Source organism: Anopheles coustani, chromosome 2 (genome assembly GCF_943734705.1).
Source record: "Anopheles coustani chromosome 2, idAnoCousDA_361_x.2, whole genome shotgun sequence".
Lineage (NCBI taxonomy): Eukaryota > Metazoa > Arthropoda > Insecta > Diptera > Culicidae > Anopheles > Anopheles coustani.
In genome coordinates, this window is record NC_071289.1 from 5,802,741 (window position 1) to 5,942,380 (window position 139,640).

The 139,640-nt window shown below is 45.6% G+C and overlaps 14 protein-coding genes across 17 annotated transcripts; 6 read left to right on the plus strand and 8 right to left on the minus strand.

Moving 5' to 3' along the window:
• Positions 1-18,296: 18,296 nt before the first annotated feature.
• Positions 18,297-33,691, plus strand: LOC131263693 (neurogenic protein big brain-like). Its single transcript, XM_058265938.1, has 6 exons — positions 18,297-18,472; positions 19,140-19,306; positions 20,935-21,061; positions 30,625-30,832; positions 32,316-33,130; positions 33,283-33,691. Exons 1-6 carry the CDS (start codon positions 18,306-18,308, stop codon positions 33,689-33,691), a joined length of 1,893 nt encoding a protein of 630 aa, XP_058121921.1. The 5' UTR covers positions 18,297-18,305.
• A 2,055-nt stretch (positions 33,692-35,746) lies between these two features.
• On the minus strand, positions 35,747-56,306 carry LOC131263544 (neurogenic protein big brain-like). Its single transcript, XM_058265756.1, has 6 exons — positions 56,122-56,306; positions 53,648-53,814; positions 52,199-52,325; positions 37,104-37,311; positions 36,183-37,039; positions 35,747-36,047 (listed from the first exon to the last, which is right to left on the minus strand). Exons 1-6 carry the CDS (start codon positions 56,304-56,306, stop codon positions 35,747-35,749), a joined length of 1,845 nt encoding a protein of 614 aa, XP_058121739.1.
• Positions 56,307-57,990: 1,684 nt separating this feature from the next.
• LOC131262958 (leucine carboxyl methyltransferase 1) lies at positions 57,991-60,371 on the plus strand. Its single transcript, XM_058265064.1, has 6 exons — positions 57,991-58,025; positions 58,151-58,449; positions 58,545-58,728; positions 58,795-59,146; positions 59,211-59,405; positions 59,469-60,371. The coding sequence occupies exons 2-6, from the start codon at positions 58,234-58,236 to the stop codon at positions 59,503-59,505; spliced, it is 984 nt and encodes a 327-aa protein (XP_058121047.1). The 5' UTR covers positions 57,991-58,025; positions 58,151-58,233; the 3' UTR covers positions 59,506-60,371.
• On the minus strand, positions 60,367-63,053 carry LOC131262957 (very long-chain specific acyl-CoA dehydrogenase, mitochondrial-like). 2 transcript variants are annotated; one of them, XM_058265062.1, is made up of 4 exons: positions 62,876-63,053; positions 62,235-62,427; positions 60,685-62,166; positions 60,367-60,608 (listed from the first exon to the last, which is right to left on the minus strand). In XM_058265062.1, exons 1-4 carry the CDS (start codon positions 62,962-62,964, stop codon positions 60,468-60,470), a joined length of 1,905 nt encoding a protein of 634 aa, XP_058121045.1. In that variant the 5' UTR covers positions 62,965-63,053; the 3' UTR covers positions 60,367-60,467. The 2 variants fall into 2 exon arrangements, with proteins under 2 accessions (XP_058121045.1, XP_058121046.1); XM_058265063.1 differs by lacking the exon at positions 62,876-63,053 and adding an exon at positions 62,485-62,558.
• A 900-nt stretch (positions 63,054-63,953) lies between these two features.
• On the minus strand, positions 63,954-65,969 carry LOC131265514 (very long-chain specific acyl-CoA dehydrogenase, mitochondrial-like). The gene is made up of 3 exons (XM_058267789.1): positions 65,715-65,969; positions 64,380-65,648; positions 63,954-64,307 (listed from the first exon to the last, which is right to left on the minus strand). The coding sequence occupies exons 1-3, from the start codon at positions 65,967-65,969 to the stop codon at positions 63,954-63,956; spliced, it is 1,878 nt and encodes a 625-aa protein (XP_058123772.1).
• A 356-nt stretch (positions 65,970-66,325) lies between these two features.
• LOC131267687 (very long-chain specific acyl-CoA dehydrogenase, mitochondrial-like) lies at positions 66,326-68,346 on the minus strand. The gene is made up of 3 exons (XM_058270619.1): positions 68,068-68,346; positions 66,742-68,010; positions 66,326-66,679 (listed from the first exon to the last, which is right to left on the minus strand). Exons 1-3 carry the CDS (start codon positions 68,344-68,346, stop codon positions 66,326-66,328), a joined length of 1,902 nt encoding a protein of 633 aa, XP_058126602.1.
• A 449-nt stretch (positions 68,347-68,795) lies between these two features.
• Positions 68,796-77,786, minus strand: LOC131266899 (very long-chain specific acyl-CoA dehydrogenase, mitochondrial-like). 2 transcript variants are annotated; one of them, XM_058269584.1, is made up of 7 exons: positions 77,655-77,786; positions 77,309-77,490; positions 76,894-77,239; positions 73,477-76,819; positions 70,959-71,318; positions 69,531-70,793; positions 68,796-69,453 (listed from the first exon to the last, which is right to left on the minus strand). In XM_058269584.1, the coding sequence occupies exons 3-7, from the start codon at positions 77,151-77,153 to the stop codon at positions 69,313-69,315; spliced, it is 5,367 nt and encodes a 1,788-aa protein (XP_058125567.1). In that variant the 5' UTR covers positions 77,154-77,239; positions 77,309-77,490; positions 77,655-77,786; the 3' UTR covers positions 68,796-69,312. The 2 variants fall into 2 exon arrangements, with proteins under 2 accessions (XP_058125567.1, XP_058125568.1); XM_058269585.1 differs by lacking the exons at positions 73,477-76,819; positions 76,894-77,239; positions 77,309-77,490; positions 77,655-77,786 and adding an exon at positions 72,089-72,280 and having other exon boundaries at positions 70,959-71,388.
• A 165-nt stretch (positions 77,787-77,951) lies between these two features.
• Positions 77,952-78,902, plus strand: LOC131262697 (small ribosomal subunit protein uS11B). Its single transcript, XM_058264755.1, has 3 exons — positions 77,952-78,040; positions 78,242-78,499; positions 78,582-78,902. Exons 2-3 carry the CDS (start codon positions 78,260-78,262, stop codon positions 78,798-78,800), a joined length of 459 nt encoding a protein of 152 aa, XP_058120738.1. The 5' UTR covers positions 77,952-78,040; positions 78,242-78,259; the 3' UTR covers positions 78,801-78,902.
• Positions 78,903-79,077: 175 nt separating this feature from the next.
• LOC131262791 (leucine-rich PPR motif-containing protein, mitochondrial-like) lies at positions 79,078-80,650 on the plus strand. The gene is made up of 4 exons (XM_058264867.1): positions 79,078-79,234; positions 79,310-79,655; positions 79,724-80,349; positions 80,436-80,650. Exons 1-4 carry the CDS (start codon positions 79,090-79,092, stop codon positions 80,498-80,500), a joined length of 1,182 nt encoding a protein of 393 aa, XP_058120850.1. The 5' UTR covers positions 79,078-79,089; the 3' UTR covers positions 80,501-80,650.
• A 1,880-nt stretch (positions 80,651-82,530) lies between these two features.
• LOC131262202 (leucine-rich PPR motif-containing protein, mitochondrial-like) lies at positions 82,531-85,512 on the minus strand. 2 transcript variants are annotated; one of them, XM_058264153.1, is made up of 4 exons: positions 85,363-85,512; positions 84,946-85,291; positions 84,252-84,877; positions 83,955-84,165 (listed from the first exon to the last, which is right to left on the minus strand). In XM_058264153.1, the coding sequence occupies exons 1-4, from the start codon at positions 85,505-85,507 to the stop codon at positions 84,101-84,103; spliced, it is 1,182 nt and encodes a 393-aa protein (XP_058120136.1). In that variant the 5' UTR covers positions 85,508-85,512; the 3' UTR covers positions 83,955-84,100. The 2 variants fall into 2 exon arrangements, with proteins under 2 accessions (XP_058120135.1, XP_058120136.1); XM_058264152.1 differs by having other exon boundaries at positions 82,531-84,877.
• A 121-nt stretch (positions 85,513-85,633) lies between these two features.
• LOC131267095 (DNA-directed RNA polymerases I and III subunit RPAC1) lies at positions 85,634-86,708 on the plus strand. The gene has a single exon (XM_058269859.1). It carries the CDS (start codon positions 85,698-85,700, stop codon positions 86,694-86,696), a length of 999 nt encoding a protein of 332 aa, XP_058125842.1. The 5' UTR covers positions 85,634-85,697; the 3' UTR covers positions 86,697-86,708.
• Positions 86,709-86,756: 48 nt separating this feature from the next.
• On the minus strand, positions 86,757-88,468 carry LOC131267094 (nuclear pore complex protein Nup58). The gene has a single exon (XM_058269858.1). It carries the CDS (start codon positions 88,352-88,354, stop codon positions 86,867-86,869), a length of 1,488 nt encoding a protein of 495 aa, XP_058125841.1. The 5' UTR covers positions 88,355-88,468; the 3' UTR covers positions 86,757-86,866.
• A 294-nt stretch (positions 88,469-88,762) lies between these two features.
• On the plus strand, positions 88,763-89,820 carry LOC131263199 (protein SCO1 homolog, mitochondrial). Its single transcript, XM_058265367.1, has 2 exons — positions 88,763-88,856; positions 88,920-89,820. The coding sequence occupies exon 2, from the start codon at positions 88,931-88,933 to the stop codon at positions 89,756-89,758; it is 828 nt and encodes a 275-aa protein (XP_058121350.1). The 5' UTR covers positions 88,763-88,856; positions 88,920-88,930; the 3' UTR covers positions 89,759-89,820.
• A 6,568-nt stretch (positions 89,821-96,388) lies between these two features.
• LOC131265518 (ras-GEF domain-containing family member 1B) lies at positions 96,389-114,749 on the minus strand. Its single transcript, XM_058267793.1, has 10 exons — positions 114,540-114,749; positions 112,028-112,132; positions 106,939-107,055; positions 106,528-106,724; positions 106,231-106,354; positions 105,828-106,121; positions 105,580-105,723; positions 103,161-103,486; positions 102,748-102,911; positions 96,389-96,707 (listed from the first exon to the last, which is right to left on the minus strand). Exons 1-10 carry the CDS (start codon positions 114,747-114,749, stop codon positions 96,637-96,639), a joined length of 1,752 nt encoding a protein of 583 aa, XP_058123776.1. The 3' UTR covers positions 96,389-96,636.
• Positions 114,750-139,640: the final 24,891 nt, after the last annotated feature.

A 139,640-nucleotide genomic window follows, 5' to 3' on the forward strand; every position in this document is an offset into this window, starting at 1 on the left:
TCGGTTTGTTTACCTTTGTTTGAAAACGAGCAACCACAGCTTGATCCTCTATTCCAGGGAAAAGCTGCAGCCGTAACTGGAATGCATTAGCTTTCATTTCGGCGATAGTCCAACGGCAAGGAACCCATTGCACACAGATGCACACCGATGCGCCAGAGTTGGAAGACGTTGGGTTTCCTTCGGATGGTAGGGAAACCAAAATCGATGGCGTTCCATCGGTCATCCCGACGGTCTCCCGGGTACGCTAACTCTTCGAATGGATCGTTTTTGAGTTCAAAATCTCTGTGGCTATTACTTCTTTCCATTTCGATGTACCAGAATAGTTTTCCATGGTATGTTAAGGCGTTTAGGTTTGGTTTACTTAAAGTATAAAGTGCTTAAGTAACATCGGAATCCATCTACTTGAAGCGAACCCAAACGTTTAACTGTATAATTATAATTTGAAGCATTTTTCTTCAACACGTAGTATCTTCATATCTTCCTTAGCTTTTGTTCTTAACACCTCCAAAAGTATTAGACCTATTTAATATTCAGAAGAATTGTTTCCGTTAACGTTACGAGACGATGGGTTTGATATCATTACGGTGATAATGACTCGTACGATACATTCGAAAGTCACGCGTTTTATCTACGATCGTACCACCCGTTGACCTTGACAAGGCTTTATTTTTCCACCTCATTTGAATTTCCAGCAGACGAACACGTGAACGTGCGTGAATTTGCATTAACTCCACCTCGGAAATGTGGTTAGAGATAAACAGCGAGCTCAAGCCCCTCTGACCCGCTGCTTCTTAAAGCAAATAGGATTCATTTGTTTCTCTGGAAGGAAGAAGAAAGACTATTCCTGAAGATAGCGTGAAAGTGTGGCGTGTTTCAGTTTAAGGAAAAGAGAACAAAATTGAAACACTCTCCGAGGTTCATATTCAAATGGTAACTATTTCAAAGCATCATAAAAAGAGGCTCAAAATGCGTAACGAGATTATAACCGGCGGAAAAACGGACGTTTCCGTCGAGAGCCAAGAGGTCGTAATGGTACCATAATTTTATCATTTTCCATGCTGTCAGTTTTATTTTCCTGGTTTTTTCACCGCGCCCTCATCCGATAGGCGACAGCCCGCGTTCTATAACTCACAACGTGTGAAATAAAAAGTATATTTTATGAGACATTATCCTTTTTTCCATTTTCCTCGCATAGAAGGGTTTTGTGTTTTTTTAAACTTTGTGTTTACTTTCCATAGAAAGTATTAAACCAAATTGTCCTATAATGACGTGATCAATCTTTTCCTCTCGGTCACATCCTGATAGCTTTTTAACGAGTTTAAGTGTGAGCTTCTTATAGTTCCAGTCATTAGTTCTTCTGGTCAATAGTTGCTTACATCTTTGTGCTTCTTTTTAATTTATAAAATTACTGCCGTTTACATAAGGAGAACGAGAGGTACTTTCTTTCTTAGAGTTTCATAAATTTTAATTTCAATATTTATGCTCCAAAAGATCAAATTCCTCGAAGCACAGTTTACACAACAGCCCGAACACCAGCCCAATTGGCGCTGCAAGGCAAGAACCCGAGGGACAAATCGTGACATCTCGCCCCGAAAGGCACGTAATCCAAGGGCCAAGCGTTACGTAAAACCGTAACCGACTCGGTGTGCCCTTTGGCGGTGCTGGGAATGTAAACGACGCAGCTTAATTTACACATCATCATCAACTTTTCACCTCTCGATTGCCAGTTCCCCTTCCCCCACGGGGAATTTGCACGTACACCGACACAAATAGCTGGCCCAGCGTAGATCAAAGACATGTCCGGCGGGGGTTTATTCAAGTTACAGGAAAAAAGAAGAAGTAAAAATGTACAGAAAATCAACATCATCCCGGAGGATACCGGAAAACTGGACGCCGAATGCCGGAAGCGAACTGGACCGACGGTGCCTCGGTGCAATTCGATGCACTTCACACCGCAGAAAAAAGGGAACCGAAGGGCTTCCGTTTCCGGGTTTGGTAGATGGTGAGAACTTAATTCGAAAACTTTTCGCATGTCATTTCCATGTGTACGTTTTGTTGGTTAGTTTTTCTGGGACTTTGGGAAACACATTTGACACACAGTTTGTGTGCTCTTTTTTGTGAGAAATTTATACTGACCATGTTTTCCCAGCTCGTCAAACGGGAGACTCGCCGGTATGGTTTATTTTAAAAAGATACACACATCCACTCTAACACAATTTTCACACACCACAAACGATCCACTACCTTTTGCCGAAGCAAATTTCACCACCTTTCGCCAAAGGATCAATTTACGAACTCGTCAACGCACTCGGTTGAAATACAAAATACTTCATCTTCATCCATTCACATTTGCAAAAATCATTCACCTACAACATGCACGTCGCGTTACAAGCTTGTTGTACGAACGGAACCCCGGAACATGCTTCTGGATTCGGGATCGTCATTCCGATAGATCTACGGGTTCGATCCGGGCAACCCCTTTTCCTACCTCATATGCATGTATTTCCGCCTTCCGATTGCGTAGCGCTCGAAAAGCAATTTACCCACACGCCAGTCGTCATCGTCGACGAGACGACGTTCGCTCGGGCTTTGGGAACGTGAGCCGGCTGCCAAACGAGGCCAGTCGTTGTTTCTTTAGTTTTGCAGCCAACCCATTGGCATACAAACCGCCGTTTTGCGATCAATCGTTCGCACGGGAAAGCACACACACACACTCCTTGTAGCCGGGTGCAGGTGAAAACTGCGTTAATGTATAATTCAGCGAAGAGCGCACGGGAGGGGAGGTGGTTTGCAGGCGTGTCTTGTTGCGGTTGTGGTCGCCGGGATGCTTGTGCTCAGGTGGCACGTCTCATCAATTGAACATTTGACCATCAATTCAAACTTCCCCGGGAAACTTTCTCCATCACGACGGTGTGTGTTCCCGATGAAGCACGGAGATGCGAGTGAATGAACTGATGTGAGTATTTGATTGATGATATGATTTACAACTAGGAAAGTTTACCCTCTCTCTATGAGGTGTTTATATAAGTTTTAAGTGTTTTGTTGAACATAGTTTCCTTCTGCTTTTCTTGCAATGTTTGAAAGAAGAAACAAACTGTTATAATACAGTTTACTTTAATTATGGTTTCTAACGATACTTTCATTGCACATCTGGTTAAACCAACATATTAAATTTTCTTACGAATCATACTGTTGCATAGTACTCCTTTTCTCACAACCGACACATTGTTCTCTAGTCAAGTTTAATGTTCTCAATCAACATCTGCTAGCCTTTTTCCTTTTTCGTTCCACGTGCTTCCATTATGCTAAAACTACGCAATTACAAACCCAACTATGTAACTATCTGTGGAGCTCCGACCGAAATCTTTGTTGCATCCACAACTTCACTCTCCTCGCCCCCTCCCTGCCGGGTGCGTCGGAAAATTCATTTCAATAAACCGATTGTTGGCTTTTCTAATTAAAACCCAAAATCTTACCCACCACGAACGGGGGAGTTTCACACACCACCGTATGTTTGGGTGTTTGTGTGCGTGTGTATGTGCTACAATGCGGTAAAAGTGTTACAATGTTTCCGTGCGCCATACTCATCCCCGATACCCGCCACTTGCCTATTCCAATTGTGTCTCATTTCAAACTGTTTTTGGCATGTCTTCGGAAGGACGTAAGGTTGCCTTGTGGGTAGAACTCCTTACCAAGGTCGATGGAACACTGAAGCCAAAAAAAAAAATTACCGAAAAAGTAAAACAATCGACCCGAAAGCAAGCGCCCCACGAAAGCGGCCGCATTCGATGATAGCGGATCTTTTCAACCAATTACCGGCGCTCTGTTTGGGTTTAGAGTTTCGCCCGGGCTCCGAGACTAGGCAATGAGCGGTTCCGAGGCACACTGTGAAACACTAGAAGATAACAGCATCAGCAGCAGGTTGGCTGGTTGGATGTTTTGTGCAAAAATACTTTGAGAGGAGAAAAGAAAACGAGCATAGGAACTACTGTGGAACGGAACGGAACAGCGCAGAACGTTTTGATAAGGAACCGTTCATCTGATCCATTTACGAACCATCCATAAACATTTCCAATATTCCATCACATCGCAGCAGCCGCAGACTGACGACGACTTTCGTTTCGAAGCTACAGCAACGGAAGCATCCACACAAAAAGTGGGGTTAGAAAACGTGCAGCTTTTAATCGTTGTTTTCGTCACGACACGACAGTACTTGAAGCATCCGAGTTGTTTTCCACGACGCTTGTTTGCTCCAAACCAAATAGAGACGATAGAGGAGCGCAAATTTACTACCACGAGTTTCCACGAGTTTTTCCTAGTGCCAAGAGTTGCTGTTCTTCTCCATGCGCGAGAGCCAAGAAACGCCGTTTCGCCGGATGGGTTCCATGGGCTCAAGTTTTCCCTCGCCGCAGCATTCCCAACAATGACGGAGGACGTCGAAAATACTTAAAATTATAATTGCTTGGCCGGGTGGCATTTTTTTTTTCCTTTTGCCATTCACCAAGGCACCACAAGTGCCAAAGGAAAACTAACTTTGTGTTGTGACCACGGACGGAACCGCATGTTGCTGCCCGACGGAACCGTGGTAACGGGAAGCTACAGCATGAGAAGAAGAGGACAAGGCAACGAAAAGCATGAAATAAAAACAAATTAGGCTAGGTGAGGTGGTTTGCCACCCACAGCAATTATTATATTTCTATTTCGTACCTGCCACAAGCAAGTGTAATTTCACGTTGCCATGGGTCGGTTTATCACCTGCGTTCGCTGAAGAGCTTCATTCGTTGCTGGGCGTCAGTCAAGGATACCATTTCGTTAGCATATTTTTTGTTTTTCTATTGGATTGTTGTTTTTTATGAAATTACCATTTCTATCTGATTACAAATTCAAGAGCGAAGAGATTATAATAATTCATGCAACGTAAATGTCAAATGTTTGTGAATGATAAAATTATTTTATGAAAAAAATTCTACGAAAAACAATTAAAAATGTTTATTGGATATAAAAATTATCCTTCCTAATCAAATAAATATATCCGATAATATAATATAATGCTTCTTTGTTAAAACGAAGCAACAACGCCAACCTACAACAGAAATCAAATGCTGCTAATTCCACTTCCCTTCATTAAGATGAAACCACAATTTAAAAAAACCCACTGACATCGTTCACGCCATTGTTGCTTCGCCGCCAAGTTTCGACTTACCCGAGCATGAAAGCTCAAAATTCATGAAATCTGTTGAAATCTGTCGAACGAACGCAGCAAAACCATTATTCTCCGGCCAGCTCGGGTTGATCCTTCCGGAGGATCCCAAAAAAAATAACATCGGCGTAGAAGGACTCACAGACGAGCGTGTTCCGGCATCGCGTAGCAGAAAATAATTAGCAACTCTCATTACAAGCCAATGGCACCGCCTTGGCAACATTTCCTTAATCTCACCAACTAGCGCCATCAGTTCCTTCGTGCCGTTTCGTTCTTCGTTGGCCGTTTTTCGCTTTTTGGTTCGCTTCGCTATCCGCTGTTCAATGAGTTCCGGTTTTTGGTAACGGGGAGGGGGTGCGAGGCCAAGGAAAATTATTTTCACGGACCAACTTTTTACACCAGCTTCATCTGTATGCCATTGTTAAAAAGTGCTTTGATGCTCCTGGTTTTATCACTCTTGGGATTACTCTTGGGGCTTTTCTGGCTCTCTCGCTGTATTTTTCGTTTATTCCTTAGCTTCCTTTTATTTTAAAAACAGTGTTTGGTTCTTTTTCACATTGTCTGGTGAAAGTTCAATTCTTCCGGAGGATTTTGTGCACCGTGCACCAACCACCATGAACTTTCACTCTCTCGTGTGCCGGTAAATATTTGATATTCCGTCTCCGTGGTTCGCTGTCGGTGTTGGGAAAAGCAGGAGGAAAATTGCTCGCATCCCGAGGTAAAGCAACTGCCACCTTCCCTCCCCAGCAGTAGCTGCATTTGACCAACCCCGGGCCATGTTTATATAGTGCCCCGTGTTGGTGTGTGAATCCGCCCGAAGCGCTCGGAAAGCGTAGAAAATAAGTTTCGCCTTGGTGCAAATATTAGCTGCAAATTGTTTCGCACGGCAGGGTGGCAAACGGACGGAAAATTATACAATAAACACCAGCGCCACCCGACCATTCAACCGTATTCAGACACACACACACAGACACAGATGGTATGAGGAAGGTGATTCGCGAGCGTAACTCCACGTTGTTTAAATATCTTTTGTAGGATTTCCGGCGCGTCTCGTGTTTGCCCCTTGTGGCTCGTTGGGATTGTCTAGGAGGTCTGGTCTACGGTGGATGTAACGTCTCGTACGTCTTGTAACGTCTCGAGAGCAGCGTTTAGAACACCACAAACAAATTACACAGCTCGATGGAGTCAAATATTGATGAAAGGAGGCAACCAAATATGAACAAGCTTTCCTTCGTCAAATCAAGAAACTCGAAACAATTCGTTGCCTCAACTTGACGGCATGGAAGTGAATACTTCAACTAAGAAATATCAAAGTTGGCTATACGCTCTCCCAACGAGACCCGAAGCAAACCACACCTTGAGGGCCCCCAGAGTACTCTCTTGATAATGAAAATGATATCCTTCTATCGCATCACCATTTCGTAACCGCTAATTATTGTCTGCTTTGCAAATGAACGCCACCGACATGACCGCATCGCACGGAACTACTTCGGTTAACAACATTACCTCGCCATCCTAGGGCTCCACTGTGGCACCATCAATCAAACTATCGACCAAATTGTACTCCGGCCATGACCGAAACCGCGTGAATGCGAAGAAGAACCCCCCGCGCATTTTGGTTGCGGTCGGCGAAACTAATTGCGTGGAAAATGATAAGCCACAGCGGATAATATTTCATCGGTTTCATCCCCTTGTCAGGAGCGTTCAAGTCGATCAAGATGCCAGAACTTCCTCCCCAGAGTTTCCCGGTCATTTCGTGCAATTGATGCTGATTCCGACATCGCACATATTAATCGCGTGCAATAATCTTAACGAAGACTACATACTAGGGGGGGATAGTTTCGCACTAACTGACGGAGCTGAAGCTGGAAAGAAATGCATTTATCAACGCACAAGGACAGGCGAACCTTGTGGCAATGAGTTCGTAAGTCATAACATTTAATCACCACGGTGGCCATTGAATTTACGAACCTACCATCGCCCCTCTCCGTTCAAAGCAATATCGTTTCATTCTATTAGATCACATTGCGAAGGTTCTCCGTTTTGATTCCCCGCGAAGTTCCTGGCACGAGTTCGGGGGTAGGAAAATCTCTCTGGACGCGATCAACGATGCGTAACGACTGCGTGAGGGTCAGAAGGCCAAACGCGGCGGTTGGAAGTTGGAAGCATTAGCATTACGTCTATCATCTGCTAAACGATGCCATAATCAACATAAACATTAACCCGTGGGTCGTGGGAGGGAAACAAAAAAAAAAAGGCGTCCCGAAATTACCACACGCACACGACGGGAGAGGGAAAGGGGATGTAGGTCTCGAGGGGGCGGCCAAATCCCGACAATGTGTACGATTCCGGCTCCATTCCGATCGGTGGTTGGCCACTTTTCCGGACGGAAGGTCCTTCGACCCAGATCGGGCTGTCTGGTCGCGGTCGGTTGTGGAAAATCATCACCAACTTTTTTCTTTATCCTCCTGCACGACTCACGCAAACCCATCGCGCGTGTGTAATATGAATTTCATGAAGTCAAACGAACCGAAACATGAGAAATATGCTAAGCCTCCAAACGAAGCCCGTGGAAAACCGACGCACCCCCCCCCCCCCCCCCCCCCCCCCCCCCGATGGCCACGATATCGTCTATCTCCAATCCAGGGGAAAATTTGCAAATATTTGCCTTTCGATTGCTTCCTCCTTCGGCGCCGATCGGAGTGCCGAAATTTCATCGACGAGCAGGAGGCGGTAAATGTTTTCAAACTGTTTAGTCTTTTTTTGTTGTTGTTGTTGTTTCCGGAGTTTTTCCGGCCGCTTTGAAATTGCCCCGTTGTAATCGACTCGCCCCTAAATGATGAAGGCCTGCGACGGGTCGAATTACGTCTTCTTTCGAGAGTTTTCTCCATCCTCATTATTATACTTGCAAGAACACATTTCCACTGACATCTATTTATTCTAATGTCACTTTGTTCGAACTCGAAAACAAAGAACCATGACCAACCAACAGGAAAGATCGAGACGAATAAATTACTGTAGGCGTATGTTCAAGAAGATTAATGATTCTTTAACTGTATTTGTTTCACTTTTGTCTTTATATCGATAATGAAGGTTTTGTACTAGGTGGAGTTAACAACTGAAATAAAAAACACCTCCAGAAACAAAGAAATATTTGAAAGCCTTATTTTTAGTTTGTAAATGATTACGAAAGATTCAACAAAATGAATTTCACTATTTTATACGTTAATTTTTAAACGAGCATAAAAAAGAGAACTAGCATGCGCGCAAGTTGTACGCAACAGTAACATACAACATATACAACTTTGATGCAAGTTGTAAAGCATATTTGAGGTATTTTTTAATTTTCGAATAATATCGGTGCAATAATAATTTCCAAACAGAGTCCTATGCCCTGCTAAAGACTACAAAAGGACAAAAAACAATAGAAAATATGTAGCTGGAAACTTTCAAAACTCAGCACTACCAATTGGTTTAATTGTAATATTTCCGAAATATTTTCATAGGTATGAAATGAATTGGGAAGATTATAAAATCGATGGCAACAAGAAAACCTTAAATCAAGTAAATTAACAAAATGTTGTTCTATTGATACGGGGAAAAAAGAGCGTTTTCCAACAGCACAATACAGTGGAATGTTTCATGCGTTAGGTGGCAAAAGAAGTCCTGCAACTACAAGTCGTATATTTGCATATTTCTCGTTATTAAAGGGCATGTTAATATGTTAGCGTTGCTGCGTTGCTTATCTTCTTAAGTTGGCAAATGCAGTGCAAATATTAGGGTTTCCTTCCTTTTACCAATTAACGTTTATCTAGCTTTCTATTCGGAAAAGTTAAAACTTTATCTTAACCAAACAAAACCTCCAAAAAACACTATCAAAGGTTAGAGATAGTGGTGCTATTACGCCGGACCACGGTTTGTTGTTCTCAAGGTTGACAACATCGGGGCAGCAGATTAAATTGTTCGGGAAGCGCTCCATAAGCCCGCTTCGTTCCGTCCTCGGAAGGAATGGCGGAGGACCCGACGCCACCGTATGGTCAGATTATAAAAGCTGATAAACGGTCGCTCTGATTGCTTCCATCGCTTGGCCTCGGGCCAGAAGCAGAAGCTACCGGATGGACCTCTCTTAAGCCAGATTGGGTTGCCGCGGTTTCTCCGTGTTCAGAGTCTGGCAGCATGCCAGATTTCTTTAGATTTACAAGAAGATCCAGAGAGAGAGTAAAAAACAACCGAAACCTATCGACACACCTGGCGTCGGTGCGTGCGGACGCGTACGTTGTCTTTCCGACATACACCCGACGAGTTCCGTAAACCGATTCCCGACGATGGTCGTGCGGCCCGCCGTCAGACGTTAAACAATATCCAATCAAATTAATAACAACCGAGCACCGAAAGGATTCCGCTACAGATGTGACGGTGAGTTGGCTTGGCAGCCGGGAAGGAGGTTTTTTTCTACCTTTATTGTCATGCTTATTCGGATCCTTTTTCCTCGCTGCCAACCCGGAAAAGTAGAAACGAAACAACCACACTGCATGTAAAGCAGCGAGGCATCGTGCGGTGGTTTGAAGCGAAGAAAAGCAGTGAAGGTAAATCGAAAAGTAAAAAAACGTCGAGCACCTTCTGATCCTTTTCATAAACTGACCATAAAAAAGGCGAGAAAGAAGAAAGGATCACGACAGCATGGCACGGAGCATATTTTGGGAAGCCACAAGAAATCAAAGGCCACCTTCGGGGCTTCACGGGAGCCCCTCGTGCCAGCAGCCTCCCGTGCCGTTCGAACCTCCGATCCGCTTCAAACTGTTGCTTCTTCCCGTCCCTTTGTCATCGGGTGCAAACACCATCTTCGGGATTTCAGGGCTCCAGGGTCGCACCAGATGAAAAGCACCTTTCTTAGGACGCCGTGGCAACCGTTAGCCAATGCCTGAGCCAAGGGCGACCCGCTGGCAAAGATGTTGTTGACTGATCCCGTGCATCTGTGTCCGCAACCATAACCGTCCTAATGTCCATGAAATAGCTGAACAGCGATCCTTCTTTTCGCTCGGTAAAACGATCCACAAGTTGACGTCTGCAGGACTCTCCGGGGAGAAGGAATGCAGAAGAGGACAAGCCAAAAAATGAACCCAACGCGAAAGTGCATTCGTATGGATGCAATTCTAGGCACAAGTTTGTGTCTCATCTTTCGAATCATCTTACAATGTGTTTGCATCTGGAGTTTTGGTTTTCCATTTGAAATAAATTATTTTTTCCTAGCTGTTTGGGAAAATTCAAAGATCATTTTCGATCAGTGATTCAATTCATTTGATCATGATATTGAATCTAAAATAACTCATAAGACACCTTCGAACTGTTGTAAACGTTTTATTAACATAAACCCACAGTTTTTTTTGTAAAGAAAATGTATAAGAAACATAAAGATGATCTAAACAGAAGCATTCTGCTATGATATTCAATACATCGAACCAACAACATGGAAAGCAACACCCACTCACAGCAAAACGGAACAGATGCATCCGATCTGATCTGCACATCAAGATTCTAGATCAATATTTGAATTCCACTCCCGCGAGCGAAAACCATCCCGAAAAAGAAAAAACCCCGCCAGCCGTTTGCATCCGCATTCCGAAACAAATCCAAGTGATGCGTAGGAATCTTTTATGCTGTCTTTTCGGTTCGAATGTTTCTCTCCATCAAAATAACTATGCACACCGTTCGATGCAGCCTTCCGATCTCGCCGCGCTTCAGCCTCCTGCGGCATTGTCCTTTCCAATACGATGGTGATTGAAATCTGCTGAACCCTCCGGTTCCGCATCCCGGAGTTTCTTCCCCGTTTCCTTCCCTGCTTGCGCCAGCAGGTGATGCTTCTGGCTCCGGGTCGTGATGGAAATGGTGCTGCAGTGAAGGAATTTTCGCTTCCAGCGTTTAACAAAAAAAGAGAAAAGGAAAGAAAAAGGAGAATAAGAGGGAGAAAGAGAGAGAGAGAGTGACAAATCCAAAAACCAGTCCAGGAAACACCTGCCCATGACGAAAATTGCTTTTAATGTTTTTTGCCTCCCGGCGTCGCGCTCGTAAGCGGTAAGCGTGTATTTTGTGCGTACGGTTTGCACGCGGAAGCTGGCCGAAACGATGGCCTGGTAGGGGAGAGACAGGGGTGGAGAATGTGTTATTTTTGTGTGGGGAAATGGAGAAGAAAAAACAAAACATAAAAATCCTCCATCAGAACAGCTCGAGGATCATCAGGTCGCTCGATATCGAAACCCGGAATGTGTCGAATTTGTGAGGAAGGATTCTGAAATATTTTTCATTTCGCTTCCCTCCTCGCATGCATTTCTTTCGATGGAAAAGCATCATCGTTTGCTCCTCTTTTCGATTCATCTTCGTTTCTGTTCATTATCGATCATTCTTGGCGTGCTAAAAGATAAGTGCAGGGCGGCGTGCGTCAGTGCGTGCGCACGTTTGCCGTCAAAAGGTTTAAAAAACGTCAAAACCAAGGAAAGAAAAAGAGTTAAGTGCTTTTATAGGCAGAAAAATATTTAAACTTTGGAAAAATTACCTAAAAATTGCGTTTTTATGTATTTTCCTTGCAACCTAGGACACGTTATTTCTTGACTTAAGAATAAGACACTAATATTTTTTAATACATAACAACATGTAAATCAAGTTTGAAAAATACGATTTTATCTTCTCACAACTTTGAGAACGCAAAATTTGAAAAAATTCAAACTGGCGCCATTTTTTCATGATGCATCAGTAATTCTAAAACAAGCACAAAAAGGAATTGAAAAACATAAATCCAAAGGAAAAAAATCACAATCCTCTTGCTCGGGCAGCAGGCTCGCGTTGGCAGGATTATTTTCCTCCTCCGCCCCTTTGGACCCACGCCTTCGGTTTTCTCCTACCAGGAAGTGCCACGAGACGCCGTTGGAACCATTCCGCCACCGTATGAGATTCCTGCAGTCACACCCCATCTGTCATTACTTTTATGAGGGATGATTATACCTGCCCAAGAACCGGCACATGTCGGTGGCTGCACCCTGAGCGAACCTTCGTTCGATCTCAGGTTTCTGCACGAGGACACGCCGAAATAACAGTTGAGGAGTACAAGTTGTCCTCAAAAGTGAATTCCCGAATTGCTGCACAAAACGATCGATAATGAAACGACCGTGATGACGATGAAAATCCAGCATTTCGGAAACAATATTTTGCTTTTAATTAATGCTGATTGATCGGCGGGTCTTATCTTTTTTAAATTTTCGGCTCGAACGCCCACCCGAAAGGGGGTCATCAAACCCGTACGGTTATCATAATTGTTTTCGTTAATTGAGTTTAAATTTTCCCTCGCAACAATGTTGCGTGCGCCGAAAAACTGTCCGACATGGAACGATGACCAAAACGCATAAAACTTACCTTAAACTATGCGGCTCGTGGAACATTCGGTGAAATGTTTGCGAATGAATCTTTTTATTACCAAATTTTGCGGCAGTGAAAATAAGCCAATGTACCCACGATAATGATGATGATAACGGCACGATGTGAACATGTGTATAGTTCGGGAAGAATTGGAAAAAAGTCCAGAAAATTCCCCCGCTGAGGAATTTAAAATTTACCACCAAATCACTCAGCTGAACTCAGCGCAAAAGGGAAAAGAAAAACGATCAGACACTGGAAAATGGGGCCACGGCGTTTAATTACACCGGCCGATGGCTCAACGGTGATCGGGAGATGGAATTTTTCCGACAGTCGCTCTTTGCGGCTCGAACGACGAAGCGGAGGACGGCAAGAAACCAGTCAAACCGGAACCACTTTTCAAACTTTTTCCCCCTCGACGCCAATTGCCAATTACTGACATGTCCTTAAACATTGCAATTACATCAAGCAACCCTTTCATTTGAAATGTTATTCTTCATTGGGCACGTATTTTCATGAACAAATGTATTAAAGTGATTCAACTGGGACGGAAAATTAATCATCTCTAGACTAGAGAAAACGTTCCTTTTTTCTTTCACATTTATACTTGTTTAAACATTTTAATATCGTATGTTCGAATCATTTTCACAATCTTTCACATATTTATCGTCATGTTTCATTTCACAGTCGTGGGTTGCATTTCACAGCTTTAAAACACCTCAACCACATTTTTAAATCTTTCATTGCCCCACCGAAGCTGATAACGGCGAGCAGAGTATGGAAAGCTGCCAAGAACCTGCAGCAATTTCCCGGAAGTTAAATATCGACTGTGTGACAAATCCAACAGGCAAACAGATTCTTCCCCATGTCAAAAGTCTCTACGGTCTGTGGGGTGGAATTGCATCGGTCTTCCGTTCGTTACGGTTCACATAATTCCCAGCGCGTCGAACGCTTCGGTAAGCTCCGGCAACACCTCATACAGCAGGTGTACGGCATTAGCGGTAATCCTGAGTTATGAAAATATTGCTGCCCAGGGGCTCGGAGGCCGTCGAGCTAGGTCGGTCCTAGCAGAACCGTTCGTTGGAACGTTGTTTGTGCGAAAGGAGCTGTTTTTATTGGAGTTAGAGGATATGATAACAGAGGTGAATAAAGTTTCCTCGAAAGTTTCTCTCGGCAATCGATGATGTATAATAGATGCAATCGAAGGTGGTTTATCGATTTTCGAACGGCTCTATTGACAAACAGAGGAACAACTTTAACCGCAGCAGAAGTTTGATGATGTTGAGGTGAGTAGCAATTAGGACAAGGGTCAATGAAGACAATGTGTTTTAGTTATTTGTGGATCACAACATTGACATTGGAAACCGGAAAATGCTGCGATACAGCTGATACCGTGTTTCGGGTATGATACCGAGTTGGTTACGTTTACTTTGTAACGATGTTCCTGTGAGAACAAGAATAATTTCCTTTTCAAGATCGACATACAAGTTGTGGTTAGGAGAACATTATGAAGAAAATATTGATTGTTGAAGGCACATTGTTCGAAATTTCCATATGGCACTTGCATGCCTATCAATTCTATATGATACTCTTCTCATATTTCTCGTGGGAAACTGGTTTGGTACTAATGTTTAAAAAGAACCCTCTAAACCGCAAACCCAGACGTCATTAACTCAAAAATAATAAATTGCTCTGAAATGCTTCAGGCATGAGGTTTATTGTTAATGTTTCAATATCGTTCTTTGGCAAACCTATGCTATGAATGGGTTCATTAGATTGATTTTAAAATAATTGGTAGTTAACCTAAACAGGGTCCAACATATGACTCTAAAAAAATTCGAAAAATTCTCTTTTCATTTCAAAAGATAATCTCATTTGAAGCTACTTTAATCATTTCTAATCGTGCTATAATAATGTTCTTACTTTAGGGCCTTGATTAAAACTTCCTTCCGAGAGTCTGGGACGCAGGCTGGAACACTCATATTTGGTTGTTCCGGTTACGGAAGACAGTTCAGATCAAGTTACAACCTGGGCGCGTGTCCTCCCGGGGCTTCCCAGAGTGAACGAAACCCAGCGGACGTCCACTCCGGCAGCTGTTTGTGTCAGACATCGTCCAAGCAGTTCCTTTCTACCTACCTTATGCTTACCTTACGGGCGTTGTCCACGTGCCCCGAACTGTCGAGCGCCCCAAAAATAACAGAAAACACCCAAATCACCCCGAAAAAACGGATCCTTCGCCTTCGGTACTCGCGAACAATTTTTCCAAACCGATAGGAAACAAACGGATGGATAAAAACGACCCCGACACCGTCAATTAAAGCCTTCGTTGAACTTTGAAATAATAATCCAATATTAAAAAGGGTTCGAACGCATCCCTTCGAGGAGACGCGGACAAATGTTTCGACGCTCGAAATACCATTTGGGAAAGAGTATTTTCCGATCATTAATTTTTTTACTCCTCGCACAACATACTCTATGTTATCTTTCCACTTCTCGCTCCTAATGATCGTACGTTTTTGTGAAGGAAAAATGAAGCCCAAACCCGAAGACACATGCTCTGGAACGGAAGAGTTCAAGTACGCGCCAAATTTTTTACAGATTACTTTTAATTTGAAAGGTCAGAACAATAAATTAGACAACACATGCTATGTGAAGTTGGTTTAAAAACGAGTTAAGAGTTTCGTTTTCAAAAGACTGGAGGAAAACCATATGCGTTTTAAATGGAAATATACGTTTTAAAGGAAAATATCAAAAGCTTACAATCATTAATGTAATTGCTCGTATATATGAAAGCAGTATACAACACCAACTCAGTTCAACGGATATTCCAAACAGCTTAACTTTTTCATAAAAACACTCTAGTACGAAATGCGCAACAATACCGCACGGGTTTGTAATTGCACACCGAACCTTTTGAAATGCAATGTTTACCAACCAATAAAAGCAAGCTTTCGGCGAATAAGTGGGAAACGCGCAATAAAGAAGGCCTGAAAGTGCGTTGCCAGAGCGAAACCCCTAATTTGAGCTGTCGAATTTCCCGAGGCACGGCGAGATTCGGAAACCTGTGCACATGTGGTGCAAGCGGCTTTGGTGATGCACTGCTAACATAAGGGCGTAGTTCGGATGCAGTTCTCGGGTGCCGGTGTTCATGCCTTAAACTTGCCATTCGAAGGGCGTTCCGGGGAAAAAAGGTACCCTCTACGCACATCGTAACCGAGAACATGCTTTTTTCTTCGTTTTCAGTAAGTGCGGGATGTGGAAATCCCATCCCTGTGGCAACTTGCTTAAACCAGCAGCTTCGGCCTGCCGACAGAGCGGTGATCCGACACGACAACTGATGCTTAAAAATGCTCGAACATTGGCCGACAAACAGGAGCACCCGTGTTGGGGTCCGTTGGAAATTTGAATCTGATTGCGCACCTGCCCGATTGATGGAAGGCGGAAAGGAAGGAAGTGTCACGAAAGGAGAGCAGCTCGTTTATAGGACGATCAAGGAGCAAAAAGATCCTGTTTTTGTCAGCTTCGGCATGTAATGGGAGTTTTATTTTCTTCCTTTCTCAAGCACAACCCACAGCGAAGCCACATTTGGCCAACGAACTTTTCGTGACTGAAACTGTCCCGATCGTAACTTAAAGTCGTCTGCAAATTCTCCACGACGAACGAGCATGACAATTCCTAACGATCGCTTAATCGCTGTACAAATGATGGGGCGATGTCAATTATTTCCCTTCCAAACACTCATAAAACATTGGAAGCCGTTTTTTTCCAGCCGAATCTTCAAGAGATGGACTTTTGATTTGATTTACAAACAATCATGTATCATGGAGATTTTTACATAAAGTAGAAGGAACACTACAAAATCCCTGGAGCAGTTCTAGAGGCGGAGAAAGTCAACCCGGGACAAGGCCGGACCACCGTGCAGATTTGTAAGACGATCACGCAGACAAACACGGCCGCACACCCGAGTAAAGGAATATTATGCAAATCGCACTCGATGCAACGGGCCAGTGTTTCCTTAATAAATTGCATGTAATTATGCATACATGTCGATTCATTTGAATATTAGCCTTGTAATTGGTTTCACTTTTCGGGCCGCGGGATAAAAGCGACCTCGTGGCGGCACGGTTTAAAGATGGGCCACAATCTCCCGAAAGGCACAAGGACACAAATTGGCCAATCCATCGTCTGGGCCGTAATCGTCGTTGTCGTCGTCGTCGTTGTTGAGCGAATGCGAGTACGAAATTCTTTATGGACCGCTTTAGTTGTTGTCGGGTTGTCCGGGATTCGCGGAGTGGTGCGTGATTATCTTGAAAGTTATGTTTATCGTTTGTGAGGATAACTGGATTCTCACCGGATGTGCAATCAAGGGCTTGACTGAATCAATTCTTTGTGAGGCAATTTAAAGTATATTTTTCGGACATTTCTGTTTTCAAACCATTGGTGTGTTTAGATTTTGTAACGAATTGAATGCCCAAATTGTCCTTAAATGAATTTTAGATATAGTTTCAATTGAAGATGAAATTAAAGAACGTTGGAAATTACCTTCAATAATAGTTATTTCCTTAATTTAAAATTGGAAAAAAATGTTAGCTCATGAAAACATAATCATGATTCAATGTGCTACTAATCAAAACTCAATGTAAAAAATAACTTGATAAGCTTCTAGCAAAACTCCAGCATTAATCTTGTGAAGTGTTAAACTAGTATCGAATGGTTCCAAATTTATTTTGTGCACAAGAATCCTTTTTAGACTTCATCCCAATTTCCTTGATCTAATTTATCGTTTTAATTTTGCACGATTTCCACTTCGTTCCCAAAATTTCCCCGGAAACTAAACAAAATGATCTGTTGCTTTGGACTGCATTTGACACCCCCGGTTTGAGGCGATAGCAAAAAAAATTAAACCTAGGGGAAAACTTAATAGAACCGAGAGCGTGCCGAGAAGGGCCCTGCGCGGAAAGTAAATATGTAGGAAAAGGAAAGAAAGGATCGAACAAACACAAGTAAGTGAGGGAAAAACGCAAAAGAACCCCCTGCGAACGAACGAAACAAAAAATAAAAGGGCAAAGAATTGTGTTGATTTTTACTGCACAACGCTGCATGTATGCAGCATTTTTGGGCGAGAACTGCAACGGCTCGGATGAACCCCTCCGGCCGCGAATGAACGCGCACCCCTTGCGAAGGGTGCCGCGGCGTGCGATCGCGGGTTCGGTTCGCGGGGCGATTCTCGTTCGTGGAATCATTCGTGTTCGTGCGCTCGAGACGAGAGGACGCGTCCGTTAGTCCTGTTGGTGTCTTCCTTTGATCTTCTAGACCGCCTCTTCCGGTGCATTTTGCCAATTGTTTAATTGGTTTAGTGTGAATAGGTTTTTCTTGTGATTTTAAAAAGGTGTTAAAAGGGAAGATAGGTAGAACCGAATTTAAAGTGAGTGTTATTTGACGGCAGCTTTCGGACGGTATTCAACAAGTGGTTGCTTTAGTGTGTATTCACAACCATGCGGACGGTTTATTCGTGCCACAAGAAGTCGTAGAGTGGAAAACCAGTGCGCGTGCAGTGCGTTTCCGGCGTGCCCTTACTAACAATCGTGATTTCAACCCAAGTGCTAATTGACCTCCTGACCACAAGCGAGTGGATTTGATTGCTCATCAAAAGAAAAAACCTCAGTGCCCAATCGTGGAACGTTCCATTAAAGCCAGCGCCATGGCGGACGAAAGCCTGCACGTTCCGGATACGAGCATCGACTTCCACATCATCCAGCTGTTCGAGCGGCTCGAGACGCTGCGCAAGGAACCGGGCCAGAAGCTGTCCCGGTCGCTGCAAGGCCGCATCAACATGCACACCGAGCTGCGTAGTCTGGAGTTCTGGAGGTACGTATCCCCCCAACCTCCGCCCTCCCCTTCCCATCGTCCCATCAATCCAATCCGTAGTCAAACTTGCTGCGACCACAGAAACCCCTTTTTGATAACACGCTGCACGAACATCCCTTATCGGCGCTCCCATATGTATGTTGCAAGCATGATGAGCATACAATTATGATAAGCACCCGCCACCCGATCCAATACTGACGCACGGTCGGGATTCTAAAACGCGCTCACACACTGATACCTACGAGGTACAACGCTTGTACGAGCCAGTCCCACTTAAGCCAATCAAAAATGACTTCGAACCCTTTCCCGACCCGTTGTGGTTGTGCCGCTCTTCGGTTTGGTGTGCCTGATTGAAATCGCTCAAATATGCATATGTATATGCTCCCATTTGCAAGCATTGCCCTGTGTGTTGCGAACTGAAACCGTAGTCTCAATCGAAGATCTTTCTGAATTTTTAAATGTAAAATCCAATCAATTATTAACCTTAACACGAAGCGAACGGAGTGGTTCGAAAGTGAAGAATCTATTTTTTAAATATGTAATGTTAAGACTTTCCCCAAAAGCTCCCTCAGCAGCATTTTCTATCGATTGAGGAAAATAGTTTTCCCTTTAAATTACTTCATCAACATTCAATTCAACTTGTTCTTCCGTTTTTCCACCCCCACAGATCGATCACGTGCGAAAGTTTGGCGTCGTTCTTCTACGTGTTCATCGTTTGCGGTGCTGCTGCCGGGGCCGGCGTTGGGGCCAGCGTTTCGTCCGTCCTGCTCGCGACCGCCCTCTCGTCCGGCTTCGCCATGATCGCCCTCACCCAGTGCTTCCTGCACATTTCTGGTAAGCAACAACCGAAGGGCTCATCTACATTAACTTTCTCCACGTCGTTGTCGTCGTCGTGCGGTGTCACCATTCGAGCATAATTCATTACCATCGGGAACGTGCTCCCGTGGAAACAAGAACGTTTCTGCCCCAGAAATCCATTAAACGGTAGTCCTGGTCGCTTAATTCTGCCGGCTGTTCGGTTATTATTATCATTTTTTTCTGTACGCCACTCTCACCACTGGAGCACGTAAAGTTTTGCGAAATTGCCGAAATATTTCACCGGACAATTTTCCCCGGAGAGAAAGTACGGCCGGCATGAAATTGGCCCCATCGAACACGGTGTGCAGCTAACGAGTGCACAGAAGGAGGAGCAGGAAACCCAAAACCCCACAAGTAAATAAAGTGCATCGATATAAAACCCTCCGAGGGGTCGTTTGGCGCACTGTGGGTCGTGTGCCGTTGCGCCCAACATACCGAACGATTTTCGCCGACTGCATCCGAGCATAATTATCATTAACAACCATTAAAGAAGGATCGTAAAAACAAAGGCCCCGAAAAACGCCTTTCGATGCCTCGCCATGCCGTTCCAGAGTCTGTAATTTCACTTTTGCCTCCGCACAAAGTCGCACGTCACTCGCAGGGACGGGAATCTTTTGAGTGAAGTCACCATCAGGACACTTTTTTTTCCTCTTCAGCTTTTACATTCCATTTTTCGCCATGTAATTTTCTGATAACGGACCTCGAGCATCTGCGCGAGCAATGGGAATGGGAATGAAAAGGAAGGAGGCCAAGAATCGAACGCGAACCACCCATAAAACAACACACAATTCTGCCACGACCGCGATCATCGACAGCAGCATCCAAAACGTCGAGGTTCTACCCCGGCTTTGTCACATCAGTATTCAGGATGGCCAGAATATCCTTCCGGGTGGCAACGGTCGGCTTACAAAGAAGCTGTAATTTCGCCAGCCTGTGCCTTGGCCATGTTTCTCGGCCGGCTTTCGTGTGTCGAACGAATGGGCACCGGCCCAAAATGTGCATCATCAGCGAGAAGGAGAACCATTCGTATGCGGCCCGCAAAACTGCAGCCTCTTGTCTGCGTGCCAAAAGAACGAAAGCCAAACACACACACACACGAGGACAAGAGATTAAAAAAAAAAAGATGCCCGAAACACATCTGCCACCAGGCCAAGAAGTGCCGAGCAAAGGCGAACTTCTGAAGAAGACGCTGCCCTCAAGGAGAGGATCTTGCACGGAATCGGGACACGAGATAGCGTTTGTAATTTCGGCCTGCCTGCCTGCCCGTCCTCCCTTTCCCAAGGGCACCATTTCGTCGAGGGCACGAGGTTCTGGAAAAAGGAAAAACAAGCTTATTTCAGGCGCTCTCCATGGTTCGGGTTCAACAGATTCCGGGGTTTTGGGTTGATTTTTGCTGATAAATCTGCAATTTCGGTCGCAGTATCTATTTATCTTCGGGCTTGTGAACCCGTTGGCTTTCCCGCTTGTTGTTTTATTTTTCCTCCGAGAAATGTCCCCTGATATCCTCGGCTCGGAATTTAAAATGACTGATTAGGAAGATTGATGAACGATTGGGCGATGTGTGTAACCACTTTCTTGTTTTCTTTCCCAACTTTCCTTCGCAGGAGCCCACGTCAATCCGGCCGTCTCGATCGGTATGCTCGTTTCGCGCCAAATCTCCCCGCTCCGTGCCTTGCTGTACATCATCGCCCAAAGTGGAGGCTCGATCGCCGGTGCCGCCCTACTCTACGGGTAAGTGAGCCTGCAGATATGCATACATACGTACAAGTGGCACCTGCAAAGATTGTCCTTTATTTTTTGCCTTCCTTACCCGTCCCGTTAATCCCTTGATCTACGTGGAGCGTGCGCCAAACCGGTTTTTTCGGTTTTATTTAAGCACATCCCGGCGTTTGATAAAACAAATCGACAATCCAACGCGAACGGAACTCGTGCGGAACAGTTGCCCGCCTTGGTTCGCTCGGTCGAGCATGCGAACCGGCCTCAACATAACCTCGGTCAAAATCCGCACCGCCAAAAAAACCTCCAACTGGCCGCCGGATAGCGTGCGGCCAGCGCGTCCTCCCACCCCCGGTGCCAGGTTTTCATTTCACTGATGATAATTTATGGACCGTAATCACCGGCAGGTGATACATATTTCTGCCGTTCGCTTTTCGGTCCCTGCTTCATCGGGTCATTTTGTTTTGGGCCCTGGGTTTCAGGTTGTAATTTTTGCATTCGACAAAAAAATTCTCCGCACAGTGTCCGCCCGTTTTGGCATGTGCAGTTGTTTCTTTGGAGGATTTTGTAGTTTTTGCTTCTCGTTCCACATACATTTTTTCGGCCCCGATGCACCACGAAAATGCAGGTCCCGACGAAGGCGATGAAAAGGACGATGATTTTCGAACAGCTTTCAATTTACAGGCTCGTTAAAGCAAAAAACGATGCACTCGGAAAGCTGTTTTCTTGCAGGGGAAAAGAGGGAAAATATCATACAGAGGATAATTTTCTTGTTGAAATTAGCTTAAAGCAAATTTTAGACCACTCATGGTGTTCACTCGGTTTAGAAACAGAATACAAAATTTGTTCTTTGAACGTGCGCTCCAAAGAAAACAGAACGACGAAACCAACGCACCACGAATTATCTACTAAAATTGTCAATCCATCTTCATTAACCCGTCACGAAGTGGTTATGCAACACTTCTTTCTCTCGTTCACGCTGTCGATCGTCGTCGTCGGGTTTCTAGAAGTGTTCATAAAACGAACAATTTATCTAGCCCTCCCACCAACGGCAGCCCATTACCAAATCAAAACAAAATCCTTATTTATTAGCCAAACACGAGCCGTACGCAAGTGATCGTCGCGATGTCGCGGGTTCGATCCGTCAACCACGTAATGTTTGTAAACAAATGCGTTGGGGGATAAATTATCGCGGGACGAAAAGAAAACACCCACAGTGCGGGTGCGAGGACAATTTGCTCGTGTCGTGTCAGCGAGATCGCGGGAAAACCCCATTTCTTAGTGTGCGTTACGGGATCAAGAGGATTACGCTCAAGGCGCGCTGGTTGATAAATATTAAACGACTTCTTCATCACCTGCTGCCGAGCGTTCGATGAAAGATCTAAACGGTCACGAGATCCCGCGAACTCCTAGCCATCTTACATTGCCATTTTGGCGGGATTTGAAAGCACGTGGGAAAACGATTAGATGCAACCGGTGGCAGCTTGTTGCCGGAGATGTAGGCGGCCATTTTGAATTAGGATGCTGCACCAGGATTTCGTTGTATCGTCCGTTTGTGGTGCATGGGAATGCAGCCGCCCTCGTCCAAAGGCCTGCTTTTCGGTGCAGCTGTTACGACTTTGATGACCATAAAGGAATCACAGAGGCAGGCACCTAGCAACCGTTGCCTGGAAAAAAAGGCAGAAACCCGAAGCGTAGCAAACCGAGACAAAAAAAAGGACCTCTTTTACCATGAAAAAGGTTCAGGTCAGATTCTTCCCGAGAGCGAGACGGTTCGAAGTGGTTGTTTGAAGCGACAAAACCGAGGCTCGAAGTGGAATCCTGTGGAAAAAGTAGATCGAGAAACGCGAAGGACTGACTGCCTGAACAAAGAAGGAAAAAGGCTACGTGTGTCAGTGTGTTAGGATCTTCAGCTCCATCCCACAAATGGTAACGTTTTAGTTCCTTTTTTTCGGACGGATTTTGGGATTTAGTGAACAAAAAATCTGTTGCAGGAGGCTGTCGGAGATGTAGCTCCTTGCACCAATACAACGGACCACGGGCTCCGCTCCGAAACCGATCGCCTTCGGGGCAGGCAAATGCGAGACCTTGCCGGGAGCAATCTGTTGAATTCGGGGCCTGTCTTCGAGATGAGCGATGCGAGGTGAAATCTGACGCCATCTGCTGCGCGTCGACTCGGATTGTCTTGCGTCGGAAAAAAGGCGTCTGCTATCCGAACGCGCGCTTCTTGGAACGGACTCACGGAGATAGGAGGAGGCGACAGAGCCGACGCGAAACGACGTTGAGCGGGGAAGATCAGAGTTATTCGTATGATAATTTGAAATACGCTTTTTTGCCACTTTCAGAAGAAGTCGTCCAAGTGGATCAGTGGAACTAAAAAAACACATCCCTTTTGCTTTGCACGTGAATCATTCGACTGGAAGTGGGGGAACAAATCAACCTTGGTTGCGTGTTCTTCCTCCGTTCCAATCTCCGAACCGGTCAGAGCCAGGTGCCAGGTGCATTCCCGACTCGCCGTTGTTGACTTTCCACCGTTGACCATCCCCCAACCCCACGGGGGTTCGATTATGGAAACGATAGGGGCGAGCCCTCGATGAAGGAGTCCACGTCCAACTTCGTTTCCACACTGGTTTCCCCTTCCCAACTGGACAATGCTCTCGATTGTGTCCTCCGCGCGGAGGGGATTTATCGAAACAGCTGTTCGACGTGGTTCGATCGATTTTCCTCTATCGCGATCACGTCATAAGCTGCTTCCCTTCGTTCCACACTTATTCCCGGATGTTTGATGAACTGCCTGGACGCAGTCACGATTATGCATACACACGCTGCACCGCGATGCATTCTACACGCATGCTTTCTTCGCCTTCAATCGAATTAGCACTCCGTCAGGTTCCGTGAGCTGGAGTTGCAGCTGGAAAGTAATATCCATCCATCATGAATTCCGTTCTCATAACTTACAGTCCGTTCGTTCGTGACGCGAGACGCTGCTGTGCATATCAAAAAGCTAACGATCGGCGATTGGGGGATCCCTTGGTCACCGAACTCATGGTGGTTCTCTGTCCAGTGTTGAAGGGACAGAACCCCAGAGGTCTTGAGACACACGCGACGCGGCAGCTGCAACATTTTTAGAGGCATTATTTTGTTGTTTGAAGCTATACGCTCTTTGTCTTTGTCTTTGGAGCTTCTCAGATTTCGTTGATCAATTTCATTTTCTTTCGTATTCTCGCTTGAAAAAAATTAGAATCGAAAAAAATGCTCCTCAGGCGGTCCTATCTCTTTGTTCCATTTTGTTTTTCGACACAGTATGGATGTCATTATACGGGTTCTAGAATACCATCATCTAGAGGGAACCACTATATCAACCAATCGTTGTGTCTTCTCCGACATAACACGAACTTCGATCATACTTCTCCTGGTGGAATACACGAAGTCTATAAAACCCATATGATCTCCAGATGATGATCAACTTGAAAAGTGATCCGTTACGACAAAGAACAGATAACCAAACACTCTTCTTCCAAGGCGCGAATGATCGTCAGTTGTCGGATGGCCACCCTACGCACTCGTGAGATCTTGTTCCAACAGCCGTTACACATTACAATCTGTCATCGACTACAATTTCAGTTGTTCCGTTTCCGTGGGGATCACTGGTCCGCTTTGGCGCCTCACTCTGATAGACATTCCAAACGTCAGAATCTCCCCGTTGAGTTGTTTCTTTACCGCTGACAAGCTTCAACTGCTTAGCACCGACGGAAAAGTTGGTTTAATAATTGGTTTCCATGTAAATTAAACACTCTCACTTTCGGCCGAAGGTCACCCCTCGAAATCTGTTGGAGCAGGAGTTCAAATGTTTAGCTCCTAAAGAAAAGGGGACGCACAATTGGTCGTTTGTAGTGTGGTTGTCTTCCCATGGAAGACACAAACATCGTCGACATGTTCGGTGAATTAACGGTCCGATAACATCGTCAACTTCAGGAGACATCCATCCTGGCCTCGAACGAGTCAAATGGATGGATGGATGGATTGGCTTTCCCCGTTACGGAGCTCTTCATGGGAAATGCACTTGTGTCGAACGTGGGCCAAAGTGTCACTCGTCGGGCGTGTTGAGCACAGAAGCAAATGCAGTTCCGAGTTCGGGACGAGAACACACAACAACGAAACGGTACGGTTGCCATTAGAGCAGCTCAGCAAACCGGTTAAGATCAGCCTGGGAACGGCTGTGGCGTGTCTCCAACGTTCTATCTCTGCCCTTGACAGCCAAGGGCTTTGCGGCTGGCATGTGAACATGTGTCTCGAATTTGTTGCCTCAACGAGCGGACCATATTTCACACACTCCCTAAGAACGCGGAGGAACGCGTTTCGCTGCTGCGGGAAGCGAAAGGTTAATGAGGTCAGAGCCGAAAGGGGTTCGAAAGGCAGAAGAGTGTGCCTTTTATTGGTGCTTCTTGGAACCACGTTCATGAGGGTTCGTTCTTTTTTTCGTTCAAGTAATTCCCTCTGCACGAGTTATGTTGTTCCGAAAACTTCCGTCCGTCATCTGCAGCCAAAGGACGTACGCGATGGTGGGTGGAGCCGGTGTTTTGCGCCGTTGCTTTCGGTTTCTCCGAGGCCTGGCCCCAAACTCCACAACGCCACTCCGTGTGGATCCTGTGGGAAAATAAATGTTCACTTCGGCGGCAACGCTTGGCGGTGGAATTGGCGAGCAATTTTCTTCGGCTTAAGATTCCCAGGAGAACATTAAAAAATAATATTTCGTTTGCGAAAACCAACGCAAAGCCGGGATGCAAAGAAAAGGGAAGCGGCACCCGGAACGACCTAAATAGAGACCCGAGCAGTCGTGAAACATCCTCCAGTAATCACGGTGCAATAACGATTGCCAGGACGACTCGAAGGATGCCAGCAAACACACTCACACACACACACACACATGCAAACATCGAATGGACCATCGAAAAAAGGAACTGGGCAAAAATCTACCTGTACCTCTCTGTACGGGGTCGTACCTTTACATGCACTTAGCCGGTCGCCCCGGTCGTAATGCCTGGATGGTGGTGCTCATGGGAAAAACCTGAGCCACCGTGCCGAATCTTTGCTGTGCAGTTTCCCCCACTCAACCACCTCCCCCAATCCGCCGGTCCAAGAGCCGTGATTCCCTCTTCATTTCCACTCCACGGTCGTTTGTTTGAAAAAACACAAACAAATGAATGTTGAACAGGAAATGCCAAGCGCAAGAAGGAAGCGCTTCGCTCTCGGAAACCAGGTGCGTTATGCTGGTTAAAGTGAAAAGGTGAAAAAATATGGCGTACTCTCGGGTCCTCGGTTCGGGGGAAGGCGCGATCGGAAACGCTAGGAGGGAACTCCTACGACGCAAAAACGAACGCGTATGAATATCAGATTTTTCCCTCCCTCTTGCTTTACAATTTAATGTTCCACTGTCTTTCCCTTCGTTTGCTCAAGCCGACCCACTTTAAAATTTTCAGTTCCCGGAACGAAACCGAAAAGCGGAATTTGCAATGATCCTGGGAAAACAGAAAAAAGGCCATCGCAAGCGAACCTGTGTTTCATTGCTTCTTTCGCAAACATATATATTTGCAATGACAGCTCTCGCAACCATCAGCTTTTATAATTTGAAGCTTCCCATCCGACACCTTGCATTGCACGGGCTGTGTTTTGCCGGGAAAACCCCCTAAGAAGGTCCTTTTCCCACGATGGTTGCTTCACCTTTCACGGTTGATTGGAAGTTGGGTAAGAATTCTTCTCTTTTGCAGTAAAATCGGTACCTTCAAATGAACCCATCACCGGTTGCAGAATAGCGTTACTTTCCCACGGATTTTCCCAATCTCCCTATAGTGGTGGCATTATTAATTCAAAAGCATCGACCATATTTCACCATATTTGCATACGTGCCATCCGTTGGCAACTTTGTCAAATCGCCATGCCAATCGGTAACGGGACATGCAGCGGAACGGCCCGTACGGCCTAATAGAGATCTGGCGCTAAATTTTATTGCTAATTTATGCACGCCAATCAGCTCGGGAAAGGAGAAACATATTCCAACCGGCTGCGGCAATCGACGGCAAAACGACGGAGGGGAATGATTATTGCAAATTTTCTACCAATTGCTCACTCTTTGGCTTCGATGCTGGCGACAAAGCGGTCGCAAAACGGGGGGGGGGGAAACAGTTCTTGACTTCTCGCGACGCGCCGCGGTTTCGGTTGCGGGCAATTAAGTTATTTTCGGGGCCGAACAAATTTTTCGGCGCATCACGAAACCGAACACGGCCACGGGCAGGAAGTGGACGATTTTGGTGAATGACGGGATGCAGCCCGCGGAAAGGCCTGTTTTCGGTTGAACTCTACCCTGGGACGCAAACACAGGAAAATGGGTTGATGAATTATTCCGTAGCGTGACTGACTGGCTGGCGCTTCGCTGGAAGAACGGGAATGACAACTCCACGCAGTGAAGGTGGTGACCAACGACCACAATGTTGCCCAATGTTGGTGCACCGGAAGAGCTCGTTCCGTGCGGTACGTGATTGGAAACGCCAAACCCGCCCGTCGGCACTTTTCTGGCGAGACGCGACGCGACAGAAGGAGCTGACAAGAATAATCCACGACGACGAATAAAATATCGACATTTGGCCGCGTGTTGTTGGCGAAGAAGAAGCAGAAAGGCTGCAGAGAAAGCAGAATGCATCAATAAACAAGCGGGGAACAAAAAAAAGGTTGAGCTAACGAGAACGGCCGACTCATTGCCACTTGTTTAATCGACCTGTGCGTTGTTTGCTTTCCCGGAGTCCGGAACGATCTGTTTGGGTCATAAAAAACGCCATCCCTTCCACGCGCGAGTTGCAACAAAAGGCTGCCAGATTAGCGGAAATGTCCTGCGCAAATGCTGGACGAAAATGGTGGAAATGCACCCAATTTTCCCCGGGCCCGCGATGGGAAGCGGTAACGATGGTCATAAATCTCACACGAAACAAGTGAATCCATGATCAAGTGAAGTGGTGGATGATTATTATTTTTCCTTGTACCTCTCAAATCCTGCTCGGTTTTTCCATTCTGATTAACGGGAGGCAAACAAAAGAGGAACACTTGCTTTGCCCTCTGCGATGGGAAGGGAGGGTGGGATTTTTCCGATGGAAATGATACACTTTTTCTACCAAAAAAATAAAACCAACCCGGCTTAATGCCATCCCTTCGAACGTTCCGTGCCATATGCAAATAAATAAAAACCACAATCATCATGGTCGCGCCACACGACCTTCGCGTTGTTATTGTTACAGTTTTCCCCGGGAAAAGGGGACGGAAAGACGCGCCCATGTTCGATTGGCTTAGTCACGATTGGGCTCGAATGAGGAAGTGATTGTCGGGCAATAACATCTGCATATGCCGACAATTATGCACTTCCGAAAAGGGCTGCCTTCGCCTTTTCCTCGGAAGGGCAAGTGCTTCCAGTTAAACGGGTTGAGATGATGGAAAGGATTCGAGAAACGGGAGGCAGCGGGGAAAAGAGAGACGCGTCGACAGATGTGGAAGTGGTCGATGAAGAAATTGTGGGAAGAAACTCTCGAAAGGATGCGCAGTTCTTGCTGCGAACGAATCAATTATCTTCGGCCCACTTCAAGTCATCAACAGATGATGACGAACGATGATGGCAATTTTCCTGGCCTTCATTCGCCGAGGAAGAGTTCCGACAACGACATCGAATCGAATCGAACAATTTGTGCCGCCTTCAGTGAACGTCGTAAAACTTTCAGCGCGTTTAAAATTTATCGCCGCTATTGCAAAAATTAAACCACTTCCGGAAAACTGGCTCGGTTCGAATGAGAAAAGAATTGCGCGAGTCCTTTCCGCAACGAACACACTCTCGAAAAACTGTAACAAACTGCTTTGACCTGCAAACCCACTCCCCCTGGGTGTTAGACGCGCGTGAAAGTGGAAAATCGAGGGAAAACACTCGACAGGAGGGGGAAAACGTGTCAGTAAAAAACGCCGTCCCTCGCGCCCTTGCTCGCTCCGACCTCAACATCGGAGGTCACAGAAAAACAAACAACTGTTCGCTCGATACAACACTGCCATCATCATCGTCATCGTCATCGAGTTCTCTCCTGGCCAATTCGGAACCGACCAACCCTCCTGTTTCGTTTTCCGGATGCTGCGCGAACAGGTCCAGGGGGAAAGGACGGTGGTTGTGGTTTGCGGAAAAGGTCTTATCGCACTTCCTAGATCCGGTGATCGCGGATTATGGGTCAAATGTGGTGTTCGGTCGGGGGTTTTAAACTCCCTCCAGGACATGTATCAATTACACTGATGAATTTTAAAATCCACTTCCATGCGGAAGAGAAAAGAATACAAGGGGATTGTGGTAAGTTCCGGGTGTTACGGTCCAGTGGAAAATCATCCTTCGCCTTATGGACAATCCTGCGACCGGAACTGGTTTTGAACTCTGGATTTTCCCCTCTTCTTTTTTAAAAACATGTTTTAACGTCAACCACGTTCTCGTCACTCTTAATTTTCAGAACCGTTTGCTATAAAATTCACTAAAAAAAAATGGCCCCTTCAGAAGGGCGTTTCCGACCAATTGGCTTTATGTGCCCGGAAAGATGTGATGCGTGTTTGATATCGTGATTGAATTAAAATCCACTTGTTCCCGTTCCCAGCGCAATTGAATTGCAACAGATTTTCAACCTGACACAAGTGGTACCGAAATTTGAGAGCAACATGAAAAAGAAGGGAAACACGAACTCGTTGTTCAATGCACTTGTTGACCGGGTGTGTGTGTGTATGTAGGCAATAAATTAAAATTTTGAGAACATGTGGACTTGGAGTGCAACTGCATTTCGAAAGTAGTTCGTTTTTGAGTGCACTTTAACGCAAGCAAATCCAATGTTCCCACGGATGTTAAAATAGTCCCTTGAGGTTTATTTTATGATGTCGACTGAAGCGACGACCACAATTATCTGTAATTTTCATTTGGGTTTGCCAATTTCGAAAAGAGTCCGAGAAAAATTAAATAAATCTTTAAACAAACGAGAATACGGTTCGAATGGGGTTCCTCATCCTTTGTGGATAGATATGACCTTCTTAATGCTTCCTAGGTGGTAAAGTTAATTTCTTTCCACACACCTTGCTTGCAACGCTCTGAAAGGTCCGCTGTCACCTTGCTTATCTGCGGACAGGATATATCTTTTGTTCAATTTTCTCCTCTTGGGACATTTATTTTGGGAAAGTTCATTCCAAGAAAAAACCCAAACCAAGAACCCGTCTCGGAACCGTTAATTCTACCTGCTATTCCTGCCTTGCGGCGAGGAAGGCATCCTGCAGTTTCTTCACCTTGCTTCCCTTTTTTTCTCGTTTGAAGGATTTTCCAACCATTTCGGGCCAATTTGGTCCATTACCCAAATTACCTGTCCGCTTGGCGAACCTTCCCCCCGCTGACCGCCGTGATCGCCATGAAAGAAAACTACTTTAGAACTCCGTTAACTATTCTTCCTTATCCGTGTCCCGTTGCGTTTTACGATTTTCCAGTTGTTTTTAACCTGTGGGTTTTCTTTGCGCTTCGTTCCATTCCACAGTGTCACCGTGCCCGGCTATCAGGGTAATCTGCAGGCGGCCGTTTCCCACAGCTCGTCCCTCGCCGCCTGGGAGCGCTTCGGCGTCGAGTTCATCCTGACGTTCATCGTCGTCCTGGCGTACCTCATCTCGACCAGCTCGTTCAAGAAGTACTTCGGCTCGTCGGCGATCGCCATCGGGGCGGCGTACAGTGCGTGCAGTTTCGTTTCGGTAAGATCAAAGTCTTGTACAACGGTTTGCGCATTACATCTCGAGTTCCTTTGACGCGTCTTGAAATGCGCTGAAGTTCCAAAAAAAATTCCATTCTCATGCATCGTAGCGACGATTCCTTGAAGGATGAACATTTCATCGACCTTTTCCTTCTTTTTGACCTCAAAATTTGTAGGGTACAGTTTCTTCTCCTTAAAAAAAAAACTACAAGCGATAGGATAGACAAACAATAATCAACCTACATTAAGGATTTCCCAACCGAGTCCCAACGACATCCGCACGATGTTATCTTCGATAAAAATCCACTATTTAAAGAAGATATCATCATAGACCCGGACTCCGGTGCTAGGGTCCTTAGATAACGGTTAAATTGAACACTCCCTCAACATGGACAACCCCGGCACATAGCACGTTGTGGTAGTTATGCGGGATGGTAACCATAACAAACACATCGCGGGTTGCTTCGACCCCTTCGAACTTGGTGCGTTCGAGCGCGATAAGCGATCAATGCCAACATGATGTGTCTTCTGGGAGGGGTGTGTACGTTTTTTTTAAACCATAGGAAACAGAAAAAAAAACTATGTTTAATGTCGCCCTCGACCTGCTCTTTCTAGCCAAAACCTATGCTTTATGTTCGTTCGCTTTTAGTTCGTTCTTCTTCATTCTTTTCAAAACGATTTCCGTTGCAAGTTTTACAGAAAAAGAAACACACATACACGTGGTCGAAACGATCCTGTATTATGCGGGGGGAAAACGATCCCCCATCGCTTACTCCCCGGCTTCAACCACACACATTATGAAATTTGAATCTGGATAAAACACCTGCCTGGCAGTGCCGGTATTTTTCGACTCCGGTAAATTTCTTTTCCCCGTGCAATGGACGACGGTATTATTTCGTTTTCGCCTTACGTCTCTCTGTAAGGTTCCCTTGTTTTTTTATTTGTTCCTTGCTTCGTTGAATTCCCCTTGGTTCTTCCTCCGTCCTCAGTTATCTCCTGCTCCTTGCGCGAACGGCTCCGGTGCGGTAAGCCGAAGAGGTGTTGCGCTCCGTCCGGGAACGAGAAAAAGGTTCGCCGGATCTTCGAACCTAATGAACTCTCGGTGTCCACAAAGGAGCGATCCCTTCTTTTTTTTCCTCCGATCCCAAAGATGAAGCAAGGAGAAAATTTCTTTGCGCATTAGATCCTCTCGAGGAAAAGGATATCCTTCTCAAACGGTGCACAATTATCCGGATGGATCTTCCCGGCGGCCAGGTAGATGCTTATTGTTCCCTCGGATGGAATGCCCGGAGGAAGTTTGCTGTTGCGCTTTAGGAAAGACGATCCTGCACAGCTCCAAGCAGGCCATGGTGGAAGATTTATTTGTCCGTCCATGTCGTGTGTGACAAATGCGAAGGAAGAGAAGCAAAATCTTTCAAGACGAAAAGCTTTACAAACAAAACACCGTCTCTCATCGTTGTACGTCGTTGGTTTTCCGTTTACAGATGCCCTACCTGAATCCGGCTCGCTCCCTGGGACCTTCGTTTGTGCTGAACAAATGGGACAACCACTGGGTGTACTGGGTTGGACCGATGGTTGGCGGCGCGGTGTCCGGTGTACTGCACGAGTTCATCTTCTGCACGAAGCGCTCGGTCCGGCGTGGCTCGAAGGACGACGTCGACTCGAGCCTCAACTCCGAGGACGACATCAACTACGACATGGACCTGGAGAAGCCGCAGCAGCAGCAGCAACCGCACCATCAGGGCAAGTACCACCACTACCGGGCACCGAGCGGGACCCTGTCCGGCAGTCAGCAGCGCTACTGCCAGAGCATCTACACGGCCGAACCGACGTCGAAGGTGGAGCGCGTCGAGTCGATCTACGGCGGCACCAAGTCGCTGTACTGTAAGTCACCTCCGCTGACCCGTGCCAACCTGAACCGCTCGCAGTCGGTCTACGCCAAGAGCAACACCGCACTCAACCGTGACCTGCCCGGACCGCGTGCGGGACCACTCGTTCCGGCCCAGAGCCTCTACCCGCTACGCGTGACCGCCGCACCTCAAACGCACCTGCAGAACCAGAACGTTCAGAACCAGCTCCAGCAGCGATCCGATAGCATCTACGGCATCCGTAGCTCGATGCGGCAACCGACGGGACTTGCGCCGGACGGTAGAATGCAACAGCAGCAGCAGCAGCAAATGGTTCCACCACATCCGGGACCGGGGTCTGCCGATCCACAGGGCTTCCAGCCGATCTACGGCACGCGCAACAACCCGAACTGCTCGAGCGATGGACTGAAGTTTGATCGAGATCCGAACAGGTAAGCATCAAACCAGATCAGTGCACATGAGACCCGGCAACACCCGGGCGATAGAAGTGTCTGAACAGTGTTCTAATGCATAAACCTTTCCCACTGACTGACAGTTCTCTCCTTTGAACCTCCTTTTCCCACCTGCACGATCAATGAAGCAGCCGCGATGACACGCTGAGCTCCAAGTTCTCGCGAGGAGCACCGGCCGGAGCCACGGCGAACGGTCGTCCCGATTCGATGTACGGCGGAGCGCCAAACCAGCGGCGCATTCACTCGGCCCAGTCGGATGACAGCTCGTACGGCTCGTACCATGGACCGGGGCCGGCCCTAACGCCACCGACACGCAACGCCAGCAACAGCAGTAGCACCTACAACCCGGTCCACGGTACGGTGCTACCGTCCTACGAGCGAAAGACGTCCACCTCGTCCTCCTCGAACCAACCGCAGCAGCAGCAACAAACTCGTGGTGGACCACAGAATGTTCCCAGCATACAGAACTCCAGCCTACCTCCACCACCCCCACCGCTACATCATATGCCGTACAACCTGCATCCCGTGAGGCAGAACTAGGCACGTCCTCCGAACCTTCCACCAGCCAACATTAACTCCTTTCGAAACTAGATAGATCCTAAGATTCGTACGAAAGAAATCGAGAGAAAGAGAAAGCGTTTGTGTGCTTGTTTGTGTGATTTGCTGTGTGCATTTGTTGTGTATGTGTGCACCCGGACCCTTTTTTTAGGATTAGGTTACGCTCCGGTACGCACGTTCCTCGTGCGTGCGTCCACCAACGGAGCGAAGTAGGCGACAAACTTTTCTTCAAAACCCCAGTGAGTTAAGAATAGTTTTCGATTGGTTTGCGCGGGCGGTGTGTTCCTCGATCGATCGGTCAAGTCGATCGGTTGATCACTTCCAAAAAACCGCAGCCAATCAATTTATAAATTAATGTGCCGCTAGTTGAGTGATCAAAACTCGTTCCCGTAAAAGGTCGGAATCGAGTATCATTCAGCGCGCGACACACACGCGAGCAGTTGCGGCCGTTTCATTGATATTAAGAGACTGAAACATAAACCATTACTTTCCGAGTTGCGGCCCACGATATGCCATACGATACGATACGGTGTACCTTCGAAATGAGACCTTCTTGCAGCATATTAAACATGAACAAGGGAGGTCCAACAACTCGGCCTGCAACTCGAATTACAAACCTACTTTCGAGACAGGTCGGTTGGCATCTTCCGTTCACCTTCGGCGGGCTTTTCTTTAGTACAAATGTAAATAGATAGATCCTTTGGACTTGTTTTATGTTTTTATGTTTCTTTATTTCATGTTTTATGTGCGTGTACGCTAGATAGAGATACCGCTGTAAGGAATTAACCAACCAGAATTGATTCAAATGCTCGATGCCTATAGTTAGCGAAAACACCCCTTATATTAAGACGTTCTGCAAAACTCCCACCGGCAAACAAAAGCGTTCTTTCCGGTGTGTTTAATGGAAAGTTAAGATGTTCAAAGATTTATGCGAGGGATGTTACAGCCGTAACCGATTCTACTTCGATAGTTGTAAATGTATGATTTTAGCTCTTTAGCCCTACTCTATTGTTTTTGGAAACTTTTTATGTGTACTGTATATATTTATTTGTGATTGAGCTAGGAAATATAATAGCAAACATAACCAATTGTACTAATCATCAAATTAACAAAAAAATATAATACCAACCTTTTCACTAAACTGTGTATTTGGTTCAATTTAAGTTGAAAGAACTAATTGATCGTAAAAATATGTAGCAGTGCAAAAAATTCATTTGTGAGAACTAAAAACAATTACCACAATACCAAATTTTCGATGTTACACATTTATCCATTGCACATCAATGTTGCAACTGCAATTTCATGAAATTGCAATCGAATGCATTCGAATGTGTTTGAGTTTCGAAAATTTGCGCCTTGATATAGGCAACAGCATACGCATCACGATGGTTTGACGATTTGTTGGACGAACAGTTTGTCAAGCCAGTTGGTCAAACCGAATTCCAATATTTGGATTGGTAAGAAATACATGCACTTTTACATGTCATCTGCAACATACATTTTTATAATTTAAAATTTACTTAACTTCGAACATAATTCTACTAGTTTGTTTAAGAAAATATCATACAAAGTTGAAAACGCTTGATTCTATGACCTAAGTAAGTCAACGTCCATCACCATCATTACCAAATATAAACCACATTTTTGTGTTGCCAATTACTAAGTATTTATTTCGCCTTTTTAAACACGCTAAGTAAATAGAATACATAAATAGTCAGGTTTCATTGGTTGACAGCTATTCCGTTTGTGTAGTTCGTTCCTCTATATCTGTTATGTAAGATTTGCAATAATAGTTGTTCAGTCTTGACCTACAAATCATACACATTTTGGGAGATATTTTAAAACTGCCATAAATTACTATACTCTAGCAAATGGTGGCGGGGGGAGGAGGGGATTCCTACAATCGGGGTAGTTGTGCTGGTTTATAAATAACATTCTTATGTCACTACGATCACTATGCATATACGAGATAGTAGAATGAGCCACACTAGCGACGCTCCCTGGTGGAGAACTACTTCGAGCATCCCTACTTCCGGCTTAGCTACAACTCATCAGCGGCGGAGGCGGTGGCGGCATGTTGGGATCATGCAGAATCGTGACTCCTCGGTGAGCACCGTGCGAGTGTTGCGTGTGTGTTCGACCAGCGTTCGGTGCCGGATGAAGGAGCGATCCACCGTAGGCTCCGTGTTCGCGCGTTGGCGGAGTGTTCGCCTGGCCCGTTCCGTGGTACGATCCGTACGAGCTGTCGTCGGAGTGCGTGGAGTGGATGCGACGTGTGGCCGCGTACATCGATTCTGGCCGGTCAGCGCGTGCGTGCGTGTTCAGCACCTTATCGCAGCTGGAGGAAGGGTTTCAGAAAAGGGAACTTTCGGTTAGAGAAGAAATAAGGCATCATCAGTACTGTGCAAACTCTACGGGGACGGTTTCGGTAACCGTAAAGACTCTGGATATGTGCAGGTGCAAATCAACCTACCCGGCTTGTTCGTGGACATCGCGCAGGGCATCGTTCGAGCAGCTCGGATTGTTGTTCCGTATGGCGTAGATCGGCTGGAAGCCCTGTCCATCGGGGAGGCTTGGCCGGGGGGCGAGTTGCTGCGAGAGATGTTCGGCCAGTTGTTGCTGCTGCCGGACGGTGGTACGCAAACCGTAGATACTTTCCGAGCGCTGCTGGAGTTGGTTCTGAACGTTCTGATTCTGTTGCTGTTGATGCTGATGCTGATGCTGATGCTGATGCTGTTGCTGTGACACTCGGAGAGGGTAGAGACTTTGGGCAGGGACGAGTGCACCAGGACGCAAAGTGGCAGTAGCGGCGACAGTCACAGGGATTTCTGGGTGGTTCAGAGCCGTGTTACTCTTGGCGTATACCGATTGTGAGCGGTTCAGGTTAGAACGCGACATCTGCGGGGACTTTCCAAACATTGACTTAGCCGCACCGTAGATCGGTTCCAGAGGTTCGATCTTGATCGTTGGCTGATCGGTGGTCGCGTACATACTATGACAAAAGCGGGATGGCAGTGTTCCACTGTGATGTCGCAGGTTCTGGAACTTCCCCTGCACCGTACCCTGACCCGTGGTTGCCAGCTTGCTTACATCCACCGTGTAGCTGTTGCAACCTTCCTCGGTGGTTGCCACACCGGTCGACGGTGCTCCGGACACGTTGTTACTCTTCGGTTTGCCCTTCGACTTCGGCTTCGGAGTGAACACAAACTGATGGATCAGGCCGGCTATGATGCTGCCAACGAACGGACCGATCCAGTACACCCAATGGTTGTCCCATTTGTTCAGCACAAACGAAGGTCCCAGGGAACGAGCCGGATTCAGGTAGGGCATCTGTAAGGACAGGGCAATACGTTACTAAACCGCCAACAGAAAGGACAGATTTTGTGATTCTTACCGAAACGAAACTGCACGCACTGTACGCCGCCCCGATGGCGATGGCTGACGATCCGAAGTACTTCCTGAACGAGCTGGTCGAGATGAGGTACGCCAGGACGACGATGAACGTCAGGATGAACTCGACGCCGAAGCGCTCCCAGGGAGCCAGTTGAGCGCTGTGGGAAACAGCGGCCTGCAGATTACCTTGATAACCTGGGACTGTTACACTGCAACAAGAAAAACGATAGTCATCAACGATTGCGAGCGAATAACCGGATCGGAACTACGGATAGTTAAATGCTACTGTATTATAACGTTTTTTATGGGGACTTTTTTAGACAATCGATAATGTCACCCCTGAAGATACGGTTCATTTGAAAGGATCATAGACGGGAAGGGGAAAAAAGTTTGATCGGCTTTTTCCGGTTGATTCAGCATGATTTGCATAATATATCAGATCAAAAGATAATCAAACATCAATTCTTTAATTCCAAAGCACCTTATTTGAATGGTTTTCTATTGATTAAGCGCGCTTCGAGTCGGAACAATTAAAACGGAAGCCGCAGATAAAAAAGCTGGCTAATCGGGAACATTATTACTTTTAATTATTATAATCTTGTCAATATGCAAACTTTCGACGAAGTAAAGGAAATTTTATAATAAAAGAAAAATAATTTACATATAATAGTTATCCCTAGAAAAGTTCAATAAAATTAATAACTCATGCAATAACCAATCCTTTTTAACCAACCTTATGTCGAATATAAGCTAAGGAAAATATGACCCATATGTTTGTCTCAAGCCATACGACGAGCAATTAGGCGTTATTCATTCTATTCGCGGTCATCTGTCATTTCGCCGGAAAAACTCCCATTAAAACCATGTCCCCACATCTATGTCATCCATCATCGATTTGAACTCCTTTTCCAAGCGACACTTGTTCCGGCGCTGAAAAGTTTGTCACATTTGACAAAACGCTCCTCAAAATCCGGTTCCGTGTTTTTTTGCTCTCCGTCAGTTCCGTTGCGAGCGACAACAAGTGGAATTTAATTCAATTACAAAATCAGCTAACCTAAAAATTCATTGCACAATAAGCCACAAAATCCGGCCGAGGGACGATTGGGACGACCCTGGTTTGCAAGGTGGATTTTTTATTCGCAATTTTAAGCTCTATTGTCCGTTTGCGAACGTTTTCCAAGGGGAAAAGCAACCGGCTGGGAAATCCCACGAGGGTTGCAAACCAGTTCCGGACTGTTGCTGTCCAGAAGGCAAAGGATGTTTCCGCACTAAAGCGGCACTTGAAAACGTGCCACAACCCCTCGGAATTGCCCAAGAAGGAAAACAAGGAAGTGAATTTTAAAGTTCATCAGTGTAATTGATACATGTCGTGGAGGGAGTTTAAAACCCCCGGCCGAACACCACATTTGACCCATAATCCGCGATCACCGGATCTAGGAAGTGCGATAGGACCTTTTCCGCAAACCACAACCACCGTCCTTTCCCCCACGGACCTGTTCGCGCAGCATCCGGAAAACGAAACAGGAGGGTTGGTCGGTTCCGAATTGGCCAGGAGGGAACTCGATGACGATGACGATGATGATGGCAGTGTTGTATCGAGCGAACAGTTGTTTGTTTTTCTGTGACCTCCGATGTTGAGGTCGGAGCGAGCAAGGGCGCGAGGGACGGCGTTTTTTACCGACACGTTTTCCCCCTCCTGTCGAGTGTTTTCCCTCGATTTTCTACTTTCACGCGCGTCTAACACCCAGGGGGAGTAGATTTACAGGTCAAAGCAGTTTGTTACAGTTTTTCGAGAGTGTGTTCGTTGCGGAAAGGACTCGCGCAATTCTTTTCTCATTCGAACCGAGCCAGTTTTCCGGAAGTGGTTTAATTTTTGCAATAGCGGCGATAAATTTTAAACGCGCTGAAAGTTTTACGACGTCCACTGAAGGCGGCACAAATTGTTCGATTCGATTCGATGTCGTTGTCGGAACTCTTCCTCGGCGAATGAAGGCCAGGAAAATTGCCATCATCGTTGGTCATCATCTGTCGATGACTTGAAGTGGGCCGAAGATAATTGATTCGTTCGCAGCAAGAACTGCGCATCCTTTCGAGAGTTTCTTCCCACAATTTCTTCATCGACCACTTCCACATCTGTCGACGCGTCTCTCTTTTCCCCGCTTCCCCCCGTTTTTCGAATTCTTTCCATCATCTCAACCCGTTTAACTGGAAGCACTTGCCCTTCCGAGGACGAGGAGAAGGCAGCCCTTTTCGGAAGTGCATAATTGTCGGCATATGCAGATGTTATTGCCCGACAATCACTTCCTCATTCGAGCCCAATCGTGACTAAGCCAATCGAACATGGGCGCGTCTTTTCGCCCCCTTTTCCCGGGGAAAACTGTAACAATAACAACGCGAAGGTTGTGTGGCGCGTCGACCATGATGATTGTGGTTTTTATTTATTTGCATATGGCACGGAACGTTCGAAGGGATGGCATTAAGCCGGGTTGGTTTTATTTTTTTGGTAGAAAAAGTGTATCATTTCCATCGGAAAAATCCCACCCTCCCTTCCCATCGCAGAGGTCAAAGCAAGTGTTCCTCTTTTGTTTGCCTCCCGTTAATCAGAATGGAAAAACCGAGCAGGCTTTGAGAGGTACAAGGAAAAATAATAATCATCCACCACTTCACTTGATCATGGATTCACTTGTTTCGTGTGAGATTTATGACCATCGTTACCACTTCCCATCACGGGCCGGGGGAAAATTGGGTGCATTTCCACCATTTTCGTCCAGCATTTGCGCAGGACATTTCCGCTAATCTGGAAGCCTTTTGTTGCAACTCGCGTGGAAGGGATGGCGTTTTTTATGGCCCAAACAGATCGTTCCGGACTCCGGGAAAGCAAACAACGCACAGGTCGATTAAACAAGTGGCAATGAGTCGCCCGTTCTCGTTAGCTCAACCTTTTTTTGTTCCCTGGTTGTTTATTGATGCATTCTGCTTTCTCTGCAGCCTTTTTACTTCTTCTTCACCACACGCGGCCAAATGTCGATATTTTATTCGTCGTGGATTATTCTTGTCAGCTCCTTCTGTCGCGTCGCGTCTCTCCAGAAAAGTGCCGACGGGCGGGTTTGGCGTTTCCAATCACGTACCGCACGGAACGAGCTCTTCCGGTGCTCTGAAGAGGAACCGCGAGGAATGTTTTAAAAATGTCATTGGTACTCCTCGAAAACGTACGGCATCATCGTTCAGTCACGAACTGAAATAAATCACAAATCCCCTTCTGTTCGAGCACCTCCGAAGAAGGGCACGTTTTCGATTTGAGCTGCATCCTGTCACTCCTAATTGCTCACTTCCTGCCACAGGAAAGTCCTATATTTATGCGCTTTTTCGTAGATGCTTTGTTGTTTTTTTTTAAATGATTTAATTATCACAATTGGGTTGAAACATTAGAATGTCTAGTTGCCAGCTGGGAAAGATTCCGCAACGTTCAATCCCAATCTGCCTTGTTGTTCACTGATGATGAGAAATATTTCCATCAGTTTTGTTGGATGAAAAATAAACAACCGCAAACGGTAGCGTAAAACCACGCCGTCGACAAAAAAAGTTCTCGACAACACTGGAACACTGGACTCAAACACCGAAGCTGCATGCATAAATTAGCAATGAATTTTAACAATTCCATCCCGGCCACAAACGCACACACACACACAAACAATGCGAAGTGGAGGAACACGGCGCAGAAACACATGTCCTTTTTTCGCCCCGGAAGCCTCCCGTCGACATCCCAGAGTGGTAGTGGTGATGATCCAAAATTGATCCGTCAGCAGAATTGTTTGCGAGGAAAAATATGCAAATTGATAGCAGCCGCAATTTTGATGCAAAATTGCAGCTGACGAAGATAGCCCGGATGGCCGAAGGCTGCGTGGGAAAACGTCGGTTCCGGTTGCCACACGAGGTGTTTGGGGAAAGGCGAACGTGGCCGTCAGATTATTACAAGCGCTACATGGCGAGTTCCACGGGCTGGACTGGATGTAACGAAATTAAAACCTTGGGATTGCTAATTGATTGAAACATAATTACGGCGTCCAGTTATCCCACCATTTGCGAGAAAAATTCACTAAACATATTCACCCCCTTGTAGATGTTCAAGGCCTACTTCAACAAATTTGAAGCAAGTTGATTACAAATATAAAAGTTGCTTGAAAAATATTAGAAGAAAAGTAGAAATAAACCAAAGTTCACGCATAATAAAAATCTGTTCTATTGCTACAAAGAAATAAACAGTTTCCTAAAACGGAAGCCAGCCAAAGTTCACGGACACATTAATGAGCAACTTTTGTTTGAAAACATATCTTCAGTTAAACAAACATTCGAGCAGCACCACTTCATGTAAATAAAGCGCCGTGCGATCACGCCAGACGATAGGTGAAGTGTTTATTGATAGATCGAACCCGACCGGCGTCTGATGAGTGATCGTTCGTCAAACATGAGTGAAGCATTTTCTTCTCGTGTCTCTTCAGTTTATCAGCTTGGAAAAGCGGGTCGGAGTGAAATAGAGCCAGCTAAACTCCATCGATATCACGTCCCAATACGTGCGAAAGTACTCCCATTTGAGCTTCCCAGTACGCCGTCTTGTGTTTTCTATCTTCTTCCGGCATTTAAAATGTGCCACCCTCGGAAGGAAAGAAAAATGATAACCTGATAGCTTGAAGTGACAAATAAAAAGGCTCATCTTCGCATGATAATCGACACTCTGCCAACGGAGACAACTCGATGCTCTAAAAAGAACACATAATTACAGACCTTTGGCTCGTCAACTCCCTCCTTCGCTGGGTTCAAACACTTTCCCTCTATACACCGACAACATGGAGGACCTGCGAGAATCGATGCTATGTCATAAACGTGTCCGCAAAGAGGCTGCGAGCAAGACGATGCTGATGAAGCCGATGATGAACGATGGCGCAGCAAAAGGGAAGCTGGCATGATATTCTATACTTCCGGATTGCTCATGCATGCGTTTCTTGCGTGTTTTCGTTTTTCGTTCTTTGGACGACTCACGGATACGGACCGAGTTCTCCACCTCACGTTCAAGTGGCTCATTGTTGCCATTGGGGTGTTTCATGTTCCGTCCCCACTTTTTTTCTTTTCCATTTTCCCTCCGCCAACAAGAATAGTTTTTCATTCGGCCCTCCGAGTTTCGAGCTCATGAATACCAAACAGGCTACCAAATATGAAAAAAAGAGAAACACAACTCACGGGCTGAGGTTTTCTTCCGCGGGAGAATGCACCACTCGAGGAAGTGCATTGTGCAGTTTTTCCGCACGCGTGCTCTTTTCGGGTGCTCTGCACTTTCTCGTTCGTTTCGTTTTATTTTTGGTCCATTTTTTTTTGTGAGCTCACCCTGCGTACCTTTTCCCTGCTGCGGTTGATGATTGTTTTCACCGTTAAACGGGACGCAGTTACGGAGCGAAAACAACCCGAACAGTACTCTTAAGAACGCCGATGCCGACGCTTCTTCCAAGTTCCGCTCGAAAAAATTCCGCCCATTTTTCACCCAAAACAAAAAAAAAACAACCTCACGGCAGTAAATGTACGCGAATGAATGCGAATTGAGGTCATTGGCACCTTTTGCGGCATCACTTGCATCCGGGTGCATAGGTGTTCAGAGTATCTTACCGCTGTTTTTTTTTGTGAGGTTATGAAAAGCATTCAGTTGCATGTTTGTGAGGTTATGAAAGAGACTAAAGTTGGCATTTAGTCCACGCCAGGTCGCGTGGTCATATATCTTTTGAAAGAGAAGTACAAAAATATTCAAACGCAAACAAACCCTTTCCAAGTTCCATCTTCTGTGTGCTGCGAGTTCACCAAGAAAAACGTGCCCTTTTATCGCAACGAAAAGGACATCAAAACAGGAATTCCATATGTGTGTGTGTGTGTGTGTTTTAATGGTTATTTACGAAAGAAAGTGCTCCGTACCCATTAGATGTCGAGCGGAGTTAAATTAATAAACAGTAAAAGGGCGCTGATGGTGCATGTTGCATGGCATGCAGCTCGCGCTCCGGTGCATCCATCCATCGTAAGGTGCATCCCACCGTGCGCTTGCAACATACATTTATGATGATTATTATTCCCCGGTGCCCAATTTTCGTGTGTCGATAAGGAAAACGGGCACGTAAGAAAACGACCAAACGGGGTAATTACAATTTTTGGTCACTTCCCCAAAATGCATCCCCTAAGGTGAAGGCATTGGAGAAGGAATTGAGCACTTTATTTCGTCGTTTTCGGTTCCCGGGTTTTCTTCATCCATCATCGGCGCAAAAGGGCCACGCGAGGAGAATTAATAAAGACCGGGGATGAAAGGGGAAAACGGAACAGCGAAACAGAAGATAATACCGAAAGTGGACATAGGAAACTGTCCGCAGGTGTCACGCAGAACCGGAACCGTTGGTTTTTTGCCGCTATCAACATCCGTCCACCACGATGATGATGATGATGGTGATGATGGTGATGATGGACCCGTGTCAAAAGCGGCCGGACACATTTCACTTTACGCTTTGACGGTTTTTCAATCCAATTCTTCTTGGCGCTCGCGGGTTTCTCGCCGGGAGTGGCCGCTCAGTTGACCGTAACATCAAGACAAACATCTGAAATGCAAACACATACACACACACACACCGACACTGAAAAGACCTGCCAGCTTACGCTTCCTTCGTCAAGGATTAAGAGTAGTTTTTTATTATGTTCTCAGCTCCATATCGTTATTATTTGCTTTTGTGAATGTGTACTTTCTGTCCCGAGCGAAGACATCCGAGGTTAAGGAGAGGTATTTTCCGCCCGGAGTTCGGGCAACCTCCACGCGACATCGTCCTGTTGGGAACGTGGCTGCCAGGATGTTTTTTTGCGGCCCGGAGAAAACACACTGTCGGTATGTGTGCCAACCAACACGACTGCGACTAAGATGGATGGTGTTGGATTACGTTCCAAGCCGGCAGGCGTACGTTCCTTCACACACCGAACACACCGGATGAGCTTGCTTCCGGGCCCCGTGGCAACTTGTCCTGTGCGTCCTACTTCCGCTTTCTCCCGATCCGCCATTCTTTTCGCTCCTCTTCCGCTCCAAATGGTTTACTTTTGACATCCCTCTGCTCTACAAGGAAGCAGAAGGAAAACGAAGCAGCAAGATGTGCCACCGTGCGCTTTGATAACCTCTTTTCGTGCCCGGTACACCTGGCCGGGATCGAGGGCCTTGGAGAGCATAAACGATAGTGTTTTTTCCGGTTTGGTTTTTGCTGTTTTACAAAAGCGTCCGGATAAGAAAAAAAAACAACAACACCAGGGCATAGCTTTTCAACAAATTCCGGCACATGGTCACAAACGCATCCTGCAAACGGGCCAGGACCGGTACCGGTGTCTTCTGTTACATGCCAGCGGAAGTGAGAGTTGCCCATGCTGATAACTAAGTGTCTGTTGCAGTATGTGTGGTTAGAAAATGATTAAAAACCATCAACAATTCTAAACGTAGAACATCCTCCGTACTGTCCTTTTTTTAAATGAATAATTAATCATTCTAGAACTGTTCGGAATTTGCCTTAGCCACATGCTAAAAAGCGTTAGCACATAAATCATGTTCTTTGATACATCGTCTAGCAATGCACTTAGATGCGGCATCGGAATTTGAGAACCGAGACTCACAAAAACCGACTCACAAAAATTCATGAGATTCGGTTTCGGAAATTCCACACCCGTTCCAGATGTTTTGGGTGGTTTAATTATTTATGACACTGTAACTACCGAGGAAAAATAAAAATGCCCATGTCCAACATGTGATTTTACTCACGCTTGTGACATCTTATGGTTGCTCTGAAAAGTTTGAACCATCATAAAAATTAGATCCAACGTGTTTCAACTATTTTTCCCCCGTTTTCAATTCACTCGGTATTACCCGGTTCTTTCAATATGGTATGAAAGTGTGCATGATATGTCTTTCTCAAATTCAGTGTGTTTTTTCCTAAAGCAGCAGCTTTTCCTAAAAACCTATGATCGCCTTCATCCTTCGCCTCGGATGAAAGGAAACTCATAAAACCAGCCGGCTTAACCTTTCACATACATTTCTCCTGCACAGCTTTCTTCGTGACGCTTATCTCTATCTTTCCCCGAGCCCCGAAAATGGGTAGGAGAAAAAAACTGTAAGTTATTATAAGTTAGGAAATGGAACACTCTACATACGGAACGAAAAAAAAACACAGGGTCGTTTTTTCGGGTTTTCCGAACCCTTTTGCTTCCTCGGTTCTTCCTCGTGGCTTGGAAAATGCTTATTAATAGTTCAAGCACTCTTAGCGGCAGATGCCACCAGTTTAGGAGTAAAAAGATCCAAAAAACTGTACACCGAGGCGACATCCGAACCCAAGGTTGATCCGCTTCGGGAGCTGCTAATGATATCCATAAGCATCCAAGCCACGCGTACCTATCAATCTGGAACATCTCCTCCTAACGAAAGGCATCGCTCAAAGCCGTGAGTTCATCAGCTTATCATGAAAGATAGCTTGAAGGAAGGAAGGAAAGAAAAAACACTTGAAAGGTCTGGTAGACATTCCGCAGCCATCCTTAGTATATCCCGGTAAGGAGCTATTTCCGCCGTGTGTGAGATTTTCTTTTTCTAATGACTTAAAAAGTGTCTACCCGTATCGCTTCGTCCTATCTGCCTTGTTTGGCGTCAAACTTTTCTCTTTTATTTTAACTCTTTGAACCATGCATTCACTAACGCTTCCTTGCGAGACAATTCGGTACCTTCGATAGCGAACACCGAGGGAAAATTCAGACCAACCTCAGCAGCCAACCATGGATGCCGGCACGACACACTCGCTTGAAAGACACACGAAGTTTGCCTCCCTTGCCCGAAAACTGACTTTGGCGACAGACATGAGCTAAGCGATATCCAAAATCTTCCCCCCGTAATGAAGCAAACAACGCGACGAGATCACCGGGAAACAAAGAAAGACAGTAAGAGTAAGGCAAGAACATGTCGAGTTAATTTTGGCAGGATATTCATGCGTGACATCTCGCGATGGCAGAAAATGGTGGCCGCCGTCTTGAGGATTTTATTTGTTTGCCTTCACTCCCTATCGCGGCGCGTTTTCCCACCAGCTCGGGACATCACATGGAAGGAAAAAGTGGCCAGAATCTGGTGCACGGCTCCGGGAGTATAAAGTACAAAGAAAATTCGTTCATCCAATGTTGGATCGTTAGGCGGATGTGTATAAGGGTCGTTAAACGAGCTCACGACAAATTATCGCATAAAGTTCTAAGAAAACCCCCTGTTTTATTGCCACTATTTGTCGAGAGGTAAATTTTAAAGTTGATGACATTTCCAACTTTATGTGAAATGAACAAAATACAAACAAAAAGAAATATCGCGTGTATATGAGTCGAGTATTTTTCGGGAACGGATAAAATCATGACAACCCAATTTGAAGATTAAAAATCTCCCAACGTTCCCGGAAGTGGATTATGCTTTAATCCTTGCATACATTACACGGTGAAAGAAAAGAAAGGAAACGTCAATTTACGGCTTAACTTTAGACATTCCCTCACAATTGTGTGAAACATCTGAATCAAAGCAATCCGAGTAAAAAGTTATACATTCGATTCCTTTTTTTCCCATTGATGTTTGCTATATTTACTATACAATAAATCTTCGCGTTCCCCTGCTGTTGAAGTTTGAGATCGTCGAATTAATGTGATATAAATGTGGTTTGAATTCGGGTTGAATTTAGCGCCAATATCGGCAAGATCCCACCGTCGCACAAATGTCGATCGTAAACCTTCATCGCTTTGATCGCGAGACAAAAACAAATAAAACCGCTCGCATTCGGACGGAAGACAGGGATCTTCCTTTGCCTTTGTTGTCACCTCGACACACTAAACATGCAGTAAAAATTGCATCCGATCTGCTGCACATCATTCGTCTTCGTATTAAAAGATTAAACGGGAAGAAGGGACAACCAGGTAAGATTCCATTCCATTCTTCCTTCCATTCTTCACGGACGCTTCAAGCGCCACAAGACACAGGAATGGAGTCGCCCAGGGCACAAAGAGCGGATCGTAAACCGGACAGGACACCCCAAAAACGGGCCCGGGCCCTTTGTTTACTTTTCACACCGATATTGAGCGCAAGGTCACCCCGGCGAAACGGCAATGTCAAACTAGACGATTTAAAGGGCGAACAGACACGGCCAAGTCAAGAAAAATTTCCTTCGATTCCGAACCGTGGCGTCCCTCGCCACCGTTTTTGTTCGTTTTGCAGGAATTAAAGAGAACAACCGTAAACAATCCCTTCCGATAACGTCATTGTGGCGTGGAAAAAGCGGAAACCGATCCCTGCCGATGCGTCACGCGCGCGTAATCTTTTATTCCATTTGTTTTGGCGCTTTCTTCTGTCGAAGGAGAGCATACAGAAGCGAAGTAAGACAAATAAGAACTACGCATCGAAATCTGACATTGCGTACGTATCTTCGAAACGTGCGCATTCATCCTTTTCTTATGAATCCATTCAACGTGAGACATGGTAAGAGGATCGGAGCGAGCGGCGATGGCGAGCCGATAGACGAAAAGGAAACCTTTGAAGATGTTGCCCCGGGACGGCGCAGATGTTTCCTTCTGCATATAGGTTTCGCCGAAGCAACAGGCAAGAGGTTCCGGAGGATCGGATTGATCGGTCCATGTTCATGGTTCATAGAAACGGCATGGAAACGATCGTCAAGCAGAACGAAGCAACAGATCGCACACCATACAGAACAGCAGTCATCCCTACGCTCGCTGGGAACTAAGCGTTACTTTGGACGTCTCCCACGGCGAGTTCCGAATGTTCAGCTCGACAGCAAACTGTTGCGCCTCGGCCAAACCAAACCAAACCTTTCGCGCCAGCAGTGTGTGCGTCGGAATGAGGAAATCTGGCAATCGGAAAGGTGATCCAAGCAAACCGTTTACCGTGTGCCTTCCATGTCTTGCGGTCAGAAGGGAGATTCCCATTTCAATTCGCACCGTCGCTGGGAAGAACTTCTTGAGATGCGAAGAAATCTGACACCATCTGGGCGATGAACGCACGAACGAATCGGGGAAGTTTTTGCGCAGCCAGTTTCTTAACTTCCCCCTTTTTTTACACGCAAAGATGGCGACGTTGACGACGGGCCTTCCACAAGCCTTTGAGGGTGGGAATGATCGCGGAGATGATGATTACCACGTCTTCCCTGACGTAATCATCCTCGATTGTGTTGCCGCTACCAATTCTCCAAGCCTCGTATCCTTTCTGCATTGTCTCCGTCCTTCGTTCGAAAGCTTTTCCCACCGACTTCCAGGATCCTGTCCTGACGATCCTGAGTTTGCCTGTTTTCGCTTTCAAGCAGTAACCAAAAACTCGTTGACTATGACAGCTGTCCAATACCAATAAGGCGTCTAAGTTTTCCTACGGTTCTGGAGCATTCCTCGGATCTATCACGGGATCCCGAACTCGAAAAGATTGCATTCAATTGCATCGCATCCAATTGCGGGACTCGGTGAGCGTAACCACCATTCGAATGTCGTCCACATTTTTCTATTGACAGACAGCAAATGCAATCCTTTTTCCTCTTCCCTCCTCTGCTTCTTCTGCCACGCACGGATATTTGATTGTTTAGAAAAAAAACCCACGAACAAAAGCCGACCGCATAGTCGGACGGTATCTAGGCAACGAGCGGATTGCTTTCCCTTGCGTAGATGACCCACGATCGGTAAAAGCTGCTGCCATTCATCCGGACCAATTGAAAGTAGAGCAATGAGCACCGGATGGAAACCATTGCGCCAATTTCTCCTTTCCAACGATACAGCCAATATTTTCCCGTCCTCGGAGGCATCTGCATTCGAAACGTTTTTAGGTTCCTGCTGGTAGGGATCTCCATGCAATAAAATGCAATCCTTTTACCCGTTGATGGTGCGTGACAGTTGATCTTCGGTACAATAGAGTTATCTGATGAACGGATTATATGCAGATTGAATAATCAGCCGTGTGCAGATCAGCTGCCATTTGTGATCGTAGAGGATCGACTTGGACAAAGGAGGTTCGATGAAAGGTTGGAAGTACGGTGAAAGGAGAGGATGCTGCTGAGCGAGGATAACTGTAATAGTATGAAGGACTTGTCTAAATGGTCTATTATGACTATAATTACCACCTGGAGTAACATGAATGTGAAAAACTTGGTAAGGAGTTTTAAGAAAACTTCAGGTATAAAACTCAGTATCAAATACAACATTTTAAAAATATATTCAACGATATACCACCCCATGAGAGGTTGCGCAATCAAGTACAATTGTCTTCATATCAATCAAAGATAAAAATCAATCACTCAATCCAACCGGCAATGTTGGCAAACATAACCGAAGGACACGGAGAGTTGTCAAAAGATCGACAACGTTGCAGTAAATATCGGTGGTCAATCAACGTAACCATTTATTTAGTACCCATCAATTCAGATCCTTCAGTACGTCGCTGGTACTCCGCTTAATTTGACATATTTGTTTTCTGACCTTAAACTCCATCAAACGAACGAGGGAATCGATCAAAAAGACTTTCCCTTTGACGTGGCACTATCTATCAGCCACACAGTTGCTTGTCCTTGTTGATGTCCCGCTGCGAAAAGACACATTGTATGCGCATGCAGCGGCTGTGCATGCAGTTCCGAACCCCTCGAGGGAGGACGCACGCACGTACGAAACCAATTCATCACTGCCAAACGTCTTCGCAGACGTCGTCTGCGCGTCTTCAGGAGCTATTCTTTGCCGAGAACGCATAAAATAAAAGACCGTACAGGACGCACATGGAAGGACGACCAACCGGACACACGCGCCAACTGCAGCAAAAATAATGCAACTCATAATCAGAGTCCCGATGATAATGAAGACGACGATGACGACGGGTGGCCACTCCAGGCGCCCGGCAGGGAAGGAAAAACCGCACATAATGGCCCCCGGAGGTCGTGGAAAAGCTGTACGCAAAAGTAGCACAACATGTCAACGGTGGCAGCTGCCGATGGATCGTTTCTCTTTCCGAACCACGCGACTCCAGACTTCAGGAGTTCTTGTTTGGCCATCGCCAGGAAGTTTTAGGTACTTTTTCGGGACAGTTTCAAAAACACATCCTGGACACCGCCCGTGGGCCGGACAAAAACAAGAAACAATTGTGTGCTTGTGTGGTGATCGTGTAAATTATTTCCTCATCTCCCGTCTTCGCATCCGTCCTTGACTTGACTGCGCTTTTTTACGACCCGGAAAGAGCGGATGCAAGAAGGATCCTTAAAATCTCCGACACCAGACGCCCACTACGGGGATTCGTTTCGTTTCGGTGGGAAACGAAGGAAAAAATCCCGCACCCCGAACAACGAACGGAAGCGCAGATGGCGCATGTGAGCCAAGGATGTTTCCCAAGAAGTCCGAACGCGAGGAATCGGACAAGAAAAAATACATCGTACTGTTACATTGTACAACTTCCTTTCGTTGGGTGCCGGCAGCAGGCAAATCAAATCAGTCTGTTAAAGATTTGGATTTGGTTGAGTATAACATCCGGTTTCCGCTGAGGCTGACGTCCGATCGAGAATTGTCTGGAACGACGTACCGTAGGACATCTGCTTGGAACCTTGAGGGAAGCGATCTTGACATGCACGACGTGATTGACTCTTTCGTAAGCTGGAAACATCGAGCTGGACGTATGTCTTTTGATCGACGTGAACATTGAAGATCTTGGCAATACTCCAAATATAGCCATACACAAACTAAAATCCTACGTACATCTGTTCAAGGTTTCCCTTGCAGGAGGTTGGTTCCAGCCTGGGACTCACCACAAGAGTCCCCCGGCGAGCGAATGGTATCAAATAAACAAACGAAATTTTAAAATTCACACATTTCTCGACGCCATTGGATGTCTCTGCCATGCTGATCGACCCCCAGCGCACATGTGTCTGCGATCGTGTGAATTTCTATGGCCCCCACATCTTCTGCGGGGAAATTCTCTGGAATTATTGTGGCAGTTTTTTTCATTCTCCTCTCCACCGAAAGTCGAACACTTTACGCCTCGTTATCTTCCGCAGCCAAAGAGCACCTTCCCATATGCTGGTCCGCACCGTGGCGTCATGGCGGGATATGCTGGCTGTTTTTGCTTCCGCCTCATGCGCCACGTGCTGCTAGAGCTGTGCTTTTTTGCCATTTCTAAAAAAGAAACATCAAAACCTCACCTTCCGATCGTGCGGCGTTTTGAAGCGGCGCTGTCTGCCATTCTGCCCGGGCACATCACCTGCCGAGCCGGGTAGCCTTGTGTTTATCATCCATAAATTATCAACAGGCAACAGGCTTCGGCAGCAAAATTGAGGTTATGTGGTATGGCGGCGTGCGCCAACCGAGCGACAGGGCAGCATACCGGAACGTGCCGCCAGGTACGTGTGTGTGTGTGTGTGTGTGTGTGTGTGTGTGTGTGTGTGTGTGTGTGTGTGTGTAAAAGGGTGCACCTTTTGTCCGGGTGGATATTGGTGGGGGGGGTTGTCTTTGGCACGTGGGCAAAAGGGGATCATCATTTCTGCGTTCTTCTGGCTCCCGCTTTTTCCGGTTCGCATTCAACGTTCTGACGGAGTGTTTACCGAGGCACAACTGCCTTGAAAAATTACCCCCCCCCCCCCCCCCCCCCTTCCTTGGAGGGGGGCCCCCTTTCCTTGGAGTAGCCGAGAATTGTTGATCCCTTTACTTGACGATAGGGATTTTAGCATGATTCTATGTCCGATGGTTGGAGGATTTCCCCTCGTTTAAAGTGGGATTTTTTTGTTGTTGTTGTTGAGTGAACAAACTTTAGGAAACAGACCCCCTAGGCAATGAAGGGCCGGATGAAGCGAATTTTTACAGTACGGTCTGGAATATTGGCATCACTTTTGATTGTAATTATTCTTTTAATTTAATTTAAAGATTAACTATAAAACACCCCATAAAAAAACCTTGTACGTCTGTGCACACTTTTTTTTTAACAAGTTAAAAATATTCTCGACTAAAGTATCGCACTGTGCAACATCGGATAGGTGGAAAAAGAGTGGTTGTTGTATTACTTACCCGTACAGCATGGCAGCACCGGCGATCGATCCACCGCACTGGGCGGTAATGTAGAGCAGGGCGCGGAGGGCCGATATCTTTCGCGTCACCGCCAGGGCCATGGTGACAGCTGGATTTATGTGAGCGCCTGTGGTGCGGCCACGGGACCACCGGGGAAAAGAGAGAAAGGAGAGAAGACACGGTCATCAGGAGTGCGAAGCCGATCTCGCATTGCATTAAGAAGAAGTGCACCGCGCCACATCCGGTTTCGGGCGGCCGGGCAGTGGGTGAAAGGGGTGGCGTGGATGCACTTGTTGGGGTTTACCATACATTTCCTACCAATGTGTGAACGTGTGCTTGCTAAGTTTTCTTTTTCACTTGCTCTCCTTTTTCATAATCGTTGCAATCCGTTGGCCTGGAACCAGCTGCCAGGTTCGAGTCCCCGGTGTGTGCTTCTGGCATAATCGACCGTGCTGTAATCAATTCAGCCATTATGGCCGCCGCATCGAACACACACACTGCCCTCGTTTCGGGGTTTTCGGAGAAATTTTGGCTCCATCCTACCGTACGATCGATATCGAGCCTTAAATGATCATCTACCGATTTTATCGAACCATGGACAAACAAGCAAATAACAACCGTTTGCTTATCGTTTAAACAAAATTAAAACACAAAAGGGGCACGGGTTGCATAATGGTATAATTACAAGACTAAACTAAACGCGATACTATCCCATTGCATGCAGTTGCAACTAGAAATGCGCTCCAAAGTTCCAAGGAACGACGGAACTGCCCATAATTACATCGCAGCCGAGCTGAACAAAGTCATAAATTATGCCATTAGGTCCCGGTTTTTTCGTGCCACAGCTGTACGGAATGGCCACGGTGTAGGTGTGTAAAGTTCATAATTTATATGACTCGACCGACCATTCGAGTATTGGAAACGTTTTAAGCCAGCAATTAGAATGGTGAAGGCCGATCAGTTCTTTTGGGGATTGTTGAAAAGTAACGTTCAAAAATGACTAAATACACATTATTTGCATATGTTCGATGTTTGGTAGTCTGTACCAGGGTTTTTAAAACTTTTCCCAAAGGTTATATTTCCACAATTACAACAATGAATATCCATAATGTTTTAGTACAAAGAAACTTCTGCAATATTGTGTTAAGGTTCCAACAAAAAGGAAACCAGTATCAATGTAATTTTAGTTATTGTAAGAAAGCATGTGAATTTAAGAATAATAAATATCCTATACTACTACTACTGTTTGGTAGTCTGTTTTGTTCATTTGAAAAAAAGTTATATTTTTCAGAGCAATAAAAATGTATTTTTCTGTTAGAAAATTTCACTCGAAGAAGGATGTTTAGTATCCATAAAGTAAGGATTTTAAAATTTACATATCGTCTTCCTGGAACTACCTGGAAAAGGCACACAACGAGACAACGGAATTTCCCTGCATCCTGGACTTACCTGAGACGTGTAGGAAGCACTGCGTCAGGACGACGACGATCAGCCCGGAGGCCAGGGAGGTGGCCAGCAGCAGCGAGGAGACGCTGGCACCAACTCCAGCACCGGCAGCTGCACCGCACACAACAAACACGTAGAAGAAGGACGCCAAACATTCCGACGTTACCGACCTGCGTTGGGATGAAAAAGAGGAAAATGAAGGGGTTGGTGGAGATGGTGGTGAACGCTGGCGTACACGACGTTAGGTTTTTCTTTTTACGCGTCTACATCTGGGTGGCCGCCGTTATCTACCGTCGTTCGAAGGCGGCGAGTAAAAGTGCACGCCATTTTCGTCTGTTTGTTGTTCGTCGTCTTTTCCACCCGATATTCCACCCGCTTTTCCGTTCGTCACCCATTGGAAGGAAAGCAGCGAGATGCGTCTGCCTGTTGCTCCTTGACGACAGACGAGGCGGCTTCTACCCCTATGCTGCCGAAAGGATCTCCCTTCGAAGATGAACGAACATAGCCCTGCACTATGGCGCCTTTCGTCCTACCTGGAACCGATTAGTCTCAGTTGAAATTTTCCAAGAAATCAACCGTCCTGAATTTCAACTTCTCCAGATGTTTCGGACTGCGTTTCGCGACACCCCGGAGAAGAAAGATTATAAATTCTGCTATAAAGTCCTCACATAGGCACACACGATGTATCGATCAAACTGTCACTGTGTTTGAACAACAGACATCAGATGCGATGCAATCCGAGGGACCCTTGTTCTGTGATGATGACCAAACATGCAATAATTCACCGCAAGCAACTCCCAAAACGAGGACGATGACAGCCGAGGTACGACACGGGGAAGCGAGAGGAGCCATTAGGCTCGTTAGATACGATCGTGTAATTCATTGTGGCAACACTTTTACGGCCGGATAGATAAATTTCAAGTTGTTTGCTTTCGGTTGAAGAGAAGAGGGTGGTGAACCAGGCACGTTTTTCGCCTGTTTGGCGAGCGGATATTAAAAAGTATTTTATACCAGAAAAGAAGATCGAACCTAGAGAAACGTGTTAAAACCAAATAAACAACCTTCCAACACAAGGTCAGTCGGAAAAAATCCTTCACGAAAAACGGCAGATGATTTGTTTCGTACGAGCACGACCATGGAAAGAGCCAGGTTTTTTGTCACGTCGCTCATAATCTGTATTCATATCGTTCTCCTCCTTCTCCAAACGCTCGTGGGGATAGCCCACCCCGTGCACTGTAAGAGCTATTTTAAGATATCCTTAAGACCGTTCGCCAAACTCATACCATACACATTTGTTACACATCCGTCATACCGCCGCACACATCGACTTCGGCCGATGGCGGTGTGGTTTTCGTGTCGTTTGGAGTCGTCATTCCACTTGGCATCGCCCTGTTTTTTTTTTTTGTACAATTTCCTTAACAACGCCATCATTCAAAAAATTTGAGTTCGAAAAAAATATTGGAACCATTTGGAGATTTTGTTTTTCGCTTCCACGCCGCTTCCCAAAAACGCGATGCATGTTTCACGGTGCAGATGTGTTGTCACTGGGACGCTGGGTTTCGGCGAAACATAAGACACACGTTTATGACGCCGAACTAAAAAAAAACCGGGCGGATGTGGGTTACAGAGGGAGCAAAAAAACGCTAAACAATGCCGTTAAAAAAGCGAGTTTTCTTGCAGCTTGAAATGAATCGGTTCGCTCAAATGTTTGCATCTATCGATCATCTTATGCCATGTTTCGGATTGCTTCAAATTATTTTTGTTTTGTGTTTTAACACTCATTTATCAACACAAATCCAAAGATTTGACCGTAACATTGATTTTCACATATGGAAAATGTTTTACTTTAGCTCATTCGGCCACGGTAAAACTATTCAACTCACATCACAACATTCTGTTCCTCAAAACGACAAGCAAAACTTGATCAGCTTGAAAAAGATATTACTTGTTCACATTACTCGAGATTATGTTGAACATGTTTTTTTTCTCCAAAATAGTTGCTCTGCTTCACCGAGCACATGTTTTCCTCTCGTGCCAACGAACCTCAACCAACGCTCGACGATAGTGAAATTTAAATTTAATGGAACGATCAAAACTATAATTGAAAACGGCTATGGAGGGAAGGGAAATAGTTTTCCGGAGGGCATGATTCATTTTTATTTATCCTCCCTATCATAATGCAGCGGTATGCAGCACATATCTGGTAAGGCACTTGCAGGCACCATAAGTTTCAGCCGATCGGTTGCCGTTGGAAGCGAATGGCGCTGGGGAGGAAAAAAGCCACTTGACTGAACATAACAAATGAAGATCGTTCCGGGCGAACGGAAATGATAATTGCTTATACGAACGAAAGATTAATTAGCGACGTTTTACGCCCCCCCGCTCTTGGAACACGAAGGGAAGGTCACTAGCAGCATGGTTTAATTGATTCTTGGAAAATTGTTTATCCTTTTGCGGCGGGGAAAAAACTAACTCACCTCCACAGCTCCAGTGTCCTGAGCTCCTTGTGCATATTTGCCCGGCCCTGAACGGACAGTGATAACTTCAGTGCGGGATCCTTACGCAGGGTTTCCAACCGTTCGAACAGTTGTACGATGTGGAAGTCTATGTTCTTGTCCATGATGTGACTGTGGTTTTCCTCAGACATCGTTGACTGATTCATTCGACTGCTTCGCTTTCACAAACTTGAAACGCACTCTTGAAAATTTGGCACAAAACGATCTCACAAGTTATCACAAAACACAATTGTTTAAAGTTTGAATTAGAAATTCCACTGAACCATAGGAAACACCGTAAATTCACTTCACTGTAGCATAATTGTAATCCAGGAAGATGTTTATTTATTTTTCAATTATAAAAATCACTTGAAAAACTGCCTGAAAGTCACTTCAATTTGATCCAACACGCCGCGCTTTGAAACGAACACCAATAGCACGGACGAACGAACGAAACCACGTGTGCTCGCGACCGCTGCGTTGCGTGTTATGATCGCTGATGCCTCTTTGGCAATGCCGGCAGCTTTCCATCTCGATGAACAACAACATCCCCGGATCGGCAGCATTCATTTTCCACGCCGAATGAATTCCACGGCCGGCATCGCGAGAAAGGATGTTCATCCTTCGTGCGATGAACATTTTATGATCCTTATGCTGCACAAAAACCCACATAACGAAGGAGAATCCTTGCTATCGAGATAGCATACATCGTCTGCCCATGTGTAGGGCGGAAAGTACGGAGGGTTTTACGGGAAACGTAGGAATTTCCTGACCTACACAAAGTAACGCCGCGTTCGGACGCACGATCCGTGTCGCGCGAAGCCGAAGGATGACCACGTTGACCGAGTTTTCCCCTCGCACACACGTGGGCCACGTTTTATTTATGGCGTCAATATTTTAATTGCTTCATGATAGAATAGGTCGTTTTTATGCTTGTCTGTTCCCACCAGAAATTCCCTTTACTTCCCGCCGAACGTTCCGGTGGCAGCGCCTTCGATCGATGATTTATGGTGGGCAGTAAAGGGAAAACTCGGGATAAGTTGCGCATCTAATGTGCCTTTCTTCAGTTATGTAAACATGTCTTTTACAATACAATTTTGCCCGCTATTCTACAGTTCTTTGTTGTGTAGAAATTACGATTGCACAGCCTTAAAGGCATAAGACGATTCTTTGATGTGTAATTTTATGATCAGTTGGGATCTAAAACCTTTCTTCTTTTTATATGAAATATATGCTAACAAGAAAAACAAACTTACATTTCTCCCTTATTCTCTACTTTCTATCATTTTCATATCTTACGTTTACTGCTAAAAACATTTCAGAATCGATTTGATATGGTTCATTAGGGTAATATAAGTTTTGAGTAATTCGAATTCGTTTGCATTGACAACGTAACCTGGCTTTAACCTTAACTAAAATTTCTTTTACCATATACCATATTTTTCTGGGCTAGTTTTTTTTCTCAAGAACTAGAGAAATTGGAAAAAAAACAATCGTTTTACAAAGTTGTGGGCCTTGAAACGATCTTTTATTTGGAGAATTTATTTGATTTTCAATTCCAACAAGGTTCCATCCAAGGTTTCTACACCACTTTCCGAACAGTATTTTTTTCAAAAAGTAAGAAGCACAGAAAAGCTTTTTTTACGAAGCTGTTTATCTTAAAAAAAGTGGTCATTTGAGGGATTTATCATGCAAATCGACCAAAGCACAAACAAATTATAAACAAAATGTCTGTTTCAACCGTCTTTTCAAAATTATGACCAAGGTGGTTACGGCTTGTTGTTTTGGAAAATGGTAAACGTCAGTTTAGCTCTGGCTAGCGAAAAAGAAAATCAATTGGATTAAACACCATTTGTTGATACACAGCTGTGAAAAATCTTCTAAAGGTTAGCAACAATCTTTCCGTGTATTATTGAAGTGAACGAAGCGAAAGGATGTCGCTTTTCGACTGCTTCTAGTCCCCGAAAGCAAGTGGTCAGTGGAAATCTGATACGTGTCGTTACTTTTCCAGGCGGTGCCTCCGTGTACAGACAAACATTTGATAAAAACCAACACCCAGTGCACAGAGGGCTGCGGCAGAAAAAAGTACTCCCAATGGATACGCCAGGATTTTATCCCTGCGACGAGGCCGTCATATCCACGAACGACGATGCGAGCAACTGCAAACGGTCGGCGGTGAAGCTGGGCTACTGGAAGGACGACTACATTGGCCACTTTGTGCGCAACCCGGATCGCAAGGCGCCCGAAATAAACCGGGGCTACTATGCCCGCGTCAAGGGTATTCAGATGTGCATCGAGAAATTTTTCAAGGTTAGCCGATGATGATGATGATGATGATGCGCATTGCGTGCAAAATATCAGCAAGCAGGGCAATACTGATTTGTTGATTTTTTCCTGCGTTTCAGAAAACCGGGGACAAATGCCAAATAATCAATCTCGGTTGCGGCTTCGATACGCTCTACTGGAGACTCCGGGATGCTGGACACATGGTGACTAACTTTGTCGAGCTGGACTTCCCCACCGTCACGTCGCGCAAATGCTACCAAATCAAACGAAATAAGATATTGCTCGAAAAAATCCACGTTGAAGGTAAGTTGAAAATCAAAGCCGCCTCTGAGCCGGATGTTTATGTTGATTCCCCTAACTTACTTCTAGATGGTGAAGTCCGCCTCAGTCCGACTGATCTGCACTCCACTAACTACCATATCGTCGGGGTGGACTTGCGCAACATCGACGAGGTGGCACAAAAGCTGCAGCAGTCCGAGATTGACTACAACGTACCAACAATCTTCCTGGCCGAATGCGTACTGGTGTACATCGAGTCGCAAAACTGCAACAATCTGCTCAAGTGGTTCGCGGCGAACTTCAAGACGGCCGCCTTTGTCAACTACGAACAGGTCAACATGAACGATCGGTTCGGTGAGGTGATGCTGAACAACTTGCGGCAGCGCGGGTGCAGTTTAGCCGGGGTGGATTCTTGCGTTTCCCTCGAAACTCAGATCTCAAGGTAGGAACTTCCTTCCCAACAAACGGCCTTTCGTACTTTTACGAAATTTCTCGTACATATTTAGATTTATGCAATGCAACTGGCACGGTGCCAGAGCGTGGGATATGGTGCAGATCTACAACAGCATACCCGCCTCGGAACGAGCCCGCACCGAGCGGATCGAGATGCTGGACGAAGGCGAGCTGTTGATGCAACTGTTCCAACACTACTGCATCTCGATCGCCTGGATAGGGGATCTGTTTCAGGACATCGAAATAACGTAAGCGTTTTCTCGCTCCATCAAAATTCAAATGTATTTTCTTACACCTTTCTCTCTCCACAGCGTTGAAAAGCAACTGTCTTCGCTAAATATAGATTAATCAAACCAACCATCGTGGGATCGTGAAATATATTAGAAGTATATTTTTCTCGACATGAACTACCAGCACGGGTGAAACCAGGACAAAAAGGGGCAAACAGAAAACCTCTACCATAACAATTCCCGGCCATCGGGATCGAAATTCTACTCTGCCTGAAGTAACTGAAAAGGAAACTCTACAATCAAATCCACAAGGACAAACATTTAGCACATGGTCGTGTATTTTAACGTTATTGCACAGTTCAATGTTCATACCGGGACTGTCTACATAGATCTAAGGCAGAAAGTTAATACCATGTACACCCAGATTTTCCTACAAAAGTACCACTTTCGTAAAATATCCTTATACAATACACCCTTTCTATCTTTCATCAACTTCTTTCTTTTCCGGACCTTTCAAACGTTTCTTCAAAAGTTACCTTCCATTAGCCAAAACGAAAAAAGAAACAAACACCCACAAAATGTAATTATCGAATTGATGTAAACTCGGTGTAGCATGTTGCGGCCAAGTAGGAAAAAGGCGCCAACCCATCCTCCGATCCCGGATAAGACTGTATTGGCTAGTTTTGTAGATAGGTTTTTGAAAACAAATTTGATACTGCAATAACGCACATCGCACATCTCGATTTTGCCTTGGTTAACTTATTAATTAGATAAAATGTGTATCTTCTTTTTTTCTATCAACTCTGCTCCCATTTTCCCGTCGAGTGCTGGGTCACGATGACAACTCAAACACAAAAGCAAGATTAATTTAATGTAGTATGAACGAAGTGAAGTAGACAGCGTTTCTAAGTTCCTTATTGTATCCGCGAATTTTGTTAATATTTATTTCTAATAAATCTAAAGCAACAGTCGTGTCAAACCGAATGAAACATTATCTTGAACTTTTATTCCTCTCAAGGGAAACAGAATTATCACATGCAGTATATTTAAAGCATACCATCGACACCAGTCTGGTCTTCGTTAAACAATTCCGACCGGATTCGACTGAACAATGCCTTGTTGAGAGCAGATATTTTTCGCGATTGAACTCATCGTGTCAAAGTTCTTTAGGAACACTCCACTGTTAATCCGTCGGATGTTAATTCTTACACGATCATTTGCCTGTGGAAGAAAACCGTAAAAAAATAGGATTAGGACACTTCTTACATCTTGTTTCAAGGTTCCGTTGGCGTCTTACCTCCACACACCATGCCTTTGCCATCAGCACCTCATGTTCGGCGGAAGGATGATTCTCGCGAATCGCTTTCGTCGCCCTGGATAGCACACAAGACATGGCGTAGATATCAATCGCTGAATCGGCCAGTCGCACCAGTAGGAACTGTTGGTCAACAATGCCCTTGCCATGTTTGATCAGTAGCGACTCGATGGTCTTTGAGAACCGATCGATACTATCCGCACACAGGTTGGCCGATTCCTTAAGCGGATCCGCCACGAACGTACTGAGATCAGTTCCACCGTAGCCGATGCTGCGGACAGCACGTCGTGAGCCCTCCTTGAAAATAAGGCCCAGATTAGCTGTTGGGTTTTTGAACGCACGCTGAAGCTCCTTTAGGTGTGATCCGGCGTACTGGATACCGGTGAGGGCCACGAACAGGCGCAGAATGTCGTTGGCACCTTCGAAGATGCGATAGATCCGAATGTCACGCAGAAACTTTTCCAGTCCACTCGATTTCATGAAACCATTGCCGCCGAGAACTTGGATAGCTTCGTCACACACATTCCAGGCTGCTTCGGAGGCAAAAATCTTCGAAATTGCCGCCTCCAGGTGGTAGTCCTTGTGCCCGGCATCCATGTTGCCCGAGATCATGTACCCCATCGATTGGCTCACGTACTGATTCATGGCCATGCGCGCCAGTTTCTCCTGGACGTTGCCAAAGTTTTCAATCTTCTGTCCAAACTGCACGCGGGTAGTCGCGTGTTCCGCGGCCTTTCGGATACAATGAGCCATCGTACCGGCCAGCGTACCCGACATACCGAATCGTCCGTTGTTGAGAATGTTCATCGCCACCTTAAATCCGTCGCCTTCTGCTCCGAGGACGTTCTCAATCGGGATCTTCACGTCATCGAAGTAAACTTCGGCCGTATTGGAGCACTTGATGCCCATCTTGTCCTCCGGCGGTCCTGTGGTGACACCCGCGAACGCACGCTCCACGATGAATGCCGTCACTTTATCCCTCTTTTGACCCGTCCTCGCATCGGTTACTTCGGTTTGCGCAAATACCGTAAACACGTTGGCTAATCCGCCTCCACTGATCCAGATCTTCGATCCATTCAGCACGTAGTGCTTACCATCGGCCGACTTTACCGCCCGACTGCGGATTGACCCTGCATCCGATCCCGAGCTTGGTTCCGTCAAACAGAACGCTGCGATCGTCCCACCGGTCGTAACTTGCGGGAGATACTTCTGCTTCTGTTCCTCCGTTCCGTACAACAGGATGCCCTTCCAGCCGATACTCTGATGGGCACCGAAAACAACGGCCAGCCCCAGATCGATCGCACCGACCAGTTCTCCCATCCGTGCGTACCCCGTGTTCGGAAGGGCGAGCCCTCCGAATTCCTCTGGCGACTGCATTCCCATCAAACCCATCTCCCACATGCTCTGGAAGGTGGCCTCATCCGGTCCACCGTTCTTTTCCGCCTGCACGGGATCGTAGTCATTCTAAAAAGGCAAAAAGAAATTCATTCAACTAATGGCCCATAAGAGGCTTTGGCAGGGGACCAACCTACCAAAAAGCGTGAAACAGGGTCAACCAACGAGCTGACGAGTTCCTTCTGTTCCGGCTTGAGCGCGTCCGGGAAAGGGAACACCTGCAGCGGTTCTACCTCACCACGGAACAAATTCGCCATGTACGAAGTGTTGACCGTGGGCGCAGGCGAGGCCTTTTTCACCGGTTTCGTTTGCGGGGCTGCCGAAAGGCATCTATAATAAAAAAGATAGAATTAAATGTAAAATTTTTCGTTTAAAATATACACACACAGAGAACAATGGAATTCCCTTAAGGCCCATATCAATCGTCAGAAAGAACTTCTTGAGTGCGTCACCGTTTACCACATAGTAAGGAAGCCGCCACACTCCGCATTATCTCATATCAGTTGAGCTGTATAAGACAGTGTCCTCCTCGTTCCAAAGTTCACGGCCTTCTACGACATATCGCTGAGCCACAGGGCAGTGTGCCAGTTGAAGAGACAAAATCGCCAAGTCACTTAGCGATGTGATATCATCACGGATTTGCGCGAAACCGCCAACGAGCTCGGGGTCGCGGGGTCCAAAGTCCACACACTCCGTTGAATCGAATCGCAGGGGGCTGGGCACTTTTTGCTGTGGCATACTTTCACTCCCAACAATTTGCCTTCTGCCAACAACTTACCTGTTGCTGTTCTGCATCCAAGAAGGCGTTCCTTGGTTACGAACCGAGGCACTTCCGTTGGACAAAATTATGCGATGAAAACGAAACATTTTCGCTGCCAACTTTTAACTCCTAATAAACAAACGAACGGCGATGACGATTGCGAGCAGTTTGAGCAGAACGTACACCAGCAGCACCAAACGACGTTCGTCAAACGAATGAGCAGATAGATGTTTGAGGAGTTTGCCGAGCCGCGGGAATCATACTTTTTATTGTGTTGGTCGCTCGCGCCTGCCTTTCAAAAGCCCCATTCTCTCGCGAGTTTGGGGAACATCCCCATTCATGTATGCTATGCTCTCGCGTATTTTTTCGCGTTTTTCCTCTAACACGTGGAACGGCGAAGGTGGCTTTGTTTATCAACATGTGCGTTCGTTGACACCACAGGGTGTATCCATTTTAAAAAAAACCACAGCATCCGAACTAAAGTTAAATAATTTTTACTCGTGTGTTGCCGTACAGCAATTCACACAAAAGTATAAAAATGAGACATTCTTATTCACGAGATCTTGTATTAAGTAACATTGTGAAATTCTAAATTCTCGTGGCTTTCAAGCATTATCAAAAGAACGAGTAGAACTTAATATTTCTGTAATGAAATTCTGTTAAATTTTTCTGGACTTACCTAGACGAAAGATTCAGTAGAGCCTTTGAGGAGTGCTCATTGCGGGAAAGAACCAAACCACCAAAACGCAGCATTTTTGTATTGGATTCGAATCACAAACCACCAGCAAAACACGCTTCAAAAACGGTACCAATCTCGGGAGGCCAGAAACGCAACTGAGTTGCCAGCAGTTGCATCGCGGCAGTAGTATTCATTTTCCTTACATGCCCCCAAAAAACGTGCCCGAATGGGACAGATTTGCACGAGCAGCGGGAATTAGCCAGGAATTGATAAGTTTAACCGGTTTGCCGGCATTACGATAAATGACACACTTTTTTCCCTTCACAGAGATAACGAAAAACCGGTCCCCTTTCTACTTTTCATCACCAACACGCATTTATTGTTCAGTGCGGGTTTATCTAAAAATATCGTAAAACTTTAATCAATCTCCAGTGGATTAGTGTGCGCAACGCCGCGCCGTTCGGACACGTTCCGCGCCACCAGTGCCATCCGTTGATAATGGTTCTGGAAGGCGGTCGAGTGAATCCGGTTCAAATTGCGGTGCACCCGATTGCTAGCCTCCTGGCACCACAGCTGCGCCATCACGAGCTCATGCTGAGCCGACGGTAATCCCTTCTTCGAGGACCGGGTAGCACGCGACAGCACGGTCGCCATGGTGTAGATATCGATGACGCAGTCGGCTACCCTGGCCAGCTGGAACTGACGTTCAACGATGCCCTTGCCGTGCTTCGCGAGCAGAGATTCGATGGTTTGGCTGAACTTGTCCACGCACTGGAAGGAAGGAATCAGACATGTGGACAGTTAAGGTAGTATGTTCTGTAGGGGTCATTTACGCTAACTTACCTCGGCGCACTGTTTGGCAGCGTTCTGTAGTTCTTTCGCCACGAATGGAGTTAAATCAGTTCCTCCTACTCCAACCTTGCGTCCGGCACGTTTCGATCCTTCCGCCAGAACCACTCCTATATTTCCCAGAGGATTCTTCAACGCCTTCTGAAGCTCCCGAAGATCTTTTCCCGCATGCTGGATTCCGGTTAAGGCGATAAACATTCGCAACACATCGTTCGCACCCTCGAAGATTCGGAAGATCCTCATATCCCTGAGAAACCGCTCCAATCCACTGGACTTCATGAACCCATTGCCTCCGAGCAGCTGAATGGCTTCGTCACATACGTACCACGCCGCTTCCGTGCAGAACACCTTGCTAACGGCCGCCTCCAGATGGAAGTCCACCGATCCCTTATCCATATTTCCTGCCACCATGTAGGTGAGACTCTGCGCCACATAGTGGTGGGTAGCCATCATGGCCAGTTTCTCCTGGACGTTCTCAAACTCGATCAGCTTCCTCTTGAACTGCACACGACTGGTCACGTGTTCGGTGGCTTTTTCGATGCACGTTTTCATCGTTCCCGAAAGCATAGCACCAAGGCCGAACCTACCGGAGTTGAGGATGTTCACGGCAATCTTGAACCCACTGCCGATCTCCCCCAGGACGTTCTCCACCGGCACTTTGGCATCGTCGAAGAATATTTCTGTCGTAACGGAACACTTAATGCCCATCTTATCTTCCGGTGGTCCCGTGCTAACACCCTCGAACTGTCGCTCAACGATGAATGCCGTCATTTTGTTTTTCTTTTCACCCGTCTGCGGATCGGCCACTTCCACCTGGGCGAAGGTGGTGAAGATGTTCGCGATTCCACCACCCGAGCACCACAGTTTCGAACCATTCAGGATGTAATACTTCCCACAGGGACTCAGGATCGCTTTCGTTTTCACCGAGGCGGCATCGGAACCCGTACCCGGTTCGGTAAGTGCAAACGCTCCAAATACGCGACCCGAACTCAGCTGAGGTAAGTACTTTTCCTTCTGTTCCTTCGTGCCGTACAGCATTATACCTTTGGTGCCGATGGTCTGATGCGCTCCGGCGTAGATGCACATACCAAGATCGTAGCCGCCGGAGATCTCGGACAGCCGCACCGACTGAGAATTCGATAGTCCTAACCCACCGTACTCGGTGGGAATAAACGGACCGAGAAATCCCTGATCCCACAACGCGTCCACAACCGCCTGGTCGACGTTGGCCGTTGCATCGTTTCGAGCGGCATCGTTTACTTCCTACAATGCAAAACAAACTCTTTTAGAATACGGGCTATTGCTCCACACCACCGTTCCACTCCTTGCCTGGTAAAATTTAACCGTTGGATCAACAAACGCCTGCACGTATTCCTTCTGCTCGTCGCTCAATGGCTCCGGATACGGAAACAGTTCGGCCGTTTGTAGTTTCCCACTGAACACGTTCATAACGAACGATCGGTTCGGTTTCAGCTGCTCTTTGCTTTGCAACGTGGGACCGAGGGACACATTCCGAATGGCACTTCGAAGCAACATCTGCCGAACCTGACAAACTGACACGGAATTCACGCACGTTTTTAACATTTTATTACTGGTATGCTATCTGATCAGGAACCACAACGGAACTAAGGCTGACCGGATTCGAAAAACACTTTAAATCACCACCATTTGGTGTTGCTTACATTTTTTTTTAATTTAATCCTACGTCTGATATCAATCAAAAACATCACTATCTACGTATTGACATGTTGTTTTTGCGTCTGCAAATGGAGTTTGGATATCGTTTCGGGTGAAAAAGGCTTATGATATGACCCCCCCATGGCGCGGGAAATTCCAAACCTCGATTCCATAGTCGGAGGGGTCTGGGACTCGTGACCAGAGCTTATCTAACATGAAAGCAAGACACACCTAAACGCGATCCGATAACTGATTTATTCGGTTCAGTCAATTTCGTTCGGATTCGTGTACGGTAATCCTCTTCGCTCGGAGACGGTCTTTGCGATGGTGGCCATTCGACGATAGTTCTCTTGGGAAGCCCTCGAATGGATTCGGTTTACGCTCGAAAGGACACGCTCATTCGCCTCCTTGCACCAGATCTGAGTCATCAGAACTTCCTGCTCGGCCGATGGAAGACCGAGTCGAACTGCGCGGGATGCTCTAGAAAGGGTGGTTGCCATTGCGTAGATATCGATGGCACTGTCGGCCACCCTTGCCAGCAGAAACTGCCGTTCTGTTATGGCTTTTCCGTGTTTAAGAAGCAGAGATTCTACAGTTTGGCTGAATATATCGATGCTCTGTGAAGAAGAAGAAGGTAACGTTAGGGTGTGGACATGCAACATAACAAAAACCTCTCTACCTCAGCACACTGCTTGGCAGCGTTGTGTAGTTCCTTCGCAACGAAAGGGCTCAAATCCGTACGTCCCATTCCAACCTTGCGCTCAAAACGCCTGGAACCTTCTGCCAGAATCACTCCTATATTTCCCAGTGGGTTCTTTAGCGACTTCTGAATTTCCTGTAAGCTTTTTCCCGCCTGTTGGATACCGGTCAAAGCGATAAACATTCTCAGTACATCGTTCGCACCCTCGAAAATGCGAAAAACACGAATATCTCGAAGGAATCGCTCCAATCCGCTCGACTTCATGAACCCATTGCCTCCGAGCAGCTGAATGGCTTCGTCACAGACGTACCACGCCGCTTCCGTGCAGAACACCTTGCTAACGGCCGCCTCCAGATGGAAGTCCACCGATCCCTGGTCCATGTTACCGGAAACCATGTACGTCAAACTCTGTGCCACATAGTGGTGGGTAGCCATCATGGCCAGTTTCTCCTGGACGTTCTCAAACTCGATCAGATGACGCTTGAATTGCACACGACTGGTCACGTGTTCGGTGGCTTTTTCGATGCATGTTTTCATCGTTCCCGAAAGCATTGCACCCAGGCCGTAGCGGCCCGAATTCAGGATGTTCACGGCAATCTTGAAACCACAACCGATCTCCCCCAGCACGTTCTCCACCGGCACTCTAACGTCATCCAGAAACAGCTCATTCGTGACCGAACACTTTAGGCCCATCTTATCTTCCGGCGGTCCCGTGCTAACGCCTCCGAAACTTCGCTCCACGATAAATGCCGTCATTTTGTTACGCTTCTCTCCTGTCTGCGGATCGACCACTTCCACCTGAGCGAAGGTAGTAAACACGTCCGCCAGGCCTCCGCCCGAAATCCACAGCTTCGAACCGTTCATGAGGTAATACTTCCCACACGAACTTAGTACGGCCTTAGTTTTAATAGACGCTGCATCCGATCCAGAGCCGGGCTCGGTCAATGCGAAAGCTCCAAACACACGGCCCGTACTCAGCATGGGCAAATACTTTTGTTTCTGTTGCTCGCTACCGTACAGGAGAATTCCTTTCGTGCCGATACTCTTATGGGCGCCGATCATCAAACTCAAAGAGAGATCGTAACCACCACTGATTTCGGCCATCAGCACCGACTGCACGTTGCAAAGTCCTAATCCACCCAGTTCGGGTGGTACATACACCGAAAGCAACCCAAGGTCCCACAGGGCATCGATGGTTTTGGAATCCACATTACTCGTATCATCATTTCTCACCGCATCGTTGACTTTCTACAAGCATTCCAAAACATTAGTCATTTGTGAAATGTTGTACAACAAGATACTTACCGTGAAAAATCTATGCACCGGATCGACCAACGCCCGTGCGTACTCTTTCTGCTCCTCGTTCAATGGCTCCGGATAGGGAAATAGTTCGGAAGTTTGCAGTTTACCACTAAACAAGTTCATCATAAAGGAACGATTTGTGTTGGGTTTCCTCTCTAAAGAGGCAGAAGGATTTGCCTCTGCAAAATGTGTGGTATTCGAAGTGAACAAGGCCACTGTCGGTGGCCGTAAAACTAACCGACTCTTTCGAGTCACCACAGGCCAAATGGCGGAGTGTAACATTCTGGAGGTGCAACTTGTTACCGTGACTGACCTGAACTGAACTCTGTCAAAGGTCTATTAATGCTTTCTCACCTAGAGAACCGCATTCCCTTATCCGGCCATGGTTATTTTTAACGACAACAAAGTCCACTTGAGTAAGATAAATGGCATTAAAAGAACTCCACGTCATAAGAAGGGAAAGTGGGAGCGTTTTAAAGCAAGGTCAGTTCCTTGTTTGGTATCACGAATTTCGCAACTTTGACGTGCAAATTTGTTTATCTCCGCAGCATAACGATAAGCTTTGCGAACTTTGGGCTGCAAAGGTTGGTCAGGTTTCAAGGAACACCCATGCTTTTTCATTTTTCCGACATAGTAGCCATCGAATCAGTATATCTTTCCGTGTTGTCAATAGAGGAGTGTCCATGAAACGCATTCGGATTGAAGTGGACGAGAGCTGAAACGCAACCGCATTTTGAATTATGAAACAATTGGTCTATTTCCGTTGCCCGGTTCATTACAAGGCCGCGGTAATTGGCTACAGAGTGAGGTTGTATGTACATTATTACTTTTTTAAACTTACATAAGTAATGCCTCTATAGTTGCTTGGTGATGCTGTCTTTACACATAAAAAAAAATCATAGCAAGCGGTGGAATCGTGGTCGTAAATAAGCAAAAAAATATAGGAGTACCGAAAGAGACTCCCTCGATAACATAATCTTAGCGAAATAAGTTGTCTAAGCATTGAAACGAACGAAACGAAATTAAACTATTATCCCTCCTATCACACATTTCCTACAGTGCTCCTCTGTTTCCAATGTACTGAGCGTTTCTGCTGTCAGCGGATCGATCAGCGGATGGACAACATTGGTCGTTGGTTAACTCAAAACACGCGCGCACGCACACACTTTTGCAAAGATTCACTTTTGTAACTTTCTCCAGAAAAGTATTGGGAATCCCGGGGGTGGTGTGTCGGTCCCAGGTCACAGCTTAATCGATGTCCAGGGGATTGTTGTGTGCAATTCCGTTGTTGGCACAAATGTTCTTCGAAATCTGTGACATAACACCGTAGTTTGTCACGAACGACTCGTTGTTGATTTTTCGAATATTTACACGCACTCGATCACTCGCCTGGGGAGAATGTGGAAAAGGGAAGGAATTTGTGAAAATTAATTCGAGAAAACCGTCTACTGACATTCTTTACTTACCTCATGACACCATGCCTTGGTCATCAACACCTCGTGCTCGGCCGATGGAAGATCTTTTTTCACCGACCGGCTTGCCCGCGAGAGAACGACCGCCATCGAGTACGTGTCGATGGCCGCATCCGCCAGCCGATTCAGCAGGAACTGCTCATCGACAATCTTCTTGCCGTACTTGATCAGCAGCGATTCAACAGCCTGCCCAAATAGGTCGATACACTCCGAACACTGCTTCGCCGACAATTTCAACGGTTCCGCCACGTACGCGCTCATGTCCGTTCCACCGTATCCGATGCTGCGGATTGCACGGCGCGAACCTTCCTTGAAGATCAGTCCCATGTTGGTGGCAGGGTTTTTGAACGCACGCTGCAGCTCCTTTAGGTGTGATCCGGCGTACTGGATGCCGGTGAGGGCCACGAACAGTCGGAGGATATCGTTCGTACCCTCGAAGATTCGGAAAATACGCAGATCACGCATCACGCGCTCCAATCCACAGTCCTTCATGAAGCCCATACCACCGAGGATTTGGATCGCTTCGTCGCACACGTACCAGGCGGACTCGGAGGCGAACACCTTCGAAATGGCCGCCTCCAGGTGGTAGTCCTGCGAGCCCGTGTCCATGTTACCGGAGATCATGTACGCCATCGATTGGGTCGCGTAATGGTGCATTGCCATCTTGGCCAGCTTCTCCTGAATACCGCCATACGTTTCAATCTTTCGTCCAAACTGAACACGATTCGTCGCATGCTCGGCCGCCTTCTGGATGCAGGCACGCATCGTTCCGGAAAGGGTGGCCGCCATACCGAACCGTCCATTGTTGAGAATGTTCATCGCCACCTTAAACCCATTGCCTTCACCTCCGAGGACGTTCTCCATCGGTATCTTTACGTCTTCGAAGTACACTTCGGCCGTGTTGGAGCACTTGATACCCATCTTGTTCTCCGGCGGGCCACTGCTGACCCCACCGAAACCCCGCTCGACGATGAACGCCGTCACCTTGTCCTTCTTTTGGCCCGTCTTCGGATCCTCGATCTCGGTCTGAGCAAACACGGTCATGACGTCGGCAATGCCACCATTCGAAATCCAGATTTTCGAACCGTTCAGTACGTAGTGCTTTCCGTCGGCCGACTTTACAGCCCGACACCGGATCGAACCGGCATCGGAGCCCGAGCTGGGCTCGGTGAGCGCGAACGCAGCGTACGTCTTGCCGGTGGACACCTTCGGAAGATATTTTTCCTTTTGCTCCTTGGTTCCGTAGAGCAAAATACCCTGTTGTAAAATAGATGTGTATCGTTATCGGACGGTTCGATGAAGGGCGTTTAAAGATCGTCCCTGGTCGAAAGTCTAACCCTACGTCTGACTCAACGGATCAAACACCCACTGTCATCCACGTGTTATCCCGTTATCAAATACGGAATCGCACTGATTACCTACCTTAAACCCGATGCTTTGATGCGCACCGATGAAAATGCCCAGTCCGAGATCTTGACCACCGATAATGTCGCACATGCGCGAGTACTGGGTGTTGTTCAGCCCGAGTCCACCGTATTCCGGCGGTACCTGGAGCGAAAAGGCGCCCAGCTCCCAGAGCGCCTCGGTGGTCTTTTCGTCGATCGAGGCGTTCGCATCGTTTTTGACGGGGTCGTTGACTTCCTCGAAAAACTTCGTCACCGGATCGACGAACGCAGCGATGTACTCCTTCTGCTCGGCATCTAACGCTTCCGGGTACGGGAATACTTGGGCCGGTTGGACCTCACCGCGAAAGATGTTCGTGAGGAAGGACATGTTGGGACGCTGCTTTTCCGCCTCGACCGGTGCCGCGGCCTGCTCGGCCCGCTTCACCTGCGGCGCCGCGGAAAGGCATCTAAAAGGGAACGAAAAATAGGAATGAAGCAGTGTTTCTTTATCAAATTTTGTACGCCTGGAATCCCATTCCAGTTTCGTCTGGATAAGCGGTATCTTATCAATCTCCGACACCATTGAACGGCCAGTCGATAGCTTGTACAAAAGATTACCCACCGGGTTCTTCTAACAGTATGGGCATTCATTTTTAAGCCGATGGTAAATGTAAAGAAAAATATTATACTTTAACCCCCATCGTGTTCTGCTTTCCACGAGCCATCTCACACGTGAACGTATATGTCAACATCACCCTCATCAACGCCTGCTGTGTTGTGGTTGTTTACGTAAATTGCTTCACTTTGCCGTCCATCGTCCACAACAGCCATCGTGTTCAACGATGATACGAAAGAGCAAAGTCCACTTTCCCCCCTGGCGAGACTGGTTGCCTTTCGTTGTTGATCCCCTTGGCGGAGAATCCGTTTCGTACAAAGTTGATAACCACCGAAACGCTCGTGTAGCCTGTGACCTATATTTTTCTTCTTGCTTCCTTTCTTTTGTTTGTTCGCCCAATCGAACGAAAACAGGAACCATCAAGGACTCAAGGTCATTGCTATGCGGATTCAGAGTGGAAGCTGTTACTCAACGTAACGCAACCCGCCGTGAAGTTTTACTTTTTATCCATGCTACTATAAATAGTTGATCGTTTTGGCCACTATTATTACCTTCGGAGCTCGATGCCCTTCACCTTCTGGCCGTTACGAACGACAAGCTGCCCAAAGCGAAGCATTTTGAGGGAAAATCACTTTAAAACTTTACAAACGCACGACTAATTATTTACGACGAACGAAACAAAGCGTACCACAAACGATAATGAACGGATTGCGAGACGACGACGGGATTTCTACGTGTTTACTTGCTGCCGTCTGTGACAGTAATGGTTCTTCAGCACTTCTCAGCTGCTGCAGCAGCTAGTTTGCTGAATACCCCCGACGATTGCCTTGTTCACTTCCCCCTTCCAACCCGTTGTATTACCCACGAGTGCAGCAAACACATGGGATTTCGTCAGCATGCGACAAGCAATAGTTTGAAAACAACATTCCGTTTAAATGCCGCCTGTTAGCTTCTAGACAATTGGGCTGCCTTTTAAGCTGTAAATAATTAGAAAATAATTTAAAATATGTATGTCCCTGCCTGTGCATGTATAAGCCATAGTTTTCATTTCCAATTTCACGTTGTTGTATAACATCATTTTTTTCATCCACGATTGTTACTCAGAAAGGTAGGCTGTGTTTCCATTACTTTCACCTTTTCCGTACGCGGGTTAAATCAAACTTATTACAATAAGTTTTTATAATTTAAGTGCGAGGTATCGGGTTAAAGGATAATCACAAGCAATATTTCGTATCTTTCTGTAAATTTTTTAAAAGCAAGTACACCACACGCAAATGTGGTTCATTGATTTAACTTGAAGTAGATAAATATTTTAAAAATTTAATCAAACATGTTAAGCATGATTTGAATACCCTTTCATTAACGTTAATAAAAGGCGTACAAAATTTGATGTTACTCTGAGTTTTATTGGTCATGACTACTAATGCTGGCATATCGCAGAACAAATACACACCTACACCTACGGGATGACTAACTTTTTTTAGTGCATGGATTAAACTTCCTGGATTATGATTAAGCTGTGATTTGCTGCTCCTTTTCTTAGGTTTAAACATTTAAAACGAGTTTACGAAAGCTTCGGACTACTGCTGCTTCCGCCTCCTGTCGCCGTCGTCGTCGTCGTCGTCGCGGTGGTCGGTGGTTTCGCCTTGGCCTTTTTGGCTTCCTCGTCACTGCTACTCTCGCTATCACTGTCACTGCTGCTGGTCGACGACGGTTCCCGTGCTTTGCTGTTTTGCTTCGCCGGAATGGTATGGGGGAATTCTTTGCCCTTCACCGTCAGACCCTCCTGTAGCCGCTTCAGTGCCGTCCGGTTGATATTCTCCAGGCAGGTCATCGTCAGACCCTCGTCGAGCGCTACCAGCGCCTCTTCGGGTTTGCCGTTCGCGATCAAAATGTCGATCAGACAGCTGTAGATAAGCCCCTTGCCCTTCTCGGCTACCTGCGAATCGCGGAGCGCGTCTATGAGCCGCCGACAAAGGGCTTCATTTTTTGTATCACGCGCTTGCTGGATAATCTTTTGGAACATAATACGCGAGCTGTCTTTTAGGTGCCGATCCCAGATGGCACCGGCTCGCTCGCTATCACCGACGATGAAGTAGTGCGTCCAGAGAGCGTTGATCGGTGCACGGAGATCCCACTTGGCGTACCGCTCCGCCAGCTGTTCGTATCGTTCGTGCAGTTCCGGATGCTGCGACAGTATCCCGGATGCGCCACCGATGGGGAAATGTTTCGACTGCAGCAGTGCCTCTTCCTTGCTCTGCACTCGATCGAGCGCTTCCTCCAACCGGCGCAGGTACTGTTCCGCATTGCCACTGGACACGTTCGCATGGCACAAACGATTGTCGAAGGAAACCTGTCGTTTCAGGTCGTCCGAAATGAGTGTTCCGATGCGCTCGAACGTTGCCACGTCGCCACTGATCGCCAGTTTGTTGAGGTAAAACTTGAACGTGCGCGGAATGGGGAACAGTTTCTGCTCCAGAAGTTCCAACACCATCTTGGTGGCTTCGGTAAGCCGCTCCCGGTTTACCAGCGATTCTATAATGGCCGACTGTTCGGTAAGATTAAGCTTTGTGCCCGCCGCCATCGATTCGTACGCGGCCAGGACGCGATCGTGGTTGTTTGCCTTGATTGCTGCCTTTAGCTCACGCAGGGCAGGATTTGCCTGAGTTCGTTGCTGCCTATCCGCCGCCGTCGACGCCGTTGGTGCGCCGCGGGTTGACTCTTTGGTTGCTTTCGTGCGTGCACCTGGACCTCCGCCGTTTGCCGCCGCGGAAGATGACTTTTTCGTCTCAGCCGCGCGAGTGGTACGTGGCTCCGGAACGACAAACGGTACCTCGTATCCGTTCGTCTTTAAAAACTGTGCCAGCTCCGTCATGAAAGCGTCCGACGGTGCGACACTTTCCTCCTGCATGCGCGTCCACAGCCCGAGCGCTTTGTCCGCATCCTTCTCGTGGATGTAGCTCTGCAGCAGCTTGTGGTAGATCTCGGTGCGATCGATGTGACTGAGGTCCTTGGTGGCCTCCATGAGCCCCTCGAGGCTGGCCGTTTTGCCCTCCTGCTGGTAACGCTCACAGGCCGTCTGGATGCGCGCGTACCGAGTGCGCAGGCCGGGAGTTTCGAGGATTTTACGCGCTTGCCGGATGCGGCCGCAGTCGACGAACGCAAACACCAGATCGTACAGACTGTTGACCTCACCGTGTACCTCCGTGCTGAGATCGGTCAGACGCTGCAGGTTGGTGGCATCTTCCGCCTGAATCAACCGACACGTGAGCTCCGTCTTCCACGGTGTCATGCGGTACTTTTGGCAGATGTCCGCAAACGTACCCATGGCCGACGTTAGATCATCGCGCACCAGGTGCACCTTTATCAACGATCCAAGGAATATGTTTTGCGCCTTGATATAGCCCTGACCGATCAGATGATCAAACATTTGGTTCACCTGCTGCACTTGGCCTTTCTCGGCGAGAATGTTCAGCAAACGCCAGCAGGCACTGTTGTACACAAAGTCCACCTCCTCCCTTGGGGGCTCTTCTTTGCTGTTCTCCTTCAGAAACTGTAGCGCCTCGTCGAACCGTTCCGTTTCGAGCATACCCTGCGCCAACCGGACCACCTTCACCCGATCGAGCACGAAGTCGGGTTGTTTGGCTTTGACGCTCTTCAGCAGCCCAATCGCTTCCTCGAGTTTTCCGTTCGTGGCGTACAGTTCAATCACAAGCCCGTAGATCGCCGGACTAATGACGTAGTTCTCGCCTTCGAGCTTTTCCATCACTTCGGCTGTTTTGGCGACGTCATTCGCACGGATCGTCGACCGGATGAGCTGCGATTTGAGTGCATTGGTGTTCTCCTTCCGGCTCTCCATTTCTGCAATCAGACGCTCCAGCTGAGGGATGGAGAGACTCGCGCTCGCGGGCTTCTGTCGCTGGGCCGTCGCCGTCTGCGTACGATCCCGTTGTTCCCGTTCCAGCTCGATCGGTTCCAAATCACCCGCCGCCAGCTTCGACAGAAGGCCAGAAATTTCCGCCGTCATCTCCCCACCCATACGCTCCTGGATCTTCTCCGCCAGCCCGTGGCTAATGGAAAGCCCTTGCGCAACGAATCCGGTGAGAATTTTCTGCATCATTTCCACGCGATCGGTTTTGAAGGTGACCAGCGCATCGTAGATAATGCAACCCAGTGTTTCCGCCTGCATCGCTTCCACGCTGCTGCTGTTGTTGGTGACCGCCCCTTCCGTTCCCTCAACTCCTCCTCCAGCGGGTTGGTCGGTTTCCTCTTCGGCGGACCGAGACCGTTTCAGTCCATCGTAGAGCGAACGCGCAAAGCGCACGTACGATTCATAATCCCGCGTCTGATAGAGGGCCTGCACCAGCGGTTTCCGGTAAACGCCGGGTGAATAGTACGCCCGATAGCGGGACGCAATGTTGGCCGCCTCTTTGAGATTGTTCCGCTCGAGGGCGACGTACGCGCAGCTTGAGCTGGCAACGGCCGACGAAATGCCGGCACTACGAAGCAACTGAATGACGATGTCGTTGTTCGTCACGGGCAGGTTCGGAACGGCGTACTCGCGGACCGTTTCGCTGCTCGGGTAGATGTTAAACTTCTCCGTCATCGACCGCAGCACGTACAGCACGTTCTCGGTGCGTGCCTCCTTCGTCATCGTTGCATCGCCGCTGGTACACATGAGGGGCCAGAAAAAGTGCTGCCGAATCGGTTGATTCTGTTGCGACAGTTCCTGCAGTAGCTCGAAGCTCAGCTCAACCGAGCCACTCTTGAGGGCCGTCTCGAGCGCAATTAGAAATGCACGATCGTTCATGCCGCTCTGCTGAAGCTCACGGCAAATTTCAATCACCTTGGCCGCGGGACGTTTTGCACGAACCAGCTGGCGTACCAGAAAGCTGCCCGTGTTTGCCAGCTCACCGTCGTTCTTCGATGCCCGGGGCATCGTTCGGAGCAGCTTCATTCCGACCTCCTCTTGGCCCTTGTTGATGAGCCGAAGGATGACATTTACCGCGTCCTGATTATAACCGGCTTGGCGACGAATTTTCTCCACCAACTGATCCACTCGCTCGGCGTGTCCGTTCGCAGCGAGCGTGTAGATTACCTCCAGGATGTCCTTGTCGAGCAGGAATATTTCCTTCTGTTCGCATGCGTCCATCGTCTTGCAGATGTAGTCAATGTCACCTTTCCGAGCGTACCCGCACAGGAGTGTCGTGTAGGTGTCGGCCGATGGTTGCAAACCTGCCTGGGCCATTACCGCCAAAATACCGGTGGCTGATTCGAGATCGCTAAAAAAATGGGTTTAAAATTGGGAGTTCAAAGACCAATTGATCCCAGGCCAAAGTCCACGGGGAGTACTTACTCGGCCTGCGAGTGTCCCATGATGAGTGCGTTGAAAACGTACTCGTTCACCGGGAGTTGCTTTTCGCGCATGTATTCCAATATTTTCGTCGCACCCTCGATGTCACCCTGCTGACAGTAGCGGGAAATGAGCCGCTGGTAGGTGACTCGGTTCGGTTCGATGCCTTTCGACTGCATATCGGCCAGAAACTCGGTCGGTGAGAATGGATGCTCGTTGTCCAGGTACACACGCAGCAGCGCGTTGTAGTGCGAAACGTCCATGGCAACGTTCAGGTTCTTTAGCGTTTTCCATATTTCCTGCACCAGTGCCGTCCGTACTTCGGGCAATTCTTCCGGCACTAGGTTGCCTGTCCGTTAAGGGTAACAACATTCAGTTCGACTCACATAGAAGAAAATTTGTAGGTAAAGTAACTTACCACAACAGCGTATCACCAGCAGTGACTGTGCGCTCGTTGCCGATCGATTGATTCGTATCTCTTCCAGGACCTCCTCCAGGTCCCGCCTGGAGATCCGGCCAGACCTACGCACATCCTCGTCCAACCGCTTGAGCGAGCGATCCAGCCCACTCTTGCTGTTGATGGCGGCCGTAGCAAAACCACTGTAAAAGAAACCATTTGTCCATCAGCAAACGGCCGTTCATTGCAAACATCGCCGAAGAAATTTGTGTTACAAGTTGCGTAATTATACCGGCTACCCCCGGGATGGGGTCGCACGTGCCGAGCTTTACCTCGGCAAACATGGCCACACCTAGCCCTAGCATACCTTGTGAAATTACCGCACAAACATTGCGTTTGCTGCACGAAACTGCTCTCGGTTTCGCGGGCAGTGTTAAACACTAAGTTTCTGGCGAAACCCGCGAAATAACGCACGAATTTACTCGACCGCAATATAGAGGCCATGATTACAGACTGCAAGAAAATGCGTGTGCGTTTGACAGCCCCGTTTTGTTCTATCGATTTTGACAGCTTGTTGTTTTCGGTACCAATCAAGGTTCGTAGAGCCATGCGTAAATGGATGGGCACTACCTGATATACCTATGGTGCCTTGGGACTGTCAGATTAGTAGAAACTGACATTTGATGAAAGCTGCGAAAAACAACAACCCCTTTTCAATACACGCATCAATCAAGCAGCACGTTTCGTTGCGAGGTAAGAATAATTTTGCTTAGATAATGTGTGCAAGACCATCCTGAACATAACGATAGCATTCTACGTGCTTCTTACGTTGCTCCGAGTTGCTATCGATAGTTAGATTTGCATGTTAACTCGCCGCTTTACCCTAACCTATTGCAACAGTACCGGCAGTCGATCTGTAAATAATGGTGGCATTTGCCTTTTTCTATTGTGCAGAAGTATCGACGCTAAGCGATGGCTCCATCACGGAAGAACAAGGTCGCGAAGGAAGAGGTGCAGGTTTCGCTGGGACCGCAGGTTCGCGATGGCGAGGTTGTCTTCGGAGTGGCCCATATCTACGCTAGTTTCAACGACACGTTCGTGCACGTCACCGATCTGTCCGGCAAGGAAACGATTTCTCGCGTCACCGGCGGAATGAAGGTGAAGGCTGATCGTGACGAGGCATCGCCTTACGCTGCTATGTTGGCCGCTCAGGTGAGATTCAACTATTCAATGCGAGGCGCTTCGAGATTGTTGCTAACGTGATATATTGTTTTTCCGTTTGCGTTCCAACCAGGATGTTGCGGAGAAGTGCAAGTCGCTCGGTATCACCGCTCTGCACATCAAGCTGCGTGCTACCGGTGGAAACCGTACGAAGACACCCGGACCGGGTGCCCAGTCCGCACTCCGTGCGCTCGCCCGTTCGTCAATGAAGATTGGCCGCATCGAGGATGTGACGCCGATTCCGTCGGATTCAACGCGCAGGAAGGGTGGCCGTCGTGGTCGTCGTCTGTAATTTTCAATTTCCTCCACAGCGGGAATTTGTTGTACCATTTGGTGATTGAGCAAGAATGGAAATACATGCACCATGAAAAATGAAACGTAATGTTTCAATTAATATGGATTTCTATTATAATTATTAGTATTATTGTTAAAACCGGTTAAACAACACCAACGAATGTTGATACGGAAAACGTACAACACGTCAACCGGTTTTAAACGGTTTTAAGGCATGTAAAGGCAACCTGTCATTTTTGCGCGTCACTTAATATTCAACTGCCGTGCCAATTGGACGTCCCGACAAGATGGATCAATTAACTCTACAACTCCTTCAAAATGTACAAAATTCTAACAAAATATCTCGTCTTGAGGTGGAGCAACTGCTGGACCAAGTGCGTGCAGATAAAAGTGCAACAAATGCACAGGTTTTACTGATAATACAGTGCTGTGGTATGTTGCTGTTGTTTTTCCACTTTTATCAATAATATGATTCTTATCAAAGGATTATTCACCCTGTTCGAACAGGTACCATTCTTTCCGACGAATCTAAGGAAACCCGAATGGCGCTTGTTCAGAACATACTAGAATCGTATGAAGCATCGAACATCTCGCTGGATATTTCGCATTATAATGCCCTACTGCGTGTGTACTGGGAAAACGAACATCGGTTTTCCGCAACCGATTTTCTAGCAGATTTGGAATCGAAGGGCCTTCAACCTAATCGCGTCACATACCAAAAGTTGTTGCTCTGCAATTGCTTGAACGGCGAGATCAAAGCTGCCAACAAAATATTTGCTGCCATGAAGGAGAAAGGGTTCGGTATCAGTCAGTATATTTTGGATATGCTCATCATAACCAACAGCCAGGCAGAGTATGAAGGAAACGAACGGATGTAGAGAAAAGGGTTTCATTTTACTAATTCATCGTTTTACTTTCTAGTGAACTCGCAGCAGCCGCAGATATGCTGGAAGAGACCATACGAGCTAACAAAAAGCTATCAGACCTTGCCTTTTACTCACTGCTTTGTGCCTATGCTCGGAAAGGTGATATTGAATACATGTGCCAAACTCTGGAAACTTGTAAGAAGAATAATATTACCATGAAGGAGGAAGGATTCATCATGATCTTGCAGTCGCTGGCCGATAGTGGACATGGAAAGCACATCAAGCGCGTGGAGGAACAGATGCACCAATACGGTTACGTTTTAGACGATTTGAGCAGGATCTTCAGTCTGATATCCATAACGAAGCGATTCGAATTGTTTGATAGAGCCGTAATAGCCGAGGACGACAACATTACTGAATGCGAAGGCTTAGAAAAATCATTCAATGATATGATGTTCGATGCAGGATCATCAACGGAGGATGGACAGAAAAGGATGCTGATCATACTGAAAAGTTTCATCAACGAAGGTCTAACGATCAGCAAAAGGCTCGGGGAAAAATTAACTGATCGTTATGCGGAAAGCAGCGATATGATATTCAAGAGCTTGCTCGGTAGGTTGAACGAGACCAAATCTGGAGCGATGAATGAACATGATGGCACTCAATATAAAACCGCTGCGGGTAAGCATCTCTCTGTGCCAGAATTGGAAGAGTTTATTTTGGAAATGGAAAGCATGGACTTGAACGTGAACGCCCTTAAACTACAGCTTATCCGATCGGTAATTCGATCGAACGATCAAGAGAAGTTGGTAGCGTTACTTCAAAGGCTTGAAGATGAAAATTTCGAAATCCCCCCCGACATCTACGAAGCAGCGGTGGAAATGTACGTCACGAGCGGGAAAACAAAATATGCAGAAGAGTTGCTTAAAAGCATCCGAATCAAGAATCCCACATTCACGCTCACTCGTGTGGTGTTGCTGCGTGTAGCAAAGTATTTATTCGACAATAATCAATTCGTTGATACACTCCGATTCGTGCAAGAAAACATCCCACACTCTGATCATTACAAGCATGATCAACCGGAGTTGGACAGTGTGTACATCCACGCTTACTGGGAGTTTCTCATCGCTTTATTGGACAAATGTGGCGACGACCAAATCAACACCCAACTGCCCTTTGTGTTTGTTGTCAATCTGATCAGTGAGTATCTCACACGGTACTACTCCGTTCTAATTCCTGTCACACGTCACGAAGAAAAGGAGATATCCACGAATCACTGTGAAAAGGAATCACTGGTAGATCGCAATAAGGAATTGCAGGAATTAAGGGCAAACGTTACGGTCAGCGAAAAAAATAAACCAGCTGATAATCTGATGATTGAACCTGAAAGCCCAAAAATCAATAATTCGACAATTGATTCAATATTTAAAATTTGCCACGAATCCTCAAAGATGATTCAAGAAGTTCATGCTAAAGTAACTGAAAATAATTTCATGGAACCTCAAATGCATTACAGATGGAGCCCAGAACCACAAAATTCGACAATCGACGTAGCAAGGCAACTATCAGAACTTCAACAGTGGCTTAAAACTCAACAGAATAGAAAGTGGCAAGCAATTTATAAAAACTTATCTGACGCCTCAAAGTTGGTTCTAACAAACACTAAACAAACTCAAAAGCTGCTCATTAAACATGAAAAGAAAGCCTTATCCAACGCCTCACAGATGGTTCTAGAAAATACTGAACAAACTCAAAACATATGGAGCCCAAAAATCGACAATGATAATCTAAGGGAACAATCAAAGCTTCTGCAAGCTATGTTGTCTTTTAAAGACCTATCCAGTGCCACGAAGTTGGTCCTAGACATTCTCGAAAAGAAACTCATACCCATGTCGTCCGATTTTGATGATTTCCTCGAGGCAGCCGCTATCAATGGCCAAATAGACACATTCGATCGTATTGATGAACTGCTTCCTGAAAGTGTGAAATCCACTATATCGTTTGATTCATTTTACCGATGGGCAGATATATCAAGTGGCAACGTGAAAAAGTACCTTGACAGACAATTGCAGTGGTCTAGAGAGTTCCGAAGCTTAGAAGAAGCGGAGAAATCAATCGAAGACTTCTGTGTCGTCGGTTCATGTTGGGGGTTGAAACAAAGGCCACATTTGGACGGACTGTTTAAGAAAGTTGCAGATAACTACGCTGCATGGGGTGTACTGAAACCCTACGAAGTCCTCTGGCAGCATTATTTCATACAAGGATCGGCAAAAGAATGTGACATCTGGAATGATGTAATTGTTAAACGTGTACATGAAATTTCAGTTGAAGAGATTCTTCATGTGGCAAATGAAACATATGACGCTTCATTATGTCGTCGCTTAATAAGGTTGTGGTGTGAAACCAATATAGATATAGATAAAAAAGGTATATATGATAGTTTGATTGGTATATTACTTGCTAAAAACAATCCAACCTCAGCCCTACGTTTAATGAAGTATGTTGAAAAAGAGTCCGTGGAATTGGACGAATGGACTGAGCAATGGCTACAGTCAAGTGTTGAGTATCAAGGTATGGAATTCCCTTTTTAATGGGGATTTTTTTTTCCCCCTTTTTGCAAGAGTTAAGATGTAAGTGAGATATTACTCATGCATTTGAAATTATAAATAAAATAAACACAAGTTCCATCACAAAACATGGAAAGACTATGAAAAATAATTTCTGTTACAGTGAAATTAACTAGTGGGAGAGGGTTGAGGTAGTTATAAATTCTACAGCACAGTGTACCAACTTGCTACTGCTTTTTCGGGTATTGTTCACTAAATCTTCCAATGCACTTGAGTCATCTAGTAAAACTGGACATAGTTTTCAGACCAATCTATTTTTTTGGGTTTTGGTTTACTCTTCAATGGAAATTCGTGTGAATGAAATGATTCGTTGATAAACGTTGAATACATTTTTATCTAGGACACAGGTTCGAAATTATCGTTTGTTACAGAGTTTTTATTAACATCATTTACCATTACATCAATTTCGAATCCATGATATCGATTGCTATTGCAAATACTCCAAATCTATAAATTTTTGAACTCATCGGCCTGGGAACTATGTTCTAATTTTTGATTCGTAACAAGAATAATCGATACCATTCAATTCACAGCTAGCTTTTATCCACCGCGCAGTCCCATAACCCAACTTCAATTCCTCTTCTTCGGCATATTTACTAATAACATCGAGCGCTGAGCTCAGGTTCATTTTTGTAAGCATTATGTCAATTAAACATTCATACAGGTCATCTTTCTCAAATTCAAAATCCATTTTTCGGCAATGTTCCATCCATGCATTACATAACTCGGGGTCATTTCTTTCCCTTGCCTCATATAGGATCTCTCCAATCGAAAGTTTTACATTATCGCCTTTGACGAGAATATTCCAGATGGTATTTGCTTTCTCTGTATTACCGGATATGAAATAATATTGCCAGAGAACGTTGTAGGGTTTTTGGACACCCCATGAATCATAGCTACGCGCCACCTGCTCAAACATTCCATCCAACTCCGGATGTTGCTTCAAACCCCAACATAAGCCAACGATGCAGAAATCTTCGATAGATTTTTCCGCTTCTACTTTAGTTTTGAATGTTTTCGATAAGCGAAGCAGCTTGTCCAGGTATTTTTTCAGACCTCCACTGGATAAATCTGCCGAGCGATAATATTTATCGAACGATACAGTGGATTTCACACTACCAGGAAGAAGTTTAGCAATACGATTGAATGCATCGATCTGTCCATTGATAGAGGCTGCTTCAAAGTATTCTCCAAGAATGTATATCTCAGGCATAAGTTTTTTCTCGAGCATTTGTAAGATGAGCTGTGTGGTCTTGGCCCACTGTTTAGATAGCAGTAAAATGTATATGTTATCAGATTGTAACAATAGATTATCTTTCTCGTTCTTCGAGGCGGCATGGACCTTTAATTCCTTTTTACACTGATTCGTGGATATCTTCTTTTCTTCGTGACGTGTGACAGGAATTAGAACGGAGTAGTATCGTGTGAGATGCTCATTGATCAGATTGACGACAAACACAAAGGGCAGTTGGGTGTTGATTTGGTCGTCGTTACATTTGTCCAATAAAGCGATGAGAAACTCCCAGTAAGCGTGGATGTACACACTGTCCAACTCCGGTTGATCATGCTTGCAATGATCAGAGTGTGGGATGTTTTCTTGCATGAATTGGAGTGTATTGACGAACTGATTATTGTCGAATAAATACTTTGCTACACGCAGCAACACCACACGAGTGAGCGTGAATGTGGGATTCTTGATTCGGATGCTTTTAAGCAACTCTTCTGCATATTTTGTTTTCCCGCTCGTGACGTACATTTCCACCGCTGCTTCGTAGATGTCGGGGGGGATTTCGAAATTTTCATCTTCAAGCCTTTGAAGTAACGCTACCAACTTCTCTTGATCGTTCGATCGAATTACCGATCGGATAAGCTGTAGTTTAAGGGCGTTCACGTTAAAGTCCATGCTTTCCATTTCCAAAATAAACTCTTCCAATTCTGGCACAGAGAGATGCTTACCCGCAGCGGTTTTATGTGCAGTGCCGTCATGTTCATTCATCGCTCCAGATTTGTTCTCCTTCAACCTACCGAGCAAGCTCTTGATTTTCATATCGCTGCTTTCCGCATAACGATCAGTTAATTTTTCCCCGAGCCTTTTGCTGATCGTTAGACCTTCGTTGATGAAACTTTTCAGTATGATCAGCATCCTTTTCTGTCCATCCTCCGTTGATGATCCTGCATCGAACATCATATCATTGAATGATTTTTCTAAGCCTTCGCATTCAGTAATGTTGTCGTCCTCGGCTATTACGGCTCTATCAAACAATTCGAATCGCTTCGTTATGGATATCAGACTGAAGATCCTGCTCAAATCGTCTAAAACGTAACCGTATTGGTGCATCTGTTCCTCCACGCGCTTGATGTGCTTTCCATGTCCACTATCGGCCAGCGACTGCAAGATCATGATGAATCCTTCCTCCTTCATGGTAATATTATTCTTCTTACAAGTTTCCAGAGTTTGGCACATGTATTCAATATCACCTTTCCGAGCATAGGCACAAAGCAGTGAGTAAAAGGCAAGGTCTGATAGCTTTTTGTTAGCTCGTATGGTCTCTTCCAGCATATCTGCGGCTGCTTCGAGTTCACTAGAAAGTAAAGCGATGAATTAGTAAAAGGGAACCCTTTTCTCTACATCTGTTTGTTTCCTTCATACTCTGCCTTGCTGTTCGTTATGACGAGCATATCAAAAATATACTGACTGATACCGAATCCTTTCTCCTTCATGGCAGCAAATATTTTGTTGGCAACTTTGATCTCGCCGTTCAAGCAGCTGCAGAGCAATAACTTTTGGTAAGTGACGCCATTAGGTTGAAGGTCCTTCGATTCCAAATCTGCTAGAAAATCGGTTGCGGAAAACCGATGTTCATTTTCCCAGTACACACGCAGTATGGCATTATAATGCGAAATATCCAGCGGGATGTTCGATTTTTTCAAAGCTTTTAACACTTTCTGAACCAACCCCGTTCGGGCTTTCTTCGATACGTCGGGAAGAATGCTACCTGTGGCGAAATGCAATGAAGGCGAATTGATCATGTTCGTACAATCCACTGTAAAAACAACATCGACTCACCACAGCACTGTATTATCAGTAAGACCTGTGCATTGGTTGCACTTTTATCCGCACGCACTTGGTCCAGCAGTTGCTGCACCTCAAGGCGAGATATTTTGTTAGAACTTTGTACATTTTGAAGAAGTTGTATAGTTAGTTGGTCCATTTCGATAAGACGTGTTGGTACGGCTATTTATTTCAAACTGGTGGTCTACGATGACAACTTGACAACTCATTTAGCTGTTTCATCCATTCTGTCAAAAGGCTGCTTTCAAACAACGTTACACCGGTTGTAAACATCGGCACGTGTGTTGAGGAGAAACTGTGAAATAATCTAGCATTAAACTCGAAAAGCAATGGCTAGCGCCCAGGTGGATAAACCACTCCTCTATCTAGAGGAATATAAGCTCAAACAGGATGCCAACGATTACGGCATGTCGGATGAGTTGTGGGATTTCGAGCGGTTCAAGCAGCAGCTGCAGATTGTCGTTGTGCGCTACGATCAAAACGAGCTGGAGTTCGACATGATCGGCGTTAGTCCTGCCGTGGCCAACGTGTTCCGGCGCCTGATGCTCAGCGAGGTGCCGAGCATGGCGATCGAGAAGGTTCACATCTACAACAACACTTCGATCATACAGGACGAAGTGTTGGCCCATCGGTTGGGGTTGATCCCTCTGCGTGCCGACCCGCGGATGTTCGAGTATAAAGCCAACGAAAGCGATCCTCCGACGGCGCAGGACACACTGGAGTTCGAGTTGAAAGTCAAGTGCACACGGAAGAACAAAGAAGCATCGGAAGTGACGAACAATGATAGTATGTACAAAAATCACAGCGTATACTCGGGGCAAATTAAATGGGTGCCGATCGGCAATCAGTCGACCGTATACACCGAGGCAACCGTCGGTCCGATCGATGACGACATTCTCATCAGCAAGATGCGCCCCGGCCATGAGTTCGACATCAAACTGTTTGCCGTAAAAGGGGTCGGTAAAGATCACGCAAAATTCTCCCCGGTTGCCACGGTTTCCTATCGACTCCTGCCGGACATCAAGATTGAACGGCCGATCGTGGGAAACGATGCGCGTTTGCTGCAGAAGTGCTTTTCGCCTGGAGTGATCGAAATCGACAAGGAAGATCGTGCCTTCGTACAAGATGCCCGATACGACAGTTGCAGCCGGAACGTCTACCGATACCCTCAGCTAGCAGACGCGGTCACAATGGCACGGGTTCGAAATCATTTCATTTTCACAGTGGAATCGCTCGGTGCCCTCAAGCCGGACGTAATTTTTGTCGAGGCGGCCAAATTGTTGAAGAAAAAGTGTCGAATGTTTTTGGATGAAATAAAGGGAAATTAAAATCAACGGAACGTTTAAGCGTCTGCCATTTCTCAACATGTAATTTATTTTCAGAAAACTTTTGCAACTTACAGCAATTTGTCACTTTCGTTACAAAATATATTTAAATGATTCCTATCGTATTCAGAAAAAAAAAATTAATTATATGATCGCGGCGGGTTTTCCCGGCATTAATGTTTATTTCGTTTGCTTCCCAAGGGGGGTTTCTGTAAATTAAAAGCATCACCTCCGGTCGCAGACATTGAACCGAAACCAAATCCTAGACGATTGCCGAATCCAAGACTATCGCTACCCATCGTCCCGCTGGTGCCTGGGTTCATGCCAAAAAAATTCGTCTGCCCGAAGGTATTTTTATGCTGTTCCGTTGATCCTCCGCCTGCACCCGCTCCGGAACCCCAGAGGGTCCCCGTTCCCGTCGCCGACTGCCGAAGCGAAACACCGAAGCTAACGTTGCCCATTACCGACGAGAAAGGCGTTGGGCCGGAGGAGATATTTAGGGCAAATTTGTCCGTCTCTTTGCTGCCGTCTTTTAGCCCTTCGTGGGACTCGAACACGTCCGTATTGTCGCGCAGCAGGTACCGCCGGAGGTTTAGATATTGTTCCTTTTGCGTTTCGACCTTCTGATGTAGCTCATGCAGCCTTCCGGCTAGTGCGACAAAACTTTCGTAGATCTGCTTGAGGCACCGCTTCAGATCCTGCGGCGTAAAGCACTGTGGTGTGGTCAGCGAATTCATATGCTTCTCCGTCAGCTCGACCTGCTGCTTTAGGTTGATCAAATCCGACTCGTACTTCTGAATCAGCTCGATGAAATACTGCTGGGGAAGAGTGTTTTCGAACTGCAACCCCGCCGGTGTCTCCTGCGTGCGCTGTGCCATGTCCGCCTGGTGTGTGATGCCGGATGTTTCGTGTCGCAGCATTTTTATGGCATTCTGATTGTTGCTGACACTGTTCGACAGCTCGGCCAGTGTACAGTTGAGGCTCTTGATTTCGTTCGAAACATTCGACATCTTTCGGGCGGAAGAGCGCGCAATGTCCGAGCTGAAGGTCTTCTGGCGCTTGATGTACTCCTTCAGATGCTCCACGGTGTTGATAATCTCTTGCGGTACCTGCGATTCCTTCGCTTTGGTGCTATCGTTTTTCCCCTCGACCGATTTCGGCAAGTTAGCATTGATGTCCACTCCACCCAAACCGACCGTCGTGGCGGTGGTTGTAGCCGGTGCTAGTGCGGTCGTCCCAGAGGACGTCGTTTTGGCCGCTCCGAAAAGTCCTCCCCCGGTGGTGCTCCCAAGACCACCTGCACCGGTCGCTGTGGCACCGAACGTAGGCACCGCAAACGTAGATGTCGTTGTGGCCGTGGCTGTCGTACTGGCGGGAACATTCAGTGTACCGAATGGACTCGCGGTTGATGCCGTTGCACCAAGGCCGAACGATAGCGGTGCCGCCGTTGTGGTGGTTGTTGTGGTTGGTTTGCCGAAACTAAAACCTGCCGCCGCTGTGGCCGTGGTCGTTGTGGCGGTAGCTGGTGATCCAAACGAAAATGCCGTCGCAGTTGCGGCCGGTGCTGCCGCGCCTGGTACGGTGTTTGTTGCAGCCGCGGGTGTTCCGAACGAAAACGCTGGTGCTGATGTGGTGGGAGTACCGAAACTAAACCCGGACATTGTGACTCGTGACGGTGGCGGATAGTTCAGAAGCAAAACCAAAGCACAAATTACTAATTTCTATATCTTCCTCCGACGAGGAAACCGCGGGCGCGAGGAATTTCGAGCGTTTTGTCACTGACAGATGATCAGAACTTCTTAGAAGGTGTATAGATGCAACGGGCATTTTATGTGAATACCTTGATTTGGGTGCCTAGTGAGTGATGTGCAGAAAATGTTGGAAAGTTGCCTTATCTTTTTTGACCAAATAATGCTAAGAAATATTTTTTCCAATCGAAAATAAATCATAATATAAACTGGAGGCTAAAATGAAAAATTAATTGTCAAATAAAATTTATGTGTAAAATAACGAATGAAAATGTATGTGCAGCCTCACTAGGCACAGTTTATGAGAAACGTCAAAGCATACGTAACTGCCGGTGAAAACAAAAGAAAAACATTACGAATTGCACAAATTCTATCAATGATTACAAAAATAAAGTGTTTCCAGTGTTAATTAAAGGTAAGGGATATGGTTAATAGTACCGGAAACTCGAATAACCATCATGTGTGTTTGATTTTGCAGAAAACATCAGAATGTCCAAGTTTTTCATGAGATTGGCACCACGAGCCACCGGAGACATGTTTGGGAGTGCCGGTGTATTCGGTAGATTATCCAGTGTACCTCAACATGGACCACTCCCGTGCTTACAACGTTCCACACTGAGCAGGTTTCAGCATACAACGCGGCAGTCCGACCCGATGAAGGGCAAGGGTCCGATAACGTGGAAGAGTTTTGCATTTATTGCCACCGCCGGAGTCGGTGTGCTCGGGTTTATGTGGTACGTAAAGGACGAAAAAGAGCAGGCCCTCTTACGGGAAAGAAAACGACAGCTAGGAAAGGCGGCCATCGGTGGCAAATGGGATTTGGTAGATTCCGAGGGTAATCCTCGTAAATCATCCGACTTTCTGGGCAAATGGCTGCTGATCTATTTCGGGTTCACGCATTGTCCGGACATTTGCCCGGACGAGCTGGAAAAGATGTCGGCGGTGGTGGACAACCTGGAGAAGGAGAAAGATGCCGATCCGGTGCAACCGATTTTCATCACCGTCGATCCGCAGCGTGATACCAAAGAGCTGGTGGGCAAATATGTGAAAGAATTCTCGCCCAAGTTGCTCGGTCTGACCGGGTCCATCGAGCAGGTGGCGCAGGTCTGTCGTGCATTCCGTGTCTATTTCAGTGCCGGTCCAAAGGATGAGGATAATGACTACATTGTGGACCATACGATCATTATGTACTTGGTTGACCCGAACGGCGAATTTGTTGATTACTACGGACAGAATCGGGATAAGGAGTCGATCAAAAATTCCATTCTGATAAATATGGCAAAGTTTAAACAGATGAACAAATCGTCATGGTGGTAGATTAGTTCGAGAGTTAATTGTAATGTTGAAAATAAACCAAGAGATTGGATTTTGCGAGTATTACCATATTAGGCGTTCACCAATTGTTACTTTCAATTTATGTATTGTAACAATCCGAAATGCATACTTATTTATTAGTTCTCTTTTAAATGTTCTTAATTCATTTAGCAATACTTGATACTTTTTGATTATTTATAAAGCGAACATAAATATTCTACTCCAGAAAGAGGAAAGTCGTTTTTGAACCGTAGTTTTGCTAATTAAATGTTAAGAGAAACGATTTATTTATGCCAATTTTTGCCAAAAACTGCCAACTAATGAATGTACTTTCCTAAGAATTACAAAACTCGGTAAACTCGCTCCAACGAAAACACAGCAAAACCGTGTAGTTTGTGAAGCGAATCGGACTCTACTGCTCTGGTTGCATTCAGCCGGCATGGGGCGTAATCTGCTTTACAAAAGTTTAATTAAGACGCTAAGAGCAAAGTTTGACGGTTTTCATCTTGTTTGTGTTTCAGTTTTTCCACTCCGTGGTAAACTACTTCCCTGCATCGACGTGGAGGATGTAAGAACACGGGATTATGCCCGGCCCGTTATCCCGTGGCCACCCGTGGCTGGGGACGTGTTAAAACTTAAGTCCTGTGCAAAGTTGCTTTGCGGTGGTTTGCTCTCTCGCTTGATCGTTACGCGGGGTGGAATAACCAAAACACTAATGGCTTTGATCTTCCCGAAGCAGGAAGTGGAGTTTTCTCTACGCATGTTTGGGTGTTTATTGTTGCTTTTGATCATTTGAAGATGGTGGTTAATTATCGTTTGTGGAAGAGCACTTCACAAAGGTAAACTAGTCACAATTTAAATTGAAACATTGCCTCAACTAGCCCGACTGCTACAACAACTTTTTGGCAATGTTCATAAACTTTCCTGCTTATGCTTTCTAGCGACTTTGGCATTATAATTCACGAAAGTTAGCTCATGGGTGCATTTTAGTTTAAAGTAGTTTCAACCCCGGGCACCGTGGGCTGCGTAATGCATCATACATCTTCCCCCGAGGTGCCGGAAGTGAAGCAATCCCTTCGCTCCGGAGAGCGTTGCGGGGGGATGGAGCATGGCTTGGTGCCAAAGCTCTTAGCGTGCACATGGACATGAGAAGATTAAATTAAAACTTTCTCACCCTTGTTGACTGTTGTATTTTGGCGTTTTCACACCACCACCACCACCGGGACCGGCACCAGTCCTAGCACTTGCAGTGTCCGTTTTGGTAGATGAAGTTTTCCGCTATCCAACTTTTCGTGTACCGAGCGAGAAGCAAATGTTAATCCTTTCTTTGGGTCATTCTTTTTTTGGACTTGTTGGGTGGTAACGCTGGAATGTTTAAGTAATGGTTTGGTAAAAGAAAACAAGGTACAAGCCAGTATGGTTTTGGAAAGAATGGTGTACACAAATAACCCAAAAAAAAGCAAAAAATGTAACCATTGTTTCTTTTTTGAGCAAATGTGTTTAATTTGAAATAAACTCATTAGCTTGCGCGAAACAAGGAAAATAGCTTCAAACTATGACTAAGTAAAACCAGAACCGGAAAATGACAAAAAATCGGTTGCAAAAACATGTCATTCCCTTTCGCCAAATGTAAATCCTCTTGAAGAAACATTTATCAATAGCCCTCCGTGCGACTGATCGATGTCCGATGATGCCTCAGGAGGGTAGAGTGGCTTGATATGCGTGTCCGCTTTTTTTCCCTCAATCCGATGGGATTTCCTTTACCCACATTTTCCGTGCTCGCTCCGGAACCATGTTGCAGTTCAACGAAATGGAAAAGCACGTCGGTCGGACGTACCGAACACGCCGAGGACACGACCGAAACTGGGGAAAGTTTTTTGTAGAATTGCAAAAGTTGATTGCTCTTATGCTGCCTGGTGCGGCCAGGGGCAAACATTCGAGATGTCTTTTTTTATACTTCCACTGTTTATCGTAGAGAAATGCATTACACAGTGAAAATAGCTCAATAGCTGACAGAAACAACGTCCGGGTGGCTGGCAATGTGGTGGCAGGGCGGACCGCGGGATTGTTGATGGTACTTTTCCTTCCCTTTATTGGTATCCCGGGGTTTTTTTTTTAGCTTTTGAGTGACGTTTTATTTTTCTTTGCCCGGCTGGCGGTGCTTGAGCTGAGCGTTGAAAGTTATCGTAAATTGAATTTATTTCATTCGCTTCAGAATGATATCGAACATTTCAGCTGTGCCGAACCGAATTGATTTTGTTGAAGTTGGTCCGGAATTCGGTACCGCCAGGTTGTCCCTGTCCCGTCCGACTCCTAAGCTTTTTTACTGCCTCTACCTACAGTACACTGATCGTGCCCATAGATGAGGGTTGTGTGGGGTTTTTCTTTTTTAAATCTAACTCCATCTCCATCTTTGGCCGCACCAATCGTTTTCTCCTGCCTCGCTTTCCATTCATATTGCGAAGACATTTCGGGCTTTTATTTGACAACGGTTTGAAGTTCATATTAATTTGCCCAAGCCATGATCAGATTACGAATTTTTATTACGCTCTATTGATGTTTGGAATTGTCCGTGTTTTACATGACCCTAAAAACGTTGGACCGGAATGAGATTGCGTGTTTAAATTTGTCGACCCGAGTACCGAGAAGTAGAGTTATTCAATTAGACTTGATGGTATCGAAAGAAACTCCTTCTTATTAGTGAAAAATTACTCTTTGTCTTAAATCTTTTTGATTCGACACACGTGTGTAGCGAAAATCTCTTCTATATTCTCTTTATATTTTCAAAGCAATCTGTAAATCTCGATCCAATAAGGAAAACTATCAAATAACTCTATTTGGACTTCAACATCCCGAAGATGTGTAATTTCAAGATGCCTTTGCCATTGCCCTGCCCGTTCGTGGCAAGGATAACATATTTGGCCCAACCAGGAACGAGCAACGATCGTCTGAAAGGCAAACAAAACCTCATCCTGGGCAAGTGATACGTTATACAAGTTGGGTAGGTTTTGTAGCGATTATTTATCGGAGCATGTTTTTGGTATGTTTTTGCAATTGCCCTAAATCATTGGCCCATGCTCAGCTGTACCGGAGCCGTACGTGAGCACACAGACACTAGCAGAAGGGAAGGCCCTTAAAAGCACGCCACCGATAGTCGGGGCCGAGCAAAATTTGTTTTGATTAATTTTTATTGCACATTCTATTTCATAAATCTGCAGTGTTGTGGTTAGCTTGCCTTCCTCTCTTCCGACGAAGACGGTCCCATGGCTTAAAAAGGAATGCAATCCTTTCCCGTAACTGACACTGTTTTATTTCCGGATGAGCCGGGCAGCTGGGGGGTAGGAGCTAGCGGTACTGTTGCTCGGGCAGCAGATGGTGGTGTGTTGTGGTTGATTTTAGTGGCTAAAAGGAGGGGGCAGGGTGGGAAAGTATACAACCGAGAAGCCATCCAGCGCCAAGTCGTTCAAGCACGCGGGGTGAAAGGGGAAAGTTTTTGTGGCCTTTGTCGGCCGCGGCGGGAGGAGGAAAATGATAACTTCCTAAATTCCGAACGACAAGAAAACGAAACATCCACACACACAAAAGCACACAAAAGCTTCATCGAATCGTCCCCAGTGGAGTTTTCATCTTTCCCCCTGCCGAGAACATAAACATCTTCTTCGGCTCGGCTGGCACTGGGACGGTGGTAACCCATGCGCCCCAAGAATTGTCCCTGTGACGGAAAGTGGCCCTAACCTCCCCTGGCTGCCGCACGGACGAGTGCTTTTAATGGACTTCCTCCAGAGGTCCGGGCCGAACTTATGCTCCCACATCATACGTACAATGTGTACTGTAAACAAGTCACAAGTTGGGCCTTCGGACGTTTGGGCCCGAAAGAAGTGTAACCACATTTCGTAAATTCTCCCCGTCCTCACCCGGGCTCTGGAAACACTTCTCAGCTCCCCTTCAGCCTGTGTGTGTGTGTACAAGGGGTTGAATATGCTTCTGCACTTTCCGCCAGATTTATTCCTCCGATGGCACATTATGGTAACTATCGTCTGAACTTAACGACAGCTGAAACGGACCGTTGTGCCCTGGCGTTCTGTTCTGTGTTTATGTTGCTACGGCGCGTTAGTATTCCGTAGGCCAGCTTGCTCTCCTTGGCCGGCCTACGGACCCCAACGGCTCATCTTCATTAGGAAAACTCAAGCCTCCCCCGGTCGGTGCGTGGGTGGATGGGGTAAGTTTTGGGAATGTTTTTCTTGCGCCTTTCCGTGGTGATTGCGGGTGCGGGGGAAAAAAAGATGGAAAAGCTACCGGCCTTCCTTTCCCCTCGCCGCCGTTCGGTCGGTCGGTCTGTCTTATCGGTGTGTACGGAAAAGTTCTTTCTTGTGGTGCGCTTAATGGATGGTCGTGAATTGCACCGTGGGAAGTTAGCTTTTTCCTCCCGGGCGCATGGAAGCCGATAGTGAAACGGTGAGGAAAACGAACACGAAACACGAAACGGAGCCCCAGCGAAGGCAGCTGGTGATTTTTTTCTTGCGGGCCAAAGACTTCTGCAAATGGGAATATGGGAGGCCATGTTAAGGGATGTTTTATGTTGAAACGTAAGCATCATAAAACGTACGGCCCTGGGCTTAGGGTTCGGAGGTTTCGGGGGGAAAGGCATAGAATTGTGCACAACCAATCGAAACGCAATATGGTGGCCCGGTTTACATATTGCCGAACGATGGCGCCTCCCGATTCAATGATGTGCTTGTTGGGCAATCATCATAAATTTTTCGTTTACTGTCCTTACATGAGATGTTCTTCACATTTTCAACGTTCTCCACTCCAAGTGGAGTGAAGCAGCGAGTCGGGGGTTTTCAATATTCCAAACAGCCGAGGGCCATACGTAGGAGACTGTACAGGAATTTTAATTTCGTTCCTGAAGGACTCGTTCAAACGCAGATGCAGGGAGTTTTCAGAAATATAAATACACACACACAACCCTCGAATATGCACTTTCGCCCGAATCCATGATAAAAACATAAAAAAAGGATGTTATGTTATGAGAACTCCAATAAACAGATGGCGATGTGAATTAGCAATGTTGTGCATAAATTTTGCTTCCCTGTTCGCGGCGTTGCAATCGCTGTTGATACAGGTTCGTTTTCGGTGGTTTTGTCCGTGGGCTGTATTTACGAGCTTTCGAGGCGCTCGAATGTTCAATTTATGAGATTTATTTATGGTTGTAATACGCTGATGTGGTGGTTTTATTTATCGACACAATAACATTGCACCAGCATTCTAGCCAACCGCCACTCGGCAACAATGCCACTCCGATTACGATTTATGGGGAGGCTTTATCGTTGAGGACGGTTCGGTGACGATATTTCTTTTGTGAGCTTTTTAATTCCATTGTTTGAAAACAAAAGAAGTAAATAAAAATGTTTGCGTAGTTAAAAGCAAAATATTGTTGCAAATCTGAAAAAAGGTATATCTGCTTTATGTTTATGTTTTAAAATAACGAATTCAATTAAAAATAAACTCCCAACCAGGGTTAATCAACTCGGCTTAATTGGACGAGCTGGCGGTTCAAGCGCTTTAAAATCGGATCGAAATTTTCGGAATTTCTAACCACCAACTCGTTCATTTTCCTCTTACCACCGGTTCCGGTTATCCTCGTTGATTTTACTTACCTGTGTTTTTTTTGTTCCTTCACGGAACCGCTCCCCTTTCCAAACACGAGGACGTTAAACTCATCTACATCCGGTTACCATAATTACGGATAATGCAGCGCCGTGCGGTTTCACGGCGCCCTTGCGGAACACCAATTAAACGAATAGCCAAGGATGAGAGGGTTGGTTTTTTTTTCGTAGACAAAACGATAAATTTTCTTTAATCATTGCTCCTTTCGCTTCGCCACGAATCGGGGCGTAAGATCGTTTGGCGCACCGGTCGTTGTTGCACTCGATTGCATTTCACCACCACACGCCCTCTTCCTCTCTCTCTCTGACTGGCTTTCGAAACTGTACAATAAATCCACATTGGGAGAAGCATCTAACTTTCCTACCCGTTGGTTGGCCAACCGGGGGTTTTCCGCTCGTCCGGAAATAATAAACTACGAAGTGATAAACTGCACCGAGCGTGAAGGAAACAAAACGAAGGTGAAAAAACAAACGACGGAATCAATGGTCGAGAGATTGTGTGTGTGTGAGGAGAGACTCTTATAGTGTAACATTGCCCGCACCGAGGTTTCGATGGCGGATAAAATATTTCTTTTCCCTCACCTCCACACAAACCCAAAGACAATCATCCGTTTCACTGACTTGGAAATAACCGCTCATCCGTTTATCACTTCCTATCTCTCCTGCTTTGGCTGCGCCTTTCTTGCAGTTGAATCATCGTTTTGCTGTATTTTTCTCCTAGTTCAACTCAACCCTCTTCTTTCCTTCAACCTACAATTGTGCTATCGTTTTTCCTAGTGATTTTTTATGGATAATTGGAAATAAAATTTTATTCCCTTTGTTTCGCCACTATTGTAGCCCCGCTTCAGGAGATCACTCCCGGTCCTACCATCGTCTGAAACGTGCGGAAGGATTACGGAGTTTTCCTTTAATAAACTCTTGGCTCCTCCGCCTCCCGCATCCTTGATGCCACCATTTTCCGGAGGTCATGTTCACAGCACGACGAGTACGGTGGAAAACCAGCACCAGTTTCTTGTGCACTCGCCGTAGTGGAGCACCCGATGATGAGCGCTCGATTTCCGTACCGATTCGCAATCGAATTGCAATCCGCTCGATGGCGAAGAATGGCTTTTTCCGGTCGGCCACCGGCCACCAAGGGAGAAGGGGATGGGATGGCGCGGCCCTCATAGACTGCATCGAGTGAAGCAGCATCAGTATCAGCAGCACCAAATGCTATGCAACGTCGTACAATTCCTTCTCGGCCAGCGTTGGTGCTTCACACTCGAACGACGCCAGCATGAGCTCTGGAGAAAAAGTAGAATGGGAAAAACGGTGGGGGGAAAAACAGGAAGCAGGAAAAGAGAAATATTATTAATAAGTGAAGAAAATCCCGTCCAACTGCTAGCCTTCCGTTCGGTCAGTGCTGACCATTCTTCTTGTGCCTTTCACCAACATACACGCGCACACACACACACACACATATGGGTTGAACAGTGAAAGAAGTAATTCCAGCAAGAAAAAAGAAAAGACCTAAAGAAGCCAGGGTTGCCTGTGGTCCTTCAGCATGCCAAGCGTTGCTGCGAAGAATCATCATCTCTTACCGAGGGTTGTCTTCCCGGTTCCCGTTGCACTTTTTGGTGCACATTCACTCTCCGAACCGACGAAGGGAGGGGATGGGGAGGAGGCCAGCTGAGATAACGAACTTCTATCATTGTCTCGAGCACTTTCTTGTGGGAATGGCTTGGACATCGTCGTACGGATAAACCTTCCCCCCTCCGCTTTTCAACATCAGCTGGCAAAGCCTTGGAATGGCATTTTTATTAACTATTCTTGCCCGTTGTAGAGGAGAGGGTAACATTCTTCATTCCGGACAGCAAAAAATAAAAAAGAGTGGAATATGATTGGACATGGGAAAAGGTTTAAAATATTTTTTTCCTTTTTCCCAACAATTTAGCCTTCCTTACCATTTGTCAGGTTTTTTTTCCTCTCTCATACCAATCTTCTCTTATCTCGGTTAACGTTAAATTGAATTAAGCTTCTGTTTGCCCACCACCACCACAAACTCTGTACAATGGTTGCAAACATGGTTGTCCTGTCAATATGGTCCTTTATCTTTCAACCCGGAGGCCAGGGGGAGGAAAAACAAAAGCCTAACTCACAGCAAAAAAGAAAACAACGTCATACTCTCCGTCATTAGATTTTCTGCGATCTACGGAACGCTAGTGCGAGTGAGAGATAATCAAGGTGATCGCTTCCCGACGGAACTGAGGGAGATTGATAGTTTTTCAACAGTTTTTCCACTCTCGGGCAAAACTCCCAAAGCGAACTTGTCAGCGAACCGTCTCCCGGCGGAGGGCTGGTATCACACAGTATTTCCCCCGGAAGATTGAGCGTAGATAAAACTGACAATGGACGAAAAATGGAAGCTCAATAAAAGGAAGTGTAAAGAAAAAATGCATGAACACAAACTAACAAAGTCGAAGTGCGAGAAAAAAAAACGTCCTTTTGCGGCCGGTGTTCGGAAAAGTTCACTTTCCTTAGATGACCAGGCTTGCGCAAGCGATATTGTGGGTTTGCGGTTTGAACTTCGATGATGATCCTTCGTTCGTCAAAACCGCATCATCACAGGGCTCAAGACACTCGCTACGGGGGCAAGCCTCGGAGCCTCGAAGTTATGATCATACCAAGTTTGATTAGATTCGTTAGCCGCTGAAAAGTATCGAACGAACGACCGACTGGTGTGGTACGGTATTGAATGAAAAATCTGGTCTGGTGCCAGACGTTCTTCGCAGATCCATTTTGCCACTTGCCACTTTCTCGATTGGCCAGTGCTATCGTGTGGTGTGCTATCTTTGACGAGTTATCGCCTGCTCTCGATCGACCGAACCAGCGTTGGATCGGTTAAACTTTGTTAATTTACGATACACATTGTGAGTGTGACTTGATATTTAAAGGTACCATCCGGTGGTAACAGCAACCGTCTGGAGTGGAACGGTAAAAATGGGATGCTAGAAGAAGCAGAAGCGCATAATAAAGGGTAAAACTGCTTCAGCACAAGTGCACGCTTACATTTTATGCTAATTTAATTCGAAGCTGTTGTTGAACCAGCCGGCCACCGTTGCAAGATGCTTTATTCTATCCCACTTTTATATCTCTTTTATTTCACTTTTATATCGCTTTCTCTTAACCACCGCTCGTTGTTTTGTGCTTTTTTTTCCTCGAACTGTTATGAATACGTTGATTATTCTAATTTTTGTCGACTCCATCATTTTCTGCGATCCTTTTCTCTTTCCTCGTGCCCATCCCCTTTCCACTAGGGAATTGCAAAAGGGCATCATGGATGATGCATATTGTCTAGTTAAATTAGTACATTTTCCCGCTTCAAACCGGGGGGGAGCGAACTGTTTTTTTTTTGTTGCAGCTCCCGTCAATATTCTCCCGTTCAATTTGCATTCAAAATTCCCGCTACGGGGGCGCTCGAGGGCTACTAGGATGGAACGGTGTGTATAAGTTTTTGTTTTGTTGTTCGCCCGTCAACATGCAATTTGAATAAATTTATTACAATATAATTTATCACGCTCGCGGACGCACTATAATCAATATTGAAATTGTATTGGGTGCAAACCTTTGATCAGCGTTCGAGTGCAAAACAAACACCTCGCCGCCGTCGACTGGGAAAGTGGATCCGACGCCGGTGGAAGCTTTTTAACTATTTCGCAAAGAATTTAACCTACCTTTCCAACCCGCCAAAGGTGCGCAACCGGGGGGCCAAGAAAGGCGTGGAATTTGCTCTTTAAACTGAGACTTTCCTCCCGAGGGCCTTCCGCTCCCTGTGGGTGTGTGTGTGTGTGTGTGCGCGTGCGGACAGGATTGTATTGACGTCGTAACACATTGATGGTTTTATTTTTCGCTTCAGAAAACTTTTTATTGGAATTCCTGCGAAGCACAACTTTGTCTGGCTGGCAAACGAGCACGAGCACAAGCAACCGGTGGAACCGGGCTTTTCTATGAACATCTCTTCATTCCACTGAACCTCCTCCCTCCCATCTACTCCCCCGGGGGGTGTGTTCGAGTTGGAAAAATCCACACTTTTCACTAGCCAACGGCATCTCCGTGCCGTTATCATAATCCACGTCAGTACGTCACGGTGAGGTGAAATTCGGGAAACTTTAAACGTCAATAACTTTTCGGCTAAACTGTGCGATAGCAGCTCGCTAGGGAGGGAAGGCATTTCTTTTCCTTTGTTTTTCGATGGGAGTGGGTTGTATTTTCCTACTTAAACGGGCGTACAATATTTTAGAGGACCGTAATACTAGTTTTTCTAATTGCGTTTGTTTAAACAAGGGATAGTTTTTCTTCCAGATTAATCTAATAAAATAGCACGAACGGTGGAAATATCTTATGAAAAACCCCCATCGCAATTTCAACAACCGTCGCTATAACAGAAGCCGATTTATCTTCTCCATATTGCAAAATTCCCCCCGGTCCCCCTTTTTGATCTTCGTGCGACGATTGAAAACTAATGCAATCGTGCGGAACGACAACGAAAATTACTTCCTGGCAATCAATTTTCCCGGATCGGATTGCTGCCCCGCCGCTGGTCGTTTGGTGTAATGTAAGTAACATTCGCCTTTGCTGCTGCATCCATTATCACATTGTACCTGAAAGGCACAAACGGAGTACGGAGTAAATTCCAATCCACCATCAAGGACCTGTGTCACCGTCAAACGTCGACTTCGCCGTCGTCGTCGTCGTCGTTGTTGGAAAGCGAATCGGTAACCCCGCTCGTGGTGGGAACGATGTTTACCTTTCGGAAGGGAATTAAATTCGAATTATGTCCTGCCGGAATCGAAATTCGAGCTGGAAACCCATCGACCGGTAGCGAGCCGATCAAACGGTTCGTCCCCGCGAGAGGATGGCTTTCCCTAACAACGAATAGCGCGTTGGCCATTGCCAATATATGTCCTGCCCATCGTGGGAATAAAACGGAATCTCCCCTCGGTGCCTTGCGTGCACGAAAATACATTTGGTACACTTTCTGTCCTCCTAGTGCACCGATGGTATCGGCGTTTCGGGAACATGCTTTTCATTCCGCCAGCGAACTACCTCGAGTGGTCCCGGTGGGCGAGTTAAGCTGCTTCTGCTGCTGAAAAATGCATATGCACACCGTGCTGCTACCGGTCTGCAAGTCCGCAATGTTATGCGATGGTCGGCCAGCCTGGGGACCGGGAAGGTGTGAATGTGATAGGTGTTTGGATTCGTTGTTTTTTTTCCACCTCCACAGGGGTTGGGTTTTGGCCACCAGAAGATGCCAGATACCTGCCATCGTGACAGTTGAACCGTATCCAGTGCACCTCGCGGTGCAAAGCGAACGGTTCGCGTGTGTGGTGATAGCACCACGTGGGATGATATTTTCTTACCCACCGGTTTTCCATCGTGTGTGTGTGTGTGTGTGTGTGTTCGGGCGCGTTGAACGGGAAAATCCACCCCGTAAACTCGAATGCCCCAATGGAGGCTGCATACAAACAGATACGTCAAGGCATTCCATTCGGCGCGAGGGGACACCCGCGGACTTATTCATGAGCTTAGGTAAATACTCGGACCCGAACCTACGGCCCAGTTGGTGCCCGTTTTTCACAACTTGCTTGTTTTTCTCCGGTGGCAACTAACCGGTTTTTTCGGAACCGGTAGGTTCCCTTCTTTCCACGTTTTTTTTTTGTGTTACTTCTCTTCATTTCATCGTGCAGTTCCTTGCAATGGGAAAGAACTACACAAACCGGGCCGGTGTGCCGCACGCTTGGGATGTTGTGTCGAGTTTAAACGAATTTTTGCTTTTCGTTTCGCAAGGAAAATGCTGTTTGCAGCACCCCCCGCCGGGGTTGGATATTTTTCATTGGAACCATTTTTTTTCGGTGTTTTTTTTTTCGACAGCCGCGATTAAATGGGCAGATTGGAAGGGGGAGGGGGGAAAGGGCGTTCCTCACACCGGATGCCACAAACCGAGAAATAAAACAGATAAAAACCAGATGCGCATTTCTACCGAGCTTTGCGTTGCGGTTTGCTGTACATGCCAATTTTCTACCCACTGCAGGATGTGGATGCTTTGAAACACACACACACACAGGGACGATCTCCAGACACATCTCAACCCCCGGGTACAGCCCGGGTGGACATGGCTGTCGTGTCGGGTTTTTCGGTCGGTAGCGCAAACATCATCGATAAATGCATATGAATTGATAAAATATGTGTCGGGACGGGAGGATTGTGGCAAAGCAAGATCCCGCAATCGAACGCTGTTGGATTGCGAATATTTTGGGGCTCTAGACCTTTTTTTACTGCCCACCAGGCACGGTTGAATGTCCCTCGGTTTTTTTGTTTGACTCAGTTTTCCCTGGATTATTAGATTTCGTCGTTTGCGTTTTGGCATCGATCTGGCATTTTTCCAAAAGAAAAAAAAAACCCTCAAAACGGACGGCAAGGGGACAACCTTGCCAGAGCGTGTGAGTGGACACATTCAATTTGTAGTTCACTAAATGCCCACTTTTCTGGACGGTTTGCCCGGTCGGTTGCAGTGGCGGAACTTTGCGTGATTTATGTTTTTGCATTGTTGTGCGGCTATTATAGTTCGCCGGAATGCCTTGGACGGGACGGGTTGGTGCCGGGACAAATTGCATTCCGTTGAAGGAGAGTTTTGCGGTGGCATGATGAAAGTACTTATTTCCAAGTGGATGTGAATTTTTCATCATAAATTTAACGCGGAGTGTGTGAACGCGGCTGTCTCGCGGTGATTTAGATCAAACGGATGTTCCAATTGGGTAACCGGTACTCGTTAGAGATAAATTTTAACTGATTTCCTCTATGAGAAGTGACATAAAAAAATGAATATGCTTTATAATTCAAATGTGTGAGAATTTTTACCACATGAACCACAAATTTCTACTTTCGGTGGCAATGGAGGCGCCTGGTTGTTTTCAAACAACATGTTCGCAATACTTCTTATTTCAATTCGTCCATTATTTGATCAAATTGATCCAACGTACAGCATGTTTCAAACTCAACGGTTGATCCTTTTCAATGAAAAATAACTTTATTAGGTTACTGAAAACAAAAAACTCCTAACAGTTTAATGGAGGCGCCTGGTTATTTGTAGGCACACCACGTTTGAACCGTTCCGTTAGCGAAAGACGAAAGCAATAAGAGCCTGGCGGTAGCAAACAAACGGGATACAAAAACATGCCATCCATCCGAACCATCTGGCAGCGCTCCCGGGGTCTGCTGGCATGCACACGACACACAAAAAAGCACACGAAAAAGCAAACATAAACATACACGGGCGCTGCTCACCTGTTTCGTTGCGAAGCTTACAGCTCTGCATGTACTGGCACAGTGCGCCGAACTCGCCGACGTCCGGAAGCGTTTGATTGACCTGACCCATGTGCTTGGTGAATGCCCCGACGATGGCCGCCATCCGATCGAAAGCTGTCATGTTTATGTGTCCATTCGGGAGTCTGCGTCCATGCAGGGGGTGAGAAAAAGAACAACCCAATCGGTAAACAGTTGGCCCCGGTTCGCATCGGTGTAATGGTTCGAGCGCTTGGTCGTGACATCAATGCAAGTGATCTCGTTACCGGAAGCTACATTTGCATGATACCTCTCTGTGCCACCCCTTTTGTTGGGTGAGCATTTTGTTTTGCTCTCCTCCTCTTCTTCGATTTCCCACTTCGATATCTTTATGTTAAAGTTTCAACCCATCTCACCTCACGCAGCAGTCCTCCCGCGCCTTCAGGGCCAGTTTAATAATATCGACAAAGACCGGAAGCACTACCCATTCGTTGGAGCCGGACCGGTTCACGATGGATCCGCTCGAGCCGGAAGTCGCCGGTTTCGACGACGAGGTGCTGCTGGAGGAGGACGATCCGGGACCGGCAGTGCGTCGCCTTTCCACCCCACCGCCGAGGCCGTGCTGATGCTGATGATGTTGCTGCTGCTGTTCCGTTTGTTTGCTCCAAAGATTACCGCATCCTTCGGCGTGCCGCTGCATGCAGTCCAGCTGTTGGCTCGTTGTCGACGACAGTTTGCTCCACTGCGCGTCCGGGGCATGTAAGTAGAGTGAAAGAAAAACAACATTAGTGGGAGTGCACTTCGGACTTTAGCGATTTAGCGACTCGAACGACGGACAATGGTGACGAAAGAAAATGAAACTAATTTGTCCCGGATAATTGAAACTTGTCAGGTCGAACCCGGGGGTTGACTGGCTTTAGGTTACCGAGGGCGTTCGCTCGACACTTCGCGCGATTTTTTCCGTTGGTGGAGGGAAAACAGTCCATTCGGAAAACTCTGTCATTAGCCGGCGTGAGTGCCAGTGGACAGTTTAAGTGTGTCACCCGTGACACACCGTAACATGGCGCCACTGGAATGTTTTATTGTTTTCCGATCGAGAAAAGGGGTTTTACTCGCATCCTGAAGAAGAAAATAATGGCTTTTAACCAAATGGGATCGATGTAGACAAACAGTCCTTTAAGGAAAATTCAGTAAAAGTCGTTCAGGACAAAGCAATAAAAAATCACAGTAAATCAAACAGTGACGTGTTTTTCCTCAAATACATCCAGTACAATCATGGCTTTGTACGTCATCCATCGATTGTTGGTGCGTTATTGGTTTTCCCTTCCGGTACGATCGGTCCCAAGGGTTTTTGGTGAAAAGTTCCGTTTGATGTTCACACCGGAACAAGGACACCGGTCCCGCAGTAGCCCGATCGACGGTTCAGCATATGGTGCAATACTTTTTCGGTGATTGCTTTCGGGAGCGCATCCGGCGAAAAGTTGTTTCCGAATCGCACGGATTACCATCGATGTAGGAAAGTAATCTTGTTGATTTACGGTCGTTCCTTTTCCTTTCCCGTGTTACGGCTGGAGCCTTTTTTAATCTGTGATTGTTTTCTGCACTTCGCTGCAACCGGGAAGGCACACAGTGGCTAAGGTTTTCCCGTGAGCGTTTTCGTGTCCTTTCGACTGCACGATGGTGAAGCAATCCCGTCGCCATCGCAGCGTAAAAAATATCGTTACCGCACCGAGCAGCATTACCGAATGCACTGAAGCAATGCACACAATGCTTTACCTTCTCGAGTGCAGTTTTCTAAACTGGAAACTTCCCCCCCCCCCCCCCCTTTTCTTGTCCCGGTGCGCCGTTTCGTTCCAATTCCATTCCCCCCCCCCGGCCTGGAAAGCGCGCTGCGGAAACAATCTTCGGAATTGTTGAGTGCTTTTTGCAATCGATAGTAAATTACACGAGGTATGGGACCGTTTGCCCTCCCACGGGGGAAGTGATTGTTGCCTTCCCGGGACCTTTTTCTCCCACCCCTTTTCCCGCATAAACACACCCGCATTCCGATTTGCTCCGTTTGATTAATTTTTATGACTTCGCTTTCTCGGCGTTGGTGGTGGTGAATAATCTTTTGAGTGATTTCGAGAATAGTGCGCGGTCGGACAAAGTGCGATTCGATTGGATTACGCTTAATGGCGTCAGGATGGAGAGAGAGGGGGGGGGGAGGGAGAGGGGGTCACGTTGCATTAATGCGCTTGTTAAGGATTATGGGCTCATTTTAGTGTGGTTCTGTTGAAAAGGATGGCTTCGCATTCGTTCTTGTTGGTTTTTATTCATCATCTCAATGTATCGCACAAAAACCCACTCCCGCTTTGGAAGGGAGTGCATTTTAATTATGTATGAGTTAATTAAAACTGGTAGCCAACAAAAAAAAAACCTGTCACAGGGAAAGGAAAGCTTGTTACAAAAAAATTATATGTACGAAAACGGTGTTTTTCAAAGTGGTAAGTCCGAGCAGTCAAGTTTGCTTTTTATATTTAATCAATTTTTTCTCTGTTCTGGATGCGTTTGAAGTTTCAAAGAAATGTAAAAACCTGTTTCAAACAGGTTGTTGAGAAAATTGCCACTACAACCTATTTAAAAAAAATGCATATAAAACGAAACATACAATGTACCGGACAGCATTTTGTTTTTTGATCTTTCTCCCCCCAAAATAAGTGTACGTATTTCAAAGGCCAGCTTACAGCCTTACGTTACATGTGGTATCGGTTTCCGGTTGTGGGAGGAGGGAGTTGGTCATTAAACAACCCACTGGGGCAAATGGGCAACATTACGGGATCCTAGTGCGCTTACCGTTATCTGCAGCCGAGCAACCGGTGGAAGATCAAATGATTCCAGGATGGCCGTCGCACTGTTGTAGTTGCCGACCAGCAAACAGTACTGGGCCGCCCCGCTCCACAGCTCGAACTGTTTGTTGCGTTCTTGGATATTTTGGCACTGTCGGGGAGGTATTAAAAAAGGATGAAAAAGAAGCTTACTACCCAATCCGAAGGATTTTGGATATGTTTTCCCAAAACTACTTTCGGAAGTGCGGTTCATACCTTCAGTATTTCGTTGGCAACCAGCAATCGCAACCGGGCGGACCATTCCAGGTAACTCTCCAGGTTGCAGGTTTTCTTCCCATCCAGCGCCATCCCGTGCGATGCCCCATCCGGCCCGCCGCCGCCACCGCTCGAGCTCGGTTTCGGCGTAAAGTCCTCCCGGTTGGGATCCTTCAGCAGGTTGGGACTGCACTGGACGAACTCTTCCGGGCCGACGTGCTTGGCCAGCTTGCGCTCGATGCGGCAGAGCAGCTGCGCCAGCTGGGTCGCCGTTGGCCAGCCGATGCTTTCAGTCTGGATTCAGATGGAGTTTGGAAGGATTAATGCTCGCCGGTGCGCCTTTAAGCCGCTTTGGCTGGCTTAATTTTCGACACGCTGGTCGCACACCTGATTCGAGACTTACCTTATTGTCTACGCTTGATTGATAGCTTTTGAGTTCCTCCTCGTGATTTTCCAGCTCCGTAAGTCGAGCTAACAAGGCACACAGTAGCTGGGACACCACATTGGCGAGCTTGGTGTCCGCACATCTGCCGGAGGGAGTGGAAAAACGGAGTTAATTAGCAACTCCCCCGATGGAGTGGAACGCTTCCGTGTATGCCGCGTGAGTGATGGCAATGATCAATCATCGAATCGGGCCACATATTTCCGGGAAAGCTGGCACTTTTCCAAAGCACAACAAAAAACACTGTACTCGCCATACCTAACTACGATATGTTTCACGTGATTCATCATGCGCTCGTCGCGAAAGTCGTACGGGAACATCTTCGTCCAGACGCCCAACAGTGGCACGAGGCGCTCGACCGGTTCCGGGTCCGGGATCGATTCCAGCAGCTTCCCGAGCAGCTCGTAGGAGCGGATGAAAAACCTCGCCGACAGCAGAAACGAGAAGACGTAGTCCTGCGTTTGACGCGTGTGTGTTCGGGATGGAGAAAGATGCAAATGACGCACAATTAAATTTCCTGTTTTCGAAGGGCAAAGGGGCAGGGGGATGCGTGCACGGGGCAGGCGGATTTCATCGGTGTCGGCTGCAGTCAACTGCATTCCGCTGACCGTGTCCATCTGCCCGAACTGCGTGTCCTTTCCGCATCACCGCTCCCGGAACCGGGCTTACCTGATCGAATTCTTCCACGTTGCTGGGCATCAGTAAATCTATTAGCGATTCTAGCGGACCGGAAACAATGGCCCCTTGGCCGTACATCACCCCGCCGCTACCGAGGCTGGCCGTGTGCTGTTGCGCGCGAGTTCGATCCCAGTCCGTTGTCGATGGTGATGGCGTGCATTGTTTGGGCGTGGAAAGAGGAAGGAAAAGCAGTTAAAGCCTCGTTTCACGTTCAGTGACGTACTGGAAGGCATTGTTTGTTGTGTGCTGTTCGAAGGGAAAATAAAGTCTTTCGTCATCATATTTTGAAAAATGCGGATACAAAACGATTTTTATCCTCTCTTTTCTTGATCCCTTTTTTGCTTCATATCTTCTGGCTAGAATATAAATAATTCTCTTCGTGATGTGGTTCGAAAAGAATAATTTTTAAAGAATTTTCGAACAACGAATAATGATGCGAACATTAAATCAATTTATGAACATCCCCTCATTTTTATAAATTTCTTAATGTATTTTTGGGGTTTTTTCTCTTCAGCATTATGACAAAGAGGTTGAAATAGTAATGACGACCGCCCAGACAAACGGCGAAAGCTGGGTTTTCCTTGCCTAAACCATAGATCTCATTTGAATCGTGGATCGAGATTAGACGACCGCATTTTCCATATGAGCCCCGATGCCAACGCCCTTCTTGGAAGTTCGTTGAGATTATTAATGCCCTCAGGTTTTGTATAAAATCCCTTTCCCATCCCGCATGGAAGCGGCACGGCCAAAACTCAGACAGACAGAGCCTATCCACAACTGGACACCATCAATATCGGTGGGAGGGAAAGCGTCCGAAAAGTTTCGGTTCCATTTAACGGTAGAGTAGCTTCACGTTCTACGGCCGGCCACGTAGAATCAATAAACGGGAAGGAACGGCGTACCGTAAACGGAACTCAAGCGAAAACACTCCATGAGGGTTTCCCATTTCTACTACATTAACTGCGGACAAATAACCATTCGAGAGCACCATCATCGTCACCGTTCGACAGGCGCACTCGAAAGTTTGATGAATCATAACCGTTACACCGGCGGATGGGGGAAGGGGATGGGAGCAGCACGGCAGTGCTTCGGTTGGCGTGTCCATTTTGTGTCCTTTAACAGCCACCTCTTTTATGCCCCTTTCGGTCCTTTAAGGTCGACGGAAACTCTTTTCCATTTCTAATTTTATCGCAAGCGAGAAAGGATCAAACGGCAAAAGGTGCCCGGAAAAAAAGGAACTGCAACTTGTTTTTCCCCTACCAAAAAAACGGAGCAAAAGATCACCGATCGATCCGCCGAACGAAGGGGGCAAATGGAAAATTTAATTACATCACTGTGCGTCCGGCTCCGCATCATTCGATGGCCGTCGTCGTGGGAACTTGAAAATGTTACAAAAAACCCCCCCGTTTGCTGAAAGAAAGCAAAACTCCCTTTCTAATGGACCATCGGCGTGTCGGGGAAAATGAAGTGCTTTTCGAAGCAGATTTGCGATCCGCGAATGCGATTTTGCCACGCGCACCAGACACGGGCGTCCATTTCAATTTTAATCAGCCACCAAAGACGATCTCCGGCGAGGGTTTGGCCCGAGCGAAATGGCCCGAGAGTAATTGCTCGCAACAAAATCTCGTCGACTCGTTCTCGAAGACTCCGTGGCGTCTGGGAAGGGAAGGCGAATGGGAATAGCGTCTGCTGGAATTGATTTCATGACAGCTATAAGCTCGATGGGCAACGTGCGGACGGTATTTGCAACAAGGTTTTTTTTCTGGAAGGCTGGTCTTGAGCGTTGAACGTATCGGGAGGTCGTTACACAACGCTCGACGGGGGATTCCCAGTACAAACGTCGGATCCAACGTGTCCCGGGGAGAGAAAGACCGGTTGACGTCCGATCGGTTACGTTATTTTACTTTTACCCGCAGGGATTCTCACAGCAATCCTTGGGCAGGGCATTGAAATTGAATAAATTGCAGGATATAATAATTTTAAATATTTTCTTTATATTTCTACTATCTTGTGAGTAGAAAATATAAAGAATCAAATTCTTCATTCACTCAATACCGTTTCTCCGATACCTCTGGAGAGATAAAAAGATAAGGTGTTTAGAGTTTCATTTTACGAGTGTTTCTTATCCCTCCATTAACTATTATTCAGCCATCAATCTGCAATTTGATCAACAGGTTTTATGTAGAAAATTACTCTTTTAGTTACACAATCCAAGATTGTCCATAAAAACTTCTTTCTTCTTTCTGTCAATTCAGGCATAAAATTCCTACAACGAACGCAGACCATAGTGAGTGAAATGGTGTGCTTCACACTGTGGTAAACGCTTTCATCGACGTCTATAATGCTTCGGTCATCAAAACGAAACTGTCCGATAATGTTACGACCGGGCCGAGGCCAACCGATTCCACCCATCGACCCATCATCATCCAGCCAGTGGGAGGTATCGATGTGGTCATGGTTTACGGTACGAGGAGACAGGACCTTCCGGACTTCCGGTGATCTTCTTCGGCCTTCTCGCGACCCGCGGCGCAGATTTAGCAAACGACAGAGTCATCATCGGCCATGTCGTTGGCGATGTGGCCGAAGGGTGTTTTCCAGGGCGCGGGTGGGTGCTTGAAAGGCGGGAAAAGGAAACGCTGTTGTACGGCGCCGGAGAATGTTTCATTCACGTGTCATCAATCATAGATTTGATTTGCTGTTCAAGTGGGTGGTGGTATAAAGATTGCCTATCACACACTTTTTTTGTTATTCTCCTACTTCTTTACGCACCGGAATTGTATTTAGCTGACATAACCACGTGATTTCTTATACAGCATCGTCATTCCGGAGCGCGCGGCTAAATTATTCCTGCCAATTTTTCTCCACGAAATCCACGGGCACCGAAAATCCCGTCCCGTTATGGCTGAGGCTATTTATTAGAAGGAATTATTCTCCAATCACCCTACCCGTTCATTTGTGCCGTCCTACAAATGTGCGGAAAGTCAGTCCCTTTCCGGTTACTTTTGTAAGCCATAAGTTCGAGCATAAGCTTTGAGGCGGCTTTAGTTATTAGACGGGAAGGAAAATACTCTCCCGGGGAACACTCCTCGAGGAAGGAAGAAAAAAGAAACACGCGCCCTTTTGTGTGCGTTAAAGAGTCGTGTAATGAATGTGTCATGAGTCGGTCGACCGTAAAAGTCGAAAGACATATTGGAATGTACCGTGGAATGTAAGCAGAGTTAGGAATACTTTATTCATGACCTCAGCTCCCCACACAGGGCAACGGTCGGGTGGACCGGATGAACACCACCGAAATACACACGACAAAAAAAAGCAAGCAAAACAAAACTAATTCCGCATGCGAGCCGAGCTAGGCTTTCAGGCTTCTCTGTCAAATAAATCTTAAGAATCTGCCTTTCGGTTCGACAACATTCCAACAAACAGGCGAGAGTTTGACCGGCGGGGCTGAAAGTTCCAGCGTACTGAACAAAAAAAAAAAGTATTGACAGACAACGGCGGTGAAAAAAAGAAGGAAAAAAAAAGAGAAATAAAAAGAAACCCCGAAGGAAACTGCTGACAACTTCGTGAAATTGGATTTGGGATACATTCAGTCGCATACGCATACAAAAGTGGAAGCGAGCCCTCACGGTATCGAAACATGATATTGGTTTCTTTCCGTGCGTAGCAAAGTAGAATACCGAAATAGCAGATATTAATTGGGAAAATCCTATTTTCACCCCCTCGCAAACTGCTACCCTGCGGTTCGGCACGGTGGCGTTGTGGGCATTCTTGGAAGTGTGAACCAAAACACGGGCCTTTCCTGGTCGAGTCGCGGCCGGGCCGGGTTTTAGGTATTAACTTCAGATGAGTGATAATGCTGATATTTTATCGTAGTTTTCCGGCACCGGGTAACCGTGAACCGGTACCGGATTTTTGGGCGCCCGGGTCTGCCGTTGATGGAGCAGTATTTATTCAGAATGGGGCTTAATGGGAAAAGTTTCATGCACTCGGATTTGCTTTTGATAGAGCCGTGCGTTTTGCGCCGTGGCTTTTCGTTTGAAATTTTGCGATATTTACTATGCGTCTGCTACGGTAACCGTTTTGGGAAATCTGGGCATGAAACCGAATCAGACTCGTTTGGATGAGTTTCTAATTGGATTCTCAAAATTGTTGTTCAGACTCTGCTGCTGTGTTGCTTTATTTAGCAAAACACAGGACAGTTTGTATCTGTTTTTGACCATTTGGAACGTAATTTTACAAGAATTTTAATCTCCCGTTCGGTTGTGTTTGTTTCCAGTGTATTTTCATTATTTTATGAAATGTTAAAAATACGTGTGTTTACTTCAAAACTCTCAGCCGCAAAAGGGGGAAAAAGTTCTCCATTCTTCGAATGCGTTTTCCAAGCGCCCTTGGAATATGATACGAGCTTCACAAAAGGTGGAAATTCCTTTGTACGTTACTACGGACAGAGGCCGTACATCGAATCGTAGCGAATTCGTCAAGGAGCCCGGTCGAATCCGAGACGAGTTCGTGGAAGTGCTTATTTGCGGTGGATAGATGAGATGATTCGGTTTTATGTATTCTCAATTCGGATTGCTGCACGACCTGCTGTCACACTGGTGTTGAATTACATTTAATCGGGACATCGTCTGCGCCATGCTTGCGGGGCCATGCCAGTGGAAAATCCAAGGGCTTACCAAAACGACGAAAAAAAAAAACAGGAGAGCCACTGTTCTGACGAAGTTTATTTACGGGTTTCGAGTGTGGATTGATTCGAATCGCATCCGAGACTGTCTCGGATTAACGGAGGTGACGGAAGAGCGGAAATGGGGAAAGAAAAGCAAACGGCATGAAAATAAAAAAACACAATGGCGCTTCAGGACGTTTGTTGATTGTTGTTGAAGGTGAAAAGGGTGATCATGATTAAAATTCGAATCCGACAGGCGCCCCCGGGAGAGATAAGTTGAGATGAATCGAAAATAAGTATGGTTTTGCTGTTTTTTCGTGGTGTTAAGCCTTTTTTGTTTGTTGTACATTACACAGTATAAGCTTTGGTACGAATGTGTTTGCGAGAGGAGTGTACTCGAGCGTGACGACTTACCACAAGAGTTGGGGTGCTTTCGCAGCACACTTCCGGCTGCTCCGACGACTTCACCTGTATCACAATGGTATCATTGGTGCTTTCACAGAAGAAACTCGAGAGCGCCTGGAATGGTTTTGGGAACGGAAACAAATAATTTTTTAATGGTGGTTTGGCAATTCCTAGAAGTGAAAACTGCGGGGTTTGACTGCGCCCCAGCGGTTATTAAAGTGAATCGTGGTTTGCTGAAGTGGTTGCCATGACGACAAACAAATTGGCGAGAAGCTGTTCGGTGTAAAGTTATGAAATTTGGTTTCAGCGCATCAACAACATTTTTGGCAAAGGGACACTTGTTTTACGTAAATGAAATTTATTTTCTGTTAGTATGGAAATTTGCAAAAATTTTTTTCGATTTTCTACCCTGATATGAACGAAAAGATTTTTTTCCGCATAAAAATATTCAAGCCCTCGACAAGCCAATAGCTTGATGTATTGTTTTAGTTTTTATTTCTCCTTGTACATCCGTTGGGCAGCGATCCATGCGGCACAGGTAACGAAAAAAAAGAACAAGCTCTCTACTCTGCAAAACACCTCCCATGCATAATCCATGCTAATGACTAAAGCATCATATTCAATATTCATTGAAAATTTTCATCCTGACCAATGCAGCTCGGTAACGCCATTGGAATAAGCAACTGCATCATTCAGAATCATGCATCAACAATACTTTGGTCTGCGGACAGTGTTGCTGCCACTTCCCCCTCTCTACCCCCTCTCCACCATGGAATGCACGGTTGGTAATCCTTTTGGAAGCCAGTGGCATACTTCCATTAAAGTTGCGTTATGCAAACGTGACCACATGCATAGATTTAATGGTTTTATGCATGCGTGTGAGTAAAATATTCGAAAGTCATTAGAGGTGGTTATGGTAAGTTTGTTTTTTTCCAGTGATTTACTTGATGCGCACTTGCAGAATAATTATCGTTCTTAATATTCGTAAACAAGATTATCATAACAGCGATACAAAAGTTAATTTACAAGTTGAAAAAACTCATAAATTGTGAACCTCTCTAGATTGTATGATGTAGAATGATTGATTCTAGACAAAGAAGCACAATTGAACAACAATTCGTTATACTGAATCATGATCAGAATAGAAACACATAGAATGATGTGATAGGTTACTTAACAATGCACGACGTATGTGTGCAAGGAAAACCCACAAGCACAAAACAGAAACAAAAAACGGAGGACAAGAATCCATGATTCATCATTCAAAAAGTTCGTTACGTATTCACGGCACCATCCGGCGAAAACCCGCAGACTTGGCCCGGTTGTTCGTTCGTGTTTGTTTTTATTTATAGATCGCGAAGATGTCTGTTTTTGTTAATTCATTTTCCCACTTCCTTTCTCAATATGTTCGCCGACGGATCGTCTGCAAGATACATCTATCTCGGTACGTGTGTTCGCCTGCTTTCGAATCCCAATCACGACTAATTTTGGACCGCGCCATAATTTGCGTATCGGTCGGAAAACTTGCATGCGCGTCATGTGGCCCGCGGTGCCTTCGAGAATCTAATTATTCTTGACTCACTTGGTTCGTGTCGTGCTGTCGGTTTGAATTATGGAGGCGCTCGCGCGCTCGTCACGAGCCATTTTTAAGCAACTGTTCGTGCGAGACGACATTTCTCACTGAGATCTAAGTGGCGAGTTCGATGGAAAATCCTTCCGTCGAGCAGGAGTATTTTCTTGTGATGTAAACTTATCGCTTTGCATGTGGTTTTTTCCTGAAGGAAGAGAAAATGGTAGAATCTTTCCATCTGATTCCGAGCCACCGTACACCGGTACGATTCCGAAGAATCTTTACACTGAACTGATATACCCCGGTCTCGTGCTACGATGGTATTTATAACGAGCCATCCGGTAATGGTATTCCGAGCCTCGGTACACGCTCGATGTTTTCCAGCAATGCCCCGTGTGTTTCCTCGGGCGTTGCGTGTTCCCGACCCTGGTCGTCCTTATCGGTGCCTTTATTATAGCCCCGGGGGGCATGCGAGATTCCCGCGCGCCGGCACTGTTTGGAATTCGCCTAACTAGGCTACTGCGTTAGTTACTGCATGACGCGGTGGAAAAAGATAAACCTTTCATCCTAGGGGAAGCCTCTTGACACCAGAAGGCACGGACGGTGGAGGTAGGGGAGGGAGCTTCACGTTTGTGATACTTCAAAAAGGCAACATCTCTTCACGTGAACTTGTGGTTACTTTCTTCAGAATTTTCCCAAGCCCCACGTTGCTAGGGGTGATGTTTTAGTTTGTCATTCCTCGCACGGTGCCAGCGCAACCGGAAAGGGGTTTCGCTGCGGTTTTCCCACCGCATGATTTTCCACCACCCCGTCACACCGTTTCCCGATGTGTGTGTGTGTTGGTATGGCAAAAAGCATACCTGAAGGTACGCCAGGTTGGACAAAAACAGAGAGAGAGAGGGAGGGAGCTAGAGTGAGAGGTGCGTATCTGTCTCGCGCGATCGCAATTACCTTTTTATCTTTGTTATTATCGTCGGAGTCTTCATCGTCGTCCTTCTTGCCACCGGTGCCGCCGCCGCCACCGCCACCGCCCGCCCCCTGCCCCTGCTGGCCCTGCTGCCGATTGGTGCGGTTGGTCCGATGGCGGCGCGCTAATCCTTGCCGGCAGCGAGTGCCGCATGCGACTGCTGATAGCTTGCTAGCATAGTAGTACATAGCCATACGTCACGTTTGGCCAACGCACATTTATGGGCTACGCGTACGTGTCGTCTGGTGCTACCTCGGTGTGTATGTGTGTGTGTATGCCCTCGAGCACAGGGGAAGGTGGGTCAATCAAGGTGTACGCTCGCTTCTGATTTTCCGAGCTGGTCGCAACTTTCCGCGGAACACGTGGTGATTACACTCGACACCGCCGGCAGAAAGGTAGGATGGTCACCGCCGGTGCTGAATCGGTGGCAATAGGTGTGCGATCCATGGTCTTCACTCCGTTCTTCCACGGTACGGCTGGCGGCTGCGGGTGATACTTGGTCGGAAAAGTTTCGTTTCTGACGCACCGTAACGAGTTGCTTTCCAAAACTGCTCGAGGTGTGCTGCAAACGATGGCCACACCCGGAATCTACATTGCGCTCGGTCTTGGTGAGTCTGTAATGGGACGAAGTAAGGGCAAACATTATGTTTTAGTCAACCGGTTGGTGGTACGAATTTTAATCCGTGCCTCTCTCGTAGTGAAATTGATAGATTAACAATGCTTCTAACGTCGGCCGGCGGCTAGTTTTTGGTACACTTCGGGTTCCTCCTCGCTCTTCAGTGACAGAAAGTAATTAGGAAAACCATGTCAAATGAACACACATCGCTTCGGTGTGGCCAGCGCGCCATTGCAGCTCTTTCCCGAACATGAAAGGAATGCCCTCCGGTTAATAGCAGGGCGAAGATCTAAGGAAGATTCAACATCTCGTTAACGGTTTGGTTAACAACGCTCGCAAAAAGACGCCCTGCTTCGGTATTCATTGTGTTGTCATGTTTGGTTAGGAGTGTAATACGTTTACTGTGACTTTTCTGAATAGATTTTGTATGCAATTAATCAATGAGTGATGAAGTTACTTCCACTGTGTCCTTTATACTCCAACAGAATGTTATAAAACACTGAAATGTGGTATTGCGTTTCCCTTCTTTAGAGCTTCTTTTATTATTACACTTATTTTCTGGCCAGAAAATGTTCCACTTTTCCTATATTAATGTAGATTGGTGTTCAAAGTACTGTAAATAAAAATAATTGAGTTTTCTGCATAGCTTCAGGTAAGCGCAAGTTGTATTCTTAATTTGCTTTGGATTTCGTTCTGCCTTCAAGCGTTTGAAAAATTGTCTTTGAAAATCCCGAAAAGCTTCTCCATCGTCCGAGTATATTTACATTCTCGTTACTTCAGTCCGACATTGCTGCGTTCGTCCCATGACCTTCGGAGGCTGGCGTGGCACAAAAAAAAACTCGGTAGATAGTAATATTCTCCGTGAGTGTTGCTTTATTTTTAGAATCCTTTAGATTTTCAGTTGTATCCATTTTTTTCTCTCTCCATCCTCGTAACACTTGGGTCTTGTGGTCGTACGAGGCCAGCCAGACGAACGTTAGCCCAGTTGGCCGTCCTCGGGCAGCAAACGGACCAAGTCCAATTTACCGGCAAATCCCCAATGAGAACCGGAGGACAACTTTGAACCATGCCCCGGACGGTCCGACGTTCTTTAAGGGGAACGAGGTTGAGGGGTAGCAAAAAAGGGGCTAAGAGGGAGGGCTTTGGAAGGATTCGAAATAAAGTTGGAAGATCACTCTTCCGAATGGGACGTCATTTCTCATAGCGGGCGCCGCCCGGACACGGCACAAAAGTTATGCCCGAGGAATGCCGCTCGGAACAATATCTTTGTTTTGGTTTCGGAATGTTTGAGTTTGACGGCGTTATGGACCGTCTAGAGTGGGAAAGATGCTGTGGGGGGACAATATTTGCAACACTTATACTTCAAACTTTATCCGTCGCTGGGTTAAGTTTCGCTTCCGCTCCTTTGCGAGTTCTTTCAACCCAAACTAGTAACACGGTGACGTTTGTTTCGGGGAAGAATACGTTCACTCCTACCAACATACCTTTCCATCTTGTTGTGCCTTCTTCAAATTGTTTGTATTAAAAATTCCGTACGAATTTGTGTAGAATCAAGAACTTCTAAATCATATTATGATTCGAGGTTTATTTGCCCAACACATTTCATGCGATTCTGACGAACCGTGACTTCCGAGAGACGAAAAGTGTACACTTTATTGGAGAACCACCATTTTTGGGAGAACTCGTTCCGTGCAATTCTTTTACTGTTCCTTTTTCCTCCGGTGAGTTTTCTCTGATAGGATGAAGGTAAGGGAAGGAAATGTTTGAAGAATTACCAACTTTGTAATGAAAAATGGATGACATAAGGAAAGGTTTCATCCAATTTTTATTTCTGATGGATTCGACTTTCATGAAGGACCAAAATTGGAGATCGTGGAACGAGAGATAGAGGACGAGTTGACTTTATTTTTGGTTGAGTGTTTCCTGTATTAAGCTTGTCTTTTCTCTTTATTTATGATGTTTGTGGTTTTCAGTGTCTTTATTGTGGGTTGACTTTTTGTTAAGTTTGAAAACAATATGTTTTTCCTAAAATGGTTTGCAATCAAAATAAACACATGGAGACTTCGGTGTTGGATTTTCAAACACCGGACAGGGATAGAGAATCGGACACCTCAGCTTTGGGCACCTGGTTGGTTTTCATTTATCAAATGATGCTTACGTTTTCATCTTTTAAACCACGCCGGTCTCACACTGAGACCACGAAACGGGTTTCGCTGGTGTTTGCCCGGTTCGCACGGTGGCCGTTTGGTGGCTCAAATTATTCAACTCGAATCGCAGACACAGCCCGGGGGCGATAAATATTCAAACCCACCGCGCGAACCTGCTGTCCAGATAGATATCCTTTTTCCCCCTCCCACATGTCCCCTCCCCACTGTCGCTTTAAGTCCCTGGGCCTCGGGGGAATATGTTGACGAACGTCGGAACGCGTCCTAATGTGGGTTGGGTGAAAATGATGACAACCTCAGCAAAACGGGTTGGGAAAATGTCGGTGGGGAAGGACCCTGCACGTGGCGTAAGTGAAATCCGATGTTATGCAAATCGAAATCTTTGGCGCCAGTCTCGTTTCGGGGGTCCCGAGGGGCCCCCTGGTCCGCTGCCGTCCCGTTGCCTGGTGCCGACTGAGAACCGAAGCTCGGGATGGACGGCGTGAGCTATCTTATTTGAGGCGCGCGTTTATTTGACATAACTTTTGAAGCGCAGTCCAGGGAACGATTTGCATAGTATTGCCCGAGTGTTCCCTTTTGGCCCATCGAGCGTCCGCTTTCGGGCCCGCTTTCGGCGAGGTCCGTCCGTTTGCTCGTCAGCTTGCGCATATAAATGTGCATTTTGGGGGCTGTGCGAACCTCGGAACAGATCGGCCGGAGCGCTTTCGACGGGTTCGTTGGGCCGGAGGATGCGCCGGCAGGGGAGATTTTGGTAAATTTAGATGGGCCTAGAATCATGCATTACTTCCTTATTTCGGGCGCAGCCTGGTGGCTGGTGTCGAATTTGGCTATGCAAACAGAAAATCTCATGCCTTTCCGCTTTGATAGTGCAGCTTACCTGGTGCCCCGGTACGTTTGTTGGCCTATCCGACGGGCTTCGGTCGGGTTCGTCTTCCAAGCGATGCTTTCGAGATGATTGCATTTTATGCAAATAATGCAACTCTCTTGCCCCCGCGTCCCGTACCCGTCGTCCCATGCCCTTGCAAGAGTCGAGTCCAATTTACGGAAATAGACTTATGAATAATAAATTTCAAACATCATGTCGCGATGAAGAGATCTTCGCTCGCGGTCGCTCTCAAATGGTAGAACCTGCAGAAATTGCAGCAAAGCTTTCCGAGCTACACCCCGCGCCTGGCCAGAACGCTGCAGTCTTAGCACATAACGGGTAATGGAAATTTATTTCGGCGTGAAATGGTCGATGAAAATGGGATTTTTCGATAGCGTTGACCAGCCGGGAGGAGTGTAAGTGGCCGGAACAAAAAGATACCGTAGGAAATTTGAGCTCGTGTTAAAAGGGTAGGTGTGTTGCATTCTGAACGCTCGAAACGCTCGAGGGGTTTTTTTACGGTTGCTTCGTTAATGAAAATATTGCCCATAAATATATTAAATATTCGGTGGAACGAGATTGTAAATTTGACAACCAAAAATATAGCTTGAAAAATTCGTTCAGGTCTCATGGTGCCATTAAAAGCAGCACTATGTAAAGTGGAACAAGTGGATATGTAATAGTTAAATTTATGTAATGCATTATTTTAAAAGACCATTTCAAAACTGAATAAGTTTTTTTTTTTTTTAATGTGGCACGACATCCCCTAGTGGGACAAGGCCTCTCTCCGAAGAGAGTTTGTGTGACCGAAAGACGGTATATTATAGATCGGTGGTCAGCCGTTCGTAATACCGGAGGGTGCCGGACTCGAGATTCGATCCCACATCTGTGGTGTGGTGTTTCCTCGCGCTACCGCTGCGCCATGGGCACCCCCAGTATGGGGACAGTAAAAGTGTAGAAGTAAAATAAATAAAAGTAAATGTGTAGAAAAACATACAACTAAAACTGAACTAGTCAAAACAGGTTTTACAGGTCAAAAACTGTTTTCCCTAGATCAACTATGGTAACTGTTTCCAATCTAAGCAAAACAATCCTGAACCTGAAAGCAAAACATACGGGAACAATTGGCTGTGCTAAATCGAATTGAATCCCCATTTTCCCGTCGGGCACTGTGCGAGCTTCCAATTATGCTGGAAATTCATGAGCGGTTGTCGAAACAACGGAGCCTACAACAAGCCAATAATGGTACTTTGTGTCGGTTTTGTATGGGTGCACAAAAACACAGGGCCACACCCCTCCCCCCCGGGGACTTTCCGAACCGACAGCCCTTTGAAAGTAATGGAGGGAACCGGGTGGGTAGGATTAAAAATTAAAATTCAAATCTTCGGATTCAACTGACCGAAAAATAAAACCAGTCGGAAAAGCCACTGTGCAGGACATGCTGGTCGCGGCCCGGGATGGGATTGCGAGTCGGTTTCCATCGCCCTTCATATGTTTCGGGCAATGGTGCTGGTTGATTGGGTTTCCAGCGCTCCGCTTGTTGTTGTTGTTTTTCACTCGTGAGCGAAAACAATGGCCCCCAGTGTGGTCCCACGGGGCGGCATCGTTGACAATAAAAGTACTCTCCGGGTTGGAGGAAATATTCATGCTTTTGATTATGCATGGATCTTGTTTGCTGTCGCAACGTAATGTAGAAAAATGTAGCTCCGAACTGCTGTGCTTGACACAAATTGCATTGTCTGAGCAATAGAAGCGATGTTGTAATGCTGTTTTACGCGAAACCAAAGTAAACAGTGGCAAAGCAGACAGTCAATCAGCGTAAACGATACAAGTAGCAGTCAAGTCCGGGGCGAAAGTCACTGGAAAGTTAATTTTAACTTTTTAATGCACCGGTAAAAAAGTACCTCAAATCGAGTTTCACAATACTTCAGTTTATAACGCAATGCTTCGCCGCGCGCGAGACGTGAGTACAAATAAATCTTGAAGCAGTAAATTTTAATCCCGCATTCTTGCAGCCGCCAGTTTGGAAAATAAATTTCCTCTGGGATTCCCGGCGACTGGGTCCCGGGTCATCCCTCGCGCGAATCCTTGTTGCTGTGTAAATGTATTTATTTACTTGATAAACGCTCCCATTATTATCGGGACGGGGAAGATTGTATTTCACGTCAGTGACCAAAAATTCAATTATCTGAAACGGAACCTTCGGAGGCACCATGGGGTCCCGGGGCGTCGACGGAGTCAATTTACGACGCGAACGTCTGCAGAATGTCGTGCAAGCAGGGTAGCACATTTTCACTTCCTCCGGGGGCTTTTCTTGGGGGTAAAAAAAAACCCCCGAAAGTAAACTCGTGTTTCCCGGCATTCCACGCTCGTCCAAGTGTGCCATTTTTTCCCCCTCCCGCACACTCGAGGGGTGAAGGGTGTGTATCTGTGAGTGAGCAATTTAAAATAAAAAACACACACACTCCTACTCCCACACACACATACGCGGCGCCCTTAACGTTGGTGGGAAACGGCTATTTGTTCTTTGCTTTGTCGTTAGATTTATTTTCTTCTGGCATGTTGAAAGGTACAACTCAGATAACGACGCGTGGTCGTGATGGAGGATCGCGGCGTTGATGTAGTTGCCGTTGTTCGTCCAATTGTTCGCGTGTTGTTCGCGCGTAAATGCAACACCATGACAACTGACAAGATTTGTCGGAATCGCGGGGAAAACATAAAAAGTCAAATTTAATTGTCTGATTCACTCCCCGCTGAGCCTCTCGGGGGATTGTTTGGTGGATGGTTTTATTCATCGTTTCGCTTTAAGGTTTATTTAATTTTAATTGATATAAGAACGCTGGAAGCGAAGTATGGAACGCTGGGACGAAAAATTAATTAATTTCGAAACTTGTGCTCCGGTTCAAATACTGGTTGAATTGTTTTGAACGGAGAAAAAAAAACTGAACTGTCAACTGCAAAACAAAAAATTATCGGCTCGGTAAAAAATGATTGATTTATTATTTCAAGCGTTGGAGCATCGATCCGTCAAAGAAAATAAAAATGGTAATGGAAAAACTGGCAAGAAACGTGCGGAAGCGTAAGTTCATTTTGAACAAAGCTTAGATCAACACGATGATCAGCAAAAATAGTATTTGCACTTACTTCTGCTTTCGCTGTTTTCGCTTTGTTTTTCGTGCGGCACCGCTCGCTTTGCACAGATTTCCATTCACTCGGGTGGAATCGGCAAACAAAATGGCTTTGTTTTTGCCCAGCCCTGATTGCCAAACTCTAAATCGCTCGTTAAAATGTATCGATCTACGTTTTGTGTCTCTAGCTGTAGCTACGAATTTCGCCGGAGAGTCATCATTTGTCAAATGCCAAACGGCGCTGTCGGAATGTATCGTCCTTCATACTTTATCAAACCCATTGTGATGAAACCCTTTTTCACGGTTACAGTCATAATATGCAACAAATGAGGGTCATCCTTCAAGGGCCGTGACCTCTGGGTGGTCCACGGGGAGACAGGTACGCCGAGATACGAGAAACATACGAGATACATTTAAATCCAACACGGAAACATATTCCGCTCCGCCCCGACAGGGTGTCAGGGTGAGTGCGGCCGCGCAGGAATTTAAATTCGCATTCTCGAAAAGTTTTCCATAAATCATTCCACGTATACAGATGAATTTCTAAAACCGGGAAATGATTTATGGTTGCCGAATGCTAGCGCAAATAAAAAAAGTAGAAACACGTAACTCGTGGCATCAGGGGGTTGGGATGGGAATTCACATGAATATCGCATTTAAAAATATCCAGTCGCACGTCACTAACATTATCACTAAGTGTAGGGCGAGTCAGAAGATCATATATTATTTCCTCCCGCCGGTGGAGCATTGATTTACAGCTGGTTTCACAAACGGGCGGCCCCCGTGGCTGACTCATGTTAACTTGGGCATCATGAGCAATTTCGTGTTGGAAGCATTTGGCGGCTGGAGGATTTTTTATTTCTGCGCCGAGATTTACGATCGTCGTGAAAATCCGAAATTCTGGTTAATTATTCGCAATCAGTGGCGGTTCAATAACGGAATGATTCATGCAGCCTTTCTCGTCACAATCGTAAAAGCTTATAAATGTTCATTTCCTAATTTATTTGCCTTCATTTCCGTGCAGCGGCGCCATTATTACTTTTTGTTTCGCACGCAAAGTGGATCCATAACCGATATTGGGCCGGGTTTTTGAGGCTTTGCGTTCGGTAAGCAGCATTTTGTGCATAAAAAAAAACAACCATCGTTTCCTCATGCCGGCGCGCTCGTTAATAAAGTCGGCGCCATTGTTGTGGGAATTCATGTCGCGTTAAAAAAATCCGGCCCGCCCTTTGAAATATATGGGTTTTGATAGGAGCCGCTCTCCATTAATATACGCTCAAAGTATCGGCCGAATGTGCATCCAACGAGTTACATCACGGGGAACAAAAGGAGTATCAAGTTTATGATAAATGGGTAGATTTATAATTCGGCCCAGGTACGGTCTTATCGTTTTTCGGTTTACTCTTTCGGGCTGGAACTTTATTTGACGTTCTGCTGTTTCATAATGCCCCCTTTTTATAACAGATTACAGTACGCTTTACAACAAAAAAAGTAGAACGATAAAGATCCATACATTTATTACACTTACAGTATCAATAACCATTAGCCTTCTTTATGTTTTGATTTATATACGTGGGTTTTTTTCCATTTGAAAATAATAATAACTCCTAGCAGCACTCACCGTAGCGAAAAAACAAGTTAAGGAAAAAGCTTCCCAATTGCTTCCCTAATTATTGTGGTTGGTAAGAACGCGCGTAGGGCCTTAACTGCCTCATGCACGAAACATAAACGATGAGCGATGGGCACGTTTTCGCCGTCTCAGCAGGAAATGGATGCAATTTAGATTCGGCAAGAGTTTCCGGCCCTTTTCACTTCGCGCGGAATCTTCGTTGAATGCACCAAAGCGGCTCTAAATTGGCGAACGATTTCTTTTGGTGATTACCACTTTCGATCACATTCATCCTTATTTTCTTGCTTATGTTTCACAGTTTTATGCACTCTAAAGCATTTCGGAAACCTCATGGTGGCTAAATCCCTAAGAATTTCGTAAGGATTTAATAGTTATATTTCATTCACCTCGACACAATCGCATTTTACCAGATCACTTCACGTCGCTTCTTAAGCACTGCAGAACTTCCCCAAAGCAGCCGTTACGAGAACGGAAAATAATCATATTCAAAATCACTCCTATTCGGTTGAAAGGCAAATTTTTCCCGGAACCACAACATCGCCCCACGGTTCGCCCCTTTCGAGGAAGTAATTCACTGCACGGTAATCCTTACGGGTCACGTATCCAATTCCGGTTAAATCCTTGACTCCGGTTAGCCACGCGTCCCCGAGGCCGTTGTGACACGATTGTTCGAAACGGAAAAACGCGTAGCGGTTGCTTTCCGTAGAGGAAAGCTTCACCACATGCGCAGGATAGTGACCGGTCGCGAGGAAAGTTCGGAAGCAACTGAGGTTTGTAAAGCTTGGTTCTTCCTGCCAGTGACTGTTCGAATGGGGAGTTCATTGGATTCATCAGGACGATGAACTAAGGGTTGTTTTTCTTCCGAGAAGAAAACTCATGCCACTCCTTCGTGAACACATAACACGTGAATTTCGGTCGTGAACACACGTGAACATCAAATGTTAGAATACGGTATAGGACGTTAGGCTGAGTCTTTAAACACACGAATGAACAACAAGAGTACGAGCCCTTATCATCCTAGATCGTGCTTGCAAAACGATAATGAAAATTATTTCTCAATCTTTTGCAGATCCGTTGAGAAGCTATTGAACCAAACGGATACATCATGGTTCGTTTGGTACTATATTTTCCTCTCAACCGAAGGAGCGGAACAGGGATCGACGGAAAAGGTTTTCATAAAGGCCTGAAGTGTCTGAGAATCAACGCATTTTTCTAGCAAAAGAATGAGTGGAGGACACTGGAACAAAGAGGAGTAAGAAAGCACTGAGAGAAAAGGAAAATTTATTGAATTACAAACCGGAAGGTTAGTTCACGAGCGAGCTTGACCTTTCGGTGGACTGTTGAAAGGAAGGGGTCGGACAGCAGTACGAATGCTGGCACTTCACGCAGCCACGGAGCACTTGAAGGTTTAATGGATATTAAAACCACCGGATATTCGGTTGGGTGACGAAGGAAAATTTTGACTTGAGCTTGTTTCACTCGAAAAGAATCGTTGATGATGCAAAAATCGCATCAAATAATGCTCAAAATCTGTCAAATTATTTTGTAAAAGGACTACGAAATCGTTCGTCGAATAAAGTTGCTGCATAGTTGGCACGAAAATGGGGCCACTAAACTGCCAAAACCTTCGTTCCGGAGTATCATTTTGAGGCAACATTCATCACAACCAACTTTTCAAATACGTGGAATCGAGCTGTTTGCTATTTAATAGCAAAGATGAAAAGCCCACCCCCTTGCTACTCACTTTCCGTTCGGACAAAGTTCAAGAATTCCACCAACGAAGCTGACGGTGATCTAGTTAGCGGCGGCCTTACGGAGAGGCAATCTCATTGGCGCCTAATTGCTTTGCTAAAGTTTGAACGAAAGAAAAAAAAACATTGGACAAGCCTTTTTTCCGATGAAACCGGCGGACAATGCCTTTTCCCGTACAAACTTGGAACCGGATTAGAGATATATCGGGGCCGACTTTTCTTTTGTGTTGTCGCCCGTCCGGCCGATGATGGGTTTCAAAATAACGGACTGGGAAACTTTTAATTGGGCAAGGTGACACTTCGCAGATAATTGATTGAACAACTCAGGCCGCCCGTTTTTCCAGCTAGCAAAGCAAATAGTTGCTGAAGAGTGAAAGAACTTAATGCTTTGGTTCGCAGTTTCTCATCATCTTTAATTGCCATCACGCAACAGGGATATATTTGGACCAATATGGGAGTGTCCAGTCGAGGTGCTTAATGGTGCGGAAATCGGTTTTTATATTTGTTCGATACCGCTATATTCAATATTTGGTTGTTTGTTGATGCTCCTTAACCCATTAAACATATCCACAAATGCCTTTGCCCCATGTGTTGCTTCTGCAGGCCAGAAACGGTCCTAGGGTAGGAGCTGACCGAGCACGTTAAAATAAAAAAAATACATCCCGAAAAACCCCGACGAGGGTTCATAATCGGAACGCTTTGAACTAGTCAGCTCGGTAGAATATTGGCCCAATCGAAATGTTTGCATACGTCGCCGACGCCACTCTGACAAGGGTACAAATATTTTATATTTTATACGAGCTCAGGCCTAGCCGGGGCGGGGAGTGGCTTTGTTTAACTTTTATTTTCCGATTTCAGTTTGCTCCGAAACATCGATTATCGATTCACACGAGCAGCCCACCCTCCGTGGGATACTTGGGAGGTTATATTTTAGTTTTTTTAATTGGAAAAACTCATACTCTGTGGCAGGTTGACCAGGAAAAGTGTAGTATAAATCCTTTTTAACAGGGGTCGTGTCATAAATTCGTTGAATCTAAAACTAAAAGGTTTATTCTGGGATATTGTATGGTTTTTTATTGTTTCAAATCTTATCTTTATTACTGTAACCAGATTTTGGGGCTAAAGGTCGGTTTCTCACTGTATCTCTTCTCTGTTACTCTTTCCTTTTCACTTTTATCTATAGGAATTGCCTTTGAAGAACGTACGTTATAAAAAGTAAGTTAATAGATTTAACTGAATTAACAATTTAATTAAGACGAAAATGCTTGATGCATATGGGGATAGCAACATCATGGTTAGCAACACTTGGTTGTAGGAAAACTTTTCTAGCCTTAAAATGTTTCACAATCTGTTACGATGCACTGGAGCACAAACTTTATACTAAACAAAAACTGGCTTCGTTCGTTTTACAGCTTACATGCAGCATGGGGAAACCGTTCTTGATACACGGATTTGCTCAAACGTACCGAAAAGATGTCGATAAGATTAAGAACGGATCGACCATGCTTCCAACTTTTGCAGGACTTTTGGGGCATGTTTGAGCGTATGGTGCAATGAATTCAGAACTTTTTGAGCTCATATGTTGTTGGGATGGAAGGGTTCGAAAGTTTGAACCATTGAACTTTGAATGTGTTAATTTCCAGGTAACATGACTGAGGTAACAAACATGTGTTGTATTGTATAAAATGGTGTGTTGAAAAACTCCCGTCCGTCAAACTGTCACTGAATTGACATTTTAATGTCGGAAAAGATAAATAACTAACTGTACAGCCAATGCCCTGATGTGTTCGTTAAAATGCATGCATAATATGTTATGCCAAACATTAGTAATCCTTCCATATCAATTAACCGAAGTGTCATTTATATCTCATACTTTCACAGCGTGCGAAGGACTTTTATAAAAGGATTTTTTTCGCAATACTGCAGCCACCACTTTGGCTTCAACGAATTTGCTTCAGTAAAATAGTTCCATTTCGGGCTAATGGATACAGATTGAAAATGTGGAGTATCCTGTTTTTGCGCGCCTCGACACTCCACGCGACTAATTATTTAAGACAGGGTGGCACAATGGCTCATAACTTTTAATTTAGCGTTTTTTTTTTCAGCAAAAATGTAACTTTGCCTCGGAACTACTGCATCAACAGGGCTTTTTGTTACATTGATAGTAAACATTTTTGTGATCTTCTGCCTTAGTTAGTGTATTGTTAGTTATTTTACATTTGATAAGTTGAAGTTTTAAACTGATATCTGGAAAAACTTCTCTCTTTTAGGACTATTGCCAGCAACATCGCTAGTAATTCTTGTGGGATATTCGAATACATAAGCCAGCTTGCAAAAAATATATGAAACGTTTTGAATCACTGGATGAGGTATGCTTAGGAAAGATATTGTTTTGGTATTCGAAGTCACGCTTTGCATTGTTCTAAGTCACAACGCTAAGTTTGTAACGCTGTATTACTCGCATTATCCGTCACCGTTTCCTGATTTTTAATTTTTGATAAACCCTAGGTTTTGTTTTAGCTCAGGTTTTTTTAAATATATCTTATAAAGAGTGTTCTGATTTTTTCACGCCAAATTTACTTCAGAAGTGCATTGAGCCGAACGCTGTTAGCGAAATCCTCAACCTTTCCGTTTTTTGGATGAATGAAGAGAATACTGACCCTTTGCAGCAACAAAAAATGCTATATAGCATAAAGACCCAGTGGACAGGAAACCTTTTGTGCATCCCGATGGCTTTTCTGAGAAAGCATATTTTTTCTGCCTGGTAGCCCACTTTTTCCAACCTGCCGTAATCGGAACGGTTCGATTAATGCTTTAATGGCGTTTTAATATTGCTTTTATTGGCGCTGAAAAATGATTAATTTTTGGCTCCTGTTTTTAGGCCAATCATGTTGATTTCTTTTATCGTCGACATTTTTCAGTTTTTTCGAGGTGCTCTTGAGAGCTGGTTGAAAAGGTGAGGAAGCCTTTTGCTGAAGGATAAAAGATTGAAATGACATCAAAAGATTTGGAGGGGCCGATGAATTTGCTGTTTATGCTCTAAATTTGATTTTATAAGAAGAAAATTATGTTTGAAGTATGTTTTTTTTTCATTTGGAAGATGTTTTAATTTTGGTAGGATAAAAAAGGTTGGTTTTCATGTTATGGATGAAAAACGATCGTGATCGTCAGATTTCTCACGTCTGATGGTATAATAAAATTTTTCATAGTTTTCACCCAAATGGCTAAACTCACTTTTGCCATAAAAAGGGAACAAGTTTGCAAGGAAACGCTCAGACGCAAATTCCGCTTCACTTTTATGCGGGCTGCTGCTGATCATTGTAATTCCATGCCCATTGTTTTCTATCGGAATCCCCATAGAAAAGAGGGTTCAGCGTCAGCTAGTGACATCGTAAAGTTTTGCGCAACTTTGCTCATTATTACGAGCGGCCAAGCATACGATCGTATTTGCGTTTGCCTTAAAACTTTAATTAATCTACCGGTGTGTGATGCACGGTAAAGTTTAGCCCGTCTCTATTCAGTGCGAGTGCCGTTGTAATTTTAGCGGATATCACCACAGAGACGATGCTTTGCGGAAGGTCAAACTATGATTTATAGTGAACGCAGTTGCCACCAGGTACACCAGGTATAGCATTTGGTGCGGGCCGTGAAACAGGAGTCATCGCATTCGTAGAACTATCATCCAGGATTACGTCTCTTTGAGAGGATTAGAGATGAGTGTATGGTTGCAGAAATTTTAGTTGGGTTGTGAATGTGTGAAGGCAAATGCAGACGAGCATATAGAAAAAGTTATAACGATGCACGAAACTCTATTTTTATCCTACAAAAACGGATTCGCTTATTTTTAAACGGTATAAGCTTTACAACGGAGATGCATTAGCTTATCTAGAACGATTATAAAACGAAATGAAATCAACAATTTTCTTTACAAAACACAAAAAATTGATATATCTCATTCGACAAGAGTATGACGATAGAGCGAAATGTATATTGGATTGCTTTAAAGGAAAGTCATATGATTGAAACTATATTAGGAACAGTAAGCCTTTACTTTGTGTTGGTACAGGGCGTGAAAGCAGTAATTAATACGAGTGACAAACTTCCACCCTTTGCTCGAGACGGATGATTGACTTGCCAAATGCGAAAAATTGATATGCAGAGTGGAAATTACGCGACGAACGTATGCGGACCGAATTAATCATTGTTACCTGATTAACGCGTTATCCGATTGTAACCGGAACGTTGCCAAAGGCACTGAAGAATGTATAATTCCATTAATTATCTGCAATGGCCAGTAATTGAATCGTCAATTGGGTTAATTAATTGCATGCATATGAAAGTCATTGTTTTCTCGTGCTTTTTTTTGTTGCTACTCATCGTTGAATTTTGTTTTTACTGGCATTTATTTTCCTCGTGACATAATGAAATAAATTACGAAAGCATCAGTAAATGCTATGAATTAACTACCTTTTTTTAGTTTTAATAAGGTTTTCAAATGAGTGCATAATCGACTTTACCGAGTTCGTGAAGGACTTTTTAACAGTAACTGTTTTCCTTTTGTGGAGAAATCGTTGCTCATGCTTTGAAATATCCAAGAGCAGCTTGTATTCGGGTTGTTTTCGGACCCAATATACATGCATTCCTGTGCTACATGTTCCTGTGTTTAAATAATTTATTCATTACCAATAGACATTTTTACCTGAAGCAATTGGTGCAACTTTCGTGTGCCCTGGTTAGAACAGAATAGTTCCAAGAATAGAATAAAATTCTTCAGGAATCGAAACGTAGCTTTTATCTGATTTGTTCACACTGCTATGGCCAGCAAATGGTTGCCAGTGGAAAAGGAGTAGATATTTCCTCGAATCACGTACTCACATAGCAAAGCATTCCGGAAGGGAAGAGTTTGCGAAAGTAATGTGAGCTTTAAAATAGCATTCAGGAACCATTTTCACACCGGTGTTTGGCAACTTGGGCGCCATATGTGCAGCTTAAACCTATTCGAAATTTTGACAAGTTTATATATTCCCCTACAGTGCAGTATTCAACTTTGTGAGAGTAAACTTTTAAAGTTGGCTTGATTTATTTCCTGAAAGTATGGATAAATCGATTCCAAGTCATAACTGCGTAGCAACCGAAGTTGCACCAGTTCCGGCTTAGAACGGCTGACTTTCTGTAGATACTAAACGTCGGCCACGCTCTGTGCACACTCCACGGTTCGGCTCTGGCCCGGGAATGAGTGACATAAATTATCTTGCAGCCAATATAGCGGGAAGAGCGTGAAAGGAGCAGGGAGCCGACGCGGGCTTGCTGTGCCTTTTAGGCCGCACATATATCAAGCCATCTTTTGCTAATATCTTGTGGTTATTTACACCCTGCAGGGATTTCCATGGGCCTCTGCGGTACCGCGGCGAAAACACGCATTATCAGAATCAGCGAAATGCTGCCCTCCGCTCGATACGCCCTGTAGAATGTGCCCGGAGTATGGCGTCAATGGCAGCCGTTTGTGAACGCGTGGAAAGTTGCTGCGGCAATTGATTGTGTTAAATTTAGCGTAAGTAAGACAATTAATAATTAATATATTGGTAGTGAAGCAACATAAAACAAGTGCTGCGTAGAGCTTCTTCTTCAGAAAAATACGATGGAATTTCCCAATTAATTTTCTACCTTTTTTTTACTATGGTAAATAAATCACTTAATTTTAACCTAGTTTGATAGATGAAAAGATAAAAGATTGATGAAATTATGATAGATAAAACAATGGTTACCATTTCCTTTCCTGCCAGTACCGTTAACATGCCTTGCGAAGACTCGCCAGTAGAGGAAAATTCGGACGGTAGCCATATTGAAACGCCATTAAAAGTGCACACCTGGAGCCCCGAACATTTGAGGATGGCAAAAGGGAACGTGGGCAACCTGTGCCATCTGCTACGCAGTCATAAATTGAGGAAGTGATCAATCGAAGTGCCAGTGTATAAAAATGAATCGTAAGTACAATACGCCTTCGATGTGTCTGATTGGGATGTAATAAAGTCGTTTTTATATAGTTTTCCACCGGGTCATGCGGGATCAATTTAATCCCATATTAAAGCAACTTCAACTTATATCACTAGCTTGACGTGAGAAGACGAATACGAATTTTGATTTAAAGCTTCTTTTAACCTTTTATTTTCCTCTACTTCGAATGCTTGTGTTAACTCAAATCCACTTACAAACCCGTTCATGAGTGTTTATTGACTAAAGCACCTTGCGATAATATTTGGGATTTTCCTATGTAGAAATGCTGCATTGGTTCCTATGTTCTCCGTTGTAGATTTACTCTGCAAGCTTAAGCTTAGGAATTAGCTCAGAACAGATAGGCCTTGTTGCGGTTTTCCATACAATTTTCCTGTCACATAATCTAAGCCCTTTATTGTTAGCCGCTTAAGCCTGCCATTGGTGATCGGGTGTTTACCATGTGCGTTACAATACAATCAGCACGCGATGCAATCCGTTCTGGCGAACGAACAGGCCACCTCCTATAATCAGCATAATAACTTAACTGACAAGCCGATTGACATTGAGCGGGAGCGAAATTCAACCGGATCGCAAGCTCGAACGGGTCTTGTCGGGGAAAACCATGACTGCATTCATGGCTTCCATTGCGGGACGACATGTGCGCTTTAACGAGGGCGTTTTCCACGCACGACAAATTAGAATAAAATTCAAACGATGCTCGACATGCGAGGGTGTCTCGAAATTTGACTTGCTAATTGTTGCCGTGATATTAATGGAGCATCCATAATTGATCGTGATTCTGGTTCGGTGATAAGAAGTTTAGCACATGGAGTCGTTTCGAGTTTCGACAGATATTTCGTCCTTTAATGGTTCCGTTTTCTACTTCACATGGTTTAAAATTTCATGACCATACGACATTCGATGCAGATATGTTTTAGACGATTGGAAACGTATGAACCATAGGCTTTTCATTAGTTATTGTAACATGTACGATCCGATGCCTATTTTGGCCATTTGATTATGAAGTACTTATTTTGCCTTGACATTTTCTAGTATTGAGCATGAATATTCCGTCCTGATTGATATTCATGGGAAACATCGATTGCTTTCCTGGAAAACTGATTGCTTTATGCTCTGTTTGCTGTTATTCGACTTCAGGTACGGTTGAATCTTATCGTACTTGCGAAAGCACACATGTATGAAAGAGAAGATTACCAATCATTTCGACGATAGTTTATCAAGGATAGTTGATACACGTCATATTCAGACTCGGAAGAACTATTGCAGTGCTATATGAAAAAAGAGGGGAATCAATGTAAGTAAACTAGAAATATCATCATAGTAGTGAACATGTTTATGCATCAAGATGAGATGTCATTTACATACAAGAGTGGAAAAGGGGGTTTAATTCTTCGAAGTAATTTTGCAGTTACACCACAAATGTAATGCAATCAAGGTTATGCTGCTCTTCTTGACTCTGCAATTGAAAGCTGATTTGCCACAAATTCAATTTGCAACATTGAAACAATACAGACTTCATACAACAATGATTGGTTGGTTTGTGCCAATTTTGTGGTGAGCAAAATGGTTTGGTTTGTTATGTTGTGTTTGGTTTGTTCAACGTTCTGCCTAATTCAGCTATGACCTAAAAGGTCTTATTTACTTCGGTTGTGTTTGATGTGCATCATGTTGATGTCTAAATTTCTCTTTGAAATGCTTAAGTGGCCTTTATTTAAATTGAATTAAATTTGTTCTAATACGATGGTTATTACCCTAAATGAAAATTATATTACTTTTCTTTCTAGTTTAGATCGAAAAGGCCTGTTGCAGTGTTAGCCATTTGAACAGCTGACTAAATGTCATCAAAAGATTCACCTTTGACTAATTAAATAAACTTAAGACGGCCTCATTTTTCATCATTTTATAATTAAGAAAAATCTGTGATCACAGCAAACAATAAATCAGTCAATCATTGTCGGTATGGCGGTAAAATATTTAAACGAGGAAGGCATATGCCAAACCTCCCTTCACTCCGGGTTGCTTGTAGATGGTTGTCTAATTTTTGTACTGTTTTGAAAGGTTGAGACAGGGTTTTTTGTTCGCCCGGATTTATGCAATTAAATTGCTTGATTAAGACGAACACGGCACGCAGTCCGGAAGGATCCTGGGCTGCCCAAACCCAACCATTTTGAAGCACCTTTTTCGGGCAGGAGAAAAATGGCCGGACTAAAAGCGGCTAACGACTGACTGGCTTCAACAATGCTCGGGTCGGGCCCACCTTTTCGGGGGGGAAAAAGTTTGCCGTACACCTGTACACAGCCGCGTACACCTTTTTTCACAACACAACACCGACGGGCACACCAAAACCGACCCGAGGTTGCTAGGAGTGCTAGAGTTTGGAGTGGATTGATTGATGGGACTTAGTTGAGAGTTAAGCCGCCTCGGTGGGGCACGCGGCATCTGGTTACATGTGTGATGGACAATTTTCGGCAACCGACGCCATATCGAATGATTGATAGAGAAGATGGACGGCATGGTGGCGGAGAGTGACGGTGACGACAACGGTTGGGAAAAAGCATCCTGGTATAGCAAACCTGCTAACAACCCGCCTGAGCGTCGAGTGTCAAAGTTGACTTAATCAGTTGCTTTAACTTTAGTCGAGTGGAGAATTTATGCGACTGTTGCTTTCGTCCCCGTGCGGATCGAGAGGAAGGGTGATATTTTGATGAATGTTAATGAAGCAAAATGACAAATTGACGTTATACTCCAGCGTTTGAAGGAAGAAACGATTGATCGACTCAGCTCCCGGGCCTGTGATGTACCACAAGCCTTGGCAATAATCTTGTTTTCTGGCTTTTAGTTTGACATGGAACTCTTGTCGATTTTAACCTAGTTTTCACTCGCATCAATCGATAGAAAAACTCTTACATCGAAAGGGAATTCTCAGCAGCGATTTAGATTTAGGATTGTTTTTTTCCTACGGATGCAGTAACGATTCGAATGTCAATTCCCCGTAATGCTGCCAACGACGAGCTTCCAACTGACATAGATTTTCTTCCTCTTTGCAGATATTTTCCTCGTCGAAGACGGAGCAAAACAAAGACGGTAATATAAAAGGAAGCATATACGGGTCGAGACTGATTTTCGCGAGTAATCGGCGCCAGTGTCGATCCCGGATGGGATTGTTTTTACCGCTCGCACCCTGTTCCGTTTGGCTATGATTTTCCGTTTAAGTGCAGAAATCACACATCGGAAGCGGTGCACAGACAACGGAAGTCCAGCGTTATTTATCACCGCTTGACGTTTGAGAAATAAGTAACATATTGTTACGTTTCGACCATGACTCTGCTATATGGTTCTTTTTTGTAAGTGTTCATTTGTTTGTGCTGAACTATTTTTTTTGTTGGAACTTCTTATGTTTAACAGAGAAAACATTACCCAATTGCATCATAGCGTTCCATTGATTATCATATTTATTCAAAATATTATTTTATTTTTATTACTTCACTTGACACAAACTGTGTATTCTGACAAGGCATGTTTTTGAGTTCATTATCGACTTGATTCTCCTTTTGGATCTGTAACCTCTGCTCCGTTCGTCAGGCAATCATTGGTTGTGTAAGATTTGGCTGAACTCTAATGAGAAGCGTTATTTGTATTTGAATGAAAAATTCATACCCCGCGAGCGGTGCCTTTGTTTGCGTAACAGACACGCGTAGATCAGGGACGGGCTGCTGCCGTCGCTGTTGCTGGCGGTATGAATGCAATTGTGTGCCGACGAGGACGTCTCTCGCTGTGATCTTACATTCATGTCAGGAAAACTTTTTGTGACGCCGTCAAAAGCATGCATGACGCACGACACCCAACCTCGAGCGCCCTCTTATAGTACAGTGCAAACTCAATTTCGGATAAGTGCTATAGGCAATAGATAACGGCCTGATAACCGGGAAATCGACATTCAAAATCTGCCTCCTTTTGCGGGACGAGCTTACACACACATACACACACGCGCAGACACATCAGCAGCAAGCTTTCTAAACAAGAGAAGGATCAATGTACGTGACATGATGGAAATTTGTGGAACGACATTATCGTCGCACCAATGGAAAAAGGGCCGTATGCATAATTCGATGTCTGAATTTATCTGAAGATAGCAGATTTTTGGAGCTGTTTGTCGCTCCTTTGGGGCCCGACTATTATACATGTGTTTGAATGAATTAAATATGGCTTTCAAAGTTCATACTTACGCCAGTACACACGACAGTTGCCACGGAAAATTTACCAAATGGTATGAAAATTAAAAAAATGTTTATGCTGGTCTTTCTATTAAAAACTACTTTTTAAAAAATGTTGCAGCCATTCATGCTGTTGATGGGTTGTGTGTACAGCCGTTTTTACCCTTCTTAAAATTAAAATACTTACTACTACTCCCTCCATCGAGGACATTAACAATCGATCTAATCTACACACATATTTGCTTGTGGCTAATAACCGTTCTCCTGTGTGGCCGACCTGACCGCCTGAACGCCCCGGAAAAATATTACTCCTCGTACGGCCCGAGGCGTGCATGATGGCTGATTTCATTTTGCTCATCCATTGGGAAAGTTCAGCTTGCAAAGACTGCACCCTGAATGGCATCTGCATAATCCATCCGAGGGAAGGTAGGAATGGAGTTTCACATAACGAAAAGTCAGCAGTCGAAAGCTCTATCGGTGGCTGAACCGGGTGCAGCATGAGTTTGGAGTATTCGTTCCCGCATAACCGACTGCTTTGCTACACCGTAGTAGGAGTAGTAGTAGAACACTATGGACTGATCGGCTTTTCTGATTCAATGGCAAGAAAAGATGACGGTACGGGGCCGTCTACGCACCGTACCGTCGAGGCCGATCCTGCAAGGATATGTTGGTCTCGGGGAGGAGAGTCTATTGATGATTTCAATACGGTTTAGCTATTGTATTAGTAGCAATTGTTAATAGTACGACGAGTTTTGCTGCCAGCGACGGCAAAAGACTGCATGAAGTGCCCATCTTCATGCGAGCACCATTCGAGCCGAACCCGTAGTGGCATGAAAATTCTTCAATATAGTCAAAGTCATGCTTTTTTCCAAGCCATTCAAGATCGATCCTTCGAATGAATTTATTATAAGTAGAATTTTAAATGCTTTAAACTAGTCAGTTAGGCTTTCCGGGTTGAGTAATTTAGGACAGAAACAGCAAACACACGGACTTTTTCTTTCCCATCCTCTTCACGTTCGATTCAAAGTATTTTTCTAGTGTGCAATCCGTTCCATGCAATCTGTTGTAATATTGAATGAACACAAGCGAAACGGCAAACAATCTCGAGCCTCGTTTTTTGGGGGAAAGTAAATCAATACCAACTTTTCTTGATCCGTTTGAATCGGGATATCGTTTGCTCATGCAAGGTAGCGAAGTTGGTGCCGGAAATGTGGCACCGGGCAGATCTTCCAGTTCCGGTTCTTCCGGTCGCATTAGTATGCGGATTGTATCGAATCAATAGGAAGCACCATTTACAAATCGCCGGCAGTTACATTATTCATACAAAGTAGCTGTTGTTAAATGAACCGCACGAGAGGCTTCATGAAGCTGATTATCTGTTTCGATTACTGATTCGATTAGGTGATAATTTATACACGCCCGTGAGGTGAAGGTTCATACTCGTTGCGCTCCAAGTGTCAGACACACTTTTTGAAGTACCGCTTCCGGTCGGGGATGGGGGGCTGGTATGTGTCGCGTGCACGAAGCGATTTGTTTGCTAAGCCTTAGTAAGATTAGTGGTTGAAGGTCTGGATCTTGTTCGATAAATAAGAGAGGTCCTCATTGGAGAGGAATGAAGATGTGCGATAGAGTTATTACGTTCAATAATGTGTGAGTGATAGTAGAAGATGCGTGAGTTGTTGCATCTATTTTGTTAGTTTGTTTCGCATCCTGTAGACAGTAAAGATTGTCGTAACGAAAGTACTTCTTATCTTCTTATGTAACACCTTTTATGCCATCAAGGTAATGTACGTTCAAGAGCTTCCCCGAGCAACATTTCTGCGATGTTGATCCTTGAGTTTAACCTTCAATGGTGCTGGCGATAATCATGTTTTCTTAACCATGTAGCACCGTCGAGTACTGCAGTCGAGCTGAAGCCGCTTTATCGACATCAGAACGGTGGATAATCGAATTGTAATTGAATCGCAGTACTTTTATAGACATGTGCCGTGGCACATGGCAACCGATCGGAAGGATTAAAGTAGATCTTAGATCAAGTACTCCATTTCTAAGGAAAGCAAGAAACTTTGACACTAAACTTTATTTTATTTGTGAGTAAACGAAAGAAGTAAATATAACATGTAAAAAGTGAACCTTAATTCATACAGTAGCATAAGAAAAAATGAGTTAATTTGTTTTTTCAAGTTTGTAAAATAAAGAATTTTCACAGTTTTCTAACTATAAGAGCACATTGCTACTGAATTCTCTTTGAACTACCCAACCAAAGCACGCGTTAAACATTAACAACAGTACTGTGTTAAGGTATGCTTGTTAAATATGCGGCGGTTTGCGGTTTTCTTTGACGTAATGAACCATTTGAGCCACTGGAAATCTAATGCAGCGTTTTTGGAATTCCTTTCAACTTGTCTCCAACTAGTCAGCAAGCAGGCAATAAAAGTATGACATAACTTTGAGCTTATCGTACCGCTCAAGGATGCTCCAAGCATAACTCAAGCATAGCTACAGTTTTTAGAAAAGGCAGCGCGTTATTCACATGTTTAAAGTCGTGTCTCGTTTGTGCCATGAATCGCGAAATGAATTCATCTTCCAGCTACGCATGGATGCTTCGGGGTTGCTTTATTTTTTCAAATGAAAAGGCGAATATTTACCACGTGAAGAAGCATATCCTTGTCAGCCAGCATCGGGATCGTAAAACGTACGTGTTTTTGTCTATTTCTACAAAAGAACTGTTGTTGCCAACAGAAACCACTCATGGCTAATAACTGGAACGGGGTTTTTTGTTCCAGGTTAATATAACACCGTGCATTCGACTGAAAGTATGGAATGCAATATGTTCATATAAACATCGAAGTAGGACGAATGATTATTAGCTCCATCGCATAGTCTTTCATTAGTATATGTGTTGTCCTTAAATTAATATACTTTTTAGGAAAATTTAAATAACCCAATGAAACGAAAGCTTAGTTAAACGAAAAATACTTATAGGAGCATAAAATATGTATAGCACTCAAGTTTATTCCATGTCGGTTTTGCATAAAGATAAAATTAACGGCTATGTTTATGTTCATTCGTAGCAGACTAAAATGAATCCTAAAGACCACAATCATTTTACCTACACCGCCTATTCTCATAAGGATTCTCATTTTCATTTCATCTCTCATCTCATCTCATTTCAACTCATCTCACCTCATCTCATCGCTCATCTCACTTCACTTGATCTCATTTCGATATGCTCTCATGCAATGAGATATTTTTTCTCACATTATGTTCATGTGATTCACTCATCACATTGGCAAAGGGAAAATAAATTCATAATAAACGGCAAATAAAAAGAATTCCTTCGCGAGACCCGATTTCACATACAGGACGACATGAACAAGTTTAGATGAATGAGCAAGTGTTTTTAAATTAACCACACGTTACCGATTTTTAAAGTACGTTGGTAAGGTAAGTTAGTAAGTTTTTCAAATTAATACTCCTACAATAATGTTTATTCAGAAGCATTCAAAATTCCTAATAGCATAATAATTGACATAAAGAACCAAACGAAATGGTTCATTTAAAAACTGCTGAGATCATTGTCGTTTCAAAAAGAAAAACGCATACCATATTACTTTGCATAAGCTTGTTGCTGTCCACCCTTCTCAAGCTTCGACGAAACCAACGTGCAGCTTTTGGAGTACAAATTTACACAGATTGGATTGGTTCAGAGCTGTTGAACCTGCTTGTTTGGGTAACTTTGTTGATTATTAAGTTACATTTGGTATTCATTTGCATAATGGAAGCACATTGGTAAGCGACAGGGACACTTGGCAGCCCGAAGGAGTTTACCTAGGGCATTATCGTCTGCTAAACTCCCCCTTGCTTTGCTGGGAGAGGCTGGGGACTATTCGGATTTAATATCCGAAGGTGTAGAGCCACCTGCTGGACTTGTTTCTTATCGTTTTTACGCCGAAAACAAGACGCCGGCCCCCTGCAACACTTACGCTGCTTGCGATAATGACCTCTAGGTATTTTTTTAATTTATTTTAATTGAAAGCCGTATACGAGCACGTCCATCGGGTCTCATCAAGATTCTAAATTATTTTAATGAAAAACAGTGAGCAGTAGACACTTTCGGTTCAACTGTAGGCAGCTCTCCCAACGCAGCGCTTTCCCGTTTATGGGAGTTTCTACCCATTTTTTTCTCGAGCACTTTTATGCTATCCTGCGTTTAACGAGCTTAATTTGAGAACGAAATTACGTTCCTGGCTTGGCAAAAAAGCAAGAAAAAAAATGAAAATGCAAATTGTGACTTATCAAATGATTAGTTTCCTTTCCGAGCCGAGTACCGACGAGACTATAAAGGGCTATTTTTATTCAATTAGGCAAGTGCTCTTGCGTACAATGAGCATTGTTAGGCCAAGAAGAACTGCACGGTCTGGTTAGAAACTAACTGCAGGACTCTTAAATCATTTCATTTGCTCCGACGTTTCGGTTAAGGGAAGATACTTTCGTTTAATTATGGAGATTATGAACGACGAGTGGCTAACATCCAGCTGCGTAGTCTCGTAAAAGAAAAACGTCTCTCTTGCACTTAATGGCTGAGGAAAGCAGCTGGATTGAAGCGAGATGGCCTGCCTACTCTAGCAGGAGGACATTTCGTGCTGTAAATTGGGTCAGCAGTAGCAAGAGGTCAGTCAATGCACTTTATTACTGGTG

Bases quoted from the DNA above. Each gene is read 5' to 3' on its own strand.
- LOC131262202 (XM_058264152.1), bottom strand. From the start codon at position 85,507: ATGGACCAACTAACTATACAACTTCTTCAAAATGTACAAAGTTCTAAC. The intron at 85,292-85,362 runs GTGAGTCGATGT...ATTTCGCCACAG, and splicing joins ACTGATAATACAGTGCTGTG to GTAGCATTCTTCCCGACGTA. The intron at 84,878-84,945 runs GTATGAAGGAAA...TTTACTTTCTAG, and splicing joins ATAACGAACAGCAAGGCAGA to TGAACTCGAAGCAGCCGCAG.
- LOC131263693 (XM_058265938.1), top strand. From the start codon at position 18,306: ATGGCGGACGAAAGCCTGCACGTTCCGGATACGAGCATCGACTTCCAC. The intron at 30,833-32,315 runs GTAAGATCAAAG...TTCCGTTTACAG, and splicing joins GTGCGTGCAGTTTCGTTTCG to ATGCCCTACCTGAATCCGGC. The intron at 33,131-33,282 runs GTAAGCATCAAA...TCAATGAAGCAG, and splicing joins TTTGATCGAGATCCGAACAG to CCGCGATGACACGCTGAGCT.
- LOC131263199 (XM_058265367.1), top strand. From the start codon at position 88,931: ATGTCCAAGTTTTTCATGAGATTGGCACCACGAGCCACCGGAGACATG.
- LOC131267095 (XM_058269859.1), top strand. From the start codon at position 85,698: ATGGCTAGCGCCCAGGTGGATAAACCACTCCTCTATCTAGAGGAATAT.
- LOC131262957 (XM_058265062.1), bottom strand. From the start codon at position 62,964: ATGTTTCGTTTTCATCGCATAATTTTGTCCAACGGAAGTGCCTCGGTT. The intron at 62,428-62,875 runs GTAAGTTGTTGG...TTTTTATTATAG, and splicing joins TGGATGCAGAACAGCAACAG to ATGCCTTTCGGCAGCCCCGC. The intron at 60,609-60,684 runs GTAAGACGCCAA...TTTCTTCCACAG, and splicing joins CAAAGGCATGGTGTGTGGAG to GCAAATGATCGTGTAAGAAT.
- LOC131265518 (XM_058267793.1), bottom strand. From the start codon at position 114,749: ATGGCTATGTACTACTATGCTAGCAAGCTATCAGCAGTCGCATGCGGC. The intron at 103,487-105,579 runs GTAAGCGCACTA...CCGGACGCGCAG, and splicing joins TTGCTCGGCTGCAGATAACG to TGGAGCAAACTGTCGTCGAC. The intron at 96,708-102,747 runs GTGAGCAGCGCC...CTTTTTCTCCAG, and splicing joins TAAGCTTCGCAACGAAACAG to AGCTCATGCTGGCGTCGTTC.
- LOC131267687 (XM_058270619.1), bottom strand. From the start codon at position 68,346: ATGTTACACTCCGCCATTTGGCCTGTGGTGACTCGAAAGAGTCGGTTA. The intron at 68,011-68,067 runs GTAAGTATCTTG...GAATGCTTGTAG, and splicing joins CGGTGCATAGATTTTTCACG to AAAGTCAACGATGCGGTGAG. The intron at 66,680-66,741 runs GTAGAGAGGTTT...TCTTCTTCACAG, and splicing joins CTGCCAAGCAGTGTGCTGAG to AGCATCGATATATTCAGCCA.
- LOC131265514 (XM_058267789.1), bottom strand. From the start codon at position 65,969: ATGTTAAAAACGTGCGTGAATTCCGTGTCAGTTTGTCAGGTTCGGCAG. The intron at 65,649-65,714 runs GCAAGGAGTGGA...TTTGCATTGTAG, and splicing joins CAACGGTTAAATTTTACCAG to GAAGTAAACGATGCCGCTCG. The intron at 64,308-64,379 runs GTAAGTTAGCGT...CCTTCCTTCCAG, and splicing joins CTGCCAAACAGTGCGCCGAG to TGCGTGGACAAGTTCAGCCA.
- LOC131262791 (XM_058264867.1), top strand. From the start codon at position 79,090: ATGGATCAATTAACTCTACAACTCCTTCAAAATGTACAAAATTCTAAC. The intron at 79,235-79,309 runs GTATGTTGCTGT...CTGTTCGAACAG, and splicing joins ACTGATAATACAGTGCTGTG to GTACCATTCTTTCCGACGAA. The intron at 79,656-79,723 runs GTATGAAGGAAA...TTTACTTTCTAG, and splicing joins ATAACCAACAGCCAGGCAGA to TGAACTCGCAGCAGCCGCAG.
- LOC131262697 (XM_058264755.1), top strand. From the start codon at position 78,260: ATGGCTCCATCACGGAAGAACAAGGTCGCGAAGGAAGAGGTGCAGGTT. The intron at 78,500-78,581 runs GTGAGATTCAAC...CGTTCCAACCAG, and splicing joins CTGCTATGTTGGCCGCTCAG to GATGTTGCGGAGAAGTGCAA.
- LOC131262958 (XM_058265064.1), top strand. From the start codon at position 58,234: ATGGATACGCCAGGATTTTATCCCTGCGACGAGGCCGTCATATCCACG. The intron at 58,450-58,544 runs GTTAGCCGATGA...CCTGCGTTTCAG, and splicing joins GCATCGAGAAATTTTTCAAG to AAAACCGGGGACAAATGCCA. The intron at 59,406-59,468 runs GTAAGCGTTTTC...CTCTCTCCACAG, and splicing joins TTTCAGGACATCGAAATAAC to CGTTGAAAAGCAACTGTCTT.
- LOC131267094 (XM_058269858.1), bottom strand. From the start codon at position 88,354: ATGTCCGGGTTTAGTTTCGGTACTCCCACCACATCAGCACCAGCGTTT.
- LOC131266899 (XM_058269584.1), bottom strand. From the start codon at position 77,153: ATGGACGTTTCGCACTACAACGCGCTGCTGCGTGTGTACCTGGACAAC. The intron at 70,794-70,958 runs GTAGGTAATCAG...ATTTTACAACAG, and splicing joins ATCAAAGCATCGGGTTTAAG to GGTATTTTGCTCTACGGAAC. The intron at 69,454-69,530 runs GTAAGTAAAGAA...CATTCTCCCCAG, and splicing joins CCAAGGCATGGTGTCATGAG to GCGAGTGATCGAGTGCGTGT.
- LOC131263544 (XM_058265756.1), bottom strand. From the start codon at position 56,306: ATGAATCAGTCAACGATGTCTGAGGAAAACCACAGTCACATCATGGAC. The intron at 53,815-56,121 runs GTGAGTTAGTTT...ATCCCAACGCAG, and splicing joins AGGACACTGGAGCTGTGGAG to GTCGGTAACGTCGGAATGTT. The intron at 37,312-52,198 runs GTAAGTAATACA...TTCTTGTTGCAG, and splicing joins GGTGCTGCCATGCTGTACGG to TGTAACAGTCCCAGGTTATC.